Source organism: Bufo bufo, chromosome 3 (genome assembly GCF_905171765.1).
Source record: "Bufo bufo chromosome 3, aBufBuf1.1, whole genome shotgun sequence".
Lineage (NCBI taxonomy): Eukaryota > Metazoa > Chordata > Amphibia > Anura > Bufonidae > Bufo > Bufo bufo.
Genome location: NC_053391.1, coordinates 306576902 through 306721080, shown reverse-complemented (window position 1 = coordinate 306721080; position 144179 = coordinate 306576902). Strand labels below are relative to the sequence as shown.

Below are 144179 nucleotides of genomic sequence, written 5' to 3'. Positions count from 1 at the left end.
ATACACAGTACACAGCACTGCTACCTGCAGGTTACACATACATCTCTGTAACACAATACACAGCTCTGCTACATGCAGGTTACACATACAGCTGTGCTACACAGTACACAGCTCTGCTACATGCAGGTTACACATACAGCTCTGCTACACAGTACACAGCTCTGCTACATGCAGGTTACACATACAGCCTGCTACACAGTACACAGCTCTGCTACATGCAGATTACACATACAGCTCTGCTACACAGTACACAGCTCTGCTACATGCAGGTTACACACACATCTCTAGTACACAGCTCTGATTTTTCAGGCATTGTGTACATGCCTAATTTTTCTGGCCTCTGGTGCTGCACTGTGGCTGCAAAAACAAAACAAACAAAAAAGGCACATAACATGTGTCAATTCCCCTTCGTGATCGTTACCTTGTTGTGGTGAAGGGGCTTGCGTATCACAATGAAGCGATCACATCTATGAGTGTGTTGGCAAGGGCAATGCTGGCACACCCCACATGAGATAAGGTCATTGCTATATTGTGAACAGACCAAAAGCGATCGGCTGGATAATTTTGCATAGAAAAAACATTAATTTCCTTTTGATCATCTAAGGTGATCATTAAAGCCTACTAGGCCAACAATAGGCCCACACTGCAGAATCATTGTTTTCTGGGTCACTTAACTGTCACTGAACTACCTCAGCATGACCATAGGCTTTGAAAAACCGCCATCGCCTGCAATCTGCCAAACATGCGCACTCGCGCACAGTCATCACTACACCAAGATTGACGCATAGAGGAATAAAATTTATGTCATGAGTGTGTCAACTATTGACAACTCTTTGTGGTTGTCTAAACTCTATTCCATGCACGTCCCCTGATAGGGGACGTAACAGGGATTAAACTGATAGGAATAGTACTACTTAACACACCACACATATTGGGATTGCATAGTACATTGCACGGCGCACGCGCAGTGGCCCAAATTGGAAGTAAGAGGACCAACCAAGCATCGTTTTCCATCTCCCGGTTCCTAAAATCTATTCCATACACGTCCCCTGATAGGGGACGTAACAGGGATTGAACTGATAGGAATAGTACTACTTAACATACCACTCATATCTGGTAGCACAGTAAATTGCACGGCGCACGCGCAGTGCCCCAAATTGGAAGTAAGAGGACCGACCAAGCATCTTTTTCCATCTCCCGGTTCCTAAAATCTATTCCATAAACGTCCCCTGATAGGGGACGTAACAGGGATTAAACTGATAGGAATAGTACTACTTAACATACCACTTATATCTGGTAGCACAGTAAATTGCACGGCGCACGCGCAGTGCCCCAAATTGGAAGTAAGAGGACCGACCAAGCATCTTTTTCCATCTCCCGGTTCCTAAAATCTATTCCATAAACGTCCCCTGATAGGGGACGTAACAGGGATTAAACTGATAGGAATAGTACTACTTAACATACCACTTATATCTGGTAGCACAGTAAATTGCACGGCGCACGCGCAGTGCCCCAAATTGGAAGTAAGAGGACCGACCAAGCATCTTTTTCCACCTCCCGGTTCCTAAAATCTATTCCATACACCACACTGGCCCCTGATAGGGGACAAAATAGAGATTAAACTAGTAAGAACAGATTTTTTTAAATAAAAAAACAAGAGGACAGCCTCTGCGGAGCTAGGTATTTTTTGGCCGCGTTACTGAACGCTCATGCACAATGGCTGTAGGCTCATACGTCCTTTTGCGTAGGTGACAAACCTGCTCAGTCAAACCCAAGACAACATCATCGACCTTATCCCATATGCGTTTTTTCGGGAGCATGCCCTGCGAAGAGTGCTGGATCAGGCCGTATATGAGCATGAAGAGGAAGAGTTGTGGTCACCATCACCACCAGAAGCAGCCTTGTCGTCGTCGATTGCTGGACCTGCGGCAACGCAGAGAGAGGAGTCTGAAGAAGAGGAGTCAGAGGAGGAAGGTGGCTTTTAGGAGGTGGAAGACCAACCACAGCAGGCGTCCCAGGGGGCTTGTTGTCACCTTTCGGGGACCCTTGGTGTTGTACGTGGCTGGGTGGAGGAAGAGACCTTCAATGACGTCAGTGAGGACAAGGAACGGGACATGGGTAGCTTGGTATCCAACCTTGTGCAAATGGGGAGTTTACGGTTGTGCAAATGGACTGTTTGCGGTTGTTTGCGGTGCTTTAAACGGGGAGTTTGGTCTGTCACTGTGAAGCGGGCGTAACCCTTACACTACCTGATCGGTACAACATCATACCTGATGTTTTAAAGCACATTATTCCAAACAATTTAGGAATGTTAGGTGATGCATGCCCTTTATGGATTAAAACCCGACTCTGCGTCAACTACGTAATTTTCCATGGGAGTTTTGCCATGGATCCCCCTCCGGCATGCCACAGTCCAGGTGTAAGTCCCCTTGAAACAACTTTTCCATCACTATTGTGGCTAGCTTGGTATCCAACCTTGTGCAAATGGGGAGTTTGCGGTTGTGCAAATGGACTGTTTGCGGTTGTTTGCGGTGCGTTAAACGGGGAGTTTGGTCTGTCACTGTGAAGCGGGCGTAACCCTTACACTACCTGATCGATACAACATCATACCTGATGTTTTAAAGCACTTTATGGATTAAAACCCGACTCTGCGTCAACTACGTAATTTTCCATGGGAGTTTTGCCATGGATCCCCCTCCGGCATGCCACAGTCCAGGTGTTAGTCCCCTTGAAACAACTTTTCCATCACTATTGTGGCCAGAAAGAGTCCCTGTGGGTTTTAAAATTCGCCTGCCTATTGAAGTCTATGGCGGTTCGCCCGTTCGCGTACATTTGCGGAAATTCGAGTTCGCCATTCGCAAACGGAAAATTTTATGTTCGCGACATCTTTAGCGACCATGTTGCAGCTGGTATTCCACAACTACCCTCTGCTACTCACAAAGCCTGGCCAACATGTGGAAGGTAGAGTTCCAGCGCGAGCTCACTTCGCACAACAGTCGGAGAGCTGGAAACCGCAAGCGCTGCTGCAACGTTGACAGACCGGCTGAAGCTGTGGACCACTTACGGAAATGTGCACACACACGGCGTGCCTTCACTAGTAGCTCTGGCAAATTGGGGTAGGTTTTAATAAACCGCTGAACCACTAAGTTTAAGACGTGGGCTAGGCATGGGATGTGTGTCAGGTTTCCGAGCTCCAACGCCGCCACCAAGTTACAGCCATTGTCAGACACACCATACCTGGTTTTAGGTTGAGTGGTGAGAGCCACAGCTCGCTTTGGTCCCTTATACCCTGCCACAGCTTTGCGGCGGTGTGCTGTTTGTCCCCTAAACAGATCAACTTCTGTACGGCCTGTTGATGCTTACCCACAGCAGTGCTATACTGCTTCCAGCTAGCGACTGATGGCTGACTGCTGCTGGAGGTGGAGGAGGAGGTGGCGGAGGAGGAGAAGTGGGGGTTGGAGCCAGTAATATAGCTGTTGGCGGAGACCCTGATGGACGTAGGGCCCACAATCCTGGGCGTGGGTAGCACCTGTGCCATCCCAGGATACGACTCACTCCCGGCCTCCACAACATTCACCCAGTGTGCCGTCAGGGAAATGTAGCATCCATGGCCACCAGCACTTGTCTATGTGTCTGTGGTTAAGTGGACCTTCCCAGTAACTGCGTTGATCAGGGCACGGGTGATGTTCATGGACACATGCTGGTGTAAGGCGGGCATGGCACACCATGAAAATAGTGGCGGCTGGGGACTGCGTACCGAGGGATGGCCGCCGACATCAGGCTGCGGAAGGCCTCAGTGTCCACAAGCCTAAATGGCAACATTTCAAAGGCCAGTCATTTCTAAAGTTGCGCATTTAGTGCTATGGCCCGTTGGTTGGTTGGTTGGTTATTTGTGCTTGCGTTCAAATGAAATGAAATGAAAGTGTTATGGAAATTTGGACGCTGCGCTGGGACAGGGAAGTGGATGTTGTGTTGTTGCTGATGGTTTATGCGAAGGTCCAAGTGCAGGATGAGGGACATCCGGGCATGAGTCTTCGACAGGGGATTGGCCAGCAGTGCATAACACAGGGGAAGAGGATGCAGTGGTGTGACCCGCAGACCCAGATTGTGGACCCAGGCGTTCGGCGAATTGTTAGGGTTCTTGTATGCCATGTGGCGGATCATGCTGGCGGTGGTGAGGTTGCTAGTGTTCATGCCCCGGCTCATTTTGGTATGGCACAGGTCGAAAACCACCACCTCTTCTTCCACTTCCTGACTCTGCTCATCCTCCTGACTTGACCTAACCACAACCTCAGTGATTGGTAACTGTGTCTCATCATCATCCACCTCGTGAACAAATGATTGCCATTCGCCACCATCATCTTCTTGAGACTGTGAAGGCTCAAGAGGTTGGGAATCAGGGCACAATATCTCAGGTCCCTCTTCAAACATGCTGGGTGTGAGGGCCAAATGTAATAGTGGCACTGCATAGAGCTCCTTGGAATATCCGAGTGTGAGATCACTCATTTGGCAAGCCGCTCCATGGTGGGAGGAAGGATGATCAGAGAGAGAATTGGGTTGACCAGATTCTTGGCTACAGAGACTGGACTTGGTGGAAGAGAGGTGGTGCTTAACCGACTGGAAGCATTATCTTCAGCAATCCAACCGACCAACTGTTTGCACTGGTCCGACTTGGACATTGTTGTCCTGTGCCGCCCAGCTAAGTTGGACATGAAGCTGGGTACAGTGGATGTTTTTTTTTTCTGGTGCACTGACAGCAGGCACAGTTTCATTGCACCCAAGGCCACGGCCTCTACGTATACCATCAGCATCACGCCCACTTCCCCGTCCCTTAGTGCTCGCCTTCTTCATTTTAAGTGTTTTGTCACTAGATGTGGCGCAGATTGTTTTACAGTCCGCTAAAGACTAGTTTTCTGATGCAGGACAGTATATGTCACAGAAACACACAGAATATGGACACTAGATTAGGCCCAGATTTTGGGAATTTGCCCTAAAGATACAGTTTTCTGATGCTGGACACTATTTTAGGCCCAGATTATTGGAATCTGCGGTACAGACACTGTTTTCTGATGTAGTTTATATTTATGTAGTAATAGAATAATGAGCGAGCACTCATACACTTGGCAACCAAATTGACATGTGCAGAAAATATTTATTAAATCCCCATAAAATACAAGTAATAAAATTTATAAGAACAATGTAGCAATAATATACAACATTACAGTCACATATATTGTGGTAGATATGATCGATACTATATTCATATGACTCAATAGTGTCGATAAATTCAATAATATATATCACACCAAAAAACTTCAAGTATATGCTGTTATTTGGGAAAGAGGAGGTATTATCTTCTAGAGCTCTATCCCAATTTGGGAAACTGAATGTCACTGAAAATGTTGTAGGTGTCTTCACTGGGAGCTCAATATGTTCATAAAGTGTCCACAGGAATCCTGATAATGTGAAAAGTCTCTTATAGCATATCCTTTTAAGGTCGATATGAGCTTTGAGTTGAATAAAACTTTAAATCGATATTTGGCTTACCGTCAGACACTTGACCACTGAGGAAGGGAGAGTGAATCTACCCGTAACGCGTATGGTGAAACAAGTGATGTACCTGCATTGAAAAGCCTCCGATAATACTGTATGGCCATACAGAAGAAAATCTCTACAGTAAAGGATTAACTATTCTTATCGTCGAAAGCTGCACCAAAGGAAATTGCGGAACAGAGTGGCAACTCCTGCGATCTTTGGAACTCCCGCAAAATTTAAACCAGCTTGCTGTATGGAGCGACTGAATAAGCCGGCAAATATTTAAAGCTCCATTGAAGCAATAGGGAGACAACAGACGCTAGACGGTAAGCCAAATATCGATTTAAAGTTTTATTCAATTCAAAGCTCATATCGACCTTAAAAGGATATGCTATAAGAGACTTTTCACATTATCAGGATTCCTGTGGACACTTTATGAACATATTGAGCTCCCAGTGAATACACCTACAACATTTTCAGTGACATTCAGTTTCCAAAATTGGGATAGAGCTCTAGAAGATAATACCTCCTCTTTCCCAAATAACAGCATATACTTGAAGTTTTTTGGTGTGATATATTATTGAATTTATCGACACTATTGAGTCATATGAATATAGTATCGATCATATCTACCACAATATATGTGACTGTAATGTTGTATATTATTGCTACATTGTTCTTATAAATTTTATTACTTGTATTTTATGGGGATTTAATAAATATTTTCTGCACATGTCAATCTGGTTGCCAAGTGTATGAGTGCTCGCTCATTATTCTATTACTACATTTGCCTTTAAGAGAAGGTGGGGTGATTCCCTCTATATGAGCTTGCAGCACCATACCTTAACTACTTGCTAGTGAGCCACCACAACCTACCACTATAGTTTATATTTATATTTTTATTATTCACTATATCTGGCCCTGACAACCACAAAATGTATTGAAGCACAGATCACATAATTCACTGATTGCACCGTTGACAGCAAAAATGTGGATAGATTATGGGGAAAAAATTGTGTTTTCTGTATTCTAATTTTTTCCCTATAACTGGCCCTGACAACCACACAATGTATTGAAGCGCAGATCACACCATTCACGGATTGCACCGTTGACAGCAAAAATGTGGATAGCTAATGGCAATACCCAGCAAAAATGAATACAATGGAAGATGTTGGCAGCGGACCACATGCACCACAATGGCAACCTATACAAGATGGGATAATGTGTGGATGCAAATATAAAAATACATAATTGTCAGTTGCCATTGTTGTCAGTTGCATATCATTGTGGTGCACCTTTTGTAGTGATTTATGTATTTTTATATTTGCATCCACACATTATCTCACCTTGTGTAGAGGATGCCATTGTGGTGCATGTGGTCCGCTGCCGACATCTCTCCCACTACATGAGTGATTTCACTATGGAGGTATGTGGGAGCTTGGCTGTAAATTGTATCATAGCACCTCTCAGACCGTGTTCACACACCGTAGGTAGTCTAGTGGTAGGAACCCATGCCACACTGAGATACCTTGACTGTGGTACAAAAAGGCTCCGATGTGTTCCTAAGTCCTGACAGGAATACATTGGCTAAAGTCTCAGTTCTTAATATCAGCTTGAGTGGTTAGCCAGTGTTGTCAGTTGCATATCAGTGTGGTGCACCTTTCGCAGTGATTTATGCATTTTTATATTTGCATCCACACATTATCCCATCTTGTGTAGGATGCCATTGTGGTGCATGTGGTCCGTTGCCGACATCCTCCATTGTATGAATTTTTGATGGGGATTGCCGTTAGCAACTGATCATATGCGGAGGAATTGCTCCCCCGATTATAAACACGCCACAGTGTTTGGGGCTTTTGAGCATTTCCTCCCATTTAGGCCACTTTATTTCAGTTATTTTTCTTGATATGTTTAGAATGTGCCATTGCATACTGCTGGTAGCATTCTGTTGCACCTGGTAGCCTGAGTCACATGACCTGTTATAGGTGAGGCTTACAGCCTTATCATTTCTCCCACTACATGAGTGATTTCACTATGGAGGTATGTGGGACCTTGCCTGTAAGTTGTATCTTAGCACCTCTCAGACCGTGTTCACACACCGTAGGTAGTCTAGTGGTAGGAACCCATGGCACGCGGAGATACCTTGACGGTGGTGCAAAAGGGCTCCGATGTGTTCCTGACAGGAATACATTGGCTAAAGTCAAAGTTCTTTGAGTCTTTAGTCAGTGTTGTCAGTTGCATATCATTGTGGTGCACCTTTCGCAGTGATTTATGTATTAGTGGAAAAATTTAAAATATATTTGCCGCTCAGCGGTGCAGTTATCTGTTGTAAAGCCTTTTGTGGCGTGTATTAGCGGAAAAAGAAAAAATATATTTGCAGCTCAGCGGTGCATTATATTTTGTAAAGCCTTTTCTGACGTGTATTAGCAGAAAAATAAAAACTATATTTGCCGCTCAGCGGTGCAGTTACAGTATCTGCTCTAAAGCCTTTTCTGGCGTGTATTAGCGGAAAAATTAAAAATATATTTGCTGCTCAGCGGTGTAGTTTTCTGTTGTAAAGCCTTTTGTGGTGTGTAAGAGCGGAAAAAGAAAAAATATATTTGCTGCTTAGCGGTGCAGTTATCTGTTCTAAAAGCCTTTTGTAACGTGTATTAGTGGAAAAAGAAAAAATATATTTGCAACTCAGCGGTGCAGTTATATGTTCTAAAGCCTTTTGTGTCATGTATAAATGGAAAAAAATAAGGGCCTATTGGCTGTTCACTGGTGCAGTTATTTGCTCTAAAGCCCTTTTTGGCGTATATTAGAGGCACAAAAAAGTATTTGCCATTGTGTGGTAAAGGTAGACAATTACGACCCTTTTTGGCATGTATTAGTGGTACAAAAAAATGGGCTTATCAGCCGTTATGTGCTGAAGTGAGAAAATTACACTTGAGTTTTTTTGGGTGTTTTAATTTCCTTTTTATTTATTTATTGGATCTAACAGTACGTCAGATAGAGAAGTGCCAAGCCCCGCACAGTGGAGTGGCAGAGGCCTAAATGTCTCTGTCACAGGCAAAAGTTGCAGCAGAGTAAGGGGGCGTGGCAGCGGGGGTCGCAGCGAGAGGCTTGCGCTCCCGATGTTATTTAGCGGTCGTGTCTTGACCAGCAACCCAGTGGTACTTGAATGGTTTACTTGGTCATCCTCTTCGTCCCAAGTGACATCAGGCACCCCCAGCCAAGAGTAGGTGGGTTCCTCTGACACGACTCTTAGTTGGCATGGCCCGGGAGCAGGCCGTGTGCCCGCACCTGTCCTGAACCTTCCTCATTTTCAGGTCCCTCAGCTCGAGTCGGCGCTGCATCAAGCGCTCATCTCCATAGTCATCTGTATCGCCGTTCTCAGGACAGTGATACAGATGGCTGTGCTGCGGCGGGGCAGGGGAGGGAGAGGCGTCTCACTTCCCTGTTCCTCTGATAGGCTGCGGGCCTTGTGCCGGCAGCCTATAAGAGGCTGGTGCAGGCGGCGCGATGACGTCATTTTGCCGCCAGAGCCATACAGCACGGGACACAGGCCGGAAGAGGCCTGCATCGCTGCCATGGAGGTAAGTATAAGTGTTTTTAATTTTTATACAGTACAATACTTGTGGCACATGATTGGGAGGGGGGCATGGAGAGGCACTTGTTATTGGCACCTGATTGGGGGGGCATGGAGAGGCACTTGTTACTGGGACATGATTGGGGGGGGGACATGGAGAGGCACTTCTAACCGGCACATTATTTGGGGCTCATGCACATGGCCTTGCCTGTATTGTGGCCCGCAATAACAGCGGGTCTGCAATATACAGGCACCGGACGTGTCCCCACTGTATGATGGATGCAGAGGAAGTGCCCTTCCTGAGATAGGGCTCTGGATCCGCCACTGAGCCAGTGGCAGTTCATGAGTGACACCTGCCGTATTCTCAGGCCCTTTGAGGAGACCACGTTATTTGTCAGTCGCCAGGACTACGGGATGAACAACATCATTCCACTGCTTCATGTCATTGAACAGATGCTGGTAAATCTGGCTGGTCAGGAGACTGGAGACATGGCACCTAGATCTCACGGCCACATGAGCCCTGTGGGGGCTGAACTGGAGGAGGAGAAGGACATTGGAGCACAAGCAATGTGTAGCGAAATGGGTGGTTTTGCTACACAGGGGACATGAGAGGAGGAGCAAGAGCAGCATGAGGAGCTGAGTAGGCAATGAGGAAGATGAGGCAGAGGACCCAGACACACCGTGGCAGTATGCAGTGGAGATGGAGGGAAGGAGTTCCTCTGAGTCACTTGCGCAAATGGCCCACCGCATGCTCACTTGCTTGGGTAGTGACAGCCGAATTGTCACCATTCGGCAGAGGGATGACTTCTGGCTCTCTACCTTGTTGGATCCTTGCTACTGGTCTAAAATGGGGGCCTTTTTTTACCCCCACTGAGAGGGAGGACAAACTGAACTACTATAGAGACATCCTATGTGAGTTGGTCGCTGCCTATCTTTGCCATCTTCCATCCTCTCACAGGTCTGACCAGGGGGGGGGGGGGGCCTCTGCGGTCATGTTTCACTGCCATGGCTGCTGGGGAGGGGTGGGGTGACAGGAGCAGTACAAGCTCCATCAGCAGCAGCCTGAGTCTAGAGTCGCTAGTGAAGAAACTACTCACCAGCAGCAGCATCTAGACCTGGAGCAGAACCTGAACCAGCAGGTGGTGGCATACTTGGAGTGCACCCTACCACCCCACATTGAAGATATGCTGGACTACTGGACTACTGCAACTGGCCAAGTTTGCCCTAAAAACGCTGTCCTGCCCAGCCAGTAGTGTGGCATCAGAGCGGGTGTTTAGTGTGGCAGGGGCCATAGTTACCCCAAGAAGAACTCGCCTGTCCACCCAAAATGTGGAGAGACTGACCTTTGTCAAGATGAATCAGTCGTGGATCAGCCAGGATTTCCAACCACCAATTCCTGATGCATCAGACTAGATCATCCATGGTGCCACACCAACACTTTGACAAAGGAAGCAAACAGGCCAGTCAAAACCTCTCCTCCTCTCCTTTCCAGGCTTCTATGGAACACCAAAATTGCTTCCAATAGTGAAGTACCGTCATGCAGATTGGAGTAAAAATGGTTTTATTATACTCACAATGCACAAGTATATACAGGCAGTATACAATGGATCAATGGATCAATCACCCGACCCGGGTTTTGCTCGGTTGAGCTTCGTCAGGGGTATTCATCCCACCCACTCCAGGGCGGTCTTATAACGGGTCAGGTTGGTTTGCACCCGCCTACCCACACACATATGATCCAATCAATTGTAAATTTAAACATCAAGTCATGCACATACATGTCCAATAAAACAATATAAAATACATAAAATACAAATACATAAAATACATAAAACAAGGACATTTCAAAATAGATCTATCATATATCAGTATAACACCTCTTGTGGCGATCTATAACTACTCCTATACTGTCAGTTTCGTTCATACTACTCCCTCTTTACTCTACTCTAATAAGTCTCCTAACCAATCACAGACCACATTATCCTTCGCCCTCCCTCCTCCATTCATAAAGATGGCAACACCCCCATATCACATGATATCTCTTGGCCAATCACAGATCAGATACGCCTTGGCCCGCCCTACTTCATTCATAAAAACAGCAACTCCCCCATATCACATGGTGCTGTCCAGCCAATTCAATTCTACAACCTCGGAAGGTCCTTACTCGATACAACACCACACTCACAGGTCCTAGATCAACCGAGAACGCTTCGTTGCTTCAGGTAAGACAAGGTTTTAAGTCAAATTCGGCATTAAGGCCTTTTGGTTGTAACGTTCCCATTTTGTATATCCATTCCACCTCACGTTTGTTAATCTGTTTTACTCCATCCCCTCCACGCCAGTGGGGCTTGACTTGTTCCAACCCCACAAAGAACAAACCACTTGGATTTTTTTGGTGCACCAATTTAAAGTGCATCGAAACGCTATGGGTTTCCAACCCCTTCTTGATGTTCCTCACATGCTCCTGAATTCTTATTTTGAGCTTCCTAAGTGTACGTCCCACATATTGGAGTCCACATGGGCACTCCAACATGTAAACCACCCCTGCACTCTCACAAGTAATTTGCCCCTTAACTTTTATATCCACACTTTTTCCATTAGAGTGCACAGATAGAGTATGCATTTTTTTATCTTCCCTTTTCCGATTTTTACATGGCAAGCAAAACCCACACCAGCTAAACTTATTCCCTTTTGTTGTCTTCTCTTGATGGTTAGAACTATGTACTAATTTAGTACGCAAACATGGAGCCTTTTTGAAAATAACTACCGGTTTTTGTGGAATATGCTTCCCTAGCACAGGGTCATTTTTTAAAGTGCACCAATTTTTTCTAATGGCGTCCTTTATCAAACCAGCCTGCGTGTTATATTGAGTTAAAAAGGAAAAACGGAAATCTTTCTCAGTCTCCACCTTTTTCTTCTTTCCTTCATCTTCTTCCTCTATCATCCTGCTACATTTGGCTAATTCATCTGCCTGATACCCTTTCTCCCTGAACCTTTCCTTAATGACCTCGCTTTGCATTCTAAAATCCTCCACTTTGGTACAATTTCTAAAGACCCTCTTAATTTGTCCCTTAGGGATATTTTTCAGCCACGGTGTATAATGGCAGCTGGAGGTGTCTATGTAGCGATTAACATCCGTCTCTTTGAAGAACGTTTTCATTTTAAGCTGGTTGCCCTCAACAAAAAGTGTCAAATCCACAAAATCAACGGAGGTATCGCTGACTGTACTAGTGAAGGATAAATTCCATTGATTGTCATTTAACCCCTCAATAAAATCTAGAAGGCCCTGTTTCTCCCCCTTCCACAGGACCAGGCAATCATCGATAAATCTCCTCCATGTTATCAATTCTCCAGCTTCCATGGTCTTATTCAGCACTGGTGTAATAGTGGCACTTTTCCAGGACCCCATAAAAATATTAGCGAAACTGGGGGGGAATTTCGCCCCCATCGCTGTACCGGTCCGCTGCAGGTAATGCTGCTCCTTGTACCAAAAATAATTATGACTCAAACAGAAATCAACACACTCCAAAATAAATAAGCCCTGTTGTTGGGTCATCAGGGGATCATTATTCAGAGCGTGCTCGATCGCCTTGAGTCCCAGTTCTTTAGGGATCACTGTATATAATGAGGCCACATCAATAGTGGCCAACCACATATTGGCAGGACAATTGCCAAATTCTTTGACAAGCTGCAGGACACTGCCAGTGTCCTTTAAGAAGGACGGCATCAAAGGGACATATTTCTGGAGGAAAAAATCCACATATTCCCCCAGTCGGCTGGTCAGTAAATTTATGCCGGAAACAATCGGCCTGCCCGGCAGATTGGTCTTACTCTTGTGGATTTTAGGCAAAAAATATATAACAGGGGTAACTGGGTGTTTATTATTTAAATAATCCAATTCCTTTTTGTTGATGATCCCTTTTTTGAAGCCCCTGGTCAACAACAAATCCAGTTTAGCCTGAAACTCCAAAGAGGGATTTTTCTTGAGTGTCTGGTATGTTCCCACATTTTGGGAAAAGTTGTCTTTTGCCGAGATATTTCTCTCACCCAGCATGAGTATATGTAAAAAGACACCCCAAAACACATTGCCCAACTTCTCCTGAATACGGCGATACCACATGTGTGACGCTTTTTTGCAGCCTAGGTGGGCAAAGGGGCCCACATTCCAAAGAGCACCTTTCGGATTTCACAGGTCATTTACCTACTTACCACACATTAGGGCCCCTGGAAAATGCCAGGGCAGTATAACTACCTCACAAGTGACCCCCTTTTGGAAAGAAGACACCCCAAGGTATTCTGTGAGGGGCATGGAGAGTTCCTAGAATTTTTTATTTTTTGTCACAAATTTGTGGAAAATGATGATTTTTTTTAATTTATTTTTTTTCTTACAAAGTCTTATATTCCACTAACTTGTGACAAAAAATAAAAACTTCCATGAACTCACTATGCCCATCACAAAATACCTTGGGGTGTCTTCTTTCCAAAATGGGGTCACTTGTGGGGTAGTTATACTGCCCTGGCATTCTAGGGGCCCAAATGTGTGGTAAGAAGTTTGAAATCAAAATGTGTAAAAAATGACCGGTGAAATCCGAAAGGTGCTCTTTGGAATATGGGCCCCTTTGCCCACCTAGGCTGCAAAAAAGTGTCACACATGTTGTGTCTCCGTACTCAGGAGAAGTTGGGGAATGGGTTTTGGGGTGTCATTTTACATATACCCCTGTCATTGATCACCCCCCTGTCATTGATCACCCCCCTGTAAGGCTGCATTCAGATGTCCGTATGATTTTTACGGATCCATTGATGCATGGATCGGATCCGCAAAACACATACGGACATCTGAATGGAGCCTTATAGGGGGTGATCAATGACAGGGGGGTGATCACCCCATATAGACTCCCTGATCACCCCCCTGTCATTGATCACCCCCCTGTCATTGATCACCCCCCTGTAAGGCTCCATTCAGACATTTTTTTGGCCCAAGTTAGCAGAAATTATTTTTCTTTTTCTTACAAAGTCTCATATTCCACTAACTTGTGTAAAAAAATAAAATCTCACATGAACTCACCATACCCCTCACGGAATCCAAATGCGTAAATTTTTTTAGACATTCATATTCCAGACTTCTTCTCACGCTTTAGGGCCCCTAGAATGCCAGGGCAGTATAAATACCCCACATGTGACCCCATTTCGGAAAGAAGACACCCCCAGGTATTCCGTGAGGGGCATATTGAGTCCATGAAAGATTGATATTTTTGTCCCAAGTTAGCGGAAAGGGAGACTTTGTGAGAAAAAAATTAAAAAAATCAATTTCCGCTAACTTGTGCCAAAAAAAAAAAAATTCTATGAACTCGCCATGCCCCTCATTGAATACCTTGGGGTGTCTTCTTTCCAAAATGGGGTCACATGTGGGGTATTTATACTGCCCTGGCATTCTAGGGGCCCTAAAGCGTAAGAAGAAGTCTGGGATCCAAATGTCTAAAAATGCCCTCATAAAAGAAATGTGGGCCCCTTTGCGCATCTAGGCTGCAAAAAAGTGTCACAGATCTGGTATCGCCGTACTCAGGAGAAGTTGGGCAATGTGTTTTGGGGTGTCATTTTACATATACCCATGCTGGGTGAGATAAATATCTTGGTCAAATGCCAACTTTGTATAAAAAAATGGGAAAAGTTGTCTTTTGCCGAGATATTTCTCTCACCCAGCATGAGTATATGTAAAAAGACACCCCAAAACACATTGCCCAACTTCTCCTGAATACGGCGATACCACATGTGTGACACTTTTTTGCAGCCTAGGTGGGCAAAGGGGCCCACATTCCAAAGAGCACCTTTAGGATTTCACAGGTCATTTACCTACTTACCACACATTAGGGCCCCTGGAAAATGCCAGGGCAGTATAACTACCTCACAAGTGACCCCCTTTTGGAAAGAAGACACCCCAAGGTATTCCGTGAGGGGCATGGAGAGTTCCTAGAATTTTTTATTTTTTGTCACAAATTTGTGGAAAATGATGATTTTTTTTAATTTATTTTTTTTCTTACAAAGTCTTATATTCCACTAACTTGTGACAAAAAATAAAAACTTCCATGAACTCACTATGCCCACCACGAAATACCTTGGGGTGTCTTCTTTCCAAAATGGGGTCACTTGTGGGGTAGTTATACTGCCCTGGCATTCTAGGGGCCCAAATGTGTGGTAAGAAGTTTGAAATCAAAATGTGTAAAAAATGACCGGTGAAATCCGAAAGGTGCTCTTTGGAATATGGGCCCCTTTGCCCACCTAGGCTGCAAAAAAGTGTCACACATGTGGTGTCTCCGTACTCAGGAGAAGTTGGGGAATGTGTTTTGGGGTGTCATTTTACATATACCCATGCTGGGTGAGAGAAATATTTTGGCAAAAGACAACTTTTCCCATTTTTTTATACAAAGATGGCATTTGACCAAGATATTTATCTCACCCAGCATGGGTATATGTAAAATGACACCCCAAAACACATTCCCCAACTTCTCCTGAGTACGGCGATACCACATGTGTGGCACTTTTTTGCAGCCTAGGTGGGCAAAGGGGCCCACATTCCAAAGAGCATCTTTCGGATTTCACCGGTCATTTTTTACACATTTTTATTTCAAACTACTTACCACACATTTGGGCCCCTAGAATGCCAGGGCAGTATAACTACCCCACAAGACACCCCAAGGTATTCGCTGATGAGCATAGTGAGTTCATAGAAGTTTTTATTTTTTGTCACAAGTTAGTGGAATATGAGACTTTGTAAGAAAATAATAAATACATAAAAAAATCATCATTTTCCACTAACTTGTGACAAAAAATAAAAAGTTCTATGAACTCACTATGCCCATCAGCGAATACCTTAGGGTGTCTACTTTCCGAAATGGGGTCATTTGTGGGGTGTTTGTACTGTCTGGGCATTGTAGAACCTCAGGAAACATGACAGGTGCTCAGAAAGTCAGAGCTGCTTCAAAAAGCGGAAATTCACATTTTTGTACCATAGTGTGTAAACGCTATAACTTTTACCCAAACCATTTTTTTTTTTTACCCAAACATTTTTTTTTTATCAAAGACATGTAGAACAATAAATTTAGAGAAAAATTTATATATGGCTGTCGTTTTTTTTTTGCAAAATTTTACAACTGAATTTGAAAAATGTCATTTTTTTGCAAAAAAATCGTTAAATTTCGATTAATAACAAAAAAAGTAAAAATGTCAGCAGCAATGAAATACCACCAAATGAAAGCTCTATTAGTGAGAAGAAAAGGAGGTAAAATTCATTTGGGTGGTAAGTTGCATGACCGAGCAATAAACGGTGAAAATAGGGTAGGTCAGAAGTGTAAAAAGTGGCCTGGTCTTTAAGGGTGTTTAAGCTATAGGGGCTGAGGTGGTTAAAGGACACTGGCAGTGTCCTGCAGCTTGTCAAAGAATTTGGCAATTGTCCTGCCAATATGTGGTTGGCCACTATTGATGTGGCCTCATTATATACAGTGATCCCTAAAGAACTGGGACTCAAGGCGATCGAGCACGCTCTGAATAATGATCCCCTGATGACCCAACAACAGGGCTTATTTATTTTGGAGTGTGTTGATTTCTGTTTGAGTCATAATTATTTTTGGTACAAGGAGCAGTATTACCTGCAGCGGATCGGTACAGCGATGGGGGCGAAATTCGCCCCCAGTTTCGCTAATATTTTTATGGGGTCCTGGGAAAGTGCCACTATTACACCAGTGCTGAATAAGACCATGGAAGCTGGAGAATTGATAACATGGAGGAGATTTATCGATGATTGTCTGGTCCTGTGGAAGGGGGAGAAACAGGGCCTTCTAGATTTTATTGAGGGGTTAAATGACAATCAATGGAATTTATCCTTCACTAGTACAGTCAGCGATACCTCCGTTGATTTTTTGGATTTGACACTTTTTGTTGAGGGCAACCAGCTTAAAACTAAAACGTTCTTCAAAGAGACGGATGTTAATGGCTACATAGACACCTCCAGCTGCCATTATACACCGTGGCTGAAAAATATCTCTAAGGGACAAATTAAGAGGGTCTTTAGAAATTGTACCAAAGTGGAGGATTTTAGAACGCAAAGCGAGGTCATTAAGGAACAGTTCAGGGAGAAAGGGTATCAGGCAGATGAATTAGCCAAATGTAGCAGGATGATAGAGGAAGAAGATGAAGGAAAGAAGAAAAAGGTGGAGACTGAGAAAGATTTTTGTTTTTCCTTTTTAACTCAATATAACACGCAGGCTGGTTTGATAAAGGACGCCATTAGAAAAAATTGGTGCACTTTAAAAAATGACCCTGTGCTAGGGAAGGATATTCCACAAAAACCGGTAGTTATTTTCAAAAAGGCTCCATGTTTGCGTACTAAATTAGTACATAGTTCTAACCATCAAGAGAAGACAACAAAAGGGAATAAGTTTAGCTGGTGTGGGTTTTGCTTGCCATGTAAAAATCGGAAAAGGGAAGATAAAAAAATGCATACTCTATCTGTGCACTCTAATGGAAAAAGTGTGGATATAAAAGTTAAGGGGCAAATTACTTGTGAGAGTGCAGGGGTGGTTTACATGTTGGAGTGCCCATGTGGACTCCAATATGTGGGATGTACACTTAGGAAGCTCAAAATAAGAATTCAGGAGCATGTGAGGAACATCAAGAAGGGGTTGGAAACCCATAGCGTTTCGATGCACTTTAAATTGGTGCACCAAAAAAATCCAAGTGGTTTGTTCTTTGTGGGGTTGGAACAAGTCAAGCCCCACTGGCGTGGAGGGGATGGAGTAAAACAGATTAACAAACGTGAGGTGGAATGGATATACAAAATGGGAACGTTACAACCAAAAGGCCTTAATGCCGAATTTGACTTAAAACCTTGTCTTACCTGAAGCAACGAAGCGTTCTCGGTTGATCTAGGACCTGTGAGTGTGGTGTTGTATCGAGTAAGGACCTTCCGAGGTTGTAGAATTGAATTGGCTGGACAGCACCATGTGATATGGGGGAGTTGCTGTTTTTATGAATGAAGTAGGGCGGGCCAAGGCGTATCTGATCTGTGATTGGCCAAGAGATATCATGTGATATGGGGGTGTTGCCATCTTTATGAATGGAGGAGGGAGGGCGAAGGATAATGTGGTCTGTGATTGGTTAGGAGACTTATTAGAGTAAAGAGGGAGTAGTATGAACGAAACTGACAGTATAGGAGTAGTTATAGATCGCCACAAGAGGTGTTATACTGATATATGATAGATCTATTTTGAAATGTCCTTGTTTTATGTATTTTATGTATTTGTATTTTATGTATTTTATATTGTTTTATTGGACATGTATGTGCATGACTTGATGTTTAAATTTACAATTGATTGGATCATATGTGTGTGGGTAGGCGGGTGCAAACCAACCTGACCCGTTATAAGACTGCCCTGGAGTGGGTGGGATGAATACCCCTGACGAAGCTCAACCGAGCAAAACCCGGGTCGGGTGATTGATCCATTGATCCATTGTATACTGCCTGTATATACTTGTGCATTGTGAGTATAATAAAACCATTTTTACTCCAATCTGCATGACGGTACTTCACTATTGGATGCAATTTTGGTGTTCCATAGAAGCCTGGAAAGGAGAGGAGGAGAGGTTTTGACTGGCCTGTTTGCTTCCTTTGTCAAAGTGTTGGTGTGGCACCATGGATGATCTAGTCTGATGCATCAGGAATTGGTGGTTGGAAATCCTGGCTGATCCACGACTGATTCATCTTGACAAAGGTCAGTCTCTCCACATTTTGGGTGGACAGGCGAGTTCTTCTTGGGGTAACTATGGCCCCTGCCACACTAAACACCCGCTCTGATGCCACACTACTGGCTGGGCAGGACAGCGTTTTTAGGGCAAATCTGTTTTAACCATTTTCTGTATCTAATACTTTTCCCTGTTTAGGGTCGGTCTAGGGACTGGACAGTAATAGGTTCGAGGACAGGGAGCCTCCACCATCAGGGGGCTACCCTGGGCTGAGCAGTTTTTAGGGCCTTTAGGGTAAGCGGTTTTGTCTGCCCTGCCCTTTTTCAGACCCTGATTCGTTATGTCTCGAACCTTTTGATCTGTATACAGTATCGCGTCACCTTTGAATGTTCTGTGTAGGGGTCGCTACTCCCCTGCCAAAAAGTCAAACCTTTTTGAATTGTAGTACACTTTGTTGGTATATACATACCAATACCCGCACTATCATTATTAAAGGTATTTTTAAAAGTCACAAATTCTAATGCTATATATTTACAAACTGTGATAGGGATATCAGAAAAAATCTGATTATTTGGTAAATTTTTGTTCTATACGATTATAATACGTTCTGAGCCGTAGCGTCCGTCACCAGACCCGAGGACAGTTCCCCCATCACAAAATTACAAGATTAAAAAATCTGCACGAATCGCCTCTATAGTGCAATCTTGCGAGATCAGAGTCAAAGTAACACCATTAGGAATGGGATCAGCAACAGTGGATGCAATAATAACAACATAGGATGTGGGAAAGGGGAACAGATGGACAAGGACTAGCACCTGAACCATAATAGGTCCTGAATGTTGTACTGGAATATCGATGATAAATAAATAAATCCTGTAAAATAAATAGTATATAATACTTCATCGATAAATCCAGGATTAGTCCAGATACGAAAAATACAAAAAATCTCAAGGACACATTCAACTAAATTAAAATACCATGTATATATATATATATATATATATATATATATATATGCACTCATATTACTAGTAATACTCACAGTTTAAACCAAAAAGGTGAACACAATACAATTCATGGATGGATGAGTGTACAACCCCTTATAATTAATAGAAACAATATTAATATTATACAATAATGGGAATAAGTCCCCTGATTAAAGTGCTAAAGTGCCTAAAGTGCAAGTGCTCAGTGCTCATGCAGTGCAAGGTGAAAACAAAAAGAAAATTAACAGTAAACTCTAGAGCTCTTATTCATACCCTGCTAAAAATACAGGGAGTGTGCCTGATCAGACTAGAAACATATATATATAACCAGGTGTATGTGCATATTTACTCAATAAAATCATGCGTAACCGGATCGCTGTGAATAAATACATAAATTAATGAACATCAGTATTACACCATATATACAAGATATTAATCACAGTGTGTGGCATAACGACTGTCCTTATAGGGGTGCAACACCAATAACCCCCCGTATGGTCCATCTAATTCCAGGAGTCTTGAATAACAGGCGAAGCATCAATTGTGACAGGCATCGGACATTCATCTCTCTATCTGCAACATATAAAATCTCATGAGTATATCCTGGAGACAACATGAAATAAGTCAAGACCTGTTAAAATACAACAATGAAACCATTAAAATGAAAGTTAAAAACAATAAGTCCTGGGCATTGGACCCAGACCCAGAGGAGATGACACACCGGAAGCCTAATAATCCAAGCCAAGAGCACCGAGGAATACACTACCATAAGCATCACTGTCATGGGGAACCCCAAGAGGGAAGGAGAGGGAGTGGGGGAAATGGTAGCAAGGCAGATGATGACAGGTGATTGGTTGATTTTCTCATCTGCGGCCCGATTTAAAGTGGAGTATGTTGGCAGGATAGACACGCCCCTTTGAAAAAGCTAAGCGAAACGCGCGTCAGGGGTGCGCTCACCAAGGCTCCAAGGTCGGTTCCCCATTACTTTTACTTTATAAGTGTTTTATATGTGTTTCCTATATGCTGGCTGTGATTTTACATGTGTTGGATGTATGTGGCATACAACTATGTCCGATGTTTTGGATATGTTATCCATACACTGCGTCCATTAATTGTTATTTTGCTAGCATGTTAACACCTGCACTATTACTTGAGCTCACGCCGCCTTCTGGCCTGTGGATGAGATAACTTATCTCGGACAGCACATTCAGGCCATCAGGAGACGTGCACTTAGGGGATATAGCGATTTTGTGCAACCTTGGTGGGGCGCTGATTCGCAGTGCCACCACATTACTGCTTTATACTTACTACATTTACTATTGTCTACTTTGGTCGTCTTTTATGTGACTTATCAATAAAATATTTTTGTTATTCATGTTCATGTGTGTTCTTGTTTATCGGATCTAATGAGTTGGCGCTCACATATGATTTTCTCATTGTTATTGAGGAGTATTTCGGTTATAATATTTGTTTCCTGTGTTTTCACAGAGGAGTTGCTATTAGCAGAGAGGATGGATTTCCACTCACGTGAGTCAACCTGGGTTTCCCAGGTGGATGCAGTTTTTGCAGGTGGCGCTGCGGTGGGCCCAGACCCAGGGGGCAGGAGTGCCTCTGAGCTGAGGGCACAACTGAGGAATGCACTACACAGACGCATGAAATTATGGTGGAACAAAGCCACCTTGGATAAATATATAGAAAGGGGACTTATCCCAAGGGGGTTACGGGTACAGATGTTTCCCTCATACGGGCAAGAGGATGACGAATTTTGCACAAAATGGGAAACCGCGTGTGGTACCTGCTCAGTCACCCTCATGCGTCTTATTACTGAATCAAATGGTAAGAATATATCTGTATTGGATAGTGAGATTGCAAAATTGGAGGAACAGCTTTCTCAGAAACTGAATGTGACAGAATTGGAAGGTTTCAAGAAAGAAATCGATGAGGCCTTCCTGGTCTGGGAGAAGCAAATTAAAGCTGTGAAAACTTGAAAATTCCAACGTGATCTGCAGGATATGGAAAGCAATAGAATCTATAAATGGAAGTACAAGACACAGGAGGGAAGATCCCGGTCAACATCATTGTCCTCACGGATGTCAAGGAGTGAGGATGGCAGTACATCTGGACAGGATACACGGAGATACCCAAGGAGGGATAATAAACGTAAAGGTGTGGATATGAAGCAACCTGCAGGGAGAAAAGGCCAAGATGGCGGACGCCAACTACAGGTAATTAATCGGTCAGAGCATGTGTTGACTGATGACCAAGTGTCATTACTGGCGAGAGGGTTATCCTTCTCACCAACTTGTACATTTGATTATTTTTCCACAGTGAAGGATCTACATCTCTTCGCCAGGCGTCTTATTTTTAAAAAGATTTATCATCAGAGGAGGGATCTTAACTTTTCTACTTTATTGGAACAGGAAGCATTAGCTAATTTAATATCACTTTTGGAGGAACAGGAAACAGCAGAAAAATCTGGTGAGTTCCCCAAAACCCTGATTCCAAAATCCAAGAACTTCCCAGCACTATAGTTATACTCAAATGTGCATTATTTTGTGAAGTTGGTTGAAAGTGAACTCTCACATATCTCTGACCAAAAGGGGAGAGACTACTGTACGAGTGGTGAGAGACGAGCATTGAAAGAGATAGGGAAGTGGGATGATGTGGTCTTAAAACAGGCCGACAAAGGCGGAAATATCGTGATATGGCCCACGTGTATGTATGAGAAGGAGGTGCAAAGACAGCTGCAGAATGGCAACTGCTATAAGAAATTAACGTTCAATCCTCTAATAAAATTTAAGCAGGATCTGGAGGTTAGCCTGCAATTGGGGGTCGAACAAGGGGTTATCTCAGGGAAACAGAGTTCCCACCTGTTGCCGGATCATCCTGTGATTCCAACTCTGTACCTCTTGTCCAAGATTCATAAAGACCCGATGAAACCCCCTGGTAGGCCCATTGTATCAGGGGTGAATGGTTTAAATGATGCAGCCTGTAAATATATTGATCACTTTTTACAGCTGCTGGTGGAGGGGTTACCTACACACTTAAAGGACACTATGGATATTTTGAGGAAAATGGAGGACATACATCTTGAACCTGACATGTTGATTGCCACATGTGACGTGGAATCCTTTTACACTTCAATTAAACACCATGATGGATTGGAAGCCACAGAGTTTTTCTTAAAGACCACGAGTATGGGTAAGGAGAAGTGTAATTTTATTCTAACTCTTCTCAATTACGTTCTTACCCATAATTTCTTCTTGTTTAGGGGGTCCTTCTACCTACAGCTCCAGGGTACCGCGATGGGGGCAGCATGCACATCCTCATATGTGAATTTGTTCCTGGGGCTGTGGGAGAGGGACATCCTACAATCCAGCCCCCTGCCAGAGTCCAGTAAGGTACAATACTGGGGTAGGTATATCGATGATATACTGATTATCTGGCAGGGGACTGAGGAGGAATTTGTGAACTACATTCGGCTACTTAACAACAATACTAAGAATATTAATCTTACCTTTAAGGTGGCTCACACGAATGTTGAATATCTGGACGTGATCTTCCAGGTGGATGCGACCGGCCATCTTGGTACCAACCTATACCGAAAAGAAACCTCCGTGAATACATTGTTACATGCAGGCTCTTCACACTGTTGGGTGGTAATAATTCAATTAAGAATTATTAATTATGGTCATAAAAATAATTAACCATAAAAAATAAAATGTATAAAATTTGTCATAAATTCTTAAAATCATGACCTGGTGAATTGTAGACAACCTAATTGATACAATTCACATCTGAGTCCGACTATTTCCTCAGATAAATAAGTTATTTTTGACGTGAGATGATGTTAATGATAAAATGTAGTTCTACATTATACAATAATACACAGGTATTATAAAAATATGCAGATTTATTGGTTACAAGGTTATAAACATATATAAGTAAATAAACACAAAGATACATGCAAATGAATATATATAGCGTTAATATAAAGCATTTTAAGCTTAACAATACATGTGAGTGGAAATAACTCGTCACATTATAACAAAGCTATTATTAGGTTAGAATATCAAAATATGAACATAAGTTATATACATTACTTCTGTTCAGAGAAAACCTCATGATATCAGGATGGGCATGTCTAATCCTAGACATCAATATAGAATGCTAAATACATTCCACCCCCTCTAACCAACTACACATCACATGACTTCAAGATGGGCAAATCCATTCAAGGATATAATTTAGAAGAGACAACTGTATCCTTCCGCCCCATCCTGGACTATTTTCACATATATAACTTTGGTAAGACTATTAAGACAAATAACAGGGATCTAGGATCTTAAATGGAAAGGATTTGAAACAAGTCTTTCCTGTGGGAATCCATCACTTAGCTTGGCGAAGAATGTTCTATCAATATATATATATATATATATATATATATGCAATTATTTAATGCTTTGCTAGATTATGAGTCTAGATTCTTTTGCAGGTAGAATGAAGCCTCACAATATCCTAAGACTACATCTCAATATGGAGATGATCAATTAATTTAATTATTTATTTATTCGCCAATCTAGATGGTATAATTTCACCCACACTATCAAATTAGTCTTAATAAAATGACATATCATTTTCTGTGTCTCTTACCAAGTCCTAGTAGGAATCTCACTTCTGCTCCTAGGAAAGCTGGGTGGTCCATCATAGCACATCTCACCATGGCTTTCATCTTGATAGACCCCTCTAGAGAGCTCAACTTCTCTTCTTCTCTCTTTCTCCTCTCTTTTTTCTTTCTTTCTCCCCTTCTGCCTCCTGTGTATGGTTTATGATCACAAACTTATCAGTTAGACACACCTTCCTAGTTTGGAACTTTCCAATCATTGTCGGATGGGCGTGACCATTGATAAAAATTGTGACATCATAACCTTACCCAGAATGCACTTTTGCTACTGTTGTAATGTCACCTACTGATACATAGGTGGCACTGCTGTATAAGCTATCTGCATCATAGTATAAAGGGTTAACTTATATAAGTCTGAATATACATTTTGACCTTAGAAGCTTTAATTCAAAGCCATAGGGATTAATTCTGACACTTGTAGCAATTAGAGACAGACCTCTAGGCGTCTCACTTAATGTTTCTCACACTGTTGATTTATGGATCATAAATAACTTGTTTTCTCACAGAGATATCAGTACCTCCTCTGTCATACCAAAGATGTGATTAATTGTTACAAAATACACATCTTCACAGACACTCTTCTAATGAGAAATATATACAATATACTGGATACATGTTGTCTTTGTAACATATAACAATATAATATAAACAAATATATATATGTCCTACTGATTGTCTTATGCTAAGGACTAACTAAGGCTCATTAAATGAATACATACATATTATATATTTTGCTTCATTAATAAATGCCTAATTGTATAGGTAATTATCACCAGCTGCATAGAGCTCATCTTTATCTCCCGTCATAAATTTAAAAGTAGACAAGGAGGCCTCTTCTCAGACTGGTACATTCATTAGAAGAATAACACTGAAGTAGAAACCTTTGTGTGACCTTAATTTGGCCTACTCAAGACATACAAAATTGTAACTATAGTCGAGCATGGCTCTTAAAGGCAATGAAGATCCATCTTGACAATAATGAATTGGATATGAATGAATTTACCTATGAAAAGGCACAACAAATCCATCCTTTTCAGCATATTCAATTTCGTTATTAGAAGGTTGAATAGGCTGAAATGCAATAAAGGGCTAAATGCTCCAAATCATTATGGAATGGGGAACACAAGTTTTACCCTGGAATAAATTTATCACAATTTTGTGTGTACTTTTACGACACAAATCTAACGCACAAACTTTATGATTAGTTTAACTACAAGTGTGTTACGTTCCTTGTATTAGTGATAAACACGTTGGTTCATAGAACGCATATTATACAATTGTTTCGTTCTTTTCTTTTATGACCACTGTAGAGAGAAAGACGTTTCGGTAATTTTCTGGACTTTCTGGAAACGTGTCTCTAGTTAAGATCTTTCTTTGGTCCTCTAACTTAATAACGTTGCTGCTAAAATAAAAAACTGTAAATAATAGCTTCCTGGCTTGTCAGCAACTTGGCAACTCGAATTAGCGAGCGGTGCTCGGCATCATATCTTCATGTCTGCGATCTCGAATACTTTGTCATGTTGCACTGGTGTGATGTACTTTTGCAGCGGCTGTCGAATCTCCTGGGGCTCTGCCCACTTGTCCCTCCTGGATACATCTTGGATACATTTGGGTTGGCTCCGACTGGACGTCTCTTGCGTCACGGATAGCCTTGACCTCAGGTTCTCTTGGTTCCGGATACAAAGACTTTTAGGATTCCGCCATCTGTCCTTCCATCAACACGTGATCCCATCTTGGGTCATCATCTAAGCTTAAGAAAACAACAGACAGTATGAATAACAACGCAGCATAAACTTTATCAAACATATACCTGCCTATTTTAGGCCTTTGACTTATGCCATACTTTAGCCAGCGGCAAGTTGAGCACTTTTATGTTTATTTATTTATTTCAAAGAAAACAAACTACAGGGTACCATGTATAGATATAACTATTCTTCCTCCGCTAGGCTAATATAGCCTTAGGTGTTATGCCTATTTAGGATAATAACCCAATCAATACTTTGAGACTACCTCGAAACAGAGTAATATATATGCATCAATATATCTGCATGGAATACAGTGACGACAAGTTAGTCACAATTGATAGACAAACAATATGGTTAGTATAACTGTTCTGTCTCTTTTCAGTCATACGATACCACCACCAATCATATGAAATTTATGATGTGTCTCCATATTAAAATTTTAGATTTTTCAATCTTAGTTTAGCTCTTGGCGTTTTTAGCACTGAAATAAAACTCTACACAAACATTATGTTAATGATCCTGTGGAAAAATTTGATTAGTAATCAATATCATTAATCATTTATTGACTTGTTATAATTATGAATTTAATGAAGCAGTTCGCTTCGTTTACTGGACATTCCTATGTCAGCGAAGTATTAAACAACTTTTCCTTTACTCTTTATTCACTTCATGAGATAAAGAATTTACATTTAATGGAGTTGGGAGAATCTAACTCTTCCTTTCCATTAGTCTGACTTTAAAAAATCAGCTCGAAGCGCAGCTCTGCGACCTCTGACCTCTTCACTGACATGTATCTAAACTTAGGAATGCGCTCCTTCCCCCTCCCATCTTTAAGATGGTGGGCAAAATGTTGGGACATACAGCATCTGCAGGAAAACTGATTGTATACATGACCCAGCTCTGTGACCCCTGGGAATATACTGTGGTCTGCTGTTATCGCAAACTACTCCTCACCCCTCCCTTAGGAAACTTTTTAAGGCAATTAGGGTTAGTTAACAGAGCTATTTAAATACAGTTTTGCGCTTTTCACTACTAATACAAATTAACAGGTTCTATATACTCTGCTTAAAAATAATTCACAAACAAATAAAACTAAAAAAATCTGAAACGATTAATCAGAGTGAATAAAACAATTCCCCCCTTGGGGGATTATCATATCTGCAACAATTGCAGATTGTACATAAGGATTCTATAAGAAAGCATGGTTATATTAGCATACATAGCAATTAGCCTGTTTAAAACTGTTCTCTTATAGATTCTATTTATCAATAACATTGGGTCAGACTTTATGTATAAAGTTCCTCTATTATCCTGTAACGCCCTGAGCTACTAAACTCAACCTCCCTGTATATGGGGGTAAATCTCCAACTATGGGAGTTAACTGGCCAGAAATTAATAGGAAGGTTCCTGAGTCAAACAAAGGACTAGAACCGGACCCTGTACCGCCTAGGCTAATGAGACCTACATCTGTTCCCTATCTTGGGACAATTTACTATTATTTTCTGGCGATACAAAAACATCAATTGTGTTTAGCATAGACAAACAACTCCTGAGTTGATTTACATGTCATGCACTGGTTGCATTCGTGTAATAACACTTTACTGCAACAACTCATCTGCGGTTCTGGTATGGGCTTAACCCCTTCAGTACCAGGACATTAATTTTGAATATGTATATACCACGCCCTTCTAAGGGTTGTAAACGTGATCTGGCTGTAGCATTCTAATGCCAGCAACAATACACATGACAATTTATTATTGACATGTCATCTCATCAATCACATTCTCACTGGGGCCTCCATTTATGTCGGGTGGTAATAATTCAATTAAGAATTATTAATTATGGTCATAAAAAAATAAAATTTATAAAATTTGTCATAAATTCTTAAAATCATGACCTGGTGAATTGTAGACAACCTAATTGATACAATTCACATCTGAGTCCGACTATTTCCTCAGATAAATAAGTTATTTTTGACGTGAGATGATGTTAATGATAAATATGCAGATTTATTGGTTACAAGGTTATAAACATATGTAAGTAAATAAACACAAAGATACATGCAAAGGAATATATATAGCGTTAATATAAAGCATTACAAGCTTAACAATACATGTGAGTGGAAATAACTCGTCACATTATAACAAAGCTATTATTAGGTTAGGATATCAAAATATGAACATAAGTTATATACATTACTTCTGTTCAGAGAAAACCTCATGATATCAGGATGGGCATGTCTAATCCTAGACATCAATATAGAATGCTAAATACATTCCACCCCCCTCTAACCAACTACACATCACATGACTTCAAGATGGTCAAATCCATTCAAGGATATAATTTAGAAGAGACAACTGTATCCTTCCGCCCCATCCTGGACTATTTTCACATATATAACTTTGGTAAGACTATTAAGACAAATAACAGGGATCTAGGATCTTAAATGGAAAGGATTTGAAACAAGTCTTTCCTGTGGGAATCCATCACTTAGCTTGGCGAAGAATGTTCTATCAATATATATATATATATATATATATATGCAATTATTTAATGCTTTGCTAGATTATGAGTCTAGATTATTTTGCAGGTAGAATGAAGCCTCACAATATCCTAAGACTACATCTCAATATGGAGATGATCAATTAATTTAATTATTTATTTATTCGCCAATCTAGATGGTATAATTTCACCCATACTATCAAATTAGTCTTAATAAAATGACATATCATTTTCTGTGTCTCTTACCAAGTCCTAGTAGGAATCTCACTTCTGCTCCTAGGAAAGCTGGGTGGTCCATCATAGCACATCTCACCATGGCTTTCATCTTGATAGACCCCTCTAGAGAGCTCAACTTCTCTTCTTCTCTCTTTCTCCTCTCTTTTTTCTTTCTTTCTTTCTCCCCTTCTGCCTCCTGTGTATGGTTTATGATCACAAACTTATCAGTTAGACACACCTTCCTAGTTTGGAACTTTCCAATCATTGTCGGATGGGCGTGACCATTGATAAAAATTGTGACATCATAACCTTACCCAGAATGCACTTTTGCTACTGTTGTAATGTAACCTACTGATACATAGGTGGCACTGCTGTATAAGCTATCTGCATCATAGTATAAAGGGTTAACTTATATAAGTCTGAATATACATTTTGACCTTAGAAGCTTTAATTCAAAGCCATAGGGATTAATTCTGACACTTGTAGCAATTAGAGACAGACCTCTAGGCGTCTTACTTAATGTTTCTCACACTGTTGATTTATGGATCATAAATAACTTGTTTTCTCACAGAGATATCAGTACCTCCTCTGTCATACCAAAGATGTGATTAATTGTTACAAAATACACATCTTCACAGACACTCTTCTAATGAGAAATATATACAATATACTGGATACATGTTGTCCTCGTAACATATAACAATATAATATAAACAAATATATATATATGTCCTACTGATTGTCTTATGCTAAGGACTAACTAAGACTCATTAAATGAATACATACATATTATATATTTTGCTTCATTAATAAATGCCTAATTGTATAGGTAATTATCACCAGCTGCATAGAGCTCATCTTTATCTCCCGTCATAAATTTAAAAGTAGACAAGGAGGCCTCTTCTCAGACTGGTACATTCATTAGAAGAATAACACTGAAGTAGAAACCTTTGTGTGACCTTAATTTGGCCTACTAAAGACATACAAAATTGTAACTATAGTCGAGCATGGCTCTTAAAGACAATGAAGATCCATCTTGACAATAATGAATTGGATATGAATGTATTTACCTATGAAAAGGCACAACAACACCCTGGCAACCTGATAAAGAGCATACCGGTGGGGCAGTTCCTGCGAGCACGCAGGATCTGCTCATCGGATGGGTTGTTTGAGACACAGGCTGAGGACCTGAGAAGAAGATTTGGAGAGAGAGGGTATGGAAATCGGTGTATAGAGACGGCATATAAGAGAGCACGTCTTTCAAAGAGAAGTGATCTACTCCATAAGAAACATACTCGGCAAGATTCGCAACAGATTAGGTTCATTACAGGATACAACAGTAAATGGAAAGAGGTAAACACAGTTCTAAAGAAATATTGGAATATGTTGACATCTGATCCCCAGCTACAAGAGGTGATACCCCCACAGGCTTCCACAACATTCCGTAGGTCAAAAAATCTGCGTGACCAATTGGTCTGCAGCCATTATGTCTGTAAGGAAGTGAGACTGTTTGACAGTAAAGGGCCACCGTGGGGGAGCAAAGAATGTAGGAAGTGCGTTGCATGTACTAACATGGACAGAGCGACCCACTTTCACAACTCGGCAGAGAATAAGGTGTTTAAGATCACACATACTATCACGTGTACGACCATTGGGGTCATTTACTGGGCCATCTGCCCCTGTAATCTCATTTACGTGGGATTGACTTCTCGGCAGTTGAGAAGAAGGGTTAGGGAACATGTGCTTTCCATTGAGGCAGCAAAAGAAGAGCAAGACATCACACAACTGAAGACCTTACAGAGACATTTTAAAGAGAAACACGATTCTGATGGTACCTTACTCAGGATTAGGGGTGTTGATCGAGTGCTTATCTCCGCAAGGGGAGGAGATTGGAAGAAAATATTGGCTCAAAAAGAAAGCAAGTGGATATTTCTGCTTAACACAGTTACACCATTTGGTTTGAATGAGGGCAACACTTTTGCGCCATTCCTCTAGATGGTGTAGCCTTTGACATATTTTCCCTCGGCATTCTCTCTCCCCCGTCTTCTCCTTTTCCTCTTCGCCCTGCTTTCCTCCCCCCCCCTTTAAACTGTCATTTTAATGGTTTCATTGTTGTATTTTAACAGGTCTTGACTTATTTCGTGTTGTATCCTGGATATACTCATGAGATTTTATATGTTGCAGAGAGAGATGAATGTCCGATGCCTGTCACAATTGATGCTTCGCCTGTTATTCAAGACTCCTGGAATTAGATGTACCATACGGGGGGTTATTGGTGTTGCACCCCTATAAGGACAGTCGTTATGCCACACACTATGAATAATATCTTGTATATATGATGTAATACTGATGTTCATTAATTTATGTATTTATTCACAGCGATCCGGTTACGCATGATTTTATTGAGTAAATATGCACATACACCTGGTTATATATATATGTTTCTAGTCTGATCAGGCACACTCCCTGTATTTTTAGCAGGGTATAAATAAGAGCTCTAGAGTTACTGTTAATTTTCTTTTTTGTTTTCACCTTGCACTGCATGAGCACTGAGCACTTGCACTTTAGGCACTTTAGCACTTTAATCAGGGGACTTATTCCCATTATTGTATAATATTAATATTGTTTATATTAATTATAAGGGGTTGTACACTCATCCATCCATGAATTGTATTGTGTTCACCTTTTTGGTTTAAACTGTGAGTATTACTAGTAATATGAGTGTATATATATATATATATATATATATATATATATACATGGTATTTTAATTTGGTTGAATGTGTCCTTGAGATTTTTTGTATCTGGACTAATCCTGGATTTATCGATGAAGTATTATATACTATTTATTTTACAGGATTTATTTATTTATCATCGATATTCCAGTACAACATTCAGGACCTATTATGGTTCAGGTGCTAGTCCTTGTTCATCTGTTCCCCTCTCCCACATCCTATGTTGCTATTATTGCATCCACTGTTGCTGATCCCATTCCTAATGGTGTTACTTTGACTCTGATCTCGCAAGATTGCACTATAGAGGCGATTCGTGCAGATTTTTTAATCTTGTAATTTTGTGATGGGGGAACTGTCCTCGGGTCTGGTGACGGACGCTACGGCTCAGAACGTATTATAATGGTATAGTCATCCCGTAGTACCCGCTGCCATAGCAACACTAGTTAGCGCAGTATTCATTAAGACGGATCCTGACCATGCTATGTGGGATTGACGTAACTTACATGTAGGGACCTTTCCTGCTTACATTATGGGCGGAAGTGACGTTGCGAATCGGCTTCCTGCCTCTAGTGTGACCGGACGTGACGCAACTGGGCTGACAGCACAACAGATGGTAGGATGCGGGCGGAGGTGACGTGAAGGTTCCTACATCCGGGTTCCAGTATGGGCGGATGTGATGTAGGATGTGATGTAGCGAGGCAGATGATGACAGGTGATTGGTTGATTTTCTCAGCTGCGGCCCGATTTAAAGTGGAGTATGTTGGCAGGATAGACACGCCCCTTTGAAAAAGCTGAGCGAAACACGCGTCAGGGGTGCGCTCACCAAGGCTCCAAGGTCGGTTCCCCATTACTTTTATAAGTGTTTTATATGTGTTTCCTATATGCGGGCTGTGATTTTACATGTGTTTGATGTATGTGGCATACAACTATGTCCGATGTTTTGGATATGTTATCCATACACTACGTCCATTAATTGTTATTTTGCTAGCATGTTAACACCTGCACTATTACTTGAGCTCACGTCTCCTTCTGGCCTGTGGATGAGATAACTTATCTTGGACAGCACATTCAGGCCATCAGGAGACGTGCACTTAGGGGATATAGCGATTTTGTGCAACCTTGGTGGGGCGCTGATTCGCAGTGCCACCACATTACTGCTTTATACTTACTACATTTACTATTGTCTACTTTGGTCGTCTTTTATGTGACTTATCAATAAAATATTTTTGTTATTCATGTTCATGTGTGTTCTTGTTTATCGGATCTAATGAGTTGGCGCTCACATGTGATTTTCTCATTGTTATTGAGGAGTATTTCGGTTATAACACCTCCACACTATGTCAACTTGTCACTCTGTGGCCTCCTCCTGATGCTGCTGCTGCCACCCCCACACTCTGTCATTGTGCCACTCTGTGGCCTTCTGATGCTGCCACCTTCACACTGTCATTGTGCCACTCTGTGGCCTCCTGATGCTGCTGCCACCTCCACACTATGTCAACTTGTCACTCTGTGGCCTCCTGATGCTGCTGCCACCTCCACACTATGTCACCTTGCAACTCTGTGGTCTCCTCATGCTGCTGCCACCTCCACACTATGTCACTTTGCCACTGTGTGGCCTCCTAATGCTGTCACGACCTCCACACTGTCATTGTGCTACTCTGTGGCCTCCTGATGCTGCTGCCACCTCCACACTATTTCACCTTGCCAATCTGTGGCCTCCTGTTGCTGCCGCCACCTCCAGACTCTGTCATTGGGACACTCTGTGGTCTCCTCATGCTTCTTCCACCTCACCACTATGTCATAGGGCCACTCTGTGAACTTCTCATGCTGTTCCCACCCTCCCCACTTCATGACTGGGCCACTATTTTGTCTTTCGGCCTTGCTGACATCATCATTTATTTGACCCTTCTTCTGATCTGTCAGAAGGAAGGAAAAATGAGACGCTCAACAGATTCTGTCTGTGTAGCAGCTGCGACTCTGTGAGGTCTGTATGGTCCCATCAGAATTGGCTTGTGATTTGGTAGCCAAAAGCAGGAGTGGGTACAAAACACAGAAGAAATGCAAATATTCCATTCACGTGCACATCTCTGTTTTACATCCACTCCTGTTTTTTTGGGCATTAGCAATACTGATGGATTACTGACCAAACGATGACCGAGTGAAGGCGGATGCTCCTCAAATAGAATCCGTTTTATGTGGGTTATTGTTCTGACGGATCAGAGGAGGGGCAAAATAATCAGTGATGTCACCGTCTTCACTCTGTCGGGGGGCTCTACTTATATAAGCATTTAATAGAACAGGTTCTGTAGGCATCTATGTGGAATCAGCTTGACGCTAACATCGACCTTTAATGCTGAGTTCATAGTTATTTGGTCAGTTTTGGCCCCGTGACTGCCCAAATAAGTGAAGTATGCAGTGATTCTAAGAGTGACGCCTGTCATCTGCATGTCATACTGACTCACAGTATAATTTCACTATCACAGCAGTTTCCCTATGCGTGTTACTGCAAGGCACAGTGTTCTACACCACTATAAAGGCTCTCTGCAGCCAGGAAATAGCCGTTTTTTTAAGTGATTTGCCGTGAATAAATTCGGATTGAACCCATTTTTTATTTTTTTTTATTGCCAAACCAAATTTTTTTTAAATTCGCTAATCTCTAACAGTAACAAATGCCTGATGCACCCCACTTCCTGCTACTATCTTAACATGGCAGGAAATGACTGTGAATTTTGCTCAGCCAATCTCTGGCTGCAGCCATGACCCTCCTCAACCAGTCATTCGATTTTTCACACAATGAGCCAAAGTTAGGTGGTATTTGTATATAGTATACAACCCAACACCCATACTCTACTACCCTATCACATTCATTGCTTTTCTGTTTCCATATACTGCTCTGTGTCTTTTTTGATGCAGAGCAGTTTAGATGTGCACGAGACAGTAGCAGTGCTATGTCTGTGCACTATAATATATACTTTAGATTGGATATGCTGGTTGGATAAGGATCCCATGTCTCCCATTTCCTGGAAGAGAGTGTACACATCAAATTTTTTTTGTGAATATGTAAGGGGTATAAGTTGAATAATGGTAATTTGCACCACAATATGGCCCTTTGCATACTAATATAATTACTGTTGATCTGCTGACATCTAGTGGTGAAACTTGATAATCATTTTTATACACTGAAGAAGATTCCCGAATGTTGTCACTTCCTGGAAGTGGGCAGTCTGTAGAAGTGTGGTCAAAAAGTTGAATTAGAGCACAGAGCGGATTCAGAAAATAAGTGTCATGCCCCACTCTGACGATGTGCGGAGGTCGGCCAGGATAGCAGCACGGGTTTAGTATTTGTTTTGGTGCTGTGCTGGATCCGCCTCTCATCAGGTGCACTGTTGTGGAGTCATTAGTTTAAATGGTCTCCAGCTAAGTGCTCTGAGCGAATTATACTGATCATTTTGGTCTGGGAAGTTTGGAGGGAAGGTTGGCTGTCAGTTCCTGCTCTCAGAGGATAAGTGTCATTTCTTGTTTGGTTGTTGTTTTCATCTATCCCATCCAGGTTCTGTGCGAGCTGGCTGCTCCTATCTCCCCACTTCACCATCTCAGGGAGTTCAGGGTTTTGTCAGTTCAGGCTGGAGGACACAGCACACCTACCTTCAAGGTCTGCCTGTGGGCTGAGCAGTGCAGGGAAAGAGGTCAGGGATAAACTAGGAGGTGACCCTTCCCCTGTCTCTCGTCCAGAGCCTGGTTGGTGTGTTATCTTTTATACTGTGCACGTCCGCCGTGACAATAAGGGTTAATCTAGCTCTGTAATGCTGCAAGGCTTTATTAAATTTCCACAAAATCAACAAGACATAGTAATCACAAGACTGTTTGAAAAGCAGTACACATGGAGCAAAGATACAGTATTATTCCAATAAATACCATTACAGAAATATTTTTTTAACTTTGGAGAGCAGATTAAGAAAGCTTCACTTTGGTTGCCTGGGCAAAAATTACAGTTACAATATAAAAGAAAAATGATAGGCGGCACTGCCCAGGCTCCCATACATCACACTAACAATAGACAAAGGTCCACCGCACCTATACGTCCATACACAGTGTGGCGGTGCTCCAGCCAAACAAGCAGATCATCAGAGGCAAAAGGAGAAAATAGAATGGGCAGCACTCACCACTGTAGATGAAAATACTCCTTTATTCAGCATACAAATGTTCCGGTACATACAGGTTGGGGCGGCCCACATGTGTGTTTGATATGCGTGCCGCCCCAGCCTGTATGTACCGGAGCATTTGTATGCTGAATAAAAAATACGGTTACTCTTTTAGACACTTTCATAGATCCTGGGACTTCTTACTACACCAGTAATAAGCATACTGCCATTTCAATGTGCATTTAGAAATATACATGAGATAATGTGGCAATGTCCGATCAGACAAGGGAGTAGTTGTTCCTTTAACCCATACTGTCAGACCTTCCTATCAATGTTTTCAGCAGTTTGCAGATTTAGCTTGCTAGGACTTGTGTACAACCAGTGACTATAAAAGAAAAAAGAAAAATTATAAAATTATAAAATGATCTAATTGGATAATAAAATTGTAACAAAATATCTTATTATCAGGCTCCCCAAGTAAGGCCTCTTTCACACTTGCGTTGTTGGGATCCGGCATGCACTTCCGTTGCCGGAGGTGCCTGCCGGATCCGTAACAACGCAAGTGTACTGAAAGCATTTGAAGACGGAACCGTCTTCCAAATGCTTTCAGTGTTACTATGGCACCCAGGACGCTATTAAAGTCCTGGTTGCCATAGTAGGAGCGGGGAGCGGGGGAGCGGTATACTTACAGTCCGTGCGGCTCCCCGGGCGCTCCAGAGTGACGTCAGAGCGCCCCATGCGCATGGATGACGTGATCCATGTGATCACGTGATCCATGCGCTTGGGGCGCCCTGACGTCACTCTGGAGCGCCCGGGGAGCCGCACGGACGGTAAGTATGCTGCTCCCCCGCTCCCCGCTACACTTACCATGGCTGTCAGGACTTTAGCGTCCCGGCAGCCATGGTAACCATTCAGAAAAAGCTAAATGTCGGCTCCGGCAATGCGCCGAAACGACGTTTAGCTTAAGGCCGGATCCGGATCAATGCCTTTCAATGGGCATTGATCCCGGATCCGGCCTTGCGGCAAGTCTTCAGGATTTTTGGCCGGAGCAAAAAGCGCAGCATGCTGCGGTATTTTCTCCGGCCAAAAAACGTTCCGTACCGGAACTGAAGACATCCTGATGCATCCTGAACGGATTACTCTCCATTCAGAATGCATTAGGATAATCCTGATCAGGATTCTTCCGGCATAGAGTCCCGACGACGGAACTCTATGCCGGAAGACAATAACGCAAGTGTGAAAGAGCCCTAAGGCTAGTTTCACATCTGCAGCACAGGTCTGTGGCAGGCTGTTCAGGCAGAGGACAACCTGCCGGAGTTCTCTGGAGCCGTCATTGCCTGATAGTGCCACCTGCTTGCTGGAAACCATTGACTATACAAGGATTCAGCTGGGCAAAAACTGCTACACACAATTTTGCTGAGAACTGTGCCGCACATGTGAAAGTAGCCTTACCAGGAAAACTGCTGTTATACTTTGAGATCATAATTCTTTAGCGTAATGGATACCAGTTACATGGTGATATGTAACATTTGCATTGTTTTGTCTGAGCATAGTATCTTTATTGCAAGGATTTTTTGTTTGCAAAGAAGGTGTTGTTTCTGACCTCTAGAAAATGCTCTTTATTCACTGCTGGTGCCATATGTAAATGGGCAGTTTGAAGTCAGAGGTTGGGCACAGCCTTGCTGCACCCAAATACTGCCTGTACTCTATAGAATGACATCTCTGAGCACAAAAAAGAGCATTTTCTGTGAAATAAGTCAGCTGGGGAAGCAAACAAGGCTGCAATCAGGGACATCATGAGCACAATGCTCAGGTACTCAGGGCGTTTTGGGGTAATTTACTTATCCCTAATGTCAGTGACTGGATGAAGGTTGCTTTCCTGGCAATTCCATTTTTTTGTGTCGGGATAGGAAGTGGAGAGCTGAGGGGAACGTGGAAGCATCAGAACAGTAATGGGTGGGGATTGGTGTAGGAGAGTAATGTGTTTTTTTTTTAAGACTTTGTGACTCATTTTGTTAAATAATAGTAGATATTTAACTTAGTGCTGATTTCTGTTGAAATGCTTATTTTCTTATGCTAAGATTGTGAACTCCTTCAATTTGTAATAGGAAATAAAATATTTTCCTTAAAGCATAAAAGGAAATCTGTCACCTTTGGATAATCACTATTGAAGTAAAGCCATGGCCTAATAGCACTTAGTACCTTATTTCCAGATGTGCCTTTGTTTCAGCAATAAATGTTTTTTATCCTCTGAAAATCCAGTTTATTTGGTATGCAAACGAGCCAGTAAGGTGTCCAGAGGGGCGTCACTCTTGCAGGAAGGAGTCCAGGCACGCCTCCTGCCACAAGGTGTCCACCCACCCCTCCTACATCACATTCAAGCCATAACTCTGCAGCCCTTTTCCCTGCTCCCAGCATTAGGCCGGGCTTGGGCACTAGCAGAGTCATACCTGGGCTCCTTTCTGCAAGAGTGACGCCCCTCTGGGCACCTTACTGACTAATTTGCATACCAAATAAACTGGATTTTCAGAACATAGAAAACATCTATTGCTGAAACAAAGGGACATCTAGAAAAAAAGGTACCAAGTGCTATTAGGCTATGGCTTTACTTCAATAGCGATTATCCTGGTGACAGATTTCCTTTAAGCAGAGGACATTGCCTGCAACCCAAGGCTTTGTTCACTCATCCTATAATAGTCTATGCCAGAAATCCAAGGCTGACCCTTCTAAGTCTGATGTGGTTTGCAGTTCCCATTGCCGTGGATTTCCCCTTTTGGATTAACCCCATTGATATCAATTATTTGCTGCAGATTGAAATCAGTACAGAAAATTTCAATAGCATGTGAACAGGTTTGTGAAAAATCCCATTCAATTGCATTTGAGGAAGATTATCATCAGATCTGATGTTCATTTTAGCAGAGAATCTGCACCAAAACTGAGTTAATTCCGACACATGAGAACACAACGCAAACATATTTTGAAGCCCCCAAAATGTTAATACAAACCAAAAAATATAAACATGACAACCATCTGTGCCACACATGTGAACTACCTATGGCACTGCAATATTCAAAGAAACTTGTTACCAGGAAATTGCCCCAGAATGCCTGGAGTACCTGAACATTGTGCTCTGGATGTCCCTGATGGCAGCCTTGTTGGCTTCCTCAGCTGACCTATTTCACAGAAAACACTCTTTATTGTGCTCAGAGATGTCATTCAATAGAGTAGAGGCAGGGTTTGGGTTAATCAAGGCTGAGTGCCCAACTTATTTGACTTCAAATCACATCTACATATGGCACCAGCAGTGAATAAAGAACATTTTCTTGAGGTTCAGAAACAACACCTTTTATCATCAAAAAACTATTCCTTGCAACAAAGATACTATCCTCTGATTAAGATCTCATGCACACTACCGTATGTATTTTGTGGTCCGCAAAACACCCGATCCGCAAAAAATACAGATGACATCCGTGTGCATTCCGTATTGTGTGGAACCGAACAGCTGGCCCTTCATAGAACAGTCTTATCCTTGTCTGTTATGTGGACAAAAATAGGATATGTTCTATTTTTTGCAGAATGGACATGCGGACATGTGGAAACAGAATGCACACGGAGTAACTTCCATTTTTTTTGCAGACTCGTTGAAATGAATGGTTCCGCATACAGTCCGCAAAAAAAATAAAATGGAACGGACAGAGACAGTAAATACGTTTGTGTGCATGAGCCCTAAGGATGAATAATCAGAGTAAGGGTACTTTCACACTTGCTACAGAGGAATCCTGCAGGCAATTCCGTCGCCGGAACTGCCTGCCGGATCCGTCAAAACGTATGCCAACTGATGGCATTTGTGCATTGAATGCATTGAAATACCGGATCCGTCTTTGCGGTGTCATTTATTTTTTTCAGATTTTTTAAGGTCGGATCCGGCACTAATACATTCCTATGGAAAAAAATGCATTCCAGCAAGTGTTCCGGATTTTTGGCCGGAGATAAAACCGTAGCATGCTGTGGTATTATCTTCGTCCTGAACAGTCAAAATGACTGAACTGAAGACATCCTAATGCATCCTGAACGGATTGCTCTCCATTCAGAATGCATGGGGATAAAACTGATCAGTTCTTTTCCGGTATAGAGCCCTTAGGACGGAACGCTAAGGCGGAAAAGAAAAACGCTAGTTTGAAAGTACCCTAAGGCTCAATTCACACCTGAGCGTTTTACAGCGCGTTCCTACGCGCTGTAAAACGCTCAACAAGGAGAAACCAATGCTTCCCTATGGGAATGGTTCTCACCTGGGCGTTTTACAGCGCGTAGGATCGCGCTGTAAAACGCCCGACGCTCGCACAAGTACAGGAGCGTTTTTTTGGGCGCTTGTCGCGCGTTCCCGTACATAGACTTTCGGGAACGCGCGACACTGTGTGCACACTTGTCTCTGTATGCGCGCTTGTAAACGTCCGTACAATCGCGCATACAGAGCGCTCCTTTCAGAACGCTCAGGTGTGAATTGAGCCTAAGGCCTCGTTCACACTTCAGTGTTTGGTCAGGGATTTCCATCAGCGATTTGTGAGCCAAAACCAGAAGTGAAGCCTACACAGAGATAAGGTATAAGGGAAAGATCTGCACTTGTTCTGTGTTTTGACCCACAACTGGCTTTGGCTCACAAATCACTGATAGAAATCACTGACCAAACACTAAGTGTGAACAAGGTCTAATTCCATGTAAATCTACAGCGAAAATCAGCAGCCTAAATTGTGATACTGCAGACTTAAAATCTGCACCACAGGTCAAGTTATGAATGCAGTAAACTTCAATTTGACACTTAACACATTAATTTCCAACTAACATTATTCATTTTTTTCTCATTTTTAAAGGTCTGCGCATGTGCAGATGGGGAAACCGGATCTGGTTTTCTGGAACACTTGGTACCGGATCCGGCATTAATACATGTCAATGGAAATTAATGCCTGATCCGGCATTTCGGCAAGTGTTACAGAATTTTGGCCATGCTGCGGTATTTTCTCCGGCCAAATACCGTATGAAGACATCCTGATGCATACAGAACGATATGCTTTCCATTCAGAATGCATTAGGATAAAACGGAAGTGTTTTTTTTCGGTATTGAGCCCCTGTGATGGAACTCAATACCCTAATTTCAGCTCATCTCCCATTCACTTCAATGGGAGCCAGGCCACTTCACTTTAAACTGAGCTGTGCTTCCTGCTCCATTCAAGAGCTAATTCAGGCACCTGAGGCTGGAGGGAACAGCTGATTGGTGGGGGTGCTATTTGATATTAAGGCTGGGTTCAGACCTGAGCGTCTTTGATATGCGCGTTTAACGTGCGTTTTTGACGCGCGTTTTTGACGAGCGTTTTTTGCAATAGTAAATGCGCGTTTGACGCGCGTTTGTGTGATTGACTGCAATGTCCTATGGCCACAAACGCGCGTCAAAACGCCCCAAAGAAGCTCAAGTACTTGTTTGAGCGTAGGGCGTTTTACAGCGCGTTTTTCAGCGCTGTAAAACGCTCAAATGAGAACCAGGGCCATAGGGAAGCATTGGTTTTCATGTGTTGAGCGTTTTACAGCGCATTTGAACGCGCTGTAAAACGCTCAAGTGTGATTTCAGCCTAAGGCTGGGTTCAGACCTGAGCGTCTTTGATATGCGCGTTTAACGTGCGTTTTTGACGCGCGTTTTTGACGAGCGTTTTTTGCAATAGTAAACGCGCGTTTGACGCGCGTTTGTGACTGCAATGTCCTATGGCCACAAACGCGCGTCAAAACGCCCCAAAGAAGCTCAAGTACTTGTTTGAGCGTAGGGCGTTTTACAGCGCGTTTTTCAGCGCTGTAAAACGCTCAAGTGAGAACCAGGGCCATAGGGAAGCATTGGTTTTCATGTGTTGAGCGTTTTACAGCGCATTTGAACGCGCTGTAAAACGCTCAAGTGTGAACCCAGCCTTAGGCTGGGTTCAGACCTGAGCGTCTTTGATATGCGCGTTTAACGCGCGTTTTTGACCAGCGTTTTTTGCAATAGTAAACGCGCGTTTGACGCGCGTTTGTGTGATTGACTGCAATGTCCTATGGCCACAAACGCGCGTCAAAACGCCCCAAAGAAGCTCAAGTACTTGTTTGAGCGTAGGGCGTTTTACAGCGCGTTTTTCAGCGCTGTAAAACGCTCAAGTGAGAACCAGGGCCATAGGGAAGCATTGGTTTTCATGTGTTGAGCGTTTTACAGCGCGTTTGAACGCGCTGTAAAACGCTCAAGTGAGAACCAGGGCCATAGGGAAGCATTGGTTTTCATGTGTTGAGCGTTTTACAGCGCGTTTGAACGCGCTGTAAAACGCTCAAGTGTGAACCCAGCCTAAGGCTCAATTCACACCTGAGCGTTTTACAGCGCGTTCCTACGCGCTGTAAAACGCTCAACAAGGAGAAACCAATGCTTCCCTATGGGAATGGTTCTCACCTGGGCGTTTTACAGCGCGTACGATCGCGCTGTAAAACGCCCGACGCTCACACAAGTTCGGTAGCGTTTTTTTGGGCGCTTGTCGCGCGTTCCCGTACATAGACTTTCGGGAACGCGCGACACTGTGTGCACACTTGTCTCTGTATGCGCGCTTGTAAACGCCCGTACAATCGCGCATACAGAGCGCTCGTTTCAGAACGCTCAGGTGTGAACTGAGCCTTAGAGTTCAGGTGTCAGCATGCGTGCCTTCTACAGCACTAGCCTAGCGGAAGTATCCTGGATTTCTGTGTTACTGAGGGCTGCTGATAGAGTCAGGACCAATATAAAAACTTAGGGGCACCTTTATTAAAACTGACGTTTTCTGTGCTTGTCTTAATAAGCCCCATCGCTGGTGGTGGATCGCCGAAGTTAAGAAAAGGTGCAGGCTTCTCCATAACAGGCGTATCCAGCGCTGCTTCTAAATGTAAGACAGACAGGCTTAGAAAGCGATGAATGAGATGGGCCTACCGGCCCGTCCCCTTCCCCACCCATGCCACACCAATTTTTTTAGACCTGACGTGAGTGGGGAGAAGGCGCAATCTGCCCCTGAAATACACCTAGTTTAGGCCTATTTCAGCTTGATAAGTGACCCTCTTGGTTCCTCCTTGGAATCTTAAAGGGATTGTCTCGCTTCAGCAAATGGTGTTTATCATGTAGAGAAAGTTAATACAAGGCACTTACTTATGTATTCTGATTGTCCATATTGCCTCCTTTTCTGTCTGGATTCATTTTTTTATCACATTATACATATCTCGTTTCCAAGGTTACGACCACCCTTCAATCTAGGATTGGTGGCCGTGCTCTCACACTAAAGGAAAAAGCCCGGGCCTATGTGCATTCTTATGGTCTCGGCCACCAGAGAGGCCAGTGCTTTTTACTTTAGTGTGCAAGCACAGCCACTGATGCTGGATTGCAGGGTGGTAGTAACTTGAGATGAGAGAATCGAATCAGACGAAGTGGAATTCGATCAGAATTTCAGGAAAAATTTGATTCGCAACAAATGCAAATTTCCTCTCGCTTTATGGTAAAATGGTGGCTACACGTGTGAGGACATGGGGCAAGGAACTCTGGGAAGGCAGGCTGACCCATAATGCCATGCATGCAGCCAATCAGCAGCCAGCCCTGTGATGTCAGACCTTTTCCAGTGTTCTGACTGTAGGGACAGACGTGAGAAGGCGCTAGGGACAGCAATAAGAAAAACCTCATTGTGAAAAAAAAAAATGAAAAAACGATTTATAAGTGCAGGGAAAGGATAGAGAGGAGTCATTTCACAGCATCTTAGTGCAGGGAGAGACATCAGAAGGCGCTAGGGACAGTGCCAGAAAAGTGATTTACAAGTGCAGGGAAAGGATAGGGAGGAATCATTTTACAGCATCTTAGTGCAGGAAGAGACGTCTGAAGTCGCTAGGGACAGTGCTAGAAAAACCTTATTGTGAAAAAAAAAGCGATTTACAAGTGCAGGGAAACAATATTTGGGGATCCAAATAGCCATTATACAGCTCTGGCATTCCAGCAATTTGTTGTTGTTATTGGGGTGCAAGTGCTATGTTGAAAAGCCTTTAGTGGCTTATATCTGTGGAAAAAGAAAAATGTATACGCATTTCACTTCTGCAGTTATTTGTGTTGAAAGAGTTTAGTGGCCTATTTCAGTACAAAAAGGAAAAATATATACGCATTTCACTTCTGTAGGTATATGTGGTGAAAGCGTTCAGTGTCCTATTTCAGTACAAAAATGAAAAAAATATATATGCACTTGCTGTTGCATTTATTTCTGGTGAAAGACTTTAGTGGCCTATTTCAGTACAAAAAGGAAAAATATATACGCATTTCACTTCTGCAGTTATATGTGGTGAAAGCGTTCAGTGTCCTATTTCAGTACAAAAAAGAAAAAAATATACGCACTTCACTGTTGCATTTATTTGTGGTGAAAGAGTTTAGTGGCCTATTTCAGTACAAAATGAAAAATATATACGCATTTCACTTCTGCAGTTATTATTTCAGTACAAAAACAAAATATATTCAGCATTCACTTTTGCAGTTATATGTGGTAAAACCTTTAGTGACATATTTCAGTAGAAAAAGAAAATATATTCAGCGTTCACTGTTGCAGTTATATGTCGCAAAACCTTTAGTGACGTATTTCGGTAAAAAACAATACATTTATTCTGCGTTCAGTGCCGCAGTTAACGGAGATGTCTGTCGTTCCCATCGTCTGCTGGTCCTGATGCTCCTGCTCCTCCTATTCCTCGTTAGTCATTCTGTCAGCAATCGGTCACCGAAGCGATTGCCAAGAGACAACAGTTTGCGTGCATGCATCTAACGGCACAGAAGCTGAACGTGCTCCTGTCCAAGTTGCTGGTGCTGCAGCCCCTTCCTTTCCAAGTTGTGGACTCTGCACCTTTCAGAGAACTGATGGCTTGTGGCGAGCCGAGGTGGAAAGTCCCAAGCCTTTAGTGACATATTTCGGTTGCAAAAAAAATAATTATTCAGCGTTCAGCGCTGCAGTTATATGTGGTAAAACCTTTTGTGATATATTTCGGTCGAAAAACAAATTTAATTCATTGTTCGGCGCTGCGGTTATATGTGGTAAAATCTTTATTGACGTATTTCGGTAGAAAAACTACATTTATTCAGCAGTCAGAGCTGCGGTTGTATGCGGTAAAATCTTTATTGAACTATTTCGGTCGAAAAACAAAATTTATTCAGTGGTTAGTGCTGTGATTATATGTGGTAAGAATCTTTAGTGACATATCTTGATGAACTTCGCGACTCCACCGGGCTCAAAGTGATCTTGACGCTTCTCATTGACTGTAGCTACTAGAGGCCTGTTCATGCCAGGCAGGTTCCCCCAGAAGTATCTGGGTCGATGAACAGCCGATACCACACTTCAATCTTGACAGGATTCATCTCCAGGTGGAGAAAAATAGTTTTTTGGAATGCTTTCTCCATCGTAACCACGTTGTCGAATAAACTGGCGGATTCTCTCCTGTCTTAGGCAACACTTCATTTTTATTATTAAATTTATGAAATATTGAATATTAAATTGAACTAAAACTTGATTAAAATTATAAGAAATTAAACTTAAATTCGCCAATATATTATCTCAATCTTCGAGGGAAATTCCCGGACAATCAATTTGAAAAGCCTTTTGTGCCGGAGAATGTGTATTATTAAATCTTGTTTTAAGCAACACTTTATAAAGTTGAGAAATTTTAACCTTCTGTTCTGTCCCATATTCCCTATAAATGAATAGACGAAGCAGCCACTCTGTGGCCTCCTCATGCTGCTGCCAACTCCACAAACTCTCGTCGTCATGCCACTCTGCGACCCCCTCATGCTGCTGCCACCTCCACACTATGTCGCCTTGCCACTCTGTGGCCTCCTGATGCTGCCGCCACCTCCACACTCGGTCATTGTGCCACTCTGTGGCCTCCTACTGATGCTGCTGCTGCCGCCACCTCTAGACTCATTGTGTCATTGTGCCACTTAGTGGCTTCCTCATACTGCTGCCACCTCCCAAATCGGTCACTGTGCCACTCGGTAGCCTCCTCATACTGCTGCCACCTCCATACTCTGTCATTGTGTCACTCTGTGACTTCTTCAAGCTGCTACCACCTCCACACTCTGTCATTGTGCCACTCGGAGGCCTTCTCCTGATGCTGCTACTGCTGCTGCCGCCACCTCCAGACTCTGTCATTGTGCCACTCAGTGGCTTCCTCATACTGCTGCCAGTAGTAAGAGGGTATATGTTTAGTCAAAGTGACAGGTACCACGCCCCCTTTTATTTGCCCCTTTTATATCGCTTGATATTAATTTTATATCGCTTGATATTAGGTTTATATCGCATGATATTTGGTTTATATCGCTTGATATTAGGTTTATATCGCGTGATATTAGGTTTATATTGGTTATCACTAGAGTTGAGCGAACACCTGGATGTTCGGGTTCGAGAAGTTCGAACGAACTTCCAGGAAATGTTCGGGTTCGGGATCCGAACCTGACGCGAACTTCGTCCCGAACCCGAACCCCATTGAAGTCAATGGGGACCCGAACTTTTGGGCACTAAAAAGGCTGTAAAACAGCCCAGGAAAGAGCTAGAGGACTGCAAAAGGCAGCAACATGTAGGTAAATCCCCTGCAAACAAATGTGGATAGGGAAATGAATTAAAATTAAAATTAAAAAAATAAAAATTAACCAATATCAAATGAACAGAGGTCCCATAGCAGAGAATCTGGCTTCACGTCAGCAGAGAATCAGTCTCTTCATGCCATAGCAAAGAATCTGGCTTCATGTCAGCAGAGAATCAGTCTCTTCATGCCATAGCAGAGAATCTGGCTTTATGTCAGCGCAGAATCAGACTTCATGTCATAGCAGAGAATCAGGCTTCACGTCACCCACCACTGGAACAGGCCACTGTCACACATTTAGGCCCAGGCACCCAGACAGAGGAGAGAGGTCCCGTAACAGAGAATCTGGCCTTATGTCAGCGCAGAATCAGTCTTCATGTCATAGCAGAGAATCAGGCTTCACGTCACCCACCACTGGAACAGGCCACTGTCACACATTTAGGCCCCGGCACCCAGGCAGAGGAGAGAGGTCCCGTAACAGAGAATCTGGCCTTATGTCAGCACAGAATCTGTCTTCATGTCATAGCAGGGAATCAGGCTTCACGTCACCCACCACTGGAACAGGCCACTGTCACATATTTAGGCTCAGGCACCCAGGCAGAGGAGAGAGGTCCCGTAACAGAGAATCTGGCCTTATGTCAGCACAGAATCTGTCTTCATGTCATAGCAGAGAATCAGGCTTCACGTCACCCACCACTGGAACAGGCCACAGTCACACATTTAGGCCCCGGCACCCAGACAGAGGAGAGAGGTCCCGTAACAGAGAATCTGGCCTTATGTCAGCGGAGAATCAGTCTTCATGTCATAGCAGAGAATCAGGCTTCAAATCACCCACCACTGGAACAGGCCACTGTTACACATTTAGGCCCCGGCACCCAGGCAGAGGAGAGAGGTCCCGTAACAGAGAATCTGGCCTTATGTCAGCACAGAATCTGTCTTCATGTCATAGCAGAGAATCAGGCTTCACGTCACCCACCACTGGAACAGGCCACTGTCACACATTTAGGCCCCGGCACCCAGACAGAGGAGAGAGGTCCCGTAACAGAGAATCTGGCCTTATGTCAGCGCAGAATCAGTCTTCATGTCATAGTAGAGAATCAGGCTTCACGTCACCCACCACTGGAACAGGCCACTGTCTGACATTTAGGCCCAGGCACCCAGACAGAGGAGAGAGGTCCCGTAACAAAGAATCTGGCCTTATGTCAGCACAGAATCTGTCTTCATGTCATAGCAGAGAATCAGGCTTCACGTCACCCACCACTGGAACAGGCCACTGTCACACATTTAGGCCCCGGCACCCAGGCAGAGGAGAGAGGTTCCGTAACAGAGAATCTGGCCTTATGTCAGCACAGAATCTGTCTTCATGTCATAGCAGAGAATCAGGCTTCACGTCACCCACCACTGGAACAGGCCACTGTCACACATTTAGGCCCCGGCACCCAGGCAGAGGAGAGAGGTCCCGTAACAGAGAATCTGGCCTTATGTCAGCACAGAATCTGTCTTCATGTCATAGCAGAGAATCAGGCTTCACGTCACCCACCACTGGAACAGGCCACTGTCACACATTTAGGCCCCGGCACCCAGACAGAGGAGAGAGGTCCCGTAACAGAGAATCTGGCCTTATGTCAGCGCAGAATCAGTCTTCATGTCATAGCAGAGAATCAGGCTTCACGTCACCCACCACTGGAACAGGCCACTGTCTGACATTTAGGCCCAGGCACCCAGACAGAGGAGAGAGGTCCCGTAACAAAGAATCTGGCCTTATGTCAGCACAGAATCTGTCTTCATGTCATAGCAGAGAATCAGGCTTCACGTCACCCACCACTGGAACAGGCCACTGTCACAGATTTAGGCCCCGGCACCCAGACAAAGGAGAGAGGTCCCGTGACAGAGAATCTGGCCTTATGTCAGCACAGAATCTGTCTTCATGTCATAGCAGAGAATCAGGCTTCACGTCACCCACCACTGGAACAGGCCACTGTCACACATTTAGGCCCCGGCACCCAGGCAGAGGAGAGAGGTTCCGTAACAGAGAATCTGGCCTTATGTCAGCACAGAATCTGTCTTCATGTCATAGCAGAGAATCAGGCTTCACGTCACCCACCACTGGAACAGGCCACTGTCACATATTTAGGCCCCGGCACCCAAACAGAGGAGAGAGGTCCCGTAACAGAGAATCAGGCCTTATGTCAGCACAGAATCTGTCTTCATGTCATAGCAGAGAATCAGGCATCACGTCACCCACCACTGGAACAGGCCACTGTCACACATTTAGGCCCAGGCACCCAGACAGAGGAGAGAGGTCCTGTAACAGAGAATCTGGCCTTATGTCAGCGCAGAATCAGTCTTCATGTCATAGCAGAGAATCAGGCATCACGTCACCCACCACTGGAACAGGCCACTGTCACACATTTAGGCCCCGGCACCCAGACAGAGGAGAGAGGTCCCGTAACAGAGAATCAGGCCTTATGTGAGCGCAGAATCAGTCTTCATGTCATAGCAGAGAATCAGGCTTCAGGTCACCCACCACTGGAACAGGCCACTGTCACACATTTAGGCCCAGGCACCCAGACAGAGGAGAGAGGTCCCGTAACAGAGAATCTGGCCTTATGTCAGCACAGAATCAGTCTTCATGTCATAGCAGAGAATCAGGCTTCACGTCACCCACCACTGGAACAGGCCACTGTCACACATTTAGGCCCCGGCACCCAGGCAGAGGAGAGAGGTCCCGTGACAGAGAATCTGGCCTTATGTCAGCACAGAATCTGTCTTCATGTCACAGCAGAGAATCAGGCTTCACGTCACCCACCACTGGAACAGGCCACTGTCACACATTTAGGCCCCAGCACCCAGGCAGAGGAGAGAGGTCCCGTAACAGAGATTCTGGCCTTATGTCAGCACAGAATCTGTCTTCATGTCATAGCAGAGAATCAGGCTTCACGTCACCCACCACTGGAACAGGCCACTGTCACACATTTAGGCCCAGGCACCCAGACAGAGGAGAGAGGTCCCGTAACAGAGAATCTGGCCTTATGTCAGCACAGAATCAGTCTTTATTTCATAGCAGAGAATCAGGCTTCACGTCACACACCACTGGAACAGGCCACTGTCACATATTTAGGCCCCGGCACCCAGACAGAGGAGAGAGGTCCCGTAACAGAGAATTCGGCCTTATGTCAGCACAGAATCTGTCTTCATGTCATAGCAGAGAATCAGGCTTCACGTCACCCACCACTGAAACAGGCCACTATCACATATTTAGGCCCAGGCACCCAGGCAGAGGAGAGAGGTCCCGTAACAGAGAATCTGGCCTTATGTCAGCACAGAATCAGTCTTCATGTCATAGCAGAGAATCAGGCTTCACGTCACCCACCACTGGAACAGGCCACTGTCACACATTTAGGCCCCGGCACCCAGGCAGAGGAGAGAGGTCCAGTAACAGAGAATCTGGCCTTATGTCAGCACAGAATCTGTCTTCATGTCATAGCAGAGAATCAGGCTTCACGTCACCCACCACTGGAACAGGCCACTGTCACACATTTAGGCCCCGGCACCCAGGCAGAGGAGAGAGGTCCCGTAACAGAGAATCTGGCCTTATGTCAGCACAGAATCTGTCTTCATGTCATAGCAGAGAATCAGGCTTCACGTCACCCACCACTGGAACAGGCCACTGTCACACTTTTAGGCCCAGGCACCCAGACAGAGGAGAGAGGTCCCGTAACAGAGAATCTGGCCTTATGTCAGCACAGAATCAGTCTTTATTTCATAGCAGAGAATCAGGCTTCACGTCACCCACCACTGGAACAGGCCACTGTCAAATATTTAGGCCCCGGCACCCAGACAGAGGAGAGAGGTCCCGTAACAGAGAATCTGGCCTTATGTCAGCACAGAATCTGTCTTCATGTCATAGCAGAGAATCAGGCTTCACATCACCCACCACTGAAACAGGCCACTATCACATATTTAGGCCCAGGCACCCAGGCAGAGGAGAGAGGTCCCGTAACAGAGAATCTGGCCTTATGTCAGCACAGAATCAGTCTTCATGTCATAGCAGAGAATCAGGCTTCACGTCACCCACCACTGGAACAGGCCACTGTCACACATTTAGGCCCCGGCACCCAGGCAGAGGAGAGAGGTCCCGTAACAGAGAATCTGGCCTTATGTCAGCACAGAATCTGTCTTCATGTCATAGCAGAGAATCAGGCTTCACGTCACCCACCACTGGAACAGGCCACTGTCACACATTTAGGCCCCGACACCCAGACAGAGGAGAGAGGTCCCGTAACAGAGAATCAGGCCTTATGTGAGCGCAGAATCAGTCTTCATGTCATAGCAGAGAATCAGGCTTCACGTCACCCACCACTGGAACAGGCCACTGTCACACATTTAGGCCCAGGCACCCAGACAGAGGAGAGAGGTCCCGTAACAGAGAATCTGGCCTTATGTCAGCACAGAATCAGTCTTCATGTCATAGCAGAGAATCAGGCTTCACTTCACCCACCACTGGAACAGGCCACTGTCACACATTTAGGCCCCGGCACCCAGGCAGAGGAGAGAGGTCCCGTGACAGAGAATCTGGCCTTATGTCAGCACAGAATCTGTCTTCATGTCACAGCAGAGAATCAGGCTTCACGTCACCCACCACTGGAACAGGCCACTGTCACACATTTAGGCCCCAGCACCCAGGCAGAGGAGAGAGGTCCCGTAACAGAGAATCTGGCCTTATGTCAGCACAGAATCTGTCTTCATGTCATAGCAGAGAATCAGGCTTCACGTCACCCACCACTGGAACAGGCCACTGTCACACATTTAGGCCCAGGCACCCAGACAGAGGAGAGAGGTCCCGTAACAGAGAATCCGGCCTTATGTCAGCACAGAATCAGTCTTTATTTCATAGCAGAGAATCAGGCTTCACGTCACCCACCACTGGAACAGGCCACTGTCACATATTTAGGCCCCGACACCCAGACAGAGGAGAGAGGTCCCGTAACAGAGAATTCGGCCTTATGTCAGCACAGAATCTGTCTTCATGTCATAGCAGAGAATCAGGCTTCACGTCACCCACCACTGAAACAGGCCACTATCACATATTTAGGCCCAGGCACCCAGGCAGAGGAGAGAGGTCCCGTAACAGAGAATCTGGCCTTATGTCAGCACAGAATCAGTCTTCATGTCATAGCAGAGAATCAGGCTTCACGTCACCCACCACTGGAACAGGCCACTGTCACACATTTAGGCCCCGGCACCCAGGCAGAGGAGAGAGGTCCCGTAACAGAGAATCTGGCCTTATGTCAGCACAGAATCTGTCTTCATGTCATAGCAGAGAATCAGGCTTCACGTCACCCACCACTGGAACAGGCCACTGTCACACATTTAGGCCCCGGCACCCAGGCAGAGGAGAGAGGTCCCGTAACAGAGAATCTGGCCTTATGTCAGCACAGAATCTGTCTTCATGTCATAGCAGAGAATCAGGCTTCACGTCACCCACCACTGGAACAGGCCACTGTCACACATTTAGGCCCAGGCACCCAGACAGAGGAGAGAGGTCCCGTAACAGAGAATCTGGCCTTATGTCAGCACAGAATCAGTCTTTATTTCATAGCAGAGAATCAGGCTTCACGTCACCCACCACTGGAACAGGCCACTGTCAAATATTTAGGCCCCGGCACCCAGACAGAGGAGAGAGGTCCCGTAACAGAGAATCTGGCCTTATGTCAGCACAGAATCTGTCTTCATGTCATAGCAGAGAATCAGGCTTCACATCACCCACCACTGAAACATGCCACTATCACATATTTAGGCCCAGGCACCCAGGCAGAGGAGAGAGGTCCCGTAACAGAGAATCTGGCCTTATGTCAGCACAGAATCAGTCTTCATGTCATAGCAGAGAATCAGGCTTCACGTCACCCACCACTGGAACAGGCCACTGTCACACATTTAGGCCCCGGCACCCAGGCAGAGGAGAGAGGTCCCGTAACAGAGAATCTGGCCTTATGTCAGCACAGAATCTGTCTTCATGTCATAGCAGAGAATCAGGCTTCACGTCACCCACCACTGGAACAGGCCACTGTCACACATTTAGGCCCCGACACCCAGACAGAGGAGAGAGGTCCCGTAACAGAGAATCTGGCCTTATGTCAGCGCAGAATCAGTCTTCATGTCATAGCAGAGAATCAGGCTTCACGTCACCCACCACTGGAACAGGCCACTGTCACACATTTAGGCCCAGGAACCCAGACAGAGGAGAGAGGTCCCGTAACAAAGAATCTGGCCTTATGTCAGCACAGAATCTGTCTTCATGTCATAGCAGAGAATCAGGCATCACGTCACCCACCACTGGAACAGGCCACTGTCACACATTTAGGCCCAGGCACCCAGGCAGAGGAGAGAGGTCCCGTAACAGAGAATCTGGCCTTATGTCAGCGCAGAATCAGTCTTCATGTCATAGCAGAGAATCAGGCTTCACGTCACCCACCACTGGAGCAGACCACTGTCACACATTTAGGCCCCGGCACCCAGACAGAGGAGAGGTTCATTCAACTTTGGGTTGCCCCGCAATATAATGGTAAAATGAAAATAAAAATAGTATTGAATGAGGAAGTGCCCTGGAGTAGAATAATATATATGTTAAGGGGACGTAGTTAATATCTAATCTGCACAAGGGATGGACAGGTCCTGTGGGATCCATGCCTGGTTCATTTTTATGAACGTCAGCTTGTCCACATTGGCTGTAGACAGGCGGCTGCGTTTGTCTGTAATGAAGCCCCCTGCCGTGCTGAATACACGTTCAGACAAAACGCTGGCCGCCGGGCAGGCCAGCACCTCCAAGGCATAAAAGGCTAGCTCTGGCCACGTGGACAATTTGGAGACCCAGAAGTTGAATAGGGCCGTACCATCAGTCAGTACGTGGAGGGGTGTGCACAGGTACTGTTTCACCATGTTAGTGAAATGTTGCCTCCTGCTAACACGTTCCGTATCAGGTGGTGGTGCAGTTAGCTGTGGCGTGGTGACAAGACTTTTCCACATCTCTGCCATGCTAACCCTGCCCTCAGAGGAGCTGGCCGTGACACAGCTGCGTTGGCGACCTCTTGCTCCTCCTCTGCCTTCGCCTTAGGCTTCCACTGGTTCCACTGTGACATTTGGGAATGCTCTCAGTAGCGCGTCTACCAACGTGCGCTTGTACTCGCACATCTTCCTATCACGCTCCAGTGTAGGAAGTAAGGTGGGCACATTGTCTTTGTACCGGGGATCCAGCAGGGTGGCAACCCAGTAGTCCGCACATGTTAAAATGTGGGCAACTCTGCTGTCGTTGCACAGGCACTGCAGCATGTAGTCGCTCATGTGTGCCAGGCTGCCCAGAGGTAAGGACAAGCTGTCCTCTATGGGAGGCGTATCGTCATCGTCCTGTGTTTCCCCCCAGCCACGCACCAGTGATGGGCCCGAGCTGCTTTGGGTGCCACCCCGCTGTGAACATGCTTCATCCTCATCCTCCTCCACTTCCTCCTCATCCTCGTCCTCCTCGTCCTCCAGTAGTGGGCCCTGTCTGGCCACATTTGTACATGGCCTCTAGTGTTGCAAAAAACCTCCCTCTGAGTCACTTCGAAGAGACTGGCCTGAAAGTGCTAAAAATGACCCCTCTTCCTCCTCTTCCTCCTGGGCCACCTCCTCTTCCATCATCGCCCTAAGTGTTTTCTCAAGGAGACATAGAAGTGGTATTGTAACGCTGATAACGGCGTCATCGCCACTGGCCATGTTGGTGGAGTACTCGAAACAGCGCAACAGGGCACACAGGTCTCGCATGGAGGCCCAGTCATTGGTGGTGAAGTGGGTCTGATCCGCAGTGCGACTGACCCGTGCGTGCTGCAGCTGAAACTCCACTATGGCCTGCTGCTGCTCGCACAGTCTGTCCAGCATATGCAAGGTGGACTTCCACCAGGTGGGCACGTCGCATATGAGGCGGTGAGCGGGAAGGCCGAAGTTACGCTGTAGCGCAGACAGGCGAGCAGCGGCAGGGTGTGAACGCCGGAAGCGCAAACAGACGGCCCGCACTTTATGCAGCAGCTCTGACATGTCGGGGTAGTTGCGAATGAACTTCTGCACCACCAAATTCAGCACATGCGCCAGGCAAGGGATGTGCGTCAAACCGGCTAGTCCCAGAGCTGCAACGAGATTTCGCCCATTATCGGACACCACCAGGCCGGGCTTGAGGCTCACCCGCAGCAACCACTCGTCGGTCTGTTGTTCTATACCCCCCCACAACTCCTGTGCGGTGTGGGGCCTGTCCCCCAAACATATGAGTTTCAGAACGGCCTGCTGACGTTTACCCCGGGCTGTGCTGAAGTTGGTGGTGAAGGTGTGTGGCTGACTGGATGAGCAGGTGGAAGAAGAGGAGGAGGAAGCTGAGTAGGAGGAGGAGGAGACAGGAGGCAAAGAATGTTGCCCTGCGATCCTTGGCGGCGGAAGGACGTGCGCCAAACAGCTCTCCGCCTGGGGCCCAGCCGCCACTACATTTACCCAGTGTGCAGTTAGGGAGATATAGCGTCCCTGGCCGTGCTTACTGGTCCACGTATCTGTGGTTAGGTGGACCTTGCCACAGATGGCGTTGCGCAGTGCACACTTGATTTTATCGGACACTTGGTTGTGCAGGGAAGGCACAGCTCTCTTGGAGAAGTAGTGCCGGCTGGGAACAACATACCGTGGGACAGCAAGCGGCATGAGCTGTTTGAAGCTGTGTGTGTCCACCAGCCTAAATGACAGCATTTCATAGGCCAGTAGTTTAGAATTGCTGGCATTCAGGGCCAGGGATCGAGGGTGGCTAGGTGGGAATTTACGCTTTCTCTCAAATGTTTGTGAGATGGAGAGCTGAACGCTGCCGTGTGACATGGTTGAGATGCTTGGTGACGCAGGTGGTGGTGTTGGTGGCACATCCCATGTTTGCTGGGCGGCAGGTGCCAACGTTCCTCCAGAGGCTGAGGAAGAGGCCGAGGCGGCGGCAGCAGCAGCAGAAGAGGCCGAGGCGGCGGCAGCAGCAGAAGAGGCCGAGGCGGCAGCAGCAGAAGAGGCAGCAGGGGGAGCCTGAGTGACTTCCTTGTTTTTAAGGTGTTTACTCCACTGCAGTTCATGCTTTGCATGCAGGTGCCTGGTTGTGCTAAGGTTCAGAACGTTAATGCCTCGCTTCAGGCTCTGATGGCACAGCGTGCAAACCACTCGGGTCTTGTCGTCAGCACATTGTTTGAAGAAGTGCCATGCCAGGGAACTCCTTGAAGCTGCCTTTGGGGTGCTCGGTCCCAGATGGCGGCGGTCAGTAGCAGGCGGAGTCTCTTGGCGGCGGGTGTTCTGCTTTTGCCCACTGCTCCCTCTTTGTCTTTTGCTACGCTGTTGGCTCGGTCTCACCACTGCCTCTTCCTCCGAACTGTGAAAGTCAGTGGCACGACCTTCATTCCATGTGGGGTCTAGGACCTCATCGTCCCCTGCATCGTCTTCCACCCAGTCTTGATCCCTGACCTCCTGTTCAGTCTGCACACTGCAGAAAGACGCCGCAGTTGGCACCTGTGTTTCGTCATCATCAGAGACGTGCTGAGGTGGTATTCCCATGTCCTCATCATCAGGAAAAATAAGTGGTTGTTCGTTAGTGCATTCTATCTCTTCCACCCCTGGGGAAGGGCTAGGTGGATGCCCTTGGGAAACCCTGGCAGCAGAGTCTTCAAACAGCATAAGAGACTGCTGCATAACTTGAGGCTCAGACAGTTTCCCTGATATGCATGGGGGTGATGTAACAGACCGATGGGCTTGGTTTTCATGCGCCATCTGTGCGCTTTCTGCAGAAGACTGGGTGGGAGATAATGTGAACGTGCTGGATCCACTGTCGGCCACCCAATTGACTAATGCCTGTACCTGCTCAGGCCTTACCATCCTTAGAACGGCATTGGGCCCCACCAAATATCGCTGTAAATTCTGGCGGCTACTGGGACCTGAGGTAGTTGGTTCACTAGGACGTGTGGCTGTGGCAGAAAGGCCACGTCCTCTCCCAGCACCAGAGGGTCCACTAACACCACCACGACCATGTCCACGTCCGCGTCCCTTATTAGATGTTTTCCTCATTGTTCCCGTTCACCACAATTTTGAGAATGTCAAATTTGGGAATAGTTTTTCAACCCAGAACAAAAACTGTGCTTTTACGGTCACTACAAATAACTTGACCAGCTAAAACAGTACAGATTTGGTTGAATAGAAATGTGAGGCCTGTTTTTTTTTTTGCGCTGTGTGACAGGTATAGGTTTAATCACAGAATTAGACTTGTATCTGCACGGTAGCGTGTGTGTTAAGTTTTTCTGAATGACACTATCAGCACCTTGAATCTAAGATATGCTTTTTGGGATAGATTTCAAGTAGGCCTGATATAGCAGAAACTACTTATTTTGAGAATGTCAAATTTGGGAATAGTTTTTCAACCCAGAACAAAAACTGTGCTTTTACGGTCACTACAAATAACTTGACCAGCTAAAACAGTACAGATTTGGTTGAATAGAAATGTGAGGCCTGTTTTTTTTTTGCGCTGTGTGACAGGTATAGGTTTAATCACAGAAATAGACTTGTATCTGCACGGTAGCGTGTGTGTTAAGTTTTTCTGAATGACACTATCAGCACCTTGAATCTAAGATATGCTTTTTGGGATAGATTTCAAGTAGGCCTGATATAGCAGAAACTACTTATTTTGAGAATGTCAAATTTGGGAATAGTTTTTCAACCCAGAACAAAAACTGTGCTTTTATGGTCACTACAAATAACTTGACCAGCTAAAACAGTACAGATTTGGTTGAATAGAAATGTGAGGCCTATTTTTTTTTGCGCTGTGTGACAGGTATAGGTTTAATCACAGAATTAGACTTGTATCTGCACGGTAGCGTGTGTGTTAAGTTTTTCTGAATGACACTATCAGCACCTTGAATCTAAGATATCCTTTTTGGGATAGATTTCAAGTAGGCCTGATATAGCAGAAACTACTTATTTTGAGAATGTCAAATTTGGGAATAGTTTTTCAACCCAGAGCAAAAACTGTGCTTTTACGGTCACTACAAATAACTTGACCAGCTAAAACAGTACAGATTTGGTTGAATAGAAATGTCAGGTCTATTTTTTAGGCGCTGGGTGACAGGCTCAACTTGCCCCTGATGTAGTATATGGCCAAAAAATAACCACACTATTGATGGTTAAATGCACTTGGGTGACACAGGCTCAGCCTGCACCAGATGTAGTGTATGGCCAAAAAATAACCAGACTGTTGATGGTTAAATGCACTTCGGTGACACAGGCTCAGCCTGCAGCTGATGTAGTATATGGCCAAAAAATAACCAGACTGTTGATGGTTAAATGCACTTCAGTGACACAGGCTCAGCCTGCAGCTGATGTAGGATATAGCACAAAATAACCACACTATTGATGGTTAAATACACTTGGTGATAGCTTGTGCTGGCGCACCACAAGCCACAAAATGGCCGCCGATCACCCCAGAAAAAAGTGATATAAAAACGCTCTGGGCAGGCTAAAAAGAGTGAGCAATTCGATATTAGCACTTCAATGATCCACAGCTGGAGATCGATCACAGAATGAAGTCTTTTGGAGGAGTTAATCTGCCTAATCTCGCCCTAACGTTGCAGCTGCAACCTCTCCCTATGCTTGAATCAGCAGAGTGACGTGAAGCGCTACGTGACCCAAGCTTATATAGAGGCTGGGTCACATGCTGCACTGGCCAATCACAGCCATGCCAATAGTAGGCAAGGCTGTGATGGCCTCTTGGGGAAAGTAGTATGACGCTTGTTGATTGGCTGCTTTGCAGCCTTTCAAAAAGCGCCAAGAAAGCGCCGAACACCGAACCCGGACTTTTACGAAAATGTTCGGGTTCGGGTCCGTGTCACGGACACCCCAAAATTATACAGTTCGGGTTCGCTCATCCCTAGTTATCACTTCTCAGATTCATGCTAATATCAGTCAGTTCACAAATGCCTGTAAAAGCACATTGCTTAAAATCAAGACTCTCAGACCCATCACAGGCTGTATTCTTGTAATCGAGACGTTTCTAATGCATAGGTCATGACATATTACTACAAAAGCTTTGTTCTACAAGGTCGTGACAGCTGCTTAGACTTTCTACAGACATGCTCGTGAAACCGTCTGGACATGCCACAGGCTGTATTCTTGTAATCGAGACGTTTCTAATGCATAGGTCATGACATATTACTACAAAGGCTGTGTTCTACAAGGTAGTGACAGCTGTTTAGACTTTCTACGGCCATGCTTGTGAAATCGTCTGGACATGCCACAGGCTGTATTCTTGTCATTGAATTTATTCTACTTATAAAAATCTTGCTGGCCTATATTGCTCGTACAGTAATGCCCGATGTCGTGTATTTGTCTGCTTTGATAACTTATAGTCTTAGAAGTTTAAATAAACTTTATAAAGTCGCCAGGAAATATTTCATTGCGGCTTTATAAATAAATTTTGTAATTTTATAACATTTTGATATAAAAGCTAACCACTTTGATATCAATTTATATCAATTTATACAGTTGATAAATTTAATTTCATAAAATCTTTTTGATAACCCCATTTATAACATTGATAAGATTTTAATATAAAAGCTGCCCACTTTAATATGTATTTATATCAATTTATACAGTTTGATAAGTTACATTTCATAAAATCTTATTGATAACCCCATTTATAACATTGATAAGCTTTTGATATAAAGCTACCCACTATAAACATATAAATTCTTATAAAACATAATCTAACTAATCGAGCTACATCAACTAATGAATATGCTAATCGCTACCACCTTGTATAGTTTACAACATGAACAGCCTATATAAACAGGTCCCATTCTGTGCATTGCTAGCACAGATATACTTAGGCTAGGAGAGGCATAGGCCACCAGGACATAAAGACACTTAAAAAGGTAAGCACCATTTGTCTGTTATGCTTTTAAATCTTTCACTATTTTTTAATATGACTCATGAATATGACTTATGTTATCTGTATCTATGTAACGGTGCTTATTTATAGTGTGTAATGCTGTTATAACTAAATGTCTTTTACCGCCTACAAATGTTGCTATACACTGCGTGCAGAATTATTAGGCAAATGAGTATTTTGACCACATCATCCTCTTTATGCATGTTGTCTTACTCCAAGCTGTATAGGCTCGAAAGCCTACTACCAATTAAGCATATTAGGTGATGTGCATCTCTGTAATGAGAAGGGGTGTGGTCTAATGACATCAACACCCTATATTAGGTGTGCATAATTATTAGGCAACTTCCTTTCCTTTAGCAAAATGGGTCAAAAGAAGGACTTGACAGGCTCAGAAAAGTCAAAAATAGTGAGATATCTTGCAGAGGGATGCAGCACTCTTAAAATTGCAAAGCTTCTGAAGCGTGATCATCGAACAATCAAGCGTTTCATTCAAAATCATCGAACAATCAAGCGTTTCATCGATCTCACAACCCCAGGACGAACTGAAATGAAACAGACGACCAGGCTAGCCAGAACACGTAAGGCTCGATCGACTTCTTTGATGTTGTCTGTTTTAAACATTATCTATATTTCTAATACACTTTTTTGAAACTCAGCGCTGGAAAGAAAAGTGTATACAATTGATGACATCGCGACACTCTCCGATGATGCCCTACAAAAGCGTTGCAAGCAGGGCAAAGAGCATAAGGACCAAAACGCATTGCTGCTGTAATATATTTTAAACAATGTCTATATAAGTCTAATACTTTTTTTAAATGCAGCGCTGAAAAGAAAAATGGCCACGACCGGTGTCTCCAAAGCGGTATCAAAGAAATCTAACACAACGGGTAAGGCTCCCTCTACAGCCGCTCAAAAAACAATGTCTATAACTTTTAAGCGTGTATAAACAATGGTGTTTAATCAAACCTTGTAATTTTAAGTTTTTCAGCTGCCTGGTAGTAGCGCAAGTGTCAACAGAACTGTTTCATTCCCCGAACCACCAGAGTCGGTCACCAACGCCCGCGACAGTTGGCTGTCTGAAAATCCCGCAAGGCCGATTATCCGCTGTCCTGATGCCCGTAAGTTAATATTACACGGCGCTCTGTTTTAATTAGACCCGCTTGATGTTCTTAATACTTATAGCTGGCTGCTTGTCTTTAAATTTTTTATAAAAGTCATAATGACATATCTATCTATCAATTTATCTACCTATCTATCCAGCTATCTATCTATCTATCTATCTATCTATCTATCTATCTATCTATATATCTATCTATCTATCTATCTATCTATCTATCTATCTATCTATTTATCTATGTATCCATACAGCCAAATACCCCAACTATCTAAATGCTATTAATTTATCTATCTATCTATCTATCTTTCCATCTATCTGTTAGCTATCTATCTATCTATCTATCTATCTATCTATCTATCTATCCATACAGCCAAATACCCCAACTATCTAAATTCTATCAATCTATCTATCTATCTATCTATCTATCTATCTATGTATCCATACGGCCAAATACCCCAACTATCTAAATTCTATCAATTTATCTATCTATCTATCTATCTATCTATCTATCTATCTTTCCATCTATCTGTTATCTATCTATCTATCTATCTATCTATCTTTCCATCTATCTGTTATCTATCTATCTATCTTTCCATCTATATGTTATCTGTCTATCTATCTATCTATCTATCTATCTATCTATCTATCTATCTATCTATCTATGTATCCATACAGCCAAATACCCCAACTATCTAAATGCTATCAATTTATCTATCTATCTATCTATCTATCCATACAGCCAAATACCCCAACTATCTAAATTCTATAAATTTATCTACCTATCTATCTATCTATCTATCTTTCCATCTATCTGTTAGCTATCTATCTATCTATCTATCTATCTATCTATCTATCTATCTATCTATCTATCTATCTATCTATCTATGTATCCATACAGCCAAATACCCCAACTATCTAAATTCTATCACTTTATCTATCTATCTATCTATCTATCTATCTATCTATCTATCTATCTATCTATCTATCTATCTATCTATCTATCTATCTATGTATCCATACAGCCAAATGCCCCAACTATCTAAATTCTATCAATTTATCTATCTATCTATCTATCTATCTATCTATCTATCTATCTATCTATCTTTCCATCTATCTTTCCATCTATCTTTCCTCTATCTTTCCATCTATCTTTCATCTATCTTTTATCTATCTATCTATCTATCTATCTATCTATCTATCTATCTATCTATCTATCTATCTATCTATCTATCTATCTATCTATCTATCTATGTATCCATACAGCCAAATGCCCCAACTATCTAAATTCTATCAATTTATCTATCTATCTATCTATCTATCTATCTATCTATCTATCTATCTATCTATCTATATATCTATCTATCTTTCCATCTATCTTTCCATCTATCTTTCCTCTATCTTTCCATCTATCTTTCATCTATCTTTTATCTATCTATCTATCTATCTATCTATCTATCTATCTATCTATCTATCTATCTATCTATGTCTCTATACATCCAAATACCCCAACTATCTAAATTCTATCAATTTATCTATCTATTTATCTATCTATATTTCTATCTACATATCTATGTATCAATTACCTATCTATCTTTCGCGGGGGGGGAGCTGTTTTAATTAGCGAGCTTGAAATTCTTAATACTTATATCTTAATGTTTGTCTTTAAATTTCAGCCAAAAGCAAAGAAAGCAACAAAGCCCGAATCGTTAAAGAGAGACGACGATCGACCACAAAACAGCATCAGGAACAGTTTACACCAATAGCTGGAGTTCTAACAACGCCGTGGCCGTTTCTGCAGAGTGGTGAGCCAACTAGCGTAATAAATGATATTACAGCTTTATGCGACATAACACCAATACCCAATACGCAGGATGTAATACCTTGTAAAAAGCGCATCACATTAGATACGCCAGACACATGCAGCAACGTACAACAGATAAGCGAACCCCAACAGCGATACGCGCCTCTTGTCCATTCCTGTTATTGTCGGGGTGGAGAGACGTACGACGCATTGAGGGATATCGCGAAATGCAATGACAAAATGGCACGCGTGGCGTTGCATTTAAAATGTTACGTTAAAGACTCTACATCTCTAGCGTTTAACAGTCCCAACAAAAATACTGAGGGACAAATACACGCTACGCGTAACAAATGCATACGACTGATTACGCATCTTGACGCTCTTGAAAAAAAGCTGCTAGGCAGAGACTGACTAGTGATGACTGGTGGAGGTGGACGACTTTTTAAAAGTGCAAAAACAACTGTAAGTGCTAGGGTTAGAAAGTTAAAACAGGCTATAAAAATCAGTTTTTCAGTTAAACGTTCTAAAATAGCTAGAGAAAAAAGGTGTCGCCGGCGTAACAATGGGCCGCCCGCGCGTTCGAACAAAATAGCTAGCAAAAAAAGACAGGAATGTCGTAACAAGACTGGTGCATCGGCTCGTCTGAATGCTGGACAAACACATTTGCAACCGCAGACCGCGCAAGCGGGGCACAGTCGTCCAAACAGCTTGCACACTAATAGACCTTCAAATACGCAATCAAAGCGTATTCAGTCAGGCGACCCACAAAATGACGACATGACCTATAACACGGCTATTACAGACGAACCCCCTGAACCACAAAATGTTAGATCCGTTTATCTAGAACGTGTATATCATCAACAGCGTGACTTAGCGAATTTTAATAGTATCATGTACACGGAACACTTTAGATTCGCTAACCTCGAAGCCATTCGCAAATTTGTTGACGCTCTTGATGCAATACACGCTTCTATACAGACATTGTTAGATAGGGTTTTACGGGACGCCGATCAGGGTGATTTCATACAATTGCGTTTAGACGGCGGCGAAACGTTTGATTCGATTTTTTCTAATAGGTATTCTAGAGATGGATTTAGAGCCGAAACATTTTTGGACAATATCGCTAACGCTTTACAGAGTAACGCGGAGTGCATAGCCGGTAATACACTTAAGCTAGTTGTCATCATTGTCAGGTGTCGCCGTGGTGGGGCCAGAAGACGTTTGGGCGGTGTCGCGTATAGCCGGATTATTGATTGTAAAAAACAACATTTATACGATTTTAATAATTACGATAATAACGTCTGTCTGGATGCTAGTGTTTACGCTATTTTGGAGGGTGCTGCTTTGAGCGACGTCGCCTTGTTAGAGAAAGCTCAACAACTGCATAGAGACTTACAAATACCCGAGGGCTATTTGGTGTCTTTTACTGACGTTGCTGAATTTGAAAAAAAATTAAACATCACAATTAAAATTTTGTACCACAATAGGGGGCAGTGGCGTTATTATCACACAGCCCGCACAGCTAAAGAAAAGACTGTCTATATATTGCACCATGAAAAGCATTATTATGGCATAAAAAATCTAAAAGCCTTTATCGGTTTCGATTATTTTTGCGACGTTTGTTGCACTGTATACAAACATAAATATCGACACGGGTGTATGCAGTTTTGTAAAGCGTGCCAGAGCCCAAATTGTGTTGAGCAGTCTAATAATACACGGTGCCCGATATGTAGGACGTATTGCCGTTCAGAGGCTTGTTTTGAAACACATAAAAACCTGTCACTTAGTGATAAAGCTCTTTGTAAGAAAAAAACTTTTTGCGGATTTTGTTACAAATATATAGACTGCGGCGATGAGCACAAATGTAACGGTTTAAAATGCACCATCTGAGGCGGGCAGGTTGACAAATTTGCCGACCATGTTTGTTACATGCAGCCATACAACACCAAAAAAATGACTGATAAGTATATCTTTTACAATTTTGAATGCATGCAAGAAACAGGCTTGCATATACCCAATTTCATTTATGCAACCACACTATACGGCCCCAACTCCTGGCATTTTAGCGGAAAATCCTGTACGCTTGACCTTGTGCGTTTTTTTGCCGACGATAAGTTTTCGGGTTACACGTTTATAGCTCACAATGCCGGACGCTACGACGCTTATTTTGTTTTACAGAAGTTGATTAATGAAAAATTTAAAATTGATATTATAAATCAAGGCGGTCGGTTAATGTGCGTTACCCTGAAGGACTTAAAAATTAGGTTCATAGACTCGCTGAATTTCATGCCTATGAAGCTCAGCAAGATGCCCGAGGCTATGGGTTTTTCAGGCGCCAAGGGCCACTTCCCGCATTTTTTCAACACGGCAGAAAATCAAAACTACATAGGCGGCCTACCGGCCGCTATGTATTACGGCGTCGAATACATGATGCCTGGTGAGAAAAAAGAATTCACAGATTGGTAAGAGAAACATAAAAATGACACCTTTAATTTTTAGAAATAGTTAAAAGCTTACTGTAGGCAGGATGTTGAGGTTTTAAAAAGGGCTTGTGAGTGTTCCAGGGACACGATTATGGCCATGACGGAACAAAAAGTTCTGCAATACATTAAACATGAAAAAAAATACAGAACAGTCACTAAATGTGTTGATCCACTCCAACTTATCACATTGGCATCCGTGTGCATGGCTATGTATCGGTTTAAATTTCTACCCAAAAATACCATAGCGATTGTCCCTGCAAATAATTACCACAAGACCCAGAAACGCTTTTCACAAACCGCTATACAGTGGCTCATGTACCTTGAACATGCTGAAGGCATTTCTATACAACACGCGATAAAGTCGGTGAAAAAAAGGTCTGTAAATATTTTTTGGATGGGTATGCTTTTGTTAACGGTAAACACACCGCTTTTGAATTTCAGGGCTGTTTTTATCACGGGTGTCCTGTGTGCTATAACGAGCAGGACAGCAACGAACTTACTAAATCGTCCTACGGGCAGCTATACCAATCTTTCCTAGTCAGGAAAAGCCAACTACAGAGACAAGGCTTTACGGTCCGCGTCCTGTGGGAACACGAGTGGCGGGAAATGATTGCAAACGATTCGGGGGTCAAAGACTTTCTGATTAAAATGAAATTCCCGACTCCTTTGGATCCTCGTGACACGCTTTACGGCGGTCGCACAAACGCCATTAAACTTTATCACAAGGTGCAGTCCGATGAAACAGTGCATTATTACGATTTCACCAGTCTGTACCCTTTTGTTAATAAAACTAAGACTTACCCTGTAGGACACCCAAAAATCATTTATGATCATTTCGGTTACATCAAAAAATACTTTGGCATTGCCAGAGTTAAAGTGTACCCACCCAGAGATTTATTTTTTCCGGTCCTGCCTGTAAAGCTAAATAAAAAACTAATGTTTCCGCTATGTTACACATGTGCCTTGAGCTGTCAGAAAGACATTTGCAGCCACACAGACGATGAGCGTTCCCTAACCGGTACATGGTGCACCATAGAAATAGTTTTAGCTGTTGAAAAAGGTTACAGGATTGCCGAGATCTACGAGATCTGGCATTTTCCCGAACACAACAGACGATTTGTTCGCCCCGTACATCAAATTACACCTCAGAGATAAACAGGAGGCTTCCGGTTATCCCAGTTGGTGTAAAACAGATTCTGAAAAAACTGCTTACATCGCAGCATTTAAAAAAAAAGAAGATGTCTGCTTGCGATCTGATAAGATAGCTGTAAACCCAGCAAAACGACAAATTTCAAAACTGTTCCTAAACTCTTTGTGGGGTAAGTTTGGCCAGCGTTCTAACTTGTCACGTACCAGCATAGTCACGGACCCTGCGAACTTTTCAAATTAGCTTTTGTGCCGTACTACGACCTCTCCGAGGTTAATTTCATCGATGACGATACGGCAGTAGTCAATTGGCGCTATGTAAAAGAGCGCTACACCCTCAACAAAAACACAAACATTTTTATAGCCTGTTTTACAACCGCCTATGCCAGACTCGAATTATACAAGCTCCTAGACAGGCTACAGGAACGTTGCCTTTATCACGACACATACTCCGTCATATTCGTGAGTAAAGGGTCTGAATGGACGCCACCCTTGGGTGATTTTCTCGGTGAACTAACTAGTGAAATACACGACGATGCCCACATTACCGAGTTTGTATCCGCTGGCCCAAAGACTTACGGCTACAAACTTAACAACGGGAAAACCGTATTGAAGGTTAAGGGTATAACACTCAATGTCGCTAACACACGGCTTGTTAATTTTGACAGTTTAAAAGACCTTGTGTTGGATTACTCACACAACACCGACCCCGAGATGCAGAAAACAATAGGTATCGAGCAAGACGGCATATACAGAAATAGGAAGCGCTTGACCATATAGACAAGACCATTACGTAAAGCGCAAAAGTGCATCTACACAAAGAGACAGCTGACGGTTGACTTTACAACGTTGCCTTTTGGCTATTAAACATGAGTGCGCAATTTCAACACCCTTTTTCGTGTATTCTAGCAGGACTCTCAAATTCTGGAAAGAGTTTTTTTGTTAAAAATTTATTAATGCACAAGGATGCGTTAATGTCGCACAAACCTGATAATGTCATTTGGTTTTACGCATGTTGGCAGAAATTGTATGATGAACTAACCCGTTTGTTTACAAATATCAGGTTTATCGAGGGGTCCCGCAAAATTTTACAGACGCTGATCTATTTCCAACGGACAAGGTAAATTTGGCGGTTGTTGATGATTTTATGGAGGCGGCTTGTGAAAATCTTGAAATACAAAACGCATTCACCAAATACGTACACCACAGAAATTTGAGCTTTATGTATCTCGTTCAAAACGTTTTTTGTCAGGGTAAGAAAAGCCGAACCATAAATTTAAACACTAAATACATGGTCCTTTTTAAGAACCCTCATGATAAATTACAGGTTATTACGTTGGCTCGGCAGATGTAACCCGGTAAAACACTCTTCTTTTTAGAAGCTTTTGAAGATGCTACACACAGCCTTACGGCTATTTACTTGTAGATTTAAGATCTGACTCGCCTGAGGACCTACGACTCAGAATCGGTCTGTTCCCACCAGATCTGCCGGTGACTTATGTGTGCAAAAAGAAGCTCTAAAATGAGGTATCACACATCTTTACGGTTATTTTTGATAGCGGCGCTGGTGCTGTAAGGATGTCGAACAGGATCCGGCGTAATTGGGATCTTTTAAAAGCATTAGTCAAAACAAATCTGAAGGCTCGAAAATCAATATTACGTAACGCCAGTAATGATTTGATATCGGCTATTGGCGAGATCGCGCTCAATATCCTTAAAGGAAAGATCCCTCTTAAAGAGCGCCAAAAAAATATATTGAAAAAATGGCGTAGGGCTATAAAGAAATGAAGTGATAAAAAGTACTCCATTAAAGGAAAGAAGCGCATTGTGAACCAGAGCGGCGGTTTTATAGGAGCTTTGCAATACCTTTAATCACTAGCCTGATAGCTAATACAGCCGGTGGTTCATAATGCAGTATGCAGAGAAAATGTTCCTGGTTTCCAAAAATGAGATGGACAGGCTTAAAAAAACATCCGTAGATGCATCAGATATACGCCAAACCGCCATACGTCGATTAGATGATGAGATTAGCGAAATGCTACACGGAAATGACCTTTCAGATGATGAAAAAATTAAGAGATACACAGCCGTGTTACAGAGGTACTTAATGCTCAACAAACAGTCCGGTAAAGAAATGTCGGGTATAACCCTGATTACACAGCCGCAAACCGATCAACAACAATTGTCAAATGCAACCTCAATCAGCACAGATACTAACGAGATACTTGACAGTATTAATACACGTTATAGAAAAAATGCAGAACTATTGTTAAGTAAACTGTACCGCTCGGGTAATAAGCCGTACTGGAACGCTATGGGTGAATTCATTTACAAAGAACAAACTGTACCCGGTTCCAACATTATTGACCTGATTCGAACAGCTACCCAGAGTCATGGGTTGCCTAAGATTAAACCTCACGGTTGGGACTATTTTATGGAAACTATAGCACAGTCAACGGTTATCGGTAATACAAGAACAAGAGAACTTTTCGATAATTTGAAAAAGCGGGCGCTGAGTGAGCCCTTTGACGAGGCTCGAAGCCCTTTTTCACCGCAGGTGTTATTAACCGCCTCCGGACCACCTAACGCAGGATCGCGTTCCAGAGGCGGCAGCCCTGCGCACAGTCACGCATCTATGCGTCATCTCGCGAGACGCGAGATTTCCTGTGAACGCGCGCACACAGGCGCGCGCGTTCACAGGATCGGAAGGTAAGCGAGTGGATCTCCAGCCTGCCAGCGGCGATCGTTCGCTGGCAGGCTGGAGATTCGATTTTTTTTAACCCCTAACAGGTATATTAGACGCTGTTTTGATAACAGCGTCTAATATACCTGCTACCTGGTCCTGTGGTGGTCCCTTTTGTTTGGATCGACCACCAGAGGACACAGGTAGCTCAGTAATAAGTAGCACCAAGCACCACACTACACTACACCCCCCCCTGTCACTTATTAACCCCTTATTCACCCCTGATCACCCCTGATCACCCCATATAGACTCCCTGATCACCCCCCTGTCATTGATCACCCCCCTGTCATTGATCACCCCCCTGTAAGGCTCCATTCAGACGTCCGTATGATTTTTACGGATCCACTGATACATGGATCGGATCCGCAAAACGCATACGGACGTCTGAATGGAGCCTTACAGGGGGGTGATCAATGACGGGGGTGATCACCCCATATAGACTCCCTGATCACCCCCCTGTCATTGATCACCCCCCTGTAAAGCTGCATTCAGATGTCCGTATGTTTTTTACGGATCCACGGATACATGGATCGGATCCGCAAAACACATACAGGCGTCTGAATGGAGCCTTACAGGCGGGTGATCACCCCATATAGACTCCCTGATCACCCCCCTGTCATTGATCACCCCCTTGTAAGGCTCCATTCAGACGTCCGTATGATTTTTACGGATCCACTGATACATGGATCGGATCCGCAAAACACATACGGACGTCTGAATGGAGCCTTACAGGGGGGTGATCAATGACGGGGGTGATCACTCCATATAGACTCCCTGATCACCCCCCTGTCATTGATCACCCCCTGTCATTGATCACCCCCCTGTAAGGCTGCATTCAGATGTCCGTATGTTTTTTACGGATCCACGGATACATGGATCGGATCCGCAAAACACATACAGGCGTCTGAATGGAGCCTTACAGGGGGATGATCACTCCATATAGACTCCCTGATCACCCCCCTGTCATTGATCACCCCCTTGTAAGGCTCCATTCAGACGTCCGTATGATTTTTACGGATCCACGGATACATGGATCGGATCCACAAAACACATACGGACATCTGAATGGAGCCTTATAGGGGGGTGATCAATGACAGGGGGGTGATCACCCCATATAGACTCCCTGATCACCCCCCTGTCATTGATCACCCCCCTGTCATTGATCACCCCCCTGTAAGGCTGCATTCAGATGTCCGTATGTTTTTTACGGATCCACGGATACATGGATCGGATCCGCAAAACACATACGGACGTCTGAATGGAGCCTTACAGGGGGGTGATCAATGACAGGGGGGTGATCACCCCATATAGACTCCCTGATCACCCCCCTGTCATTGATCACCCCCCTGTCATTGATCACCCCCCTGTAAGGCTGCATTCAGATGTCCGTATGTTTTTTACGGATCCACGGATACATGGATCGGATCAGCAAAACACATACGGACATCTGAATGGAGCCTTATAGGGGGGTGATCAATGACAGGGGGGTGATCACCCCATATAGACTCCCTGATCACCCCCCTGTCATTGATCACCCCCCTGTAAGGCTCCATTCAGACATTTTTTTGGCCCAAGTTAGCGGAAATATATATTTTTTTCTTACAAAGTCTCATATTCCACTAACTTGTGTCAAAAAATAAAATCTCACATGAACTCACCATACCACTCACGGAATCCAAATGCGTAAAAAATTTTAGACATTTATATTCCAGACTTCTTCTCACGCTTTAGGAACCCTAGAATGCCAGGGCAGTATAAATACCCCACATGTGACCCCATTTCGGAAAGAAGACACCCCAAGGTATTCGCTGAGGGGCATATTGAGTCCATGAAAAATTGAAATTTTTGTCCCAAGTTAGCGGAAAGGGAGACTTTGTGAGAAAAAAAAAAATAAATAAAAAATTCCGCTAACTTGTGCCAAAAAAAAAAAATTCTATGAACTCGCCATGCCCCTCATTGAATACCTTGGGGTGTCTTCTTTCCAAAATGGGGTCACATGTGGGGTATTTATACTGCCCTGGCTTTTTGGGGGCCCTAAAGCGTGAGAAGAAGTCTGGGATCTAAATGTCTAAAAATGCCCTCATAAAAAGATTGTGGGCCCCTTTGCGCATCTAGGGTGCAAAAAAGTGTCACACATCTGGTATCGCCGTACTCAGGGGAAGTTGGGCAATGTGTTTTGGGGTGTCATTTTACATATACCCATGCTGGGTGAGATAAATATCTTGGTCAAATGCCAACTTTATATAAAAAATGGGAAAAGTTGTCTTTTGCCGAGATATTTCTCTCACCCAGCATGAGTATATGTAAAAAGACACCCCAAAACACATTGCCCAACTTCTCCTGAATACGGAGATGCCACATGTGTGACACTTTTTTGCAGCCTAGGTGGGCAAAGGAGCCCACATTCCAAAGAGCACCTTTCGGATTTCACAGGTCATTTACCTACTTACCACACATTAGGGCCCCTAGAATGCCAGGGCAGAATAACTACCCCACAAGTGACCCCATTTTGTAAAGAAGACACCCCAAGGTATTCCGTGAGGGGCATGGTGAGTTCCTAGAATTTTCTATTTTTTGTCGCAAGTTAGCGGAAAATGATGTTTTTTTAATTTTTTTTTTCTTACAAAGTCTCATATTCCACTAACTTGTGACAAAAAATAAAAACTTCCATGAACTCACTATGCCCATCAGCGAATACCTTGGGGTGTCTTCTTTCCAAAATGGTGTCACTTGTGGGGTAGTTATACTGCCCTGGGATTCTAGGGGCCCTAATGTGTGGTAAGTAGTTTGAAAGTAAAATCTGTAAAAAATGGCCGGTGAAATCCGAAAGGTGCTCTTTGGAATGTGGGCCCCTTTGCCCACCTAGGCTGCAAAAAAGTGTCACACATGTGGTATCTCTGTACTCAGGAGAAGTTGGGCAATGTGTTTTGGCGTGTCATTTTACATATACCCATGCTGGGTGAGGGAAATATCTTGGCAAAAGACAACTTTTCCCATTTTTTTATACAAAGTTGGCATTTGACCAAGATATTTATCTCACCCAGCATGGGTATATGTAAAATGACACCCCAAAACACATTGCCCAACTTCTCCTGAGTACGGAGATACCACATGTGTGACACTTTTTTGCAGCCTAGGTGGGCAAAGGGGCCCACATTCCAAAGAGCACCTTTCGGATTTCACCAGCCATTTTTTACAGATTTTGATTTCAAACTACTTACCACACATTAGGGCCCCTAGAATGCCAGGGCAGTATAACTACCCCACAAGTGACCCCATTTTGGAAAGAAGACACCCCAAGGTATTCGCTGATGGGCATAGTGAGTTCATAGAAGTTTTTATTTTTTGTCACAAGTTAGTGGAATATGAGACTTTGTAAGAAAAAAAATAAATCATAATTTTCCGCTAACTTGTGACAAAAAATAAAAAGTTCTATGAACTCACTATGCCCATCAGCGAATACCTTAGGGTGTCTACTTTCCGAAATGGGGTCATTTGTGGGGTGTTTGTACTGTCTGGGCATTGTAGAACCTCAGGAAACATGACAGGTGCTCAGAAAGTCAGAGCTGCTTCAAAAAGCGGAAATTCACATTTTTGTACCATAGTTTGTAAACGCTATAACTTTTACCCAAACCATTTTTTTTTTTTACCCAAACATTTTTATTTTATCAAAGACATGTATAACAATAAATTTAGAGAAAAATTTATATATGGATGTAGTTTTTTTTGCAAAATTTTACAACTGAAAGTGAAAAATGACATTTTTTTTGCAAAAAAATCGTTAAATTTTGATTAATAACAAAAAAAGTAAAAATGTCAGCAGCAATGAAATACCACCAAATGAAAGCTCTATTAGTGAGAAGAAAAGGAGGTAAAATTCATATGGGTGGTAAGTTGCATGACCGAGAAATAAACGGTGAAAGTACTGTAGGTCAGAAGTGTAAAAAGTGGCCTGGTCATTAAGGGTGTTTAAGCTAGGGGGGCTGAGGTGGTTAACATCGCCTACTGTGTCGACGCGTTGCTCATTACTACCTAAAAAGAGGCTCCCGCCTTTGTTGCAAGCTGCTTGGTTAACGTTGTAAATTTTCTTACTTTGGCGATTGTATATAAACTTTCTTTGTATTAAACATCTTATAATATTTTTATTTGTTTTACATACATTTTTACTTTGCATGTATATAAAATTTCTTTGTGTGTAATGTCTTATAATGTTTTATTTACATTACTATACATAAACAGTTTTAAATAAAGTTTATTCAGTTTTTTCTTTTTACAATAAATATAATAGCTTGATTATTTAAAATTGTATAAACAGTTAGGACGCGTTGTTGAGTAGACGCTGTTTAAAACACTGCTAAAATGCCTGCAAATAGCAAAATATTGCGAAAACAGTACTACACGCCAAAAGCTGTCGGCTCTTATGGGGGCGTTGAATCCTTATTCAGAGAAGTCCGGAAATTTGGAATAAGAAAAGACTCTGTAAAAAACTGGTTAAGCAACGAGGATACTTACACATTGTACAAACCTGTTAAAAAAAACTTTACAAGAAACAAGGTTATGGTGTCTGATATAGATGCTCAATGGCAGACAGATCTTGTGTCGATGATGGATTTTTCTAAAGAAAATAATGGTGTAAAATACCTGCTGATGGTCGTTGATATTCTATCTAAATATGCCTGGGTGTCGGGCCTTTTAAATAAGTCTGGCACTACAGTGGCATCCGCTTTTGAGCAGATATTTAAGTTAAGTGGTCGAACCCCAGAAAGCTTCAGACTGATCGGGGCCGTGAGTTTATAAACAAACCTATGAGGCGTCTTTGTGAAACCTATAAAATACATCATTTTTTAACTACAAATGCTGTTAAGGCAGCTTTGGTCGAACGTTTTAATAGAACGCTGAAAACTAAAATGTGGCGCTATCTTAGAGAACAAAACACGTACAGGTACATCGACAAGTTACAAGACCTGGTGTATAGTTATAACCCCACATACCACAGAACTATAAGGCGGCGCCCCGTCGATGTGACAAAAGAGAACTCTTTAGCCGTTTTTGGAAAAATATCTACGGGTATTACGATACTTTTAAAAAAGTTAAACCGGTATTAAATATAGGTGATCACGTCAGAATTGTGCGCTATAAGGGGGTTTTTACAAAGGGGTATGAACAAGCCTATACGGACGAGATATTTAAAATTCACGCTGTAAACACTAGGGGCGTCAGACCCCTTTATAAGTTGAAAGACCTGTCCGATGAGTTCATTGAAGGCTCGTTCTACCCGGAGGAAGTCCAAAAAGTAACTCTCGACAAGCTACGAGTTTATAGGATAGAAAAAATACTGAAAAAGAAGAATGTTCGGGGTAAAACGTTGTGTTTTGTAAAGTGTATAGGATACCCTGACAAGTTTAACTCTTGGGTGCCTGAAAAACAGTTGATGCGTCTGTAAACTATGCAGGACGGATTGTTTTTTATCACGCTGCCCTGCAACGCATCCGCCAAACTTTTTCCCGAAAACAGCATCGCCGATTACACCACTAAGTTAGCAAAAGCGGTCCATCTTTGCGGCCCTTACGAAGTGGCTTTAGTGGAGATTCAGTATCCACATACGTGGGAACCTTTGGCCCCGGAGATGATGTATTCTACGTCGCGCAGCGCGACGAGCCGATCAGCGAACTTTTTGTTAAATCGGGTTATTACTCCAATATACACGACCTCATCAAAGCCATTAATAGCAAACTTGAATCTATAAAAATACCTCCCGATCAACTGCGTCTAAGATACGACGATATTGACAGAACCGTTTATGTAATGAATTCACCAGTATACAAGTTCATGCCTTGTGTGAAGTTGGGGAATATTTTGGGGCTGCCGGGGTATTCACAAGCTCCGTCGCTCAAGAATGTAGACACCGAGCACATCACTCTCCGCTACAAAGGACCCGGCTTACCTGTTTTAGAACATCATGCTGGTAGTATAAAGGGGCTTGCTCTAGTTTCATCAAAAGAGAAAAAAATTTATCCCGATATTAAAACCGGTTTTTATACAATGTTTGTTTGTACAGATATCGTCCAACATCAACTTGTTTGCGATAGTTACGTACAACTTTTAAGAACTGTTGAGTTAAGCAGTAAAAATGGTGAGATAGTCACACAAAAGTATCACCGGCCGGACTATATACCTGTTTGTAAACAACATTTTCACATGGTTACAATATCGATACTCACGGATCAGTCTAAACCTGTTAAATTCAAATACGGCAAGACTATTGTGCGATTACACTTTAGACCGCACGCTGTGACGACGCACTAAAATGTTGTCCCTGAGAGTGTACGGTGACCCGGACGCATATACGCATTATTACATAACGCAAGCCGGTCATGGTTTGGACGGATTTCACGGTACCGAATTCATGCATGGTTCTGGCCTCGCCGGGTTATTTCGGGGGCTGTTCCATTGTGTCGTTCCCCTATTTAAGAAAGGTGTGGAGCTTGTAAAACCGCACGTGAAAACAGCCGCCCGTAACATAGCTAAAGACGTTGTCACTACGTCACTACGGCTTCGACCGCCTTTACGGATCGTATAAATAAGTCGACGCAGGGCCAGGAGGGCTCTGGTGTCGTACAAATACGTAAAAAAACGCGTAAAAGAAAACGTGCACCCGCTGCCGTTGTCTTACCAACTTTTATGAATAAACTAGCACAACCTAAGAGACGTCGCCGCCAGAAAACAAGAAGTCGTTCACCGAGTGACATCTTCTAGTCAGACGCTATGGCTTTCGTGCATGACGCCTCCGCCGAGTACGCCAAATCAGAGTTGGATATCTTTCAAATACCGCCTACACAAACAAGCATTGAAAAATCGCTTTATGTAGAGGTGCAGCCAATCGCCGCAATCACTGACAAAGCCCCTTTGGAATTCTACATCACGGGGAGAGGTGAATATTATTACGACCTTAATAACACATTGTTACACGTCGTTTGCAAAATCGTTAGTCCTGATAACACACCAATACCAGAAGGATCCTGCGTTGCACTTATTAACTACCCTATAGCGAGTCTTTTTAATCAACTGGATATAACGCTCGGCGACACGTTGATTTCAAGAAGCGACAACCTTTATACGTATAGAGCGTATATAGAGTCCCTAATAAATTATAATTCACAAACTTTAGCGTCCCAATTTACAGCCGGTTTATTCTATAAAGTTACAGCGGGACATCATGATGACAGGGCTCTCGACGGACGTAATGAAGGCTTCAGCAAGAGAGCAAAGTATTACGCCGATCTAGAAGTGTGGAATTAATGGGCCCCATTTACGCCAATGTATTTAATCAACCGAAGTTAATACTGAACGGTTTAGATCTAAAGATAAAATTGACCAGAAACAAAGACACTTTCTGCCTTATGTCGGCCGAGGCGTCCCATTTTAAAGTCCAAATACAGCATGCTTCCCTGTTTGTCAAAAGAGTACAAGTATCGCCCGCTGTAAGAATCGGTCACAGTCGCGCTCTGTTAACAGCTAACGCAAAGTACTCGATCGATCGGGCGTTGTTAAAGTGTATAGCGTACCCGCCGGTATGCGCATATCTAACCACGAGAATCTTTTCCTCGGAAACCTACCAAAAACAGTAATACTAGCGTTTGTGGATAACGAATCATTTTCCGGGAGTTACCAAAGAAATCCTTTGTGCTTCAACCACTATAATGGGAATTATGCAGCCTTATATTTGGATGGTCAACAGATCCCGGCAAAACCTTTTCAACCTAACTTCCAAGACGAATCAGCTGTTCGTGAATATATGTCCCTAGTACATATTTCAGGGAAACACAAGGCCGACAACACTTTATCCGTCGATCGGCACGAGTTTTTGAATGGTTACACTTTGTTCGCTTTTGATTTATCACCGGATCAAGAGCCCGGCGGTCATTCCTCTCTAGTAAAAACTGGCAATCTGCGAGCTGAAATTAGAATTGCTGAACCGATTGCGAACACAATTAACATGATTGTATATTCAGTTCATGAAAATATATAATAAAAAAATAATAAAAATAAATAATCGGCGGGAGGTATTTTATGATTTTCAATAAACATGAATAATTATGAAATTGCCTGTGTTATTAAAGCTGATATTAACGCCAGGTGCATATTTAAAGGTGTATTCCCATGCGATTTATTACCGGGGGGGTAAAATCATCGACCGGCCCGCGGCATACATTGTAAATACGGATAATTCGTATCAGCGGGGGAAGCATTGGATTTTAATTATATTATACCCGAATGATATATCTATTTTTTTTTATAGTTATGGTTTATCACCCGCAAATGAAATATTTCCTGGCGACTTTATGCAGTTTTTATATATAAATTCTAAGACTATAAGGTATCAAAACAGACAAATACAAGATGCCGTTAGTACAGTCTGCGGCCATTACTGTATCTATATCTTACAATGTCTCGCTAAAGGAATATCTTTTGAAAATGTGTTAAAAATTTTCACTAACGATTTTAGAAAAAATTACCGTATTGTGCGATCATTTGTAACAAAACGCATGAAACGCTTATGTATACGATGCTGTAATTACAATCAAACGTGTCTGTTGCAAATAAGGAAAATGAATAAAACTTTTTAAACGAATTATATTTGTCATCGTTTTATTTTTAATGCGATTATATTAAATTAATATCAGGCAATATCAATTTTAATATCAAATAGCACGCACTATAAATTCAATATCAAGCAATATAAATTTTAATAGCCTGCACTATAAATTTAATATCAAGCACTATACATTTTAATATCACGCGATATAAACCAAATATCATGCGATATAAACCTAATATCAAGCGATATAAAATTAATATTAAGCGATATAAAAGGGGGCGTATAAAAGGGGGCGTGGTACCTGTCACTTTGACGAAACATATACCCTCTTACTACTACTGCTGCCACCTCCACACTCTGTTATTGTGCCACTCGGTGGCCTCTTCATATTGCTGCCACCTCCACACTCTGTCATTGTGCCAATCAGTGGCTTCCTCATACTGCTGTCACCTCCACACTCTGTCATTGTGCCAATCAGTGGCTTCCTCATACTGCTGCCACCTCCATACTCTGTCATTGTGCCACTCTGTGACTTCCTCATGCTGCTGGCATTAGCAATACTGATGGATTATTGAGCAAATGCTGACCGAGTGAAGGCGTATGCTCCACAGACAGGATCCGTTTTTTGTGGGTTATTGTTCTGACGGATCAGAGGAAGGGCTAATTAATCAGTGACGTCAATACAAACTTACTGCTGACACCCTCTCCACTCTGTCGGGGGGCTATACTTGTATAAGTGTTTAATAGAACAGGTTCTGATAAGATCTATTTGGAATCAGCTGGCGACGGTGTAAAAGGAGTGCACTTCATATTGACACTAACATCGACCTGTAAGGTTGAGTTCATACTTGAGTTATTTGGTCAGTTTTGGCCCCATGACTGACATAATAAGTGAAGTGTGCAGTGATTCTTAGAGGGACGCCTGTCATCTGCATGTCTCATGGACTCACAGTATTATTTCACTACCAAAGCAGACTCCCTATGCGTGTTACTACAAGGCACAGTGTTCTACACCACCATAAAGGCTCTTAGCAGCCAGGAAATAGCCGTTTTTTTACGTAATTCGCTGTGAATATATTCGGATCGAACCAAATCGACAAATCCATTTTTTTTTTTATTCACTAATCTCTAGTAGTAACCATGGAACCAAGAAGTGTATAATGTGATGGAAAATTGAGTCTAGCCACCAAAGGAAGCAATTTGGAGAATAACAATACATTAGTAAATGCTTTGTATTAACTTTCTCTACATGATAAATGCAACTTGCTGAAATGAGACAACCCCATTAACCTTGTATTGTCAGGGTTATCCTCCTCTCCCTTTGAGGCTTTATAGAACATTTCCCAGAAATTACTTACCTGGAATACTGTTTTTCTGGTCACCCTCTGTTTGGCCAAGAGAGTTAGCGAATTACAGGCTCTCTCTATGCAGGAGCCTTTTCTTAGAGTTGCTAGTGACAAGCCTCAATCCAAAAAGCAAGAGACATCCTTCCATAATTTAGATGTTAAAAAAACAGTTTTGTATTATATAGAAATAACTAGAATGTAGAATTGACAAAAACCTATTTATTCAATTTTGTGGCCCAAATAAGGGGAGAAAGGCGGCTAGAAGTTTCATTTCTTTTTGGATTTGTACAGCTATTTCTGAGGCATATGGGGATAAAGGCAAAATAGCCTGGCTTGAACGCTCAGTTGACCAGGGCAATAACAGCTTCTTGGGCAGAAAGATCATCAGCTTCTATACAACAGATATGTAGAGCTGCTACATGTAAAATTGTCCACACTTTCACAAAGTATTGTAAATTGGACATTTTTTCCAATGAGGACTTGTCTTTTGGGTGAAAGGTCCTTTGTGTTGTTTTCCCTCACTAATCATTTTTTATTTCTTACTTCTCGTTTTCTCTGGCATGGAGATGACCAGGGAAGTGAGTATTAGACAGCACAGGTATTTCCCACCCTAATCATTTTCTAATTTCTTGTTTGTGCTGTCATGAATACTTCCAGGAAACCGTTTTACTGATGAGTGTAATACTAATTTCTGATACATTGCAATTGTTATGAAAATGACATGTTTGCCCTCTAAAGTCTATGGCCACACTGGCATATACTTTGGGAGATGTTGTTAAATTCTGCACAGAAAAATCATAGAATAATTCCAAATGATAAACATTTTGACTGCTTTCATGCTACTCACCCAGCATACCTAATGTTTGCAAACTCATCCTTCCCTCTAGATCATCTTTTTCTTCATTGCCACCATCTGCGCCATCTATTATATACAGTGAGGTTTCAGTTATTAACTGTTTGTCCTTTGATTCTGAAGATGCGTTGAGCTCTCTTTCTATGTGTACCAAACCTTTATCTTCATTCTTGTCACATGGAACTATAGGGCTTTTGATATCGTTACTCTTAATAACTGTAATTAGTTCCTCTGACAATTCTGACTGTTTCTGTTTGGTACTCAGTTGACTTACCTCTTCTAATTCTTCCTTAATGTTTCCGGGTAGATTTTCTACATTAGAATTTAGAATGTTTGCAGGTATAATTGCATCTGTAACATCAAATCTGTCAAAGAAAGATGTATATGAGCAAATTATACCTGTTTCTGCCATTTTCAAACCATCTTCAGGTAATTTCCTGTCAGGTGGCACATATACGTCTACTAATGATTCCACAGGATTTGCTAGAAGTGTCAAGTCTTTTTCCATAATACCGATAGCTTGTCTAGAGGCAACAGCTATCCTCAGCTCCTCTAGTTCATCGGATGCTGCCTTTACATGATCTTCAAGCATACTAATAACTGCCCTCTGATGTTCTACTGTATGCTGAAGAAGCTGTATCTCCTTCTCTACTTCAGAAGATAATCCCAATAAAGATTCCATAACCCATTCGCCCACATCTTTGGTTTCAGGGGAGGCTTGGACTGCAAGATCTTTGTTCTCTTGCCTTGATCTGTAATAAAACACACTATCTGCCATGCTAACATCTTCCCCAACTGCAACTGACTTGCGAGTCTTTTCTATCACTGCTGGGTAGTAACCACACAGTTTTTCACCTGCCATTTTCCTGCTGCCTAAATTCCTTTCTGGATCACTTAGTTTCTCTGTGAGTCTTTTCAGCTTGGCTATTTTACTCATCTTATATACTGTAGGTTCTGAATCACTTTTCTGCTTAGACTGTACTTCTACTTTCCTGTCGCTACTATTTCTGTCCATTTCATTCAATGTAGAATCAGTGACACTTGCTTGTCCATTATTAACTGTGCTGGTCTTTTGTTTCTCCAAATCATAATTCAGCTGCTTGTTCTCTCTTTCCAGAATTGAAATCTTCATCTGTAATGCAGGAATAATCTTTACTTGTTCTTCCAGATCTTTCAGCCGCTTTAATGAAGCAGCCATCTGCTCACGAATATATTGAAGGTGAGCTGAAGAAAGGTTTGCAGAAGGGGTACTTCTACCAGAATGTATAGGGCTTATTTTCACAGAACCTGTGAAACATTGATTTGATATGGTATGAGTTTCTCCACTTTTGTTCTGATACACAGTTAATGATGTTTGGGAAAGGTTTGGTGAACTTCTACTAGCATTGCTAAGTTTAGAAAGATTGGAAGGCTGGCAAGATCTATCTTGTATGCCTACATAGGATAGATTTAGATGTTCTTGTTGAAGTCTTCTGCTAGTCTCCTCTAGTGTTTTTTCAACTCGTGAATTTTTTACAATAGTTTTTGCTGGTGGCGGTGGAAGCAGTTTAAAAATTGACATTGGAGATAATGGGTTGGACTTTCTATAGGCCAAAGTTTCTTTAGTGTGTGAGGAATTTGTTTCTGTTCTACCACCTGTGAAAAATACAGAATCTGAAGTTCCATCTTCACTAAGGTCCAAAGATTCAGTTGAAACCCATGCATCTGTTTGGCTTGACAGACTTTTTAAAGATGATGTGGAACGGCGTGGCACCCTTGGTTTTCGATTGACTTGCAGTTTCTTCAAGGTTTGACCACTCTGAATATCTTCAACATATTTCAAAAAATCTAAGTCCAATTGGAAACCATATGGAGTTTCAACAGTATATGATTTTTTCTCATTTTCATTCCGGTCCCAGTACAAAAAAGGCACTCCTAGGTCTGTTAAAGTCAAAACAAAGAAAAGTTTTATAATAGAATTGCAGCAGAAAAGTTTTTTGCAACAAAAAAAATTAAACTGCCCAAATATCACATTGTCCCAGATTAGAAGAACATAGCTGCTTTTTTCCACCAGAAATTGCACCAAACCTGTCCATTGGTTTTTGTCTGGTATTGCAACAGTGCTCCATTGAAGTGAATAGGGCTGAGCATCTATACTACTCACAATGTATTGATGGATTTGGCAGTGTTTTTGGTAGCAGGAATATTTTGTTAACCCTAGACAAGTGCTTAAGTTAAAGATGTTTCCTTTCTTAGCTTGGCCGAGATAGCCCAAAACTTGTAGTCAAGGACTGCTATCTTTAAATTAAACTTTTGCAGTACTCTGACATCGTAGTAGCCATAATGAGCAACACAAAAGAAACTTTTTCAAAGCTGGCCATCTTGCACCACTTATTTGAGTATATCTTGGGCCACAGAAATGTTAAGAAAGAAGACATCTGTATTTATTTGCTTTGTTTTAAGGATCCCAATTTTGCAAATCTGATGTTTCATTTTTTTGTGGTAATTAGAGCTGAGTAAATCGATTCTAATCAAGTCAAATTTGTCAAAAATTTCCCAAAACTTTGGAATTCCAGCGAATTTGAAACCTTTGCAATTTGAGGACCACATGAACCTGGGCAGTGCCCTGGCTAGTGAACTTGTTCATAATCCCTTGCAGTCAGCCTCAGCCAGGAGGGATTATATAGACAAATGTCATAGGTACTATATAAATCTCAACCAAGGAAGTCATGTGCATTCTGAGCTTTGACAAGCTCAATTGGTTGGACAAGACATCTAGCAGAGAGACTGCAAAGAAAGCGTAGAAACAGAATACAGGTAGTGTAAAGTCAAAGAGAGATAATTATAGGGAAGATAATCCCTAGTAAGCTAGATTTATTTGAAAGACAGAGAGAGACACTTAAGGTATGGACCGGGCAGAGTCAGTGTAGCGTGTGTCTTTGGGTTTCGGTGTGTTACTGAGGCTCTACTTGCACTGCAAATGAATATTTAAAGCTACAATATTCAATTTTTTATTAATGGTTATCTGCCAGCTATCAGCCCAATTTACATAACAAAACGTGTATTTTTTTTCCAAGAAAACTGCTGCAGTTTCTTGAAAAAATTATAAACTTGTGTTCCTGATCTGACATATTTTTTTTGCATCAAAGTCACTGTATCCATTGTATCCACTATATTGTAGTGGATAGTATTGAGCAAATCAAAGTGAAACAAATTGAATTTGATCCAAATTTCAGGAAAACTTCTATTCCCAATAAATACTAATTTCTTCTCACTTCGTTGAAACAAATCAATTTCTTTATAAAATGGCGGCTACACATGTTACAAAGTAAAAGAAAGAAACCTGGAAAGGAGATATGACCCATAATGCCATCCAGACAGATAATCAGCAGATAGCCATGTCACAGCCCTATAAGAAGCCCGTTACATCTGCCCATGTCCTACTGCCAGTATTGTAATGCTGTCTGTCACCCACCTGATGCCATATGACTGCTGCCTCTATTGCCATCTGCCCCTGCTGTGATCTGCCACCATCTTGTGTTGTTACTGCCACTGCTTCATGCTGTTGCCACCCTCACCAGTCTGTTCCGGGGCCACTAGTGTCCCTGTTTGGCCATGTTGAGTCTGACATCACCGTTTATTTTTCCATTCTTCTTATCCATCAGAAGAACATAAAAACAACAACAACAAAAAACAGGTCCTGTCGTATTAACGTCTAGAAGGTCTCTATCATCAGGATTTGATCATGATTTGGAAGCAAAAAGCAGAATTGGGTCCAAAACATAGAAGACATGCAGATATTTCCATCACATGTTATCTCTGTTTTGGACCCACTCCTGTTTTGTCTTACCAATACTGATCAAATGCTGACCAAATACTGACGGTGTGAAGGCGGATGCTCAAACTACAGGGTCCTTTTTTGGGGCTTTTCTTCTGATCAGAAGAACAGAAAAATAAACCGTGATGTGAACACAGCCTTACTGCTGACACCCTCCCCACTGTCATGGGGGCCACTGCGCGGTTAAATCCATGCCGAAAAATTAGACCTGACTCTAACATTGACCTGTAAGATGGAGTTCACACTTATGTTATTTGGTCAGTTATTTCATCACTTATTGTAAGGGAAATTCCGGAGCCAAGCCTACTCTCTGATTAGGTATCAAGAATAGATCTGCACCTCTTCTGTGGGTTTGACCCGTACCTGCTTTGGGCTGACAATTTTAGACCAAATAAGTGAAGTGTAAACTAAACCTAATAGTGCCGCACAGTCATTCTACAGCTAACAGAAGGCATTTAAATGCATGTGTTTGCACTGCCATAATATTGGTTAAAATAACCTTTTTTTTACCCACTACTTTATTGGCTCTGCCTCCATGTTGTTATTTTGTTCCACTAAAGAGTCATTGGGACACCTGCGCTCAGCTGTTTGTTTTTTTTTGCTTTACTGAAGGATGCTGTATGCTTTTCTTTTGGTTTAACAGAAGGGACTAGCTAGGAATGTTGGTTTCCTGCATGATGAAATGTGACCTGCTTGCCATTCAGACACACAGTAAGGCCTCTTGCACACGAACGTGCCCGTGCCCGTTCACTTGAATGGGGTCACCGATCCCTTGGTTCTGCAAAAAGATAGGAAAAGTTCTATCTTTTTACAGAACGGAAGCACGGAACGGAAACCCACGAAAGCACTCCGCAGTGCTTCCGTTTCGTGGTTCCGTTCCGTTCAACACCGCATCTCCAGATTTGTGGACCCATTTAAGTGAATAGGTCTGCATTCGTGATGCGGAATGCACAAGGCCGTGGGGGATACACGGTCGTGTGTAAGAGGCCTAATGGTTTCGCTACCAGAAAGGACTAGCTATGCATGTTGCTGCACTGCCCATTGACATACGCCAGGATAAACCCCCTAAAGTTTAACACTGCAGGCCGGGATAGACCTGATTTAACAAGCTTCATGACAAATTCATTTGGATCGAATATTTTGGATATATTCGGCGAAGCAAATGAATCGAATTTTTTAAAACCCTGTCCAACCGTTTTTTTTGTAAAACATTGCTTCTTCAACTCAAGTACACTCTTACTGGCACATGTGTTTGTGGCGGTGGAATTAGTGGAGATAAAATATATATACTGTATATATAAATATATATATATGTGTGTGTATATATCCAGCAGGCTGAATTAAGCCTGCTTTTGTGGGAGGGGCGTAGGAGGCTTCTTAAGCCCCGCCGCCCAGCACATGTGGTGCACGTCTCTCTCTTCTGACGTTGGGTAGGAGGAGTCGCACCTTTCATTGCTATTGCTGGCCTTTCAAGCAGCATGCACGCGCCGTGATCCTGCACGCCAGAACTCGCAGCCTTCAGGGTAAGTTCTCCCCTCCTCCCCCGGTTCCGTCCCCCAGACCCGCCACCAGTACCTCCGCACCCGCCGACGCACGGTCATCGTCCTCCTCTCCTGCAGCTTCCGTCTCGCCGTCATGCGTTCCAGCGTGGAGCGCATCCCGTGATCTTCCCCGCTGCGGGAGCTGCCGCCGCTAGTCTCCTGCCGCGCTTCCATCACATACTTAGCCTGGGGTGGCAGGGTGGGGGACGCACATTGCCGCGGGAGGGAGGAGAGGCGCAGACACCCAACAGGTAAATGCCCACTTTTGGTCAGCGCTTACACAAGTTATACACTTTTTCTGCCTGTGTCAACCTGAATTTGGTGAGACTGCTTCAAATATTAGCGTCAGTTGCTGTGAATTTAGGACTTTGCAACCATGCTGCCTATCACCTCCTGCGGAGGAGAGACATAGAGATGAGCCAGGGAAGGTGGAGGATTTAACCCCTTAATCACCCTCTTGTATATTCTTCAGGACTAACTCTAACTGTTGTAGATGCAGACATACATAACTTATATAGGGGCTTGGTAGGGAGCAGGTATGGAAGATGTCTTCTGGTCTCAAGTTTGGAGGATGTTTGCATGATGTCAGAGATGGAATGAAGAGTAAAAAGATGTGTATTTCATGAAGGAACTGGGTATTACTTATTGTGAATAAAGTGAATTAACTAATGCTCATATCACTGGTCATGTCACATCACGCCATACACGATTCACGTTCCAGTCAGGCCAGTACTGCTGACTAGCAGCGTCCACATGCATGTTGAATTCAGCACACTAGGTCTCTTAAAGCTAGCCCACATTACACAAAAAAAAAAAACTGATACGCTCAGGTTCCCAAACGTCCTTCTGTCGTCTTCTCCTGTCCGCAGGTACGCCCTGCCACTCTTACGCCACATTCCTCTCATCCTTGCATGTCGGTTCCCACCCGCCTGATACGCTCAGGTTCCCAAACGTCCTTCTGTCGTCTTCTCCTGTCCGCAGGTACGCCCTGCCTTCTTCACGCCACATTCCTCTCATCCTTGCATGTCGGTTCCCACCCGCCTGCTACGCTCAGGTTCCCCACCCCCGCCTGATTTGTCGGGGGTCTTTCACTCATCTTGCTCCAGGTACGCCCTGGATTCCCTCCTTTCCATGTGCCGTTTCCTTTGTCTCTATTCACCTGGGTTGTGTCCCTCTCTCTTTTACCTTCTTCTCGGGTCACGCAACCCATGTCTTTCCACGCTTGGTGCACCCTGCACCACGCATTCTCACAATAACCAGGTCCGCCCTGGTCTCCTTCCTGCTAGGTGTGAAACTCTTCTTCCATGTTCATTTTTCTGCCTCCTGGCCTGGTAAGCCCAGGCCTCGCGTCTCCCAAGGCAGTCATCCTCACCATGTACGCCCTGGACCGTTCCTTGTCCTTGTCTACATGTCTGCTGCCCCAGTCATTCCCAGGTCACCCAGGATCGCCCTGGCACACGTTTTACTCAGCAGACCCCTTGTTGCTAGTCTTTCCGTCAGTCATAATGGTTCATGGTCGCAGTGCACCATTACCCCGTTCATTCTGCCGATTCCGCCCGTTCCGCGCATCCCCCATACCGAGCCCGCTTCTGCAGCAATCAATACGTTTCGTTCCTGGCACCAGTACTGTCATATTCCACGAACATCTGGTCGCTTTCCAGTCACGGTTCATAAAGTCAGCATGTACGGTCTTGTTCTTTTAGGTGCTAAGCTAACCCGCGGGTACCCGTTAGAGTTTAATCATCTTCTTCCAGGTAAGTAGAAAGCACGATTCGATATTCGATACTCCCAGCATAGCCAATCGTGGCAACATATACCGTTCTTTTCAGGTGAAGTCCCTTTAGTCTCGGCGCAAGCAGCTCTGGTGAATTCAGGTAAGTTGACAGTCGCACTCCTAGCAGGGGGACCAACGCGTCCCTAGTTCACCAGCTAGGTCAAGACCCCGTACCTCGCTACGAGCATTTTCTCCGGCAACACCACCCGCGCCCATCCTACGATTAACCCCCACCAGCTTCCATTATGTCCCTTTCATTTTTCAGCTCAACATGTCTCACGTTTCCGACCTCGAGGACGCTTTATCAACTGTAGAATCCGCGGGTTCGGAGCGAGCAAGCATTTCATCCTACCGGACTTGGACAATCCTTAAGATGATTGCCGAGCTAAACAAGCGAGGGATACGCCATTCGGCCACAGCCCGTAAGGCCGAACTGTATCGCCTGTTGTTTCCGGAGCCATCCACGGCGTCCACGGAGCAAGTCTCTATGTCTACCATCCAGTTGTCCCTAACGCAACTACACGCAACCATTAACAACTTGTCCAGTTCCATCTGCGACATTAACACCAGACTCGAGGCAGTCGAAAGTAGGGACGCGTCACCTCCCGCTCCCATCAATCCCACTCCAGGTCCTTCCACTTCCCGGCCTTCTTCCCTAGGTAGGTTTTCCGGGGCTCCTGAGATTGTTCCCTCCTTTTTTGTTCCAGAGAACTTGCGCAAAGATATACTGGGAGGCAAGGATGTCAACTTAGCGGCGGTCCTCATTTCTACCCATGACACCGTGGAAAACAGGACCATCGCATGCGGCGATGTGTCTGTGGTACTGAAGTCCAAAGACACTCGCCTTAACAAAAAACTCTATCCCAGAGTTCGTGCTTGCGTTTAGCCTGTATCGGGACATCATCTGTTCGGCGCAGCCAGCCAGAAGGGAGGAGATCGACGCATACCTGTACAGGATCACAGAGCTCGGGTATAAATACGGAGGATTCGCCTACTACGACTACCATAGGTCATTCTCGGCGAAGGCAGCCACCGCCCTCGCCCAGTTTCAGCATATCACCAACCGGGCATCCTTAAATATGGAGCTTTTCTGTAGACATTTTGCCGGACTTAGATCCCCGTATTGCTCCAACTGCCAGTCAGTACTGCACGCTTCTGACTGGTGCCCCAACTCACACGTTACTTCCCAGGCCAAACAGCAGCCCAGCATTTCAGCTTCCCAAAAGCCAGGTCCGCTCCTGGACAAATTAGGTCGGCCCATGGTATTCCTGGGGAAAAATCAGTTGTGCAATAATTATAATTCCAAGTTCTGCAATTACAACAAGTGTAAGGCGCTCCACCTGCTTTCGGGCCCATCCTCAATCCTCCTGCTCCCAACGCGCTGCGAAAAGCTGACTAGCCGACATCCCCTTTTGCTCTCCCTCCTGAAAACTCACCACAACCCCGGTTTTGTACAATTCCTGCAGTCCGGGTTTTCCGTAGGCTTCCATACCGGTCTCGTCACTTTGCCCCAAGGTTCATGGGAAACACCTAACCTGGTGTCAGCCACGGAGGACCCAGCCTTGATGGATTATCTCCTGCAGGCCGAACTGCAGAAGGGATTCATCATAGGCGCCTTTTCCCAACCTCCTTTCCATGTCTATAGAGTAAGCCCCATCGGTCTGGTCATCAAAAAAAACACCAATAAAAAGCGTTTGATTTACGATTTGTCAGCGCCTCATGCCTCCAGCGTTCCAAGTCTCAACTCATTGATCCCGTCCAAAGAGTATTCGATGCAATACTCTTTCCTGGATGAAGCAATACAACTGATATTACATGTGGGGGCGGGCGCTTGGCTATCGAAGGCGGACATCTCAGAAGCTTTCAAGCTGTTGCCAGTCCAACCTCACCTTTGGAGGTTTCACGGAATCAAATGGAGGGACCAGTACTTTTTCACCACCCGCCTCACGTTCGGGTCAAAGAGCAGCCCCTGGCTCTTTGATCAGTTCGCCCATGCCCTCCATTGGATTCTGGTAAACCACGGCAATTGTCCTAGAGTAATCCATTACCTGGATGACTTCTTACTGATCAAAAACCCCAACCAAGTGCCCGACAGGTTGGAAAGTCTCCTCAGCATTTTCACCGCATTACGTGTCCCAATGGCACCATCAAAGGTCGATGGCCCTTCCACGGTCATCACTTTCTTAGGCATCTCCTTAGACACCCTCAGAATGGAGGCCAGACTCCCAGAGGACAAATTAGTCAGGCTCCAAACGTCCATTTCCACTCTCGTGGGATCCAGGACCATGTCGAAGGGCGACTTACAGTCGTTGTTGGGCTCTCTCAATTTCGCCATCGGTATCATGCCGCAGGGTCGCTCCTTCACATCAAGACTCTTTCAATTGTTGCCAACGGCCACGACGCAAGACTCGCTTATTCAGCTGGACCGGGAAGCCCTGGCCGACCTAGCTATGTGGAGGGTCTTCCTATCAGAATGGAATGGCATCTCGCTGTTTGTCCCGCACTGGAGTGACACCTGCCCGACCGTGTATTCCGATGCGGCCGCATCCGGCGCGTTCGGTGCCTTATTCGGTCGCCAATGGTTCGCGGACTCCTGGCCTCCCCAAATTTACTCAGACCCTCAGGCCATTCAGTCTTCCCCCGTCCTAGAATTATATCCTATCGTGGCGGCCACGCAAGTCTGGGGCAAAGAATGGAACAACATGCCGTTATCCTTCATCACTGACAACTACACTGTAGTTGACATCCTCACCAAAGGCAGGTCCAGCTCGCCCAAGGTCATGCGCTTCCTGTGCAAACTCACTTGGCTAGCTCTAAAACATAATTTCCACATCTCTTGTGCCCACATCCAGGGCATCAAGAACGTTGCAGCAGACGCCTTGTCCCACCTAAATCGTAACCTTTTTTTCCAGGTCATGCCACAAGCCGAAAGAGTCGGGATAACCCCCCCCGGATTTCGAATCCCTGATCTTGGACTAGACAGGCACATATCAGTGGCACAGTCTCTCATCTGCAAGTCCCTGTCTGAGAACTCCACCAGAAACTACCAATCAGGTTGGAAGGCATTTAAGGTTTTTTCTCATCTTCATCCTAGGGGCAACACGAGCAAAGTCACGTTTATCATGGCTTTCCTGGCATACTGCCACAAAGACCTTCACCTTTCATACAGTACCATCAGGTTGTATTTGTCGGGGGTCCAGCATCACCTCATGATCCGTCACCCTGACAGCAACTCCATATTTTCCTCCCACGCCATCAAAGCCACATTGCGGGGCATTCAGAAGAGCTCCAACAAGTCCGAACCCACCAGGCAACCCGTCTCAGAGGACTTGTTCAGAAAGATCTCAACCTCCCTAAACGGCAGTCCTTTTGGCCCATTCAGAAGCAGCATTCTCAAAGCTGCCCTCTATTTAAGTTTCTACGGCTTTCTCCGGCCCGGGGAATTTACCAGCACCTCCCCTCATAATTCAGGTCCCGTACTAAGCCAACTCACCCGCAGTCACGAGCATTTCATCTTCACCTTACCCGTTTCCAAAACCTCACAAATAGGGCCCCCTGTATGCATCGAATATTTCCCGACTACCAACCCTTGGTGCCCAGTGGCCATCCTCAACAGATTACTAACCACCCTAGGCAACCGGGCTTCAGCCAGCCCTCTCCTTCCTTTCCCTTCACGGCCACTCTCGTCCTCGCAGTTCACCAAACACATGCGCAGCCTCGCATCAGGTTTAGGATTTAACCCCCGGGCCATATCGGGCCATTCGTTCCGGATCGGAGCCGCCTCCGCCGCATCCAAACACGGGGTCCCGGCTCACATCATACGCAAAATGGGTCGATGGAAATCATCATGTTTCTCACAGTACATCCCGCATCCGAAAGCCGAGATCGCCAGAGCTTTCTCCGACTTGGTACTGTAATGCTACCATCAACAATAAAAGGGTTGTATCAATAAACCATTTCCTACTCGCATTTTTGCCCCCTTTATTGGCCTACCCTCATTACGTGACTAAGGGCACACCACTAGCCTACCTAGTTAGATTAGGTTCAGACTCGCATGTCAGGCTTCGCGTCGTAGCCAGGACCACAAATCCAGCAGGCTGAATTCAGCCTGCTTTTGTGGGAGGGGCGTAGGATGCTTCTTAAGCCCCGCCTCCCAGCACATGTGGTGCACGTCCTCTATCGCCCCACCCTCCCGGCCCTTCTTCATACATCTCCTTCAGGGTATGCCCCCTTTATTGGCCTACCCTCGTTACGTGGCTAAGGGCACACCACTAGCCTACCTAGTTAGATTAGGTTCAGACTCGCATGCCAGGCTTCGCGCCGTAGCCAGGACAACAAATATATACTGTGTATATACAGTATATATTTATCTTTTTTTTTTTTTTTTTTTTTTTTTTTTTACTTCACTGAGCTTTCACAATATTTTGATGTGTCATAGCAACATATGAAAGTCTTTGCTGGTCCATGGTATGATAAGAACTTAGATTGTGAGCACCATTGGGGACAGTTTGATGCTAATGTCTGTAAAGTGCTGTGGAATATAGCAGCGCTATATAAGTGCATAAAATAAATAAAAAACGCAGCCACATTCACTTCTATGGGGCCAGGGCTACGTCAAAAATGCAGAATATAGAACATGCTGCGATTTTCATGCAACACACAAGTGATGCATGAAAAACAACGCTCATGTACACAGACCCATTGAAATGAATCGGTCCGGATTCAGTGCGGGCGAAATGCGTTCGCACAACGCATTGTGCCCGCGTGAAAAACTCACTCATGTGAAAGGGGCGTCGTTTCCAGACAAGCAAGCCAGTCTCCCCAATTTAGTCAATTTCTCTCTCTCAATAATTCTGTTTCTCTCTGCTCATAACAGTGGCACTACAATGCTCAGCTGAGGGGTATGGTCCCTTTAACAGATGACAATTCTATCTCTTAAGTATGGTAGGGAGTTTGAAACTCGTATTCCCACCAAACTGCTGTGAAGTTCAGGGCTAATGTTTATATGTCCACCCAGTAACTTAGCCACATACGATGGGACAAGCTCACACCTAGCAACTACATAGCATCCAAGCCATGAGGCTGGCTAATTAACCACCTCACTCCCATTAACTTCTAAGGCAGTGGGCCGCCAGCACACTGCACCAGTTCTTCACCAGTCTATGCTTTCTGGGCCTTCTTGACACAAAGGAAATTACCTCTTAGCCAGTCACTGGCTGAGATGGGTTCCCAGTGTTGGCAGTGATTGGCTGAGCAGTCATTTCCTGGCTGTGTGTCAAGAGGGAAGCAGCAACCGATGGGGAACTAAGTATCATCAGGAATGCTTAGTTGGGTAGGTTTACTAAAGAAAATGCAATTTAAGTACAGGGTATGTGCCAAATTATACGAAGTGCACCAAATATATTATATTTCTGCACTATTTCTATCTTGTTGTATCAGTAAAAAAGTTACCTGGAAGTTCATTTCTTAGATTAGCAGACTCTGTCATCTTGATAGCTGAGACACCACAAGTACTGTATACCTGTTAAGAAGACATGCAGCCTGAGCTGAAAACCATATTAAACATACATAAATACTTAAAGTAAAATACATTTACAAGTTACGATAAAACATGTAAGCTTCAATATCATGTATAGGTGTATAATTTTTGGTCGCACTTTGTCCATAATGTGTAGTTCTATCACACTCCTTCCACTACTTAGCATGAATTCAAGGAGAGCAATGCTACAAAGGTACACAGCACAGTGAGGCATCACCACTGACCAGAGGAGCCGGCATCCTAACCAGCAGTGGACTACAGCACAGCTTGAAAGAAAATGCCTGCATTATTTTAGCAATGAGATTTATTCTGGGAGACAGACAGCATCTCTGACTCTGTCTGCCATGATTGGACAGCATCAGAGGGGGGAACATAGCTTTATCTTTGAATGAATTAAGTCATTGCCTTGTATATAGGGAATAATTTATTTTGGGTACCATTTCTCACAAACGTTGGGTGGGGAAACTAGGCAAAAAACAAAACAAAAAAAACCAAAAAAAAAAACACTGCATTACTGAAGGGTTCACATCACATTTTTTCCATCCTTTTAACGTATACAAAAAACGTATATGTTAAATGGATGCCTCAGACTGATGCCATACAGTGGCATCCATTCACCATAGAGTTCCATTGTAAAAAAAAAAAGAAAATATACGTTTTTAAGAACGTGGTGTGCTTCATTTTTGTATCCTTTTTTCTACTGTATACGTCAAACGGAGGCATAAAACGTGATGTGCATCCACATATGGTATAGACAGCATTCTTTAAATGGTGACAGGTCCTCTTTAACTAGTTTATGCCACAGCGATTTTTAATTTTTTTTCATTTTCATTTTTTACTCCCTGCCTTTCCAGAGCCATGACTTTTTTATTTTTTTTCATGCACATAACCATATCAGGATTTATTTTCAGGGGGAAAAGATTTACTTTGTAATGGCATCATTTATCATTACATACAATGTTGTCGTAAGCTGGAACAAAATTCCATATGAGGTGGAATTAGAAAAAACCTGAATCCTGTCTTAGTTTTATGAGCTTTATTTTTGCGATGTTCCTTATGTGGTAAAACTGTGATTGAACATGGGATGGACCATGTGATGAGCACAGTGAGGTCATCAAAGGTCCTTTAGCCAGGTCCTGAAGAAAGTAGAAAGAAGAGGAGATCTGCTACGCGATCAAGTGGATGGGGTGAGTTAAATTAGTTTATTATTTTTAACCCCCAATGGACATTTTACTAAGAATTCTGTATTAAGAATGCTATTATTTTCCCTTATAACCATGTTATAAGGGGAAATAATAAAATCGACACAACACCTATCGGGTCTGGGTACCAAACATGCCGATTTTTCTCACGCATAAAAGCATAAAAGCACTTTGCACTTCGTGCATTTTCCCGCAACGCACCCGCATCTTGTCCGGCCCTCACATGCGGCGCCCGTGTGAAAGAGGACTAAGGCTTCTAAGGCCCCTTTCACGCGGGCAAGAATTCCGTGCAGGTGCAATGCATGAGGTGAATGCATTGCACCCGCACGGAATCCGGACCCATTCACTCCAATGGGGCTGTGCACATGAGCAGTGATTTTCACGCATCACTTGTGCTTTGCGTGAAAATCGCAGCATGCTCTATATTGTGCATTTTTCACGCAACGCAGGCCCCATAGAAGTTAATGGGGCTGCGTGAAAATCGCAAGCATCCGCAAGCAAGTGCGGATGCGGTGCGATTTTAACGCATGGTTGCTAGGTGATGATCGGGATGGGGACCCGATCTTTATTATTTTCCCTTATAACCATGTTATAAGGGAAAATAAAAGCATTATTAATACAGAATGCTTAGTAAATTAGGGATGGAGGGGTTAAAAAAATAAAATAAAATTATTAAACTCACCTCATCCACTTGTTTGCGAAGCCCGGCTCGTCTTCTTTCTTCTTCTTTGAGGACCTGGGAGGAAAAGGACCTTTGGTGACGTCACTGCGCTCATCACATGGTCCATCACACTGTCCATCACCATTGTGATGGGCCATGTGATGAGCGCAGGGACGTCCCCAAAGGTCCTTTTCCTCCCAGGTCCTCAAAGAAGAAGAAAAAAGACGGGCCGGGCTTTGCGAACAAGTGGATGAGGTGAGTTTAATATATATATTTTTTTTTTTTAACCCCTCCATCCCTAATTTACTTAGCATTCTTTTATTTTCCCTTATAACCATGTTATAAGGGAAAATAATAAAATCTACACAACACCGATTCCAAACCCGAACTTCTGTGAAGAATTCTTGGTTCGGGTCTGGGTACCAAACATGCCGATTTTTTTCACGCACGTGCAAAGCGCATTAAAACGCTTTGCACTCACATGGAAAAATTGTGCATTTTCCTGCAACGCACCCTTGTCAAGCCCTCACACACGATGCACGTGTGAAAGAGGCCTAACATCCAATAAAAAAAGACCTTTACAAAATGATCCAAACATAAAGTAGACATATGAGAAATGTAAAGTAATAACTATTTTATGAGGTATCAATATCTGCCTTAGGCCTCATGCACACGACCGGTTTTTTTTGCGGTCCGCAAAACGGATTTCCGTTGTTCCGTGATCTGTGACAGTTTTTTCTTCCGTGGGTCTTCCTTGATTTTTGGAGGATCCACGGACATGAAAAGTGAAAAAAAAACTAAGTCAAGTTTGCATTGAAAATGATAGGAAAAACGGACACGGATCACGGACACGGATCACGGACGCGGATGACTATCTTGTGTGCATCCGTGATTTTTCACGGACCCATTGACTTGAATGGGTCCGTGAACCGTTGTTCGTGAAAAAAATAGGACAGGAAAAACGGATCACGGACGCGGAAGCCAAACGGTGCATTTTCCGATTTTTCCACTGACCCATTGAAAGTCAATGGGTCTGCGGAAAAAAACGGAAAACGGAACAACGGCCGCGGATGCACACAACGGTCGTGTGCATGAGGCCTAAGAAAGCAGAGAAATTCACATTTTGAAAATTGTGAATTTTTCCCAATTTTTTGCAAACTTTGGCATTTTTTAAACACAAAAGGTGAAATATATCTACTCAAACTTACAAATGTCATGAATTGCAATGTGTCACGAGAAAATAATCTTAGAATGGCTTGGATAGGTAAAAGCGTTCCAAAATTATTACCACCTAAAGGGACACGTCAGATTTGCAAAAAATGGCCTGTTCCTTAGGCCCCTTGCAGACGAGCGTGTCTAGATTAGGTCCGGATGCGTTCAATGAAAACTGCGTGATTTCGCAGGCAAAGTCAGTTCAGTTTTTATCGCGTGGGTGCAATGTGTTTTGATGCATTTTGCATGCAGCTGATAAAAAACTGAATGTAAACAAACAACATTTCTTAGCAACCATCTGTGAAAAAAGCATCACATCCGCCAGTAAGTTGGTTGTGATTTTCACACAGCTCCATTCACTTCTAAGGCCCCTTTCACACGGGCGAGTATTCCGCGCGGGTGCAATGTGTGATGTGAACGCATTGCACCCGCACTGAATCCTGACCCATTCATTTCTATGGGGCTGTGCACATGAGCGGTGATTTTCACGCATCACTTGTGCGTTGCGTGAAAATCGCAGCATGCTCTATATTGTGCGTTTTCCACGCAACGCAGGCCCCATAGAAGTGAATGGGGCTGCGTGAAAATCGCAAGCATCCGCAAGCAAGTGCGGATGCGGTGTGATTTTCACGCACGGTTGCTAGGAGACGATCGGGATGGAGACCCGATCATTATTATTTTCCCTTATAACATGGTTATAAGGGAAAATAATAGCATTCTGAATACAGAATGCATAGTACAATAGCGCTGGAGGGGTTAAAAAAAATAATAATAATTTAACTCACCTTAATCCACTTGATCGCGCTGCCCGGCTTCTCTTCTGTCTTCTTTGCTGTGTGCAAGAAAAGGACCTGTGGTAAAAGATCATGTGACGGACCATGTGATGGCCGGAGTGACGTCACCACAGGTCCTTTTCCTGCACACAGCAAAGAAGAAGACAGAAGAGAAGCCGGGCTGCGTGATCAAGTGGATTAAGGTGAGTTAAATTATAACTTTTTTTTTAACCCCTCCAGCGCTATTGTACTATGCGCTCTGTATTCAGAATGCTATTATTTTCCCTTATAACCATGTTATAAGGGAAAATAATACGATCTACAGAACACCGATCCCAAGCCCGAACTTCTGTGAAGAAGTTCGGGTTTGGGTACCAAACATGCCGATTTTTCTCAGGCGCGTGCAAAACGCATTACAATGTTTTGCACTCGCGCGGAAAAATCGTGCATGTTCCCGCAACGCACCCGCACCTTTTCCCGCAACGCACGTCTGAAAGAGGCCTAAGGGTCCAGCGTTGCGTGAAAATCTCAGAATATAGAACATGCTGCTATTTTCACGCAACACACAGGTGATGCGTGAAAAACAACACTCATGTACACAGACCCATTGAAATGAATCGGTCCGGATTCCGTGCGGGCGCGATGCGTTCGCATCACGCATTGCACCCGCGCAGAATGCTCACTCGTGTGAAAGAGGCCTTAAGGTGAAAAATGGCATCAAGGGGTTAATAGTTCGGTGATACTACTGATCTGTCCTTTTTTGTTTATTTTTATTTTTGAAATGGTAAAAGGGGTTTATTTTAATTTATATATTTAAAACTTTTTTTTACTTACATTTATTATTAGTCACCTAGGGGACTTTAACATGCGATCTTCTGATTATTTATGTAATAGACTGTAATGGCTTCACATTGTAGTCTATTAAAGGATCACATCATTACCATCTATAGCAGAGCAGGGAAGTGTGTATTGAGGCCCTGCCCCCTCACCCCCTAGGCAGCTCTGCATGTCTTGCTCACATTGTAGGACAGGTTGCTGGTGGCCATTTAAATTTATTTCCAGGGAACCACTTTAAATGCCACGACCGTATGTATTTTGCGGCCTGCAAAAAACGGATCAGCGAAAAATACGGATGACATCCATGTGCATTACGTATTTTGCGGAACGGAACAGCTGACCCCTGATAGAACAGTACTATCCTTGTCCGTAATGTGGACAATAATAGGACATGTTCTATTTTTTCGCGGAACGGAAATACGGACATATGGAAACGGAATGCACACAAAGTAACTTCTGTTTTTTTTGCGGATGCATTAAACTGAATGGTTCTGCATACGGTCCGCAAAAAAACAGGAACGGACACGGAAAGAAAATACGTTCATGTGCATGAGCCCTCACACTGCACTGCATAAGGGTCCATTCACACGTCCGTTTTTTCGGACGTGTGAATCGGAAAATGCACCGTTTTGCAGCCGAGACCGTGATCCGTGTATCCTGTCCGTCAAAAAAATAGGACCTGTCCTATTTTTTTGAAGGACAACGGTTCACGGACCCATTCAAGTCAATGGGTCCGTGAAAGAACACGGATGCACACAAGATTGGCATCCGTGTCCGTGATCCGTGGCCGTAGGTTACTTTCATACAGACGGATCCAAAGATCCGTCTGCATAAAAGCTTTTTCAGATCTAAGTTTTCACTTCGTGAAAACTCAGATCCGACAGTATATTCTAACACAGAAGCGTTCCCATGGTGATGGGGACGCTTCTAGTTAGAATACACTACAAACTGTGTACAAGACTGCCCCCTGCTGCCTGGCAGCACCCGATCTCTTACAGGGGGCCGTGATCAGCACAATTAACCCCTTCAGGTGCGGCACGGCCAGGCGGACACCAAAACGACTTTTTTTTCATGTCCGTGGATCCTCCAAAAATCAAGGAAGACCCACGGACGAAAAAACAGTCACGGATCACGGAAAAACGGGACCCGTTTTTGCGGACCGCAAAAAAATACGTTCGTGTGCAGGAGGCCTTAGGCTGAGTTCACATCACCATTTAGCTTTCCGTTCTAAACGGAAGAGAGAGGGGAAAAAAAAACGGTAAAAAAAAATTTACCCGGTTGCATCAGTTACGGCTCATGCATACATACATATTTTCTTTCCGTGTCTGTTCCGCTTTTTTTTTTGCAGACCGTATGCAGAACCCTTCATTTCAATGGGTCACCAAAAAAAAACGGAAGTTATTCCGTGTGCATTCCGTTTCCGTATGTCCGTATTTCTGTTCCGCAAAAAAATAGAACATGTCCTTTTATTGTCCATATTACGGACAAGGAAAGTACTGTTCTATTAACCCCTTAAGGCCTGGATTTTTTCTTTTTTTGCGTTTTTGTTTTTCACTCCCTGCCTTTCCAGAGCCATAACTTTTTAATTTTTCTGCTCACATAGGCATTTTTGCAAGACAAGTTGTACTTTTCAATGCCACCATTTAATATAGCATAAGATGTAGTGGGAAGCAGGAAAAAAATTCAAAATGGGGTGAAATTGCAAAAAAAATAAAAAATTCCACCACAGTTGTACGGGTTTTTTATTTACGATGTTCAATGTGCGATAAAACTGACCAGTTCATTTTATTCTTCAGGTCAGTACGAATCCGACGATACCTTATATGTATAGTTTTTCTTGCGTTTTGATAGTGATAAAAAAATTAAAAAGTGGGGGGAAAAATAAGTTTATATATTTTGACCCCTATATCTCTTTTGTAATTATGTGCATGGAGCTGTATGGGGGCTGTATGGGTGTGTATGACTTTTTGATCACTTTTTATTACATTTCTTGTAGAAAATGAAGCAACCAAAAACGGCGAATTGGCCATTTGGACGCTTTTTTCCGTTTTGCTGTTTGCGGTATGGGGAATATATTTTTATATCTTTATACTATGGGCATTTTCACACATCGCATACGGAACTTTAACAAGCAATCATCTGATTGCTATTATCATAGACTCCAATGCACTTGCATTGGAATCTATGATGATTTTACTAGTTTCCTATGGAGCTCTATTACAGGCAAGGGCTCCATAGGAAATACTATGCAGCAGCCTCCTGTCATTCATAAAGACAGTGGCTGCTGCATACACGCTCCAGCTCCTATGATCGCCACACGGGGAAGCCGTAGCGCAACTGAAAGTGCGCACTTTCTGTTTCGCTGTGTTCAGATGCCATGCTGAGGATTGACCACGGCATCTGAGGGGTTAAATGTCCGCGATCGGCATTACTGCCGATTGCGGACAGGAGCCACTGGTGTCTGCTTGAAAATCGGCAGGAGCGGGCGCCGTCTTTAAACACCCGTCCAGCGCCATACATGTACGGTGCTGGGCGTGAAAGGGTTAAGGGCCAGCTGTTCCGTACCGCAAAATACGGAGTGGACACTGACGTCATCCGTATTTTTTGCGGATCCGACTTACACCATAGAATTGCATAGGATCAATTTTTTTACAGGATCCAGTAAAAAAACATTTCCTGTTGCCTCAGTTGTCATGCATTTGAGCCATTTCCATCTCAGATCCGTTTTTATAGATGGAAACAAAAGTACTGCATGTAGGACTTTTTTCCCGTCTAAAAAACGGATCTCAGACAGAAATGGCAACGGATGACAACTGATACAACAGGATACTTTTTTTTTGCAGGATCCTGTTTTTTTCCCTCTCTCTCTCTTCTTCTGACGGGTCAGAAGACTGGAAAGTTAACCGGTGATGTGAACTTAACCTTAGGCCTCTTGCACACGGAGACGTACGGTCCGTGAGCAGGCCATATGTCCCGGAGTGGCATTGATCTTGTGCACGGGAGAATAGAGCATAATAGATCCCAATGATGCTGTGCATGTCGGGCCGCCCGCAGGACTATTGTCCTGCACTCATATGATTTTATGGTGTGCTGTCCGCATATTTTTGGGACCCATTGAAATGAATGGGTTCTCATCCAATCCGCAAAAAACGCAATGGACACCGAAACAAAATAGGTTTGTGTGAATATAGCCTTAGGCCTCTTTCACACGAGCATGACAGATTAGGTGTGTTCAGGTTGCGTTCAGATGTGTTCAGGATGCGTTCAGGGAAACTCACACCATTTTGCAAGCAAGTTTTGTCTGCGATTGCGTTCAGTTATTCAGTTTTTTTTCACCGCGGGTGCAATGCGTTTTGATGCGTTTTTCACGTGTGTGATAAAAAACGACATCTCCTAGCAACCATCAGTGAAAAACGCATTGCATCCGCACTTGCTTCCGGATGCAATGCGTTTTTCACTGAAGCCCTATTCACTTCTATGGGGCCAGGGCTGTGTGAAAAAGGCAGAATATAGAACATGCTGCGTTTTTCACGTAATGCAGAACTGATGTGTGTAAAACGTTCATTTACACAGACCCATTGACATGAATGGGTCAGGATTCAGTGCTGATGCTATGCATTCACGTCACGCATTGCACCCGCGCGGAATCAGATATTGTGAACCAAAACCAGGTTCAGAATAGGTGCAAATCAAATCATTACACCTGATCTCTGAGTAGGCATCACTACTGGTTTTGGCTCACAATAAGGGCTCATGCACACGACCGTATGTATTTTGTGGTCCGCCAAAAATACAGATGACATCAGTGTGCATTCAATATTTTGCGGAACAGAACAGCTGGCTCTTCATAGAACAGTACTTTCCTTGTCCGCAATGCGGACAATAATAGGATATGTTCTATTTTTTTGTGGAACGGAAATACGGACATACGGAAACGGAATGCACATGGAGTCACTTCAGGTTTTTTTTGCGGACCCACTCCGCATATGGTCCTCAAAAAAAGCGGAACGGACACCGAAAGAAAATACGTTTGTTTGCATGAGCACGTCAGTGTTTTGGTCAGTGATTTTCATCAATGATTTTAAGCCAAAACCAGGTGCGGCTCTAAACACAGAACAGATGCAGATCTTTCCCTTAGCCTACATGCACATGACTGTATGTCTATTTTTTTACGGGGCTACGGAATGGACATACTGATGCGGACAGCACGCGGTGTGCTGTCCACACTTTTTGCGGACCCATTAAAATGAATAGGTCCACATCCTATCCACAAAAAAAACAGAACGGGCACAGAAACAAAATACGATCGTGTGCATGTAGCCTTAGGCCTCTTGCACACAAACTTTGTGCCTCCGTTCCGTGCATTGGTGACCATCTGCACCGCAAAAAAATAGAACTTGGTGCGGAGGCACGGACAGAAACACCACGGAAGCACTCCGTAGTGCTTTCGTGGGGTTCTGATCCATGCTTCCGTTCCGCATCTTCGTGATTGTTAAAAAAAAAATTGCGGGGATACAGAATGGACATACTGATGTGGACAGCATACGGTGTGCTGTCCGCATTTTTTGCGGACCCATTGCAATGAATGGGTCCGCATCCTATCCGCAAAAAAAAAGGAACGGACACAGAAACAAAATACGTTTGTGTGCATGTAGCCTTTGGCCTCTTGCACACAAACGTTGTGCATCTGCTCACAGCAAATTGCGGTCCCCAATGCACAGGCAAATTGAATGGGTCCGTGATCCATCCGCACCACAAAAAAATAGAACTTGGTGTGGAGACACAGACAGAAACACCACGGAAGCACTCCATAGAGCTTCCGTGTGGTTCCGATCCATGCTTCGATTCCTCATCTCCGTGATTGTGGACCCATTCAAGTGAATGAGTCCGCATCCGTGATGCGGAGTGCACACGGGCCAGTGCCCGTGTATTGCGGACCCGCCCGTATGCGGGCCGCAATATGGCCATGGGCACACAACGTTCGTGTGCAAGAGGCCTTACACTTTATCCTTGTGTAAGATCCACTCCTGGTTTTGGCTCACAATCACTGATGAAAATCACCAATACACTGACGTGTGAATAAGGCCTCATGCACACGACCATTGTGTGTTTTGCGGTCTGCAAATTACGTGTCCGCAAAACACGGATGGTTTCCGTGTGCGTTCTGCAATTTGTGGAATGGAATGAACAGCCATTGATATAACTGCCTATTCTTGTCCGCAAAACAGACAAGAATAGGACAGGTTATATATTTTTTTGCAGACCACGGAACGGAGCAACGGATGCGGACAGCATACAGAGTGCTGTCCACATCTTTTGCGGCGCCATTGAAGTGAATGGGTCCGCATCCAAGCTGTAAAATGCGGACTGGATGCGGACCAAAACAACGGTCGTGTGCATGATGCCTAAGGCTTAACTGAAAAAACTGACCAAATAACTGAAGTGTAAACTTGGTCTAAGGCCTCTTTCACATGAGCGAGATTTCCGCGTGGGTGCAATGCGTGAGGTGAGGTGAGCATTGCACCCGCACTGAATCCTCATTTCTATGGGGCTGTGCACACGAGCAGTGATTTTTGCGCATCACTTGTGCGTTGCGTGAAAATCGCAGCATGCTCTATATTGTGCGTTTTTCACGCAACGCAGGCCCCATAAAAGTGAATGGGGCTGCGTGAAAAATCACAAGCATCGGCAAGCAAGTGCGGATGCGGTGAGATTTTCACACATGGTTGCTAGGAGACGATCGGGATGGGGACTCGATCATTATTATTTTTCCTTATAACATGGTTATAAGGGAAAATAATAGCATTCTTAATACAGAATGTGACAAACTCCCCTCTTTGGAGGTTGCCACGAGTGCTTGGAGAGGACTACTTGCCCGCCTCTTACCATGCGATTATGGTCCCATGTTGTATGCACCAGTTTTGTGCAGAAAAGCCATGGGTATAGCCAGGTCAAAGAGACTTGTACTAACTTTTGAATTCCTGGTCTAATTCGTGTCATTTTGGGATGTGTTAAATGTCTATGTGTATTGTAAAGGGTGGGACATTGTATGTTTGAGTAAGTGATGTCTGTTCCATTGTCTCTCTATGTGTATTGGCGATTGTCCTCTGTCCTGGAGACAACCGAGTTGTAATTCGATTGTCTCTCAGGACAGAGGCCAATGTGTATTCTCCTGCCTGTGTTGATTATGTTAACCATGGTGTCTATTTGGGTTGTAACCTTTGTGTTATGGGTTAATGTATGTTTGTTGTGGGTGTCTCCCTTGCATGGGAGCAGGGGATAAAAGCAATTGTATTTTTCAATGTGAGGCCTTCCAGTAAAGTATTTCTAGCATTCAGCTTGGGCTAATGTATAGACTTATTTGGCGATACCAGAGATACCAGCGATACTAGCGATAATAGCGATTTATTGCTCAGTGGATTATTTGGCTGTGCTATTTCAAGGGGAGAAGGGAATACTAGACGGTGACACGGATGATACCGTCACACAGAATGCTTAGTAAATTAGGGATGGGGGGTTAAAAAAAATATATAATTTTTTTTTAACTCGCCTTATCCACTTGTTCGCGCAGCCCGGCTTCTCTTCTTTCTTCTTCTTTGATGACCTGAGGGAAAAGGACCTTTGGTGACGTCACTGCACACATCACACGGTCCATCACATGATCCATCACCATGGTGATGGATCATGTGATGGACCATGTGATGAGCGCAATGACTTCATCAAAGGTCCTTTTGCCAAGTCCTAAAGAAAGAAGCAAGAAGAGAAGATTCGCTACGCGACCAAGTGGATGGGGTGAGTTAAATTTGTTTATTATTTTTAATCCCTTAATGGACATTTTACTAAGCATTCTGTATTAAGAATGCTATTATTCTCCCTTATAACCATGTTATAAGGGAAAATAATAAAATCTACAGTACACCTAACCCAAACCCGAACTTCTGTGAAGAAGTCCGGGTTCGGGTCTGGGTACCAAACATGCCGAGTTTTCTCACGCGTGTGCAAAACGCATTAAAACACTTTGCACTCACGGGGAAAAATCGTGCATTTTCCTGCAACACACCCACTTCTGTACCTGCACGTCACCCGCAACGTGTGAACCCAGCCTAACCCTTCAGATGCTGTGGTCAATTGCAGCTGCAGAATATGAGAGGCGGAACAGCTCCTCCACACTGAGATTGCAGTTTATGGGAGAAGCAATCAACAATCACATGTTCATGTTCCCTAGGAGGACTTCAAAAAAGTGTAAATAAATTTGGAAAATTCAAATACCCTTCTTCCACATATTTAAAAAAAATTATATATAAATAAAGATCACTAGCATTTCCAAGATTCCCTAAATTATTGAAATATAAACACATTTATCCTGTACAGTGAACGCCATAATGGAAAAAAAAACTAAATTAACTATTCTCCATTTTTTCAGGCACTTTACCTCAAAATTAAATTGAACAAAAAGCCGTGCACACTCCAAAATGGTATCAATAAAACTTACAGATCACTCCGTAAGAAATGCACACAATTTACACATCTCTGTAGACTTGACAATAAAAAAATTAAGGGCATCAGAATATGGCTATGCAAATTTTTTTTTCAAAGTTTACATTTTTTTTTAAGTATTAAAACTTTGTAAGGGTCCATTCACACGTCCGCAAAATGGGTCCGCATCCGTTCCGCAATTTTGCGGAACAGATGCGGACCCATTCATTTTCAATGGGACTAGAATGTGCTGACCGCATCCGCATTTGCAGATCTGCACTTCCGTTCCGCAAAAAATAGAACATGGCTCCGGGAAAGCTGGGAGTAAAAAACAAACAAACACAGAAGCAGAAAATCACTGTTATCAAGCGGTTAAGGCTCCATTCACACGTCCCCAAAATGGGTCCGCATCCGTTCCGCAATTTTGCGGAACGGGTGCGGACCCATTCATTCTCTATGGGGACGGAATGGATGCGGACAGCACACAGTGTGCTGTCCGCATCCGCATTTGCGGTGCGCGGCCCCGATCTTTGGGTCCGCAGCTCCGCAAAAAGATAGAGCATGTCCTATTCTTGTCCGCAGCTTGTGGACAAGAATAGGCATTTCTATGGGGGTGCCGGACTGGTGTGTTGCGGACCCGCAATTTGCGTGTGCGCAACACACCACGGACGTGTGAATGCAGCCTTAAAAGTCTAAAAAAAAAGCCCTAAAGACGCTCCAGTGGGAAGTGGTGCTGAAAACTGGAGTAGCATTTGTAGGCAACAATAAGCCAGACTCAAGGAAAACTGGGGGTGCTTTATTATGACATTCTGCATCAGAAGCTGGTATCAAAAAGTTGCAAACTCCCTGTTTGTGACTTTTTAAATGCCACTTTCTGGAAAGGGGGAGTGGGAGCCAATAGCCATGGGGGTAGGGTATGGGCGGGACCATCCGCCCTGGCACATTCATTAACATTTAGGCCAGTTTACTGGCATCAATAATTTATGAAGAGGCCTGCGCCTAGTCATACATTAACTGCATCCTCAGGTAGCGCAGGGGATATCGAGGACTGGCATAAAATGGCGGTCTTGGATAAATCTCTCACACTGACCTCAAATATTACCCCTAATACCAATTCACCCCTCATTGTTTACACCAAACATACTATTACTCTAAATTATGGATGACCTACAGGATTTATATCAATTCTCAGATCAATTCATAAATATTTAAATTACAGTGGATTTTAATTATAATTATTAACGGTCGTCAAGAGGGTGCAAAATTTTAATAAACATTTCCTATTCTGTCTCCCTGCACTAATCACAGTTACGAGAATGGGGCAGTGGATCACAAGAAAAATGCTGATTAGCTATATTTTTTGTTAAAATGAAACAATAAAATTAAAGGGGCTCTCTAAGGCTTTTTAGTAATACAGCCCTTCCTTCTGTCCTGTGGAAGAAACACGGTTTAGTTAATACTTACCCTGTCCACAGGACAGAAAAAAGGTCTGATTTTGTAAAAATCCAGAGAACCCCTTTAAAACATGGCTTTGTATTATTATTATTATGCTATATATGTTATTATAAATTATACTATTGTTTCCGGAGTGAATAAGTCACTTCCTACACTTATCATAATTTACCAGTTTTATGAAACTAAATTTTATTTTATGAAAATGATCATAGGGATGTACAGGTGTAGCAGGGTTAACACTCAAATTTCTTAACTCTTCGTGTTATCTTGAAACAAAAGCCATTGAAAAGCAATTGAAGGTGTTTGCTTAATGCATTTAGTTTAGATAACACGTCTCATAAAGCATGTGTGTTAACTCTACTACATCTTGTATTTAGATGTGATATTCAGATATCAGAATTTACATAGACAATTTAGATATTAATAGCATCATTGCTGCTGAATAGAACTAATTTTTCATCCACTGATCATGTAATAGCCCTTACACATGCAATATTAATGGAATTTACAGGAATTTTTTCAATACTGTAGATATTTTAGTTTTTATTGTGTATGTATTAAAACAAGAAGAAAACAGCAGGTCTCGTCAACAATACTATTACATTAATAAACAGTAGACAGAGGAGTGAATCCATTTCTAACAAGGCAAAACATGGCAAAAAAAAACATACCCCTGTAGTACACAGGTCCCTAGCCTCTTGATACTGTATTAAAAAATTAAAAGAAGCCCCCGATACTGTAGTAACCCACCTACCTTTCACCACAGTGTATCCTATGATCGCATTTAGCTGATGATTTTCAAGAATTATTTAGAGATTTTCAGAGGTCTCTGAGAACATGGTCAAAAAGAACATGTAAAGTAGAAATGAAGCTTGTAAAAACATCTGTTGTCACAAGAAATGTGATTTCCTGAGGATAGGCTAGTTCTGGGAAGTAGCCTTTCCTTTGGAAAACTATTCATTGTTGTACAGCTAGAACATCATTCCAGAATGTCGGCAATGTGCAGCCAGCTTCCTGACACCAGCACTAGCACAGATATGTGGGATCATAAATACCATCAATTACGGTATATAACATTTTCTTTTTATTTGGAGTGCACTGCAGTTTTTTTCACATTATGTTAGGCTGCAGTCTTGTGCTAAAATAAAAAAGTTAATTTTTACCCCCTCATTCTGCACTCAATGCCCCATAATGACAAAAAGAAAACAGAATTTTCGAAATCTTTGCTAATTTATGGAAGAGGAAAAACGAAAATATTGCATTGATAAGTATTCAGATCCTTTACACCCAGTTCACACCTGAGCGTTTTACAGCGCGTTCGAACGCGCTGTAAAACGCATAACCGATGCAAACCAATGCTTCCCTATGGGACTGGTTCACATATTCGCGTTTTACAGCGCGCTCGAACGCGCTGAAAAACGCCAGACGCATAAACAAGTTCTTGATCTTTTTTTGGGGCGTTTGTTGCGCGTTTTGGCCCATAGACTTCAATGGGAACGCGCAAAGCTTGTATTTTGCGCGTTTTTGACACTGAAAACGCGCGAACGAACGCGCGTTTGGGATTTTGCAACATGCTGGAAAAGGCCCAACACCAGGTGCAAAGCACAGTTTTGAAGAGAACCCAGCATGGAGGAGTCTGTGTGTGACACCGAGACCCTGATCAGGCTGGTGCAAGCCAAACGCTGCCTGTATGATACGCAGGATGCCAAGTATAAAAATAGGAAGAGCAGGCAGCAGGCCTGGGAGGATATAGCTAAAAGAATCTGGGCAGATTGGCCAACTTTCACAAAGACAGTGAAACAGGGAAAAGGTATTTCCATGTGTGTTGTAATGTGAAAAGTAAACTCCTTGTGTGCAGGGGTGTACCAACTATATGTAATAGCCCTGGCCAGCTCTACCTGCAGCCCTCCAGCTGTTGTCAAACGCCACCTCCACAAATGCTGGGCTGTATTTTACTTGCTGGAGCCTGTGCAGGCATGCATGGAGTTGGATTTTAGCAACAGCTAGAGGGATGCAGCATCACCATCCCTGTTCTTGTATATGGGCACTCAGTGGCTTTAGTTTTCAAAGAATGATGTGCACATTACATGTTGTATAGTGTCCCCTCACCCCTTTAGTTTTTAGTACTGTCCTGGTTCACCCTCCCCCACATTCTGGTACAATGCAATGGCCCAGTATGTTCAATTTGCAGTGGTTCCACTGTCTTGTGCCAGACTGCGCTCTTTCAATCCGAAAAATGTAGTGGCATTTTGAAATGTAGGCCTAATTTTGGGTTGAGGGATTTGAATCCTAAGTTGTTATTGATATTGTGTACTTTTTCAAATTAGACTGCTTGTGGGCTATGGGTGGTCTGGCATATTTTAGGTGCTTCTGTTTCTAACGTGCCAGTATTGGGCACCTTGAGGGGATCCGTTATTTCACCCACATTGGCTTATATTCTACTGGCCGAGTATGGGGCACTTAAATGGGACACATAATTTTGCCCACATTATTAACCAGTGTTAACGGGCGACTATTGATGGCCACTATAGGGGCATCCACAAGGGGCACTATATAGGTGAAAAAACAGAAATGCACAAAAGATCGTTTCAAATTTTGTCATTTAGGCATAGTAATAAACAACCAAAATGGAAAATTAAATAAAATTGAAACACTCTTTTCAGACGAAAAATATAAATTAACATAAACTTAGATGGCTTCCAATTGCCAGGGTAACGCCCCATGTGGTGATAAAAAATATGCGGTTAAGTGGTCCCGGACAGCCGCACTGTGTCTGCTCCCACGCACACCGCTCGGATTAGGACTTTCCAAGGAATGGCTGAGGGAATCTTCAAAATTAAAGCCATCCCGTACACGTACAAAATTATGCAGAGCACACGCTGCCTTCACGGCCGAGATGACGGTCTCCAATTTTAAATGAATAGGAGAATGGAGAAAGCGCCATTTGTTTGCTAAAATGCCGAAGGCGCACTCCACCACCCTGCGTGCCCTTGTCAGCCGGTAATTAAATACCCGCCTGGCAATGGAGAGTCCCCGGCTGGAGTACGGCCTCATCAGATGCTCCCCCAGCGCAAAGGCCTCGTCCCCCACAAAAATAAAGGGCATAGCCGGATAATTGGTCCCAGGCAGTGTGTCACGGGGTTCCGAAGGTGCACTCGGTCCCCCATCGCCCGCAGACCTGTTGCTTAGCTTTGGGAATGAGGATCTGTGTTTGACCTCATTCCCAGGGCGGCTTTACTAGCTGGGTGGCTTCCTGCTCCTAAGTCTGCCTTGAGCGCCGAGCTGATCACTCGGTGCTCGACTGGTTGGTCTGTCGGTCATGTGACGCTGGTCACGTCACATGACCCTCACTCCCCACTATAAATACAGGCAGCCTGCTGGCTACAGGTTGCCTGTTAATTTCTAGGTTCCTGGCTATTTGTTGGACTGCTGAATACTTACCTGATCCTGTTCCTTGACCATCCTTTTGCCTGATCCTCCTGTACTGCGCATCCGTCCTGGTATTGTGACCTTGGCTCCCACCTGACTACTCTCTTAGGACTCCTCAGGCCTCCAGTCCGCATTTTGAGCCCCAGATTAAGCTCCCAGAAACCTTTTCTGGAGACCGGAAGAAGTTTCTCTCTTTTAAAGGGTTTCTGTCACCCCACAAAACTCTTTTTTTTTTTTTTTGGATAGTTATATTCCTTATAGCGCGATATAGGAGAATATAATAGTCTTACTTACTTTCATGCGGCCGATTCTTTAGAAAACGAAGTTTTATAATATGTAAATCAGGGCTCTACCAGCAAGTAGGGCGTCTACTTGCTGGTAGCCGCAGCAGAAAACCGCCCCCTCGCCGTGTTGATTGACAGGGCCAGCCGTGATCTCCTCCTCCGGCCGGCCCTGTCAGTATTTCAAAAATCGCCCGCCTCTGGTCATTCGGCGCAGGCACTCCCTCAGTGCGCCTGCGCCGATGACATCATCGAAAGAGAAGACGTCATCGGCGCAGGCGCACTGAGGGAGTGCTGAGGAGACGAGCCTCCTCATCTCAGAGCGCCTGCGCCGAATGACCAGAGGCGCGCGATTTTTGAAATACTGACAGGGCCGGCCAGAGGAGGAGATCACGGCTGGCCCTGTCAATCAACACGGCGAGGGGGCGGTTTTCTGCTGCGGCTACCAGCAAGTAGACGCCCTACTTGCTGGTAGAGCCCTGATTTACATATTATAAAACTTCGTTTTCTAAAGAATCGGCCGCATGAAAGTAAGTAAGACTATTATATTCTCCTATATCGCGCTATATGGAATATAACTATCGAAAAAAAAATAATGAGTTTTGTGGGGTGACAGAAACCCTTTAAGGAGAGTTGCAAACTTTACTTCCGTTTGCGCCCCGTGTCCTCTGGGCCCGAGAGTCAACGCGTGGGCATTATCATTTCCCGATTACAGGGTGATCCCCAGGACTGGGCGTTCTCTTTACCTGCTGGCGCCAGTTGTTTATATTCTGTGGAGGGGTTCTTTCAGGGCCTAGGTACCCTCTATGATGAACCAGACAGGGCTCTAGTAGCCGAGATGGCTCTAAAGGCACTGGTTCAGGGCAATTTACCAGCGGAGGATTATTGCACCCAATTCAGAAGGTGGTGTGTCCCCTCAGGATGGAACGAACCAGCCCTGAAGAGTCAGTTCAGGTCAGGTCTGTCTGATAAATTAAAGGATCTTCTGGTCAGTTATCAACTTCCAGAGACCTTAGAGAAGATGATGACCCTTGTTGTCCGACTTGACCGACGGGTTAGAGAGAGACGACAGGAACAACAGTTCTCTTCCCAGATGGTGGTCCAGCCAGAGGCCTATCCCAGAGACAATGCTGAGGTCTCCACCGAGGAACCCATGCAGGTTGGCATGACCCGAGGGAATCTTCGCCGCAGATGTGGAGAATGCTTTTACTGTGGAGATTCTGACCATTGGATCAACCAGTGTCCTAAGAAGGTCCTCTCTGTCAAGTCTCCTAAGACAAGGCAACCTAAAGACCAGGTACACCCTGAATTTTCTAAATGTAAGCTTTCGGTACCCATTACGATTTCTCTGGGAGTAGATAAATGGCCGGGTAAGGCCTTTATTGATTCTGGCTCAGCGGCTAGCTTTATTGACTCTGAGTATGCTGTAAGATTGGGTATTCCTATGTTTGCCTTACCAACTCCTATCCATGTCATGGCTATTGATGCTACTCCTCTTATTGGTGGTACGGTAAGCTTATGTACCTCAGAGATTTCTCTAACCGTGGGTGTGTGCCACTCAGAGAGATGTTCGCTTCTAGTCCTGGAGAACCTACCTGCTGAGGTGCTACTAGGGTTGCCTTGGCTCCGACTACATAACCCCACTATAGATTGGTCCAATGGGGAGTTGGTGAGATGGGGGCCTAAGTCTGACTCGTGCCTGTCCGTGGTACAGGCTGGGGTCTCAGTAAAGTCTGATACTTTACCCTCTGTTGTTAGAGAATATTCTGATGTATTCTCATCACCAACCCCGGAGGTTCTACCCCCCCATAGACCTTATGATTGTACTATAGAGCTAGTAGAGGGGGCCAAGTTTCCTAAAGGACGAATTTATAATCTTTCTATGCCCGAACGCAAGGCCATGGAAGATTATATTAAGGAGAGTCTTGGTAAAGGGCATATCAGACCTTCTGTCTCTCCTATGGGGGCGGGGTTTTTCTTCGTTAAGAAAAAAGATGGTGGTCTTAGGCCATGTATCGATTACCGGAGATTAAATAAAATCACTGTCCAGAATAGATACTCCCTCCCATTGATTCCGGATTTATTTAACCAGGTCCTGGGGGCAACCTGGTTTTCCAAAATTGACCTGAAAGGGGCATACAATCTAATCCGAATCAAGGAGGGAGACGAATAGAAGACGGCGTTCAATACTCCGGTAGGACACTTTGAATATCAGGTGATGCCTTTTGGACTCAGCAATGCCCCAGCTGTGTTCCAAAACTTCATGAATGACATTCTTAGGGAGTTCTTAGGTAAATTTGTTATTGTCTATCTTGACGACATTTTGATATTCTCTCCTGACTTCGAATCCCATGTGTCTCATGTTAGACAAGTATTAGAGGTGTTGAGGGAGAATCAGCTATCCGCTAAACAAGAGAAATGTGTCTTTGGTGTGCAGGAGATTCTGTTTCTAGGGCATGTTCTGACTCCTCACGCCTTCAAGATGGATCCTGGTAAGGTACTAGCAATTAAGGAATGGGTAAGACCTTCATGCTTAAAGGCCTTACAACGGTTCTTAGGTTTCGCCAATTACTATCGTAAATTTATTATGAATTTTTCCGTAATTGCTAAACCGTTGACCGACCTTACTAAGAAAGGGGCGGATTTGGAGAATTGGTCTACTGAGGCCATTTCTTCATTTGAAAAATTAAAAAAGGCATTCAGTAGCGCTCCCATTCTGATCCAGCCTGATCAGGAGAAACCTTTTATTGTGGAGGTGGATGCGTCCGAGGACGGCGCAGGAGCAGTCCTTTCACAAGGTCCTGCTAGCCTCACTAATCTGAGACCATGTGCCTTCTTCTCCAGGAAATTCTCTCCCACGGAGAGAAACTACGACATAGGGAATAGGGAGCTGCTGGCCATTAAATGGGCATTTGAGGAGTGGAGGCATTTTCTGGAGGGGGCAAGGCATTGTGTAACTGTTGTCACTGACCATAAAAACCTTATGTTCCTCGAGTCTGCTAAGAGGTTGAATCCCCGTCAAGCCAGATGGGCTCTGTTTTTTACTCGTTTTGATTTTTCCATCACGTTCAGGCCGGGAAGTAAAAATGTGAAGGCGGACGCATTATCTCGGAGCTTCCAGGCTTTTCAACCTACTGAGGTACCACCTGAATCCATCCTACCAGCAAAAATCTTCTTAGCAGCTCTTACCCAGGATATCTCGGCTCACATTAGGTCGGAACAACATCTGGCACCGGTATCCACCCCAACAGATAAGTTGTTTGTTCCCGTACAATTTCGTCTCCAGCTGTTGGGTGAGTGTCACGATTCTGCCTTTTGTGGACATCCGGGTGTTGAGGGCACTAAGGATCTGGTTTCTAGATCTTATTGGTGGCCCACTCTAACTAGGGATGTCAAGTCCTATGTGTCAGCCTGTGAGGTTTGTGCCAGGTCCAAGACACCTAGGACTCGCCCTGCTGGTAACCTACGACCCCTACCCATTCCCAGTAGACCCTGGTCCCATATCTCGATGGACTTTATAACTGACCTACCGCCGGCGGAGGGTAAGACTGTAGTGTGGGTAGTGGTGGATAGGTTTAGCAAGATGGTCCATTTCATTCCCCTGTCTAAACTCCCGAATGCCAAAACCCTGGCGTCTATTTTTGTGAAAGAAATTGTTCGATTGCATGGTATCCCGGAAAATATTGTTTCTGACAGGGGTGTGCAGTTTGTGTCCAAATTCTGGAGGGCCTTCTGTCAAAAATGTAAAATTTCATTGTCTTTTTCCTCTGCCTACCACCCTGAGAGTAATGGGCAGACTGAACGCCTTAATCAGTCTGTCGAACAATTCTTGAGGTCGTATGTTGCTGATGACCAGCAATTATGGGTGAAATTTCTTCCATTGGCTGAATTTGCTTTGAATAACCGTGTCAATTCTTCCGCTGGGGTCTCCCCTTTCTTTTGTAACCATGGTTTCCATCCCCGTTTTCATTCTGGGTCGTCCGTCTCCTCCTCGAACCCTGAAGCGGATAAACTCTCCTCCGAACTGTGCACAGTTTGGGCCCGGGTTCAATCGAACCTAGAAAAGGCTCAATGTTCTCAGAAACTCAAGGCCGATAGGAGACGTTCAAGGGGGGTAAACTTTCAGGTTGGGGATAAAGTATGGTTGTCCTCCAAGAATCTATCTCTCAAGGTAACTTCTAAAAAATTTGCTCCTCGTTTTATTGGACCATATAAGATCACGGAAGTGATTAACCCGGTATCTTTTAGGTTGGAGCTGCCCGAGTCATTCCACATTCATAATGTGTTCCATAAATCTCTGCTTAAAAAATATTTTGAACCGGTAGTACCATCAAAAGCCTCACCTCCGCCGGTTCTTGTTAATGATGCTGTCGACTATGTGGTGTCTAAAATAGTGGATGTCCGGAAGGTGCGTAATTCCTTGCAGTACCTGATTCACTGGAAGGGGTATGGACCTGAAGAGAGATCTTGGGTACCTGCCAGGGAGGTTCATGCTCCTAGACTTGTTCGTAAATTTCATTTAGAACACCCTGAAAAGCCATCGCCTGAAGTCTTGGGTCCGGTGACCCCTCGTAAAAGGGGGGCTACTGTCACGGGGTTCCGAAGGTGCACTCAGTCCCCCATCGCCCGCAGACCTGTTGCTTAGCTTTGGGAATGAGGATCTGTGTTTGACCTCATTCCCAGGGCGGCTTGACGTCACATGACCCTCACTCCCCACTATAAATACAGGCAGCCTGCTGGCTACAGGTTGCCTGTTAATTTCTAGGTTCCTGGCTATTTGTTGGACTGCTGAATACTTACCTGATCCTGTTCCTTGACCATCCTTTTGCCTGATCCTCCTGTACTGCGCATCCGTCCTGGTATTGTGACCTCGGCTCCCACCTGACTACTCTCTTAGGACTCCTCTTGTACTTCTCTGCTCTCCTGGTATTTGACCCCGGCTTCTCCTGACCATTCTTTGCTTAATCCTTTGTACTTTGTAGCTTTCCTGGTATTGACTCGGTCCTTTCACGTCCTGTTGTTTGTCTGTCTGTCATCCCTGCTCTTATTCCAAGTTAGGGATTGCCGTCCAGTTGTCCCCTGTCATTAGGACTCGCGAGGCAAGTAGGCAGGGCCAGGGGTAAGGGTGGAGCGCAGTGGTCACTTCCCTTCCCCCCTGTGTGTGTGTGTACGCGACCGTTACACAGTGTGGTGTTCCCCGGGAGGTCCAGCTCATTATTATTGAGCATTTGGCCAAAGGCAGAATGCCCCAAAACAGCTGAGTCTGAGCTGCTGCCGTAGGACCCCACGTCAATGTACCTGAAGCAATAGTTTGCGTCACACACCGCAAAAAGAACAAATATTTCTTATAATTAAAAAATTGACTCCCGCTCCTGATGGGCTTCTGAACGCGGATGTGCTTGCCGTCTATTGCGCCGACACAGTTTGGGAAATTGCAGGATTGTAAAAAATGATCCGCAATTTGCAGCCAGTCCTCCTTCTGTGGTTGGGCCATCACAGCAGGATGAAGGACGTCCCAAATTGCCACGCAGGTTTCCTGGACGACCATACTGGCTGTGGACTTCCCGATGAGAAAGGCGAAGTGTAGACTGGCCAATGACTGTCCGGTAGCTAAATACCTGAAACAAATGTAAGAAAATAAAGAGACATTAACGTTTTTTTTTTAGAATTTTTTCATAGTCAACACTATCAAAGGCAAATGGAAAAGCCTGAAAGACGCCTTTATCCGCCATAGGCGCAAAGAAAGGGAGCAGAGGAGCGGATCGTCCCCAAGCACACGCTCCAGTTACGTGCATGCCCAACAGATGTCTTTTTTGATTCCATGCACGGAAATGCGGAGGTGAGTCAAGGGCATACACATTGAGGAGAGGATGTGGTATGACATGACATACATTCAATTTCATATGGGGAACATACTTACCTATATTTTCCACTTCACAGCACCGATAGTAGCTGGGAACCCAGCCAGGCACGAGATGACGATGAAGAGGACGAGGGCACAACCATGGACAGTGAGCCCGGACCATCTATGGGGCCAATGAGTCCTCCAGGCCCCCCACCCACTCCGAGTTTGGTGAGCCCCATGCAGACTGTCCCAGCCGTCCCAGAAGCAAGTCGGCAGCCCCGACATAAAAGGAGGAGAACAGAGAGGCATGAGGACAGGCTAATAGGCTGCCTGGATTCCCTGGCACATCCTGTGCCAAAACTTTCATGTGATGCCTATTTTCTCCTCAGTCTAGAGGAGAAAATGCTACATGTGCCCAGAAATCTGGTCACAAAAGTAAGGGATGAGTTGTCTAAGACCATTGATAAATATTGCATCCCTTATGAGATCCCAATGTCTATCAGTGCCCCGCAGCAGGCCCCACTGCAGGCCCCACAGCAGGCCCCACAGCAGCCAGCACAATATGGGCAACAATATGGGCCACAATATTGCCCCCAATATGGGCCACAATATGGCCCACAATATGGGCCACTACATCCCCAACATGCACAACAACACCCTCACACATACCCAGCACACACATACACACAAAGTAACATACAACGCCCTCTTGACACATGGCAGACACAACACACATCATACCCATATCCCTCTACAAGCACGGGCCCAAGCACCTCCACCACCACCACCACTGAAATGCCACCCGCCAATCAGTCTCGCGGAGCCAGAGAGACACGGCGGGATCCCGAGGCGGAGTTTTCAGGCCCGCAATATGAAACCCTTTGAAAATGATAAGAGGGAAATTCTCAGGCTCAAGGGTTTTGGTGCCAAAAAGGTCACATATATAGAAAAAGGTTTCTAATATTTTTATGTTGTTTCAAAAAAATTGCTCCTTTGTTTGTTAAACAGAGTTAACACATTTAATTTGGAAATGTACGATGTTAATACATTCACCAAAGATAAAAAATTTGAAGCAAATGTTTGGACTATTTTTTGAAAATGAGGGTTAAAAAATTAGAAAGTGAGGGGTAAAACATGGCCAAATGTGGATACATGATGCATGTATGGGATATCTATGCCCCACGTTGACAACATACACATCACATACCCCCCGCACAAACACTCATACGTCCCAAACAACAAGAGAAACACGGCGAAACTCTGATCCTGGCACAACACACTGCAAATGGTTAAAATGGCCACAATAATAGGCTACTTACCGCAAAGTAATGACCAGTCTTTCCACTGGTGGGATGCAGTCCCGCATGAAGGTGTCCTGACGCTGCAAATGAGGGGACAACAGCACCAGGAGCTCGTCAAAGCTGGGAAACAATAAAATGTTCATGGTTAACAATACAAAAAGCACAAAACACTTAGCTTAACCATTGAAAAAACATTGCAACAACGTATACATACTAACCTGTGGATGGACATCCTGGTGTAGTCAAAAAACTTGTCCTCATGGCCACGGAGGTTCGCATACAGTGCCCAGAACTGGCCCCTCTCCTGTCTATTGGCAATGACAGGATGGACCCAGAAACGTCGCCTGCTGTCCCGCCTTCTCCTCAAGCGTTCCAGGTCAATAGCTGCAACAAGTGCCGCAACACGTCGCCGTCTATAGCATTCCATGACTCCAAACCACACACTCTACCAACACACATGGAATTTCACACCTACAATGCCCTATGATTGGCCAAACTTCATATAGACAGGGATATTTGCTCATTGGACAACACTGCAGTCAATCACACAAACGCGCGTTTACTATTGCAAAAAACGCGCATAGAAACGCGCGTAAAACGCGCGTCTCAGAAACGCTCAGGTGTGAACCCAGTGTTAGGCCTTTTTCACACGACCGTGACTGATTAGGTCCGGGTGCTTTCAGGGTGCGTTCAGGGAAACTCGCACCATTTTGCAAGCAAGTTCAGGTCAGTTTTGTCTGCGATTGCGTTCAGTTGTTTCCGCGCGGGTGCAATGCGTTTTGATGCGTTTTTCACGCGCGTGATAAAATACTGAAGGTTTACAAACAACATCTCTTAACAGCCATCAGTAAAAAACGCATTGTATCTGCACTAGCTTCCGGATGCAATGTGTTTTTCACTGAAGCCCCATTCACTTCTATGGGGCCAGGACTGTGTGAAAAACGCAAAATATTGAACATTCTGCGTTTTTCACGAAACGCAGAACTGATCCGTGAAAAAAAACGCTCATGTACTACACAGACCCATTGAAATGAATGGGTCAGGATTCAGTGCAGGTGCTATGCGTTCATGTCACGCATCGCACCCGCGCAGAAAACTCGCTCATGTGAAAGGGGCCATACTCAGAACTTAGTTGAACCAACTTTGTACGTGATGATAGCCTTCAGTTTTCTTGGGTACGATGTCACATGGTTTGCACACCTGGATTTGGGAATTTTCTACCGTTTTTTTTCTGCAGATCCTATTGAACTTTGTCAGGTTGGATGGGGACTGTTGGTAGACAGTCATTTTCATTTATTTTCAGGCTCTGTTCACACTGGTGTCATGGTTTCTAACAGACATGTTGGGGGTCCCAGTATTTTGACATCAGAAATAGCACTGCAGACTGTATTAGTCTTACCATTAGTAAAAAAAAAAAGTAAAGCTCAAAGCACCCTATTAACACTAATGTGATGACAGTCTTAGGCCTCTTGCACACGAAAGCGCGCGCCCCGTGGCCGTGGTGCTGCCCGCAAATTGCGGGCTGCAATGCATGAACACCACCGCGTGGCAGCCGCAGCGGATCGCGGACCCATTCACTTTAATGGGTCCGCAATCCGGCCGTTCCGCAAAAAGATAGAACAAGTGGATGAGGTGAGTTTTTTTTGTTTTGTTTTTTAACCCCTCAATTGACATTTTAGTAAGCATTCTGTATTAAGAATGCTATTAGTTTCCCTTATAACCATGTTATAAGGGAAAATAATACAGTGAATTTACTTTAATGGGGTTGCTCATCCTTATCATCTCCTAGTAGCCATGCGTGAAAATCGCACCGTATCCGCACTTACTTGCGGATGCTTGCGATTTTCACGCAGCCCTTTTCACTTCTATGGGGCCTGCGTTGCGTGAAAAAAGCTGAATATAGAACATGCTGCGATTTTCACGCAAAGTAATGTGTGAAAATCACCGCTCATCTGCACAGCCCCATTGAAGTGAATGGGTCCGGATTCAGTGCGGGTGCAATACGTTCACCTCATGCATTGCACCCGCGCGGAAAACTCGCCCGTGTGAAAGGGGCATTACAGTTCTACGTACACTTTAGTCACTTAATTATGGTCAATATATGTTAACTTAATTTTGGACTGATTTGAGTAAGGTGGGTGGGAAAGCAGGATTGGCACGTCCATTTTTTTTCTTTCATTAGCTCACCTAACGTATCCATAACCTTTTTGGTATATTTCATGTTTGCCTTTTCAAAGGCTCCACTTCAATCTATTTTTGTCAGCATTCCCCATATTATTATGGCTCATTAGTTACTTCCCTTCTCCACCCTATTGAGCAATTTCCTCTGCAGTTACAATAGCTGTCTAAGACCTGGACATTTGTTGCATTCCTTTGTATTATCTATTTCAATTAATGTTATCAAGATAAAAACATACATGGGCGGAATTCATCATCAGGGATATTTTAAAGCCAGTTTTTCTTCATTCTGTATTAGCGTCTTCTGTGCTAAATATATCAATCTTCGCATCGTGTTTGAGGCCTCGTGCACATTTCTGTGCAGGGACACGTCCGTGAAAAAAAGCGTACAGGTTTCGTCAGTGAAGAATCCGTGGTTGGTCCGTGTGTCTGTTTGTACCATCCATGTGTCATCCGCAATCCAAGGACACTGCTCAGCTGAAAATTAATTTCCAAAGAATCTCCTATTAGTCTTCAGTGAAAAACAGACGCACCACGAATGCCATCCATGTTGTGTCCGTGATTTTCACTGACCCATAGATTTCAATGTGCATACTTGGTCCGCATCAAAATAGTGCATGTCTCCGTGATTTTTTTACTGACTCACGGTCAGTAAAACAATACTGAAATGTGAACAGACACATTTAAATCAATAGGTACGTGTGTTGTTCGTGGAAAATGCGGACAGCACACGTCAGTGAAAAACGGAAATGTGAAAAATGTTTTTTCTTTCCAATGTTGAGATCCATCACAGGATCTCAAAACCAGAGTAAAACGCTTCAGTTTTGGCCCCATTCATTGTCAATGGGGACAAAACTGAATTGAACCAGAATGCATTCCATTTTGTTTCATTGCATTCCCATGACGCACACAAAAGCAGCGTTTTTGAGTGCGTCATGGGATACAGAGCAAGACGCATCCGGCATGAAACACAATGTAAGTTGGGGAGCAGAATATTAAAAATGCAAGAAGAAACAATGCAACAGCACTCTTGAGATTCTTGGCAAATACATTTTGTTCAAAATTATTTGTGCCTGTCCGCCAGCGTCAAGGCGATCTCTTTAGGACAGGGACCTACACTAAATATTACTTCCGCTGGTGCTGTATTTGCCTCCATTAAATTCAGGGAATGTAGGCTCAACATACATGCTGAGCCCACTCTGCAATTTACTCTCCTAGTGCCAAATGACCTCCAATAAATGCAGGGAGAGCAGGCTACAGCTTTAGGCCCCTTTCACACGGGCGGGTATTTCGCGCGGATGCGATGCGTGAGTTGAACGAATTGCACCCGCTCTGAATCCCGACCCATTCATTTCTATGGGGCTGTTCACATGAGCGGTGATTTTCACGCATCACTTGTGTGTTGCGTGAAAATCGCAGCATGCTCTATTTTGTGCGTTTTTCACGTAACGCAGGCCCCATAGAAATGAATGGGGTTGCGTGAAAATCGCAAGCATCCGCAAGCAAGTGCAGATGCGGTGCGATTTTCACGCACGGTTTCTAGGAGACGATCGGGATAGAGACCCGATAATTATTATTTTCCCTTATAACATGGTTATAAGGGAAAATAGTAGCATTCTGAATACAGAATGCATAGTAAAATAGCGCTGGAGTGGTTAAAAAATAAATATTTAACTCACCTTAATCCACTTGATCGCGTAGCCGGCATCTCTTCTGACTTCTTTCTTTGCTGTGTGCAGCAACAGGACCTGTGGTGACGTCACTCCGTCCATCACATGATCCATCACATGATCTTTTATCATGGTGGTGGATCATGTGATGGACCATGTGATGACCGGAGTGACGTCACCACAGGTCCTGTGGATTAAGGTGAGTTCAATTTTTATTTTATTTTTTAACCCCTCCAGCGCTATTTTACTATGCATTCTGTATTCAGAATGCTATTATTTTCCCTTATAACCATGTTATAAGGGAAAATAATACAATCTACAGAACACCGATCCCAAGCCCGAACTTCTGTGAAAAAGTTCGGGTTTGGGTACCAAACATACAGATTTTTCTCCCGTGAGTGCAAAACGCATTACAATGTTTTGTACTCGCGCGGAAAAATCGTGCATGTTCCCGCAACGCACCCGCACATTTTCCCGCAACGCCCGTCTGAAAGAGGCCTTATACTTGCACTAATTAAAATCATCCTAAGGGATATACAGGTTAGTTAGGAGTAAACGACCAAAGGAGTCAGCCACACCTCCAATGCAGACTCCAAAGGCAAAATGGGGGTTAGTCAGCTCATCACAGTGCGTAGGTGCACGTTGCCATGGCTGGAAGCACAAAAGCAAAAAGAAACAATGCAGCAGCACTCTGCAAACACATAATAAATTAAATACAATAGTGCCATACTCACTATAGAAAATATACTATATACAGTCGTGGCCAAAAGTTTTGAGAATGACATAAATATTGCAAATTGGAAAAGTTGCTGCTTAAGTTTTTATAATAGCAATTTGCATATACTCCAGAATGTTATGAAGAGTGATCAGATGAATTGCATAGTCCTTCTTTGCCATGGAAATTAACTTAATCCAAAAAAAAACTTTCCACTGCATTTCATTGCTGTCATTAAAGGACCTGCTGAGATCATTTCAGTAATCGTCTTGTTAACTCAGGTGAGAATGTTGACGAGCACAAGGCTGGAGATCATTATGTCAGGCTGATTGGGTTAAAATGGCAGACTTCACATGTTAAAAGGAGGGTGATGCTTGAAATCATTGTTCTTCCATTGTTAACCATGGTAACCTGCAAAGAAACACGTGCAGCCATCATTGCGTTGCATTAAAATGGCTTCACAGGCAAGGATATTGTGGCTACTAAGATTGCACCTCAATCAGCAATTTATAGGATCATCAAGAACTTCAAGGGAAGAGGTTCAATTCTTGTTAAGAAGGCTTCAGGGCGTCCAAGAAAGTCCAGCAAGCGCCAGGATCGTCTCCTAAAGAGCATTCAGCTGCGGGATCGGAGTGCCACCAGTGCAGAGCTTGCTCAGGAATGGCAGCAGGCAGGTGTGAGCGCATCTGCACACACAGTGAGGCGAAGACTTTTGGAAGATGGCCTGGTGTCAAGAAGGGCAGCAAAGAAGCCACTTCTCTCCAAAAAAACATCAGGGACAGATTGATCTTCTGCAGAAAGTTTGGTGAATGGACTGCTGAGGACTGGGGCAAAGTCATATTCTCTGATGAAGCCTCTATCCGATTGTTTGGGGCATCTGGAAAAAGGCTGAGCCCTACCATCAGTCTTGTGTCATGCCAACAGTAAAGCATCCTGAGACCATTCATGTGTGGGGTTGCTTCTCATCCAAGGGAGTGGGCTCACTCACAATTTTGCCCAAAAACACAGCCATGAATAAAGAATGGTACCAAAGCACCCTCCAACAGCAACTTCTTCCAACAATCCAACAACAGTTTGGTGAAGAACAATGCATTTTCCAGCACGATGGAGCACCGTGCCTGAAGGCAAAAGTGATAACTAAGTGGCTCGGGGACCAAAACTTGACATTTTGGGACCATGGCCTGGAAACTCCCCAGATCTTAATCCCATTGAGAACTTGTGGTCAATCCTCAAGAGGCGGGTGGACAAACAAAAACCCACTAATTCTGACAAACTCCAAGAAGTGATTATGAAAGAATGGGTTGCTTGCTATCAGTCAGGAATTGGCCCAGAAGATGATTGAGAGCATGCCCAGTCGAATTGCAGAGGTCCTGAAAAAGAAGGGCCAACACTGCAAATACTGACTCTTTGCATAAATGTCATGTAATTGTTGATAAAAGCCTTTGAAACGTATGAAGTGCGTGTAATTATATTTCACTACATCACAGAAACAACTGAAACAAAGATCTAAAAGCAGTTTAGCAGCAAACTTTGTGAAAACTAATATTTGTGTCATTCTCAAAACTTTTGGCCACGACTGTACTAATATAATATATACTATTACTAATTCTACGTTATAAACATGAGATTCTTGGCAAAAATATTGTGTACAAAATTATTTGTGCCTGTCCGCTAGCATCAAGGCGATCTTTTTAGGACAGGAACCTACACTAAATACTACCTCCACTGGTGCTGTACTGGCCTCCATTAAATTCAGGTAATGCAGGTTCCACTTGCAAGCTAAGCCCACACTGTATTATACCTCCGCTGGTGCCACAATGGCCTCCATTAAATTCAGGGACTGCAGGTTCCACATGCATGCTGAGCCCCACAGAATATATATACTTCCTGATTATCATAGAGTATAAGCTCCTAGCCAGACATCTTTGAGAATACTATAATGTATCTTTCCTTCAACATCTTGGGTGCTGGCCAGCAGTATAGGAGTTTCTGAAGTGACCTGAGGTTAAGTAATTGTCACTACCAGAGCTTTGAGACGTTCTCACAGCTCTGTTTCTCCACCCCTGTGATGATGTCACTACTAGAGCTTGGAGGAGTTCCCTCTGCTCTGTTTCTCCGCCCCTGTGTTGAGGTCTTTACTTCCTCCCAGCTGTCCCTTCTGTGTTTGATTTCTCTGCCTTTAAATCACCCCTCCTCCTTTGTAGGGTGTGGATTATACTTTTCATTTGAGCTGTATCTCTCGCTTGAGTATCTTCACTTGTGTGTTATCTTTCTATGGACCTGAGTTCTGCTGAAGCAAGTACTTCGGATAAGTGTCTGCTGACTTTGGATCTGTCTTCACTGCTGCTGCAGCTCCTTCAGTTAAGTGTGCAGACATTGTGTGTTTCTGTTTGTTTTCTGACTGGATCCGAGGCGACCCCGGTTCCGTCCATATTCTGAGCAGGGCACCGGTGGCCGTGCCCCTTCCACTATTGTAGGGGTTACAGTGGTCATCAGCCTTAGGTACGCGGGCATGTCTCGATCCACCATTTGGATCTGGACATGTGCTTAGCAGCATAGGGAGAGCTTTTATGGTCTGACAGGGGTCACCCTTTATCCTCCCCAGTTTGGGTCCGGTCAGTAGCTTATTCACTGTGTATGCTCTTGTTGCTCACATACAGACGTGACATTATAATCCACCATAACCGTCCTTTTTGACATGGATCCGCTTTCTAACCTGGTTGACCGTATGCAGGGTCTTTCTTTGGAGGTAGCGGATCTCCGTCAATCTATGACTCAGCTTCATGCATTGGGCTATGCTCCGGCCCATGGAGTCTGTTGCGAGCCAAAGGTCTCACTTCCGGAAACGTTCTCCGGGGGCAGTGAGAATTTTGTTCGCTTCAGAGAGGCATGCAAACTCCATTTTTGCTTGTGTCCCCATTCCTCTGGTAATGAGGAGCAGAGGGTGAGGATTGTCATCTCCCTGCTCAGGGGTAATGCTCAGACTTGGGCTTTTTCGCTGCCATCGGGGGATCCCTCCCTTCGATCCGTGGAAAGATTTTTTGTGGCCCTGGGGCAGATATATGATGACCCGGATCGTGTTGCTCTGGCTGAATCCAACTTACGTTTTTTATGCCAGAACAAACTGTCTGCGGAGCTTTATTGTTCTGAATTTCGGAGATGGGCAGCTGATTCAGGTTGGAATGATGCTGCACTCCGGAGTCAGTTCTGTCATGGTCTCTCAGAGAGCTTGAAAGATGCGTTTGCTTTCCATGAGAGACCAACGTCCTTAGAGTCTGCCATGTCATTGGCGGTACACCTTGACAGGCGTCTAAGAGAAAGAAACGAGACCTCTCTCTCCAGCCATTGTCAGTCTAGGGACAGTGGTGCGGACTCATTCAGTGTGCAGGGGCCTCATCCTGTCTCGGTCCCCTCTGAGGAGGAGGCCATGCAGCTAGGTCGACTTGCCCCTGATAAAGGAGGATTTAATCCTCAGAGAATGGTGTGTTTTTGTTGTGGGGGCATAGGTCATTTGGCAAATGTTTGTCCGTCTAGGAAATTCATGAACTGTACTAAGAGTGATAATAAGAGAAAAACCTCAAAAGGTAAATCATCAAACTTTGCTTCATCTGCTACTTTGGGCAAAGTTGATGTAGGAATTGATGCTTTTCCTCTGACCTGCAGTTCCCATTTTCTCCTTTCTGCCAAGGTGGCGCTAGAGAGCAAAGTCATTTCTTGTGAAATTTTTGTCGATAGTGGAGCGGCCGTCAATCTTATTGACACTCAATTTGTAGCCATGCATGGTTTTCAGGTTTGCACATTAGAAAAGGATATACCTGTTTTTGCTATTGACTCTGCTCCACTCTCACAGAGATCCCTGAAGGGCATTGTTCACAATATCCGGTTAGCTGTAGGTGACACTCATGTGGAGGATATTTCTTGTTTTGTCCTTAACGGATTGCCTTCTCCTCTAGTTTTGGGGTTACCCTGGCTCACTAGACATAACCCCACTATTGATTGGCAAGGAAGGCAAATAAATGAGTGGAGTGAGTTTTGTAGAGAGAATTGTCTCACAGCGACTTTGGCAGAGGTGTCTACTAAAACTGTGCCATCATTTCTCTCTGATTTCTCAAACGTGTTTTCCGAGAGCGGTGTTCAGGAGCTACCTCCTCACCGGGAGTTTGACTGTCCCATTAACCTCATTCCCGGCGCCAAGCTGCCAAAAGCACGCCTCTACAATCTCTCACAACCGGAAAGAATCGCAATGCGAACCTATATCTCTGAGAGTCTCGATAAGGGGCATATTTGTCCCTAAAAATCACCTGTTGCCGCTGTTTTTTTTTTTGTTAAAAAAAAAGATGGCTCTCTGAGACCTTGCCTAGATTTTAGGGAGCTGAACCGTATCACGATTCGCGATCCCTATCCCCTTCCTCTGATCCCGAACCTCTTCAACCAAATTGTTGGGGCCAAGGTTTTTTCCAAATTGGATTTGAGAGGCGCGTACAACCTAGTCAGGGTCAGAGAGAGGGATGAATGGAAAACGGCCTTTAATACCCCTAACGGGCATTTCGAGAATCTCGTTATGCCTTTCGGCCTGATGAATGCTTCAGCCGTCTTTCAGCATTTTGTTAACAGTATTTTCTACCATTTAATGGGGAAATTTGTATTGGTGTATATTGATGATATTTTGATTTTTTCCCCTGATGTTCAGATCCATCAGGATCATCTTTTTCAGGTTCTGCGGATTCTGCGGGAAAATAAATTGTACGCCAAGCTGGAGAAATGTGTTTTTATGGTATCGGAGATTCAATTTCTGGGTTTTCTCCTCTCTGCTCCTGGTTTTCGCATGGATCCGGAGAAGGTCCGTGCTGTGCTTAAGTGGGAGCTTCCTGAGAATCAGAAGGCTTTGATGCGCTTTCTGGGTTTTGCGAACTATTACAGAAAGTTCATTTTGAATTATTTCTCTGTTGTCAAACCCCTCACTGACATGACAAAAAAGGGGGCGGATTTTTCTTCTTGGTCGGAGGAGGCGCTTGCAGCTTTTTCTAAGATTAAAGAGAGTTTTGCGTCTGCTCCCATCTTGGTGCATCCCGATGTTTCCTTACCTTTTATTGTTGAGGTGGATGCTTCCGAGGTGGGTGTGGGTGCGGTATTGTCCCAGGGCCCTTCTCCTGCCAAATGGCGACCCTGTGCCTTTTTCTCTAAAAAACTCTCCCCGGCAGAGAAAAACTATGATGTGGGAGATAGGGAGTTGTTGGCCATCAAGTTGGCTTTCGAGGAATGGCGCCATTGGTTGGAGGGGGGCAGGCACCATATCACCGTTTTTACCGACCATAAGAATCTGGCGTACTTGGAGTCGGCCAAGCGTATGAATCCGAGACAGGCCAGATGGTCTCTGTTCTTCTCCAGATTCAATTTTGTCGTTACATTCCGCCCTGGGATCAAAAATGTGAAGGCTGATGCTCTCTCTCGCTGTTTTCCGGGAGGAGGAAACTCCGAGGACCCGGGTCCCATTTTGGCGGAGGGGGTAGTTGTTTCTGCTCTGTATTCGGATTTGGAGGCCGAGGTTCAGGCTGCCCAGACTGAGGCATCTGCCCGTTGTCCTTCTGGGAAGTTGTTTGTGCCTCCTGAGTTACGTCACAAACTCTTCAAGGAGCTGTAATGACCGACGTCACGCACAGGGAGGATAAAAGGGAAAGCCCTGCCCAAGGGAGTGGGAAAGGTGGTGACCCCTAACTCACCTTGCGGCTGGCACCTGACTGCCCTGACGTCCCTAGACAGGTTCCTCACCCGTGCGGCGATCACGTGCCTAAACCCTGGCTTTCCCTAAAATGAGCCCTAGATAGTGAACGGGCCGGTGGGATCGCTAGTCCGCACCACTATCACTAAGAGGGAAACACCAGGGAGAGGACAGACAAAACAGACAAACACATACACCCAGGTGGGCGATCACAATAGACCACAAAGGTCCAACAGGGATCCGGAGGGTAGCGTTCTGGACCAACTACCAGAGAACGCAGCAACACAGCTCCAGAAGGTCAGAATAGATGTCCAGGCAGGAAGTTCTATCTCTGGCAACCAGAGAAGTGTGAGAGAGGAATATAAGGAGGTTTGGGAGTGCTGGACAAGGAACAGCTGAGGAGAAGGAGCTACGGATCCCTGAGTGAGCCAAAAGGGTTTGCAAAGCAAACCCAGAAAGCTACCATAAGGAAAACAGCCCTATCTTAAATAGAGCGTGCAGCCAACCGCTGCGACTTCCTGACCCCGGGTATAACGGAGTCAGGCGTGGTTCTCGATACCCTCGTGACAGTACCCCCCTCTCTACGAGGGGCCTCCGGACACTCAGGACCAGGTCTCTCAGGATGAGAGGCATGAAAAACCCGAACTAGCCTGTCGGCGTTTACCTCAGACGCAGGAACCCACATTCTTTCCTCGGGACCGTAACCTCTCCAATGCACCAGATATTGAAGAGAGCGGCGGACCCGACGAGAATTAACAATTTTGGATATCTGAAATTCTAGATTACCATCCACGACAACAGGAGGGGGTGGCAGCGGTGACGGTTCTAGAGGTGGAACATATTTTTTGAGTAACGTCTTATGAAAAACATTATGAATTTTAAAAGTCTGAGGTAACTCCAGGCGAAAAGCCACGGGGTTGATGATGGCTACAATTTTGTAAGGGACAATAAACCTAGGACCCAGTTTCCAAGAGGGAACCTTCAATTTAATATTCCTAGTAGACAACCACACATAGTCATTCACTCCTAGGTCCGGACCTGGCGACCGTCTCTTATCAGCCATGCATTTGTATTTACCTCCCATATTTTTCAAGTTAGCTTGCACCTTCTGCCATACCGATGAAAGAGATGACGAAAACCGTTCCTCTTCGGGAACCCCAGAAGACCCCCCCTCTTTGAAAGTACAGAATTGGGGATGAAAACCATATGCACCAAGAAATGGTGACTTGCCAGTGGATTCCTGACAACGATTATTTATGGCAAACTCAGCTAACGGTAAATATGATGACCACAACTCTTGGTTTTCAGACACAAAACATCTTAGATATGTCTCAAGGTTTTGGTTGGTACGCTCAGTCTGTCCATTCGACTGAGGATGGAAAGCTGAGGAAAAGGACAAGTGTACCCCCAAACGGGAATTTAGAAATAAACTGGGTACCCCGATCCAAAACAACATCGGAGGGGACCACGTGAAGCTTCACGATTTCACTGACGAATACCTGAGCAAGAGTCTTAGCATTAGGTAGTGCGGGTAACGCAATGAAGTGTACCATTTTGCTAAACCTGTCCACTACTACCAAAATAACTGTTTTACCCGCAGACAAAGGTAAGTCAGTGATACAATCCATTGACAGATGTGTCCACGGTCTATTGGGAATGACGAGTGGTAATAGAGACCCTGCAGGACGTGTATGTGAAACTTTTGCGCGCGCACAGGTAGAACAAGAAGACACAAAATCCAATACATCCTGACGCAACCTTGGCCACCAAAAACGACGAGACAATAGCTCCAAGGTTGCTTTACTACCCGGGTGCCCAGCAAGTGCCGAACTATGATGTTCCTTTAATAATTCGAAACGTAGGTTCAACGGTACAAACAATTTCTCTGAGGGGCAAGAGACCGGGGCGTCCCCCTGGGCCTCTAACACCTTCCCCTCCAAAACAGAGTGTACCGCAGAAACAACCACTCCTCTTTGAAGAATGGGCACCGGATCACTCACATTACCCCCTCCAGGGAAACAACGAGATAGTGCATCAGCCTTGGTGTTCTTTGGCCCAGGACGATAGGTAATCACAAAGTTAAACCTGGTAAAAAATAGCGACCACCTAGCCTGTCTAGGGGTGAGACGCTTAGCTGATTCGAGGTACAGAAGATTTTTGTGGTCCGTAATCACAGTGACGGGGTGGATTGCCCCCTCTAAGAAGTGACGCCACTCCTCAAAGCAAGTTTAATAGCTAATAGTTCCCTATTGCCAATATCGTAGTTCTTTTCTGCTGCAGATAGTTTTTTAGAAAAGAAAGCACAAGGACGCCATTTGCCAGGAGACGGACCCTGAGACAGCACAGCCCCCACTCCCACCTCTGACGCATCGACTTCAACAATAAAAGGCTCAGAGACATCAGGTTGGACTAGTACAGGTGCTGAGGTAAACCTCTCTTTTTGAGAGGAAAAAGCAACTTTAGTGGCGTCAGACCATTTAGAAAAATCAGTCCCCTTCCTAGTCATGTCAGTAAGTGGTTTTACAATAAGTGAATAATTTTAGCATATAATTCATTCGTCCGTAGGACCTGCAGTACTTGTCTGACATGCACCTCATGTGTTTTCAGATCAGACGAATAAATTAAAATATCATCTAGGTCCCCTTCCTAGTCATGTCAGTAAGTGGTTTTACAATAAGTGAATAATTTTAGCATATAATTCATTCGTCCGTAGGACCTGCAGTACTTGTCTGACATGCACCTCATGTGTTTTCAGATCAGACGAATAAATTAAAATATCATCTAGGTATATTACCACAAACCTGCCTATTAGATGACTAAAAATGTCATTAACGAAATGATGAAAGACGGCAGGAGCATTGGTCAGACCGAAAGGCATAACTAGATTTTCATAATGCCCCTCAGGGGTGTTAAACGCTGTCTTCCACTCATCCCCCTCCTTAATACGAATCAGATTGTAGGCCCCCCTAAGATCAAGTTTGGAGAACCACCTAGCACCCGAAATCTGGTTAAACAGGTCAAGAATGAGAGGAAGAGGGTATGGGTCTCGGATGGTTATCCGATTTAATTTGCGAAAATCTAGGCAAGGACGCAGGCCCCCATCTTTCTTTTTAACAAAGAAAAACCCTGCAGCCACGGGTGGAGAAGAGGGTCTGATGTGTCCCTTAGCCAAGCTCTCGGAGATATAATCTTTCATGGCTTGTCTCTCTGGACCCAAAAGATTATATAACCTGGTCTTGGGTAATTTTGCGCGGGGAATAAGGTTAACCGGGCAATCATAAGGACGATGAGGTGGTAACTTCTGACAACCCTTTTCAGAAAAAACATCCTTAAAATCCGAAATAAATGTAGGTATGGTAGTTATGGAGGCGACTAAGCAATTGCTATTTAAGCAATTTTCTCTGCACTGCTCACTCCACTCCAATATCTCCCTGACCTGCCAATCCACTACTGGATTGTGCGCTACCAACCAGGGAAGACCCAGCACTACCGGAGTGGGAAGCCCCTCCAGAACATAACCTGAAAGCATCTCGTTATGGTGGTCCCCTACCCGAAGGTGTAAATTATGAACAATGTGGGTGAGGTTTCTCTGAGACAGGGGAGCAGAATCAATAGCGAATATGGGAATGGGTCTCTGTAACGTACAGAGAGACAAACCCATAGTGCTGGCAAAATGGGCATCTATCAAATTTACCCCTGCTCCACTGTCTAGAAAGAAAGAAATAGTCTCCGTCTTATCACCAAAAATAATAACCGCTGGCAACACAAATTGCGATGTACGTATGGAGGAAACGTATACCCCCCGGCTGACATCCTCCACACAGCCTGGGGTTAGTAGTTTTTCCGACGGTCTTTTGTTTCTGAGGAAAGAAGGACAGACATTAATGAAATGACCCCTCTCCCCACAAAAAAAACAAACCCCACGCCTACGGCGAGCCTCAGGAGGACGGACCTGACGAGTAGTTCCTCCTAGCTGCATAGGCTCGTCTAAGTCCGTACAGACTAACTGCTGCTTGGGAGGGGTTACCAATTGCTCCGGTTTTTTCAACCTGTCCCTAAGGCGTCTCTCTATACGGATAGAAAGGGACATAACCGCATCAAGGGAAGAGGGGGTCTCATATAATGCAAGCGCATCCTTAACCCTTTCGGATAACCCAGAGCAGAACTGACTCCTGAGAGCCGGGTCGTTCCATTGGGTATCCGTAGCCCACCTGCGGAAGTAAGAGCAATACTCCTCTACCGGCCGCTCTCCTTGTAAGAGTCTCCGTAATCTTGATTCAGCCAGTGCGACTCGGTCAGGGTCGTCATATATGAGACCCAAAGCCCCGAAAAACTCATCCACTGACCGGAGAGCCTGGGAATCAGTAGGTAAAGAGAACGCCCAGGACTGCGGGGCCCCCTGCAATAGGGAAATAACAACCCCCACCCGCTGATCTTCATTACCAGAGGAGTAAGGGCGCAGTTTAAAATATAACTTACAGGCCTCACGGAATGTCAAAAACTTGTCCCTTCCCCCAAAAAATCTGTCAGGGAGAGGGACCTTGGGTTCCGCAACAACCTGGTTACCAGTAGCAACCGCAGGGCTTGCGGTTAGTTGTAATCGCTGCTGTTGCTGGAGGACCGACGCCTTCAATCCTGCCACCTCAAAAGACAGGCCATGAAGTTGTTTGGACAGAGCAGCAATTTGATCCATACTGGATTCTAAGTAGGTAAAAAATTTATTTTATTTTTTTACCTACACAAAATAAGGGCCAGAGATAATGTAATGACCGACGTCACGCACAGGGAGGATAAAAGGGAAAGCCCTGCCCAAGGGAGAGGGAAAGGTGGTGACCCCTAACTCACCTTGCGGCTGGCACCTGACTGCCCTGACGTCCCTAGACGGGTTCCTCACCCGTGCGGCGATCACGTGCCTAAACCCTGGCTTTCCCTAAAATGAGCCCTAGATAGTGAACGGGCCGGTGGGATCGCTAGTCCGCACCACTATCACTAAGAGGGAAACACCAGGGAGAGGACAGACAAAACAGACAAACACATACACCCAGGTGGGCGATCACAATAGACCACAAAGGTCCAACAGGGATCCGGAGGGTAGCGTTCTGGACCAACTACCAGAGAACGCAGCAACACAGCTCCAGAAGGTCAGAATAGATGTCCAGGCAGGAAGTTCTATCTCTGGCAACCAGAGAAGTGTGAGAGAGGAATATAAGGAGGTTTGGGAGTGCTGGACAAGGAACAGCTGAGGAGAAGGAGCTACGGATCCCTGAGTGAGCCAAAAGGGTTTGCAAAGCAAACCCAGAAAGCTACCATAAGGAAAACAGCCCTATCTTAAATAGAGCGTGCAGCCAACCGCTGCGACTTCCTGACCCCGGGTATAACGGAGTCAGGCGTGGTTCTCGATACCCTCGTGACAGGAGCATCATGATACTGTTCTTGCTGATCACCCCGGGAGTAGAGCCACGGTAGATCTCATTGCTCAGAGATTTTGGTGGCCGGCTCTTCGTAAGTCGGTGGAGGGTTTTGTGGCTGCTTGTGAGACGTGCACTCGCGCGAAGGTCCCTCGTTCACGGCCTTCAGGTCCCCTTCTCCCGTTACCCATACCTTCCCGTCCTTGGACACACCTGTCCATGGACTTTATCACGGATCTTCCTCGTTCCTCAGGGAAGTCGGTGATCCTGGTGGTGGTGGTGGTGGACCGTTTTAGCAAGATGGCTCATTTCGTACCCTTCCCTGGTTTACCCAATGCTAAAACGTTGGCGCAAGCTTTTGTCGACCATATTCTTAAATTGCATGGCATTCCCTCTGATATTGTTTCCGATAGAGGCACGCAGTTTGTGTCCAGATTCTGGAAGGCTTACTGTTCTCGACTGGGGGTTCGGCTGTCCTTCTCTTCTGCTTTTCACCCGCAGTCGAATGGTCAGACTGAACGTGTCAATCAGAATCTGGAGACATATTTGTGCTGTTTTGTGGCAGAGAACCAGGAGGATTGGTGTTCATTTCTCCCTCTGGCTGAGTTTGCTCTGAACAACCGTCGTCAGGAATCTTCTGATAAGTCACCATTCTTTGGTGCATATGGGTTCCATCCGCAGTTTGGGACATTCTCGGGAGGGGCTCCTTCTGGTTTGCCTGAGGAGAGATTTTCCTCGTCTTTGTCTACCATTTGGCAAAAGATTCAGAGTAATCTTAGAAAGATGAGTGAGAAATATAAGCGTGTGGCTGATAAGAGACGTGTGCCTGGTCCGGACCTAAATGTGGGTGATCTGGTGTGGTTGTCTACAAGAAATATTAAACTGAAGGTTCCCTCCTGGAAATTGGGTCCCAAGTTTATTGGGCCTTATAAAATCTTGTCAGTCGTCAATCCTGTTGCCTTCCGTCTTGATCTTCCACGGGTTTGGAAGATACATAATGTATTTCACAGATCTCTCTTAAAACCATATGTCCAGCCCACGGTACCCTCCTCTTTGCCTCCTCCTCCGATTTTGGTTGATGGCAATCTGGAGTTTGAGGTTTCCAGAATTGTGGACGCTCGCATTGTCCGCGGTTCTCTTCAGTACCTCGTTCATTGGAAGGGTTATGGTCCTGAGGAGGGGATGTGGGTCCCGGTGTCGGACATTAAAGCCACTCGCCTCATCAGGGCATTTCATAGGGCTCATCCTGAGAAGGTGGGTCCTGGGTGTCCAGAGTCCACCGGTAGAGGGGGGGGGGGTACTGTCACTACCAGAGCTTTGAGACGTTCTCACAGCTCTGTTTCTCCACCCCTGTGATGATGTCACTACTAGAGCTTGGAGGAGTTCCCTCTGCTCTGTTTCTCCGCCCCTGTGTTGAGGTCTTTACTTCCTCCCAGCTGTCCCTCCTGTGTTTGATTTCTCTGCCTTTAAATCACCCCTCCTCCTTTGTAGGGTGTGGATTATACTTTTCATTTGAGCTGTATCTCTCGCTTGAGTATCTTCACTTGTTTGTTATCTTTCTATGGACCTGAGTTCTGCTGAAGCAAGTACTTCGGATAAGTGTCTGCTGACTTTGGATCTGTCTTCACTGCTGCTGCAGCTCCTTCAGTTAAGTGTGCAGACATTGTGTGTTTCTGTTTGTTTTCTGACTGGATCCGAGGCGACCCCGGTTCCGTCCATATTCTGAGCAGGGCACCGGTGGCCGTGCCCCTTCCACTATTGTAGGGGTTACAGTGGTCATCAGCCTTAGGTACGCGGGCATGTCTCGATCCACCATTTGGATCTGGACATGTGCTTAGCAGCATATGGAGAGCTTTTAGGGTCTGACAGGGGTCACCCTTTATCCTCCCTAGTTTGGGTCCGGTCAGTAGCTTATTCACTGTGTATGCTCTTGTTGTTTACATACAGACGTGACAGTAATTGTTTCTTTACTTTGTATAATCTGTCCACAGGACAACTATTAGTCGTGTGCTCTACAAATCTGGCCATTATGTATGAGTGGCAAGAAGGTAGCCACAGACAAAGGCATGCCGAAACGCGCGTTGGTGTATCGCTATCTCCACTTGTTGTTATTTCATATGGTATATATGTGTTTGAGTTATGACTTACATGTAGTTATCTTGTTATGGAAATCATTTACTAGGTACCAGTGTCTTTGCTATCAGTCGCAGTTTTAAACAGCCCCATGTGTTCTGTGTAGGTCATGGAAGGTGTCATTTCTGCCACCTCTCCTTATACCATGTGATTTTATAGATTTTTTTTTTAACTATCTATATATCATAATAAAGATTTACTTTACTTATTGGGTACTTTGTGGGCTCTATTTTTTGTGTAGATTTTCTATGGCGTTTCATTGAGCTCGTACCATGATCCTCTTTATATAGTTTGGTATTATTAAGCAGTACAACAGTGTATTTAGCACTGTTGATTTATTTATTATGTGTGCTTGGTATGGTTGGTTATTTTTATTATTTTACTGCTATTGGATGTTCACATAGTTTTTTTTTTTTACATTAGTAACTCAATTAGGCTTTGTTTCTGTAATTGGGGTGACATAGTGGTGTGATACTACTGCTACTGGGGTATTCTCATGTTTTTTTTTTACATAAGTAACTCCATTAGGCCTTGTTTCTATAATTGGGTGAAATAGATCTCTAATATTTTAAGTATTTGGTTTCTAATATACCTTGGTTCTCTAATTGGAGTAAAAAAGAGGCCTAATACTACTGGTATTTTACATTTATTGTTACTGTACAGTATGTCCGACAGACAGGTGCCAGGTCCTTCCAAGGGAACGGGCAGTAGTAAAAATGTTTCTGGAGCTGGCAGAAGTAGCAGCAGAAAATGGGGAGGTGGTAGCAGCAGTCGCCACAACAGGCCAGACCTGCCAGTGTCATCCAGTGGTCGTGTTTTGACCAGCAACCAAGCTGTCCTTGAATGGTTGACTCTGTCTTCATTATCTCAAATGACATCAGCGATGATGAGTCGCATGGGAATAGGTGTGGAGAGGCTGACATCAGTGATGTGCAGACAGTAGTGGATGATGATGTAGCTGATCGCACGTCCTAGTCCTGATGCTTCTCCTATTAGTTACTCATTTTGCAAGAATCGATCACAGAGGCGATTGCAAGAAGACAATGGTATGCAAGCATTCATCCAACGACGCAGAAGCTGAACGTTCTCCTGGCCAAGTTGCTGGTAGTACAGTCCCTGCATTTCCATGTGGTTGACTTTGCACCTTTCAGAGAACTGATGACTTGTGCAGAGCCAAGGTGGAGAGTCCCAAGCCGGGCTGTTGAGCAGAAGGTTGCCAGTCCTTAAGCCTGTCGGAGTCTGGTAAAGTTCACGGCAGAGACAACTTGTGAAGCTATAACTATAGTACAGGACAATCTATGTCCTTTATGGCCCACTGGGTAAATGTGTTCTTGCCCAGGCACACCAGCAACTTGGCCAGGTGACGGCAATACCACCTCCGAATTCTCAAGCTGTGAGTCCTACGCCAATGTCCTCCCCTGTTTCCTCATCCTCCACCTTGTCCTCAGTCTCCACTGTAGGCACAATTAGGAGCGCTACCCCAGTATACCACTTGTGCAGAGCACAGCGGTGTCCACCTGTTGTGCACCTGGTTTGCCTGTGCAAACGGAGTCACACCGGGGAGGAATTGCTTCACGTCCTTCAAGAGGAAATCGAATCCTGGCTCTCTCCTCACTTTCTGAAGATCAGAACCATGGTCACTGATAATCGCAAGAACATTATGTCGGCGCTGCATCAAGGAGGGCTTACCCATTCACCCTGCATGGCGCGTGCCTTTATTCTGGTTGTAAAGCGGTTCCTGAAGTCTTTCAACCAACTGCAAGACTTCTTGCATCAGACTAGATCATTCTGGCAGTAATGTTCTGACTGCAGTGTACTGCCACACCAGAACATTGTGAAAATGGCTTGCTACTTCTGGCCATGAGCTTCTGTCACTATTCTGATGCTGCCACTAGCCTGATGCCACACACCTGCTGCCTCTACTGCCACCTTCTCCTACTGCCACTCACCATTTTATGCTGTTACTGTCACTGCTATTGCCCCCCACCTCCCCACTTTGTCATTGGGACACTATGTTGACTGCTCATGCTGTTGCCACTCTCCCCACTATGTGACTGGGCCACTGTGTTGACTCGTCATGCCATTGCCACCCTTTCCACTCTGTGACTAAGCCACTATGTTTACTTATCATGCTTTACTTATCATTACTTATCCCCACTCTGTGACTAAGCCACTGTGTTGACTCCTCATGCTGTTGCCACTTTCCCCACTCTGTAACTGGGCCACTATGTTGACTCCTCATGCTGTTGCCAACCTACCTACTCTGTGACTAGGCCACTATGTTGACTCCTTATGCTGTTGCCACCCTCCCCATTCTGTGACTAGGCCACTATGTTGACTCCTCATGCTGTTGCCAAAATTCCCACTCTGTGACTAGGCCACTAGTTTTACTCCTCATGCTGTTGCCACCCTCAGCACTCTGTGACTAGGCCACTATGTTTATTCCTCATGCTGTTGCCACGCTTACCACTCTGTGATGGAGCCACTATGTTGACTTCTCATGCTGTTGACACCCTTCCCACTCCATGACTGGGCCACTGAGCTGACTCCTCATGCTGTTGCCGTGATCACCACTCTGTGATTGGGCCACTGTGTTGACTCTTCATGCTGTTGCCACACTCACCACTCTGTGATTAGGCCACTATGCTGACTCCTCTTGCTGTTGCTAACCTCCCCACTTTGTGACTAGGCCACTATCTTGACTCCTCATGCTGCTGCCACCCTCACCACTCTGTGACGGGGACTACTATGTTGACTTCTCATGCTGTTACCATCCTCAACACCCTGTGACGATGCCACTAGTATCCCCGTTTGGCCTTGTTAACGTCACCTTTTATTTTACCTTATTCTCATCTGTCAGAATAACCGAAAAAATTAAAAATACAACAGATCCTGTCTTTGGAGCAGCCATATGGCCTCTCTCACATGGTCAGCATTTTGCATCAGGATTTGATCATGATTTTGGGTCCAAAACACAGAAGGCATGCAAATATTTCCATCATGTGTTCTCTCTGTTTTGAACCCACGCCTGTTTTTTTGGACTTACCAATACTGATGAAATACTGATGCAAAAAACTGACCAAATACTGACCATGTGATAGATGCCATTAAAGTCCTGCATGCAGGACTTCTTTGACATCTGAATAAAATCGATTCCAGATGCAAATGTCCAAAACTCATGCAAATTGAGCACGAGGCCTCGATCACACGGTTAGTATTTTGCTTCAGGATTGGATCGAGAGTTGGAAGCCAAAAGCAGGAGTGGGTATAAAACACATAAAACATGCTAATATTCCCATCACGTCTCATCTCTGCTTCGGACCCACTCCTGTTTCTTTTTGGCCTTACCAATACTGATCAATTACTGACCAAATACTGACCATGTGAAGGCAGATGCTCAAAAGACAGGATCTCTTTTTTTGGGGTTGTTCTTCTGACAAATCAGAAGAAGGGAAAAATAAGCAGTGACATTAACAGAAGCTTACTGCTGACACCCACTCTACCCTGTCATGGGCCCGCTTCTTGTATCAGTGCGTAACAGAACAGATTCTCTAACAGGTTATCTAAATCGAATCAGCAGACAGCATAAAAGGAGAGCGCTTTTTCACTCTGTAGTAGAATCTTGGGCCACTGCACAGTTTACTACATTATACCTGACGCTAACATTGATCTGTAAGGCTGAGTTCACACTTCAGTTATTTGGTCAGTTTTTGACCCTTAACTATCCAAATAAGTGACGTGTGAACGGAGTCTAAGAATGACGCCTGCCACCTGCCTTTCATACTGACGCAGAGTAACAGTTTCACTATCACAATGGATTAGCTATGCATGTTTCTACGCTGCACAGTGATGAACACTCTCCCTGTTGGCTGGGATATAGCTGATTTATAACATGCTTCGTAGTAATTATTTTTGATCGAATCAAATTTTTGAGAAAAATTTGGCGAAGCATCTGAATAGAATTTTTGAAAACTTCTCTCATCTCTAGAAAGAATAGTCAAAACCGGAGAGGGGGTGGAGTTTGCCTTTATGTTAAGTTCTGTCCAAAGCCACACTCTGAGAAGATATAAGTGAGGAAAATGAACATTTGGAGTCTCTGTGGGTAGAAATACATGGAGGCAAAAACAATAATAAAATACTGATAAGTGTTTGTTACTAAAGTTGAGTGGACACCTGAATGTTCGGGTTCGACGGGTTCGGCCGAACTTCGGAAGACAGTTCAAGTTTGGGACCCGAACTTGACCCAAACTTGACCCCGAACACGAACCCCATTGAAGTCAATGGGGACTCAAACTTTTGAGCACTAAAATGGCTGTAAAAATGTCATGGAAAGGGCTAGAGGGCTGCAAATGTCGTCAAAATGTGGTTAAGAGCATGGCAAGTGCTCAAACAAATGTGGATAGGGAAATGACTTTAAATAACATAAAATACGTAAAAATAAAAAATAATAATCTTGATCTAGGAGGACCAGGTCCATATGGAGTAGGAGGTTGAGGAGGCGGTGGATGTGGCGGTGTAGGCGGAAGTGAAGTGGCGGTGGAGGAGGAGGAGGTAGCCTACACTGCTTTTTGTTATAAAATTTCTTTTTATTTTTTTAAATTAGGGTACACCCTAAAACATTGGGAAATATAGTCCTCCAGTCGTGCTAAACACACGTTCAGACAATACACCGGCTGCAGGGCAGGCCAGCACCTCCAAGGTGTAAAGGGCAAGCTCAGGCCATGTGCCCAATTTGGAGACCCAGAAGTTGCAGAGGCTGACTCCTGTCAGTTAGTTCTTGTAGGCGTGTGCATACTTACTGCCCCACCATGTCGCACATCCCCGTGATGTTCACGATCCAATTTGATATCTGCTCTATCAACTTTCGATGTTCTTTTATGCGCCTACAATGGTGATTACGGGTGGTGGGGAATCAGGGTTCCAGGCCGGAGATGAAGCGTGAGAAAAAGAGACCAAATTTAAGGGAGATAAATTTATAAAAGATTTGGGGGATCGAGAAGAAAAGGCGCAAATGTGGGCCAAAAGAGTCAAGCGGGATTGTGGGAAAAGCTATTGAGGCGCAAATGTTGGCCAAAAGAGTATAACGGAAATGTGAGACAAAGTATTGAAGCTTAAATGTGGTACAACTTGTTTAAGTTTAAGCATTGAATCAAAGGAGGTGGCGCACATCAATTAAAGAAGCATTTCAGAAATTTTATTCCCTGTCACCTATGCAGAGCAGGGGTATATTCACGTCTAAAATTGTATAATGTCAACCCAAGAATGTAACAGAAAAATTACAGAAATTAATTAACCTGTCTACTTGGTAGAGCAGGGGTCTATGACAGAAAACAATTGTTTATTGTCACCCGAAAATGTAAAATAAAAATGATTGAAATTTATTAAGCTGCAAACTAGGTAGAGGAGGGGTATATTACACCCACAAATTGGTTAATTTGGCCATGTTCGTGGAGTACTCGAAACAGCGCAACAAGGAACACAGGTCTCGCTTTGAGGCCCAGTCATTGGTGGTGAAGTGGTGCTGTTCCGCCGAGCGACTCACCCGTGAGTGCTGCAGCTGAAACTCCACTATCTGCTGCTCGCACAGTCTGGCCAGCATGTGCAAGGTGAAGTTCCACCTTGTGGGCATGTCGCATATGAGGCGGTGGGCGGGAATGCCGAAGTTACGCTGCAGCGCTGACAGGCGAGCAGCAGCAGGGTGAGAACGCTGAAAGCACGCACAGACAGCCCGCACTTTTTGCAGCAGCTCTGATATATCGGGGTAATTTTTAAGGAATTTCTGCACCACCAAATTCAGCACAGGCGCCAGGCAAGGGATGTGCGTCAAATGGCTAGTCCCAGAGCTGCTACGAGATTTCGCCCATTATCTCACACCACCAGGCCGGGCTTGAGGCTGACTGGCACAAACCACTCATCGGTCTGTTGTTAAAGGCCCGTCCACAGCTCCTGCGCGGTGTGGGGTTTGTCCCCCAAACCGAAAAGTTTTAAAACTGCCTGCTGTCCTTTACCTCTGGCTGTGCTGAAGTTGGTGGTGAAGGTGTTACGCTGACCGGATGAGGAGCTGGTAGAGAATGAGGAAGCAGAGTAGGAGGAGGAAGCAACAGGAGGCAACCTGAAGCGCCCTGCAATCCTCGGTGGTGAAAGGACATGCGCCAAAATGCTATCCGCCTCAGGCCCAGCCGCCACTGCATTTACCCAGTGTGCTGTTATGGAGATATAACGGCCCTGACCATGCTTACTGGTCCACGTATTCGTAGTCAGGTGCACCTTGCCACAGATGGCGTTGCGCTGTGCACACCTTATTTTGTCCACTACTTGGTTGTGAAGGGAAGGGATGGCTCACCTTGAAAAGTAGTGGCGGCTGGGCACGACGTACTGTGGGACAGCCACCGCCATAAGGCCTTTAAAACTATCCGTCTCCACCAGACGGAATGACAGCATTTCAAAGGCCAGTCATTTAGAAATGCTGGCATTCAGGGCTAGGGATCGCGGGTGGGTAGGGGGGTACTTCCTCTTCTTCTCCAGCGTTTAGGATATGGAGAGCTGAAAGCTTCCGTGGGACATTGTGGAGTTGCTTGGTGACCCAGTTGTTGGTGTTGCTGGCAGATCCTATTTTTGCTGGGTGGCAGGTGGCAATGTCACTCCAGAGGTGGATGAAGAGGCCGCGACTGCAGCAGAAGAGGAAGCAGGAGGAGCCAGAGACCTTTCTTGGTTTTTGAGGTGTCTACTCCACTGCAGCTCGTGCTTTGCACTTAAATGCCTGGTCATGCAGGTTGTGCTCAGGTTGAGAACGTTTATGCCTCGTTTCAGGCTCTGATTGCACAGCGTGCAAACCACTCGTGTCTTGTCGTCAGCACATTGTCTGAAGAACTGCCACGCCAAGGATCTCCTTGGAGCTGGCTTTGGTGTGCTCGGTCCCTTGCTGCAGTTGGCAGTAGGAGGCGTACTGTCTAGAGGATGACAGCTCCGCTTTTGCACCCTGCTCCCTCTTCTGCTGTGCTGGTGTCTCTGTGCGACCACCGCCTCTTCCTCCGAACTACATAGGTCACTCGCATGACCTTGATTCCATGTGGGGTCGAGGATCTCATCGTCCTCCACATCATCTTCCACCCAGTCTTCACCCCTGCCTTCCTTGTCGGTCTGCACACTTTCGAAAACCCCAGAAGTTAGCACCTGTGTTTCGTCATCATCCGAGACATGCTGTGATGGTCCTCCCATGTACTCATCTTGAAAGATAAGTGGTTGGGCATCGGTGCACTCAATCTCTTCCACTTCTGGGTCAGGGCTAGGTGGATGGCCCTGGGAAACCCTGCCTGCTAACAGAGTCATCAAAAAGCAGAAGAGACTGCTGCATGACTTGGGGCTCAGACTGCTTGGCTGATTTGCAAGGGGGTGAGGTGAAAGACTGATGGACATCGGCTGCAGGTGCCAACTGTGGTGTTTCAGCAGGAGACTGGGTAAGAGACAATGTGTGGAACTGGATCCATTGTCAGCAACCCTTTCTACTCTCACCTGTACTTGTTCAGGCCTCACCATTCGTAGAGCAGCATTAGGCCCGACCAAATACCGCTGTAGGTTTTGTCGCCTACTCGCACATGAGGAAGGGGTTTCACTTGTGCGTGTAGCTGGCACAGATCGACCATGTACTCTCCCTGCAACAGGAGCTCCACCAGCAGCACCACGACCTGGGCCATGTCCCTTATTTGACGCTCTCCTCATATTTTTTGAATTTAGGATCTTGCCATAAATGGGTGTTTAATTAATAGTAGAATAGAACGACAGTATGTAAAGGGTGTATCTCACACGGTCTGAACCAGTGTAGGCCTGAATTAAATATTTCTTTGCCCAAAAAGGATGTATTTCAAATGGCTGTATTTCAAATGCCTGAATCAAACCCCTGTTTGTAGAGGGGGTATCTCACAGGGCCTGAACCAGTGTAGGCCTAAATTAAATATTTCTTTGCCCAAAATGGCTGTATTTCAAATGGCTGTATTTCAAATCCCTGAATCAAACCCCTGTATGTAGAGGGGGTATCTCACACGGTGTGAACCAGTGTAGGCCTGAAGTAAATATTTGTTTGCCTAAAATGGCTGTATTTCAAATGGCTGTATTTCATATCCCTGAATCAAACCCCTGTATGTAGAAGGGGTATCTCACACAGTCTGAACCACTGTAGGCCTGAATTAAATATTTCTTTGCACAAAATGGCTGTAGTTCAAATGGCTGTGTTTCAAATGCCTGATTCAAACCCCTGTATGTAGAGGGGGTATCTCACACGGTCTGAACCAGTGTAGGCCTGAAGTAAATATTTCTTTGCCCAAAATGGCTGTATTTCAAACCCCTGTATGTAGAGGGGGTATCTCACACGGTCTGAACCAGTGTAGGCCTAAAGTAAATATTTATTTGCCCAAAATGGCTGAATTTCAAATGGCAGTATTTCAAATCCCTGAATCAAACCCCTGTATGTAGAGGGAATATCTCACAGGGCCTGAACCAGTGTAGGCCTAAATTAAATATTTCTTTACACAAAATGGCTGTATTTTAAATGGCTGTATTTCTAATGCCTGCATCAAACCCCTGTATGTAGAGGGTGTATCTCACACGGCCTGAACCAGTGTAGGCCTTAATTCAATATTGGTGCACCAAATGGCGGTATTTAAAATCTCTGAATGTAACCCAAATGTATTAAGGGTGTATCTCACAATGACATCTGCATCAAAGGCTGCCAACTAAATTTATTGTGCCCAAACGAGTGTTTGTTTAACAACTGAATTTGACAGCAGTATATAAGCCTGTAATTTCACACGTGCTGATGCTGCAAGGCCTGAAAAAAGTGTTTTTTGAAAAAAAAAGTGTGTTTTTCAAACCCCAGAAAATGATGGGTGTATTTCTAGCTTAAATTGCACACTGACTAATCAAGATGTTGTAGATTGCCAAAAAAGTGTTTTTTTGGTAACAGAATATGAAAGCTGTATATACTAAACTTGAATTTAACACTTGCAGATCTGGAAAATACAGTTTTTTTTTAAAAAAAAGTGTGTTTTTCAAAGCCCAGAAGATGATGGGTGTATTTCTAGCTTAAGGCCTCATGCACACGACCGTTGTTGTGTTCCGTGTCCGTTGTTCCGTTTTCGTGATTTTCTGCTGACCCATTGATTTTCAATGGGTCCGTGGAAAACTTGGATAATGCACCGTTTGTCATCCACGTCCGTGATCCATGTTTCCAGTCCGTGAAAAAAATATGACCTGTCCTATTTTTTTCGCCGACAACAATTCAAGTCAATGGGTCCGCAAAAATCGCGGATGCACATTAGAAGCCTTCCGTATGTCATCCGCATCCGTTTTTTTTGCGGATCATTTGCCTGGCAACCTGTCTCCAAGTCCTTTTGGCAATAAAAAAAAAAAAAAGGACAGGAAGTTTAAACTACCAGATTGGCGAGCCTTGTGAGGTGATTTGGCAGACACATTTTTTTTCCCTGTCATAATTTGGCTATATTACTGTACCAACTAAAAATGCCAAAGTGGAATGAAAAGTCCATGAAAGGCCCGAGCTGTGGGACACACGGTCCCCTGTGTATCAGGACCGTGTGCGCAAGGAAGTTTTGTGGGAGAAAGTGGCCCGTCGCTTAAAGCCGAGCGAATGGGATAAAGCGGATCACCGAGGTCGTGCAGAATTAGGTA

General features: G+C 44.2%; 2 protein-coding genes across 5 annotated transcripts; both read right to left on the bottom strand.

Annotated features, from left to right (window-relative positions):
* Window positions 1-35500: 35500 nt before the first annotated feature.
* Window positions 35501-106736, bottom strand: LOC120995198 (KN motif and ankyrin repeat domain-containing protein 1-like). Of its 4 annotated transcripts, none has more exons than XM_040424239.1 (4): window positions 106574-106736; window positions 92116-92210; window positions 79536-81452; window positions 35501-36236 (listed from the first exon to the last, which is right to left on the bottom strand). In XM_040424239.1, exons 2-4 carry the CDS (start codon window positions 92150-92152, stop codon window positions 36205-36207), a joined length of 1986 nt encoding a protein of 661 aa, XP_040280173.1. In that variant the 5' UTR covers window positions 92153-92210; window positions 106574-106736; the 3' UTR covers window positions 35501-36204. The 4 variants fall into 4 exon arrangements, with proteins under 4 accessions (XP_040280173.1, XP_040280174.1, XP_040280171.1 ...); XM_040424240.1 differs by having other exon boundaries at window positions 79932-81452; XM_040424237.1 differs by having other exon boundaries at window positions 79527-81452; window positions 106574-106735.
* A 7971-nt stretch (window positions 106737-114707) lies between these two features.
* LOC120993762 lies at window positions 114708-117316 on the bottom strand. Its single transcript, XM_040422232.1, has 4 exons — window positions 116894-117316; window positions 116694-116795; window positions 114828-115147; window positions 114708-114739 (listed from the first exon to the last, which is right to left on the bottom strand). Exons 1-4 carry the CDS (start codon window positions 117100-117102, stop codon window positions 114708-114710), a joined length of 663 nt encoding a protein of 220 aa, XP_040278166.1. The 5' UTR covers window positions 117103-117316.
* Window positions 117317-144179: the final 26863 nt, after the last annotated feature.

Excerpts from the sequence above, each read along its gene's own strand:
- LOC120995198 (XM_040424237.1), bottom strand. The coding sequence starts at position 92,152 with ATGACAGAGTCTGCTAATCTAAGAAATGAACTTCCAG. Across the intron at positions 81,453-92,115 it reads TCTAAGAAATGAACTTCCAG|ACCTAGGAGTGCCTTTTTTG; the intron begins GTAACTTTTTTA and ends TGACTTTAACAG. Across the intron at positions 36,237-79,526 it reads GCAAACATTAGGTATGCTGG|TCACTGGTTGTACACAAGTC; the intron begins GTGAGTAGCATG and ends TTTCTTTTATAG.
- LOC120993762 (XM_040422232.1), bottom strand. The coding sequence starts at position 117,102 with ATGGAATGCTATAGACGGCGACGTGTTGCGGCACTTGTTGCAGCTATT. Across the intron at positions 116,796-116,893 it reads ACCAGGATGTCCATCCACAG|CTTTGACGAGCTCCTGGTGC; the intron begins GTTAGTATGTAT and ends ATTGTTTCCCAG. Across the intron at positions 115,148-116,693 it reads AGACTGGTCATTACTTTGCG|GTATTTAGCTACCGGACAGT; the intron begins GTAAGTAGCCTA and ends CATTTGTTTCAG.